Here is a 116,958-nt window from a genome sequence, read left to right on the forward strand (position 1 = left end):
CCCTCCTGCTAAACCCAGGCTTTTGAGTTCAATCTTTGGGGGGGGGGGGCATTCTGTGTGACAGTTGTTTGTGTTTCTCCCTGATGCAAAGCCACCTTTCTTGATTTTCATTCCCTGTACCTGTACGCGGTGTCACTCGCCCCTCCCTCCCTCTCTCCCTCCCTCCCTTCTTCCCCTGGTCCGTCAGATACTACTTTCGCGCCTTTTTTCAGACCAGACGCCATAGCCAGCACTGGGATCATGGAGCCCGCTCAGATCACCGCGGCAATTCTGAGCACTATGAACACCACGCGCATTGTCCTGGAAAACATGCAGAGCCTCCTGGACATGCCAAAGCCAAACCAGGACCAGCTGAGGAGGAGGCGATTGCAGCGCGGCGACGATAGTGATGAGGAAATTGACATGGACCTCTCACAAGGCACAGGCCCCAGCAATGTGGAAATCTTGGTGTTACTGGGGCAGGTTCATGCCGTGGACCGCCGATTCTGGGCCTGGGAAACAAGCACAGAGTGGTGGGACCGCATCGTGTTGCAGGTCTGGGACGATGCCCAGTGGCTGCGAAACTTTCGCATGCGTAAGGGCACTTTCATGGAACTTTGTGACTTGCTTTCCCCTGCCCTGAAGCGCCAGAATACCAGGATGAGAGCAGCCCTCACAGTGGAGAAGTGAGTGGCGATAGCCCTGTGGAAGCTTGCAACGCCAGACAGCTACCGGTCAGTCGGGAATCAATTTGGAGTGGGCAAATCTACTGTGGGGGCTGCTGTGATCCAAGTTGCCAGGGCAATGAGAGACCTGGTGATATCAAGGGTAGTGACTCTGGGAAACGTGCAGACCATAGTGGATGGCTTTGCTGCAATGGGATTCCCAAACTGTGGTGGGGCCATAGACGGAACCCATATCCCTATCTTGGCACCGGCGCACCAAGCCGCCGACTACATAAACCGCAAGGGGTACTTTTCAATGCTGCTGCAAGCCCTGGTGGATCACAAGGGACGTTTCACCGACATCAACGTGGGCTGGCCGGGAAGGGTACATGATGCTCGCGTCTTCAGGCAGTCTCTTCTGTTTCGAAAGCTGGAGGAAGGGACTTTCTTCCCGGACCAGAAAATAACCATTGGGGATGTTGAAATGCCTATCGTGATCCTTGGGGACCCAGCCTACCCCTTAATGCCATGGCTCATGAAGCCGTACACAGGCAGCCTGGACAGTAGTCAGGACCTGTTCAACTACAGGCTGAGCAAGTGCCGAATGGTGGTGGAATGTGCATTTGGCCGTTTAAAAGCGCGCTGGCGCAGCTTACTGACTCGCTCAGACCTTAGCGAAAAGAATCTCCCCATTGTTATTGCTGCTTGCTGTGCGCTCCACAATATCTGTGAAAGTAAGGGGGAGACATTTATGGCGGGGTGGGAGGTTGAGGCAAATCGCCTGGCCGCTGATTACGCGCAGCCAGACACCAGGGCGGTTAGAGGAGCACAGCAGGGCGCGGTGCGCATCAGAGAAGCGTTGAAAACCAGTTTTGTGACTGGCCAGGCTACGGAGTGAAACTTCTGTTTGTTGCTCCTTGATGAACCCTCTGCCCCTCCCCCACCACCCTGTTAACTCTACTTCCCTGCAAACCAACCACCCCACCCTCCCCTACTACCCTCCCCCCTTCGAGCACCACTTGCAGAGGCAATAAAGTCATTGTTGCTTCACATTCATGCATTCTTTATTAATTCAGCACACAACTAGGGGGATAATTGGAAAGGTAGCCCGGGATGGGTGGGGGAGGAGGGAAGGAAAAGGACACACTCCAATTTAAAACTTTAAAACTTATTGCTATGGAAATCATCTAGGGTGGAGTGAGTGGGTGGCCGAAGGCCCCCCCACCGTGTTCTTGGGCGTCTGGGTGAGGAGGCAATGGGACTTGGGGAGGAGGGCTGCTGGTTACAGAGGGGCTGTAGCGGCGTTCTCTGCTCCTGCTGCCTTTCCTGCAGCTCAACCATACGCAGGAGCATATCACTTTGATGCTCCAGCAGCCGGAGCATCGACTCTTGCTTTCTGATTACAAGTTGACGCCACCTCTCCTCTTCAGCCCGCGTTTCAGCACGCAACTTCTCCTCTTCAGCCCGCGATTCAGCACGCCACCTCTCCTCTCGCTCATATTGGGCTTTTTTAAAATCAGTCATTGACTGCCTCCACGCATTCAGCTGTGCTCTGTCAGCGTGGGAGGCAGTCTGAAGTTCAGTAAACATTTCGTCACGCGTCCTTCGCTTCCTTCTTCGAATATTCACTAGCCTCTGCGAAGGAGTAAGATTTGCAGCTGGTGGAGAAGGGAGAGGTTGTTAAAAAAGATACATTTTAGAGAACAATGGGTAGACTCTTTCACGTTAGATTTTGCTGTTCACAACATCACACAGCACATGTGCTTTCGTTACAAGGTCGCATTTTTCCTCTTATATTGAGAGTCTCCTGGTTTGGTGTGAGAGATCACTCACGCAGTGCCAGGACACAGATTTCAGCTTGCAGGCAGCCATGGTAAGACATATAGTCTTTGGGCTTTTTTAACCTTCTTAACATGTGGGGATGGTTTCAAACAGTTCTGCCCTCATTTCCCATACCAAGCACCCGTGCCATTTAAAATGGGTTTGCAATGTAAAAGGAGGGGCTGCGATTTCAGGTTTAACATGCAGCACAAACCCAACTAACTCCCCTCCCCCTCACACCCAATTCTCTGGGATGGTCACTTCACCCCTCCCCCCCACCGCGTGGTTAACAGCGGGGAATATTTCTGTTCAGCAGACCAGGAAGGGGCACCTCTGAATGTCCCCTTAATAAAATTGCCCCATTTTAACCAGGTGACCGTGAATGATATCACTCTCCTGAGGATAACAAAGAGAGATAAGGAATGGATGTTGTCTGCATGCCAGCAAACACCGGGACCATACGCTGCCATGCTTTGTTATGCAATGATTCCAGACTACGTGCTACTGGCCTGGCGTGGTAAAGTGTCCTACCATGGCGGACGGGATAAGGCAGCCCTCCCCAGAAACCTTTTGCAAAGGCTTTGGGAGTACATGAAGGAGAGCTTTCTGGAGATGTCCCTGGAGGATTTCCGCTCCATCCCCATACACGTTAACAGACTTTTCCAGTAGCTGTACTGGCCGCGATTGCCAGGGCAAATTAATCATTAATCATTAAACACGCTTGTTTTTAAACCATGTGTAATTTTTGCAAATGTACACTCACCAGAGGTCCCCTGTGTGCCCTCAGGGTCTTGGGTCAGTTCGGGGGTTACTGTTTCCAGGTCCAGGGTGACAAACATATCCTGGCTGTTGGGGTAACTGGTTTCTCCGCTTCCTTGCTGCTGTGAGCTATCTATGTTCTCTCCATCCTCATCTTCCTCGTCCGCCGAACCCGCTTCCCCGTTTGCAGAGAGGGACTCATAGAACACGCTTGGGCTAGTGGTGGCTGCACGCCCTAGAATGGCATGCAGCTCCGCGTAGTAGCGGCATGTTTGCGGCTCTGCCCCGGACCTTCCGTTTGCGTCTCTGACTTTGTGGTAGGCTTGCCTTAGCTCCTTAATTTTCACGCGGCACTGCCGCGCGTCCCTGTTATGGCCTCTGTCCTTCATGGCCTTGGAGATCTTTTCTAATGTTTTGCCGTTTCTTTTACTGTTTCGGAGTTCGGCGAGCACTGCTTCATCTCCCCAGATGGCGATCAGATCCTGTACCTCCCGTTCGGTCCAGGCTGGAGCTCTTCTGCGATCCTGGGACTGGGACTGGGACTCCATCATGGTTACCTGTGCTGATGGGCTCTGCATGGTCACCTGTGCTCTCCACGCTGAGCAAACAGGAAATGAAATTCAAACGTTCGCGGGGCTTTTCCTGTCTACCTGGCCAGTGCATCTGAGATGAGAGTGCTGTCCAGAGCGGTCACAATGAAGCACTGTGGGATAGCTCCCGGAGGCCAGTAATGTCGAATTCCGTCCACACTAACCCAATTCCGACCCCCTAAGGCCGATTTTATCGCTAATCCCCTTGTCGAGGTGGTGTTAGGAAACCGGTTTAAAGGGCCCTTTAAGTCGACAGAAAGGGCTTCGTAGTGTAAACGTGTCCAGGCTTAAGTCGATTTAACGCGGCTAAAGTCGACCTAAACTCGTAGTGTAGACCAGGCCTAAGCAACAAGCACTGCCCCCAAAGGGAGGCCAAGGGATGCATTGATTCAGAGAGAAGCATAGCTCAGTGGTTTGAGCATTGGCCTGCTAAACCCAAGGTTGTGAGTTCAATCCTTGAGGGGGGCCACTTAAGGATCTGGGGCAAAATCAGTACTTGGGCCTGCTAGTGAAGGCAGGGGGCTGGACTTGATGACCTTTCCCCTCCAGTTCTAGGAGATAGGATATATTTATTTATTATTATGCTCGCTGTACTGCCTGCCAATTAACTGCTCTTGAGATCTCAGTGGAAGCCAAAGCATCCCTCCTGAAGAGGAACCACAGAAGAGTGTGGTGTGGAAACATAGAACTTGGCATCTCCTGAGCTAGTGGGTTGGCTTTAGCTCTTTATGCTTAAGAACAGCTGAGCAATTGTAAATTTTAATGCACCATGAGATCTTTTTCAGAAAATGATTGTTTTTAAGATTCCACTTCTCTCTCTTCCTGACCTTCCAGCTCTTTTATCCTTTGTGAGTAACCAGAGTGACATATACACATAAGACTAAAGCAAATGCCTCAGGAACACAGTGCCACAGAGACTTGATTATTTCTTCTTGTGGAAGGGGCCAAGGTGTTTCATGATACCATGCAGTTGCAGCTAAGATTGGCTTGTAGCCCAATCAACTAGTCATTTCTTTCCGGTGTATTTCTGTATTGGACTTTTGCTAAAATGCCCACAAGAGATTTAGATAACTCTGCAAATGCTTTTGCCGGTAGTGAGTGTTAATATAATTTAAAAAATCTGTTCTCCTCCCACCCTTCACATTTCTTTGTAAAAAAAAAAAAAAAAAAAAAAGGTAAATCATTTGAAGGCCATTTTCAGCAAACACCAGCTTGTTGAATTTCTAGAAAGGTCTATACTTTTTCTATTTGTGCAATGCTTTAAAACATATCACTGGAATTCAAAAAACAACCTAGCATGCATGGTAGTTTAGTATATTACGATGCTATAAATCCAAGTATATCAACTGCAAGCCCCTCAGAGTACACTACAATACTTTCAGGGCCAAAATATGCCCACTCCAGTGAAGATAGGGTAGTTGGAAAGGGTGGAATAGGAGTCTTTTTACCCTGCTCCAAAACCCAACTGCAAGGGCAGCCACAGTTTATTTGGTCCTGCTGCAGCACCGGGGGCTGGACTTGATGACTTCTCAAGGTCCCTTCCAGCTCCACATTTCTGTGATTGTTGGGCTGCTGCTGCATAAGGGAAATAACCCAAGGGGGTGTATCTCAGTGGAGTGAGCAGAGCAAAACTCAGGGACGGGCATGCTGCATCTTTTAAAAGCACCTCCCAGTGCAACTCCTCTCTCCCTCTCCAGCATGCATCTGACTCTCAAGAGACATAATTTAGCCCAACTTTAATCGTCAAAACCCAGAAAACACATTGTTAAATCTTCCCACTCTATTAATTACGAAGGCTACCGTACCTGGGTACTATAGAGCATAAAATTTAAAATATCATGCTGGTATGTTCCTGCTATACTCAAAATGGGTACAGTGGTGTGAGTTAAGAATGGAGCATTGCTGGGCATTAGAAAAACATTTACAGTTTGTGACAATCTGTATTCCTTTTTACAAGACTATGATAAACTTTGTACAAAGTATGCCTTGTGAGGTATCATTTGAAAACTCATGATTTGCAGATCTTTATTGTCCTGGTAAAATATGTGTGGCAACATTGTATGCAAAGTTAAAAGATTATACTATATGATGTTACTAAAACATATTCCAAAGACTGGGAAGCAGCCACAAACCACTTCCTCAGAGACAAAAGGCAAACTGACACCTCAGTCAGGTGTCAACGAAATAAAATGGACTATCTCCTGGTGAAGTGGCCATTCTTTGGCAGGAAAAAGGGTGTGAACAAGAGCTACATTTTGGCAAAGAAACAGCAGGAGGGTCCCATCCCCACAGACTTGTTGTCTCCTGAAAATTAGCTGGAGATGATTTTCAAATAAAAAGAGAACTATAAGAAAGGGAAACAGATGCCCCCAAAGATCTCTCCCCTCAACTCTACTCACTGCATCAACAACACTTGATCCCGGAAGAAAGAAATTCAGCCAGTTAGACTTCTAGAACATGTGGTGAGAGAGAATTCACTTTGAATTCACTTAGTTTGTTAAGTTAGGTATTAGTTTGCATTTCACCTTTTATTTCGTTGTAACCAATTCTGACTTTTATGCCTCATTACCTGTAATCACTTAAAATCTATCTTTCTGTAGTTAATCAACTTGTTTTATTGCTTTACCTAAACCAGTGTGCTTGGATTGAACTGTTTGGGAAACTACATTTAAGATAACAGGATTTGTGCATATCATTTTCTATTAATAAAATGTCAGACTTTATATGAAGTTGTGTTGTCCAGGAAAGGGCATATTTTGAGGAAAGTCTGGGAGTGGGAATTTGCTGGTGATGTTCTTCAGTGTATTTCATGAGTGGCTAGCTCTAGCACTCAGACAGTATAGCTGGGAGTGATTTACATGCTGGAGGTTGTGTGAGCAGACTAGGAGTGGTTGATCTCACAGCAAAGCAGTGTAAAAGGCAATCCAGATTGGAGAATTCAGAGGACAAAGCTGTTCAACAGTCCAGATTGTATGCTGGGTAATGTCACACAGTTATTTAGGAAACTTGACTCAACAGCTATCCAAAAAGTTTACCTCAAAACCTTTGCGCTGTCCTTTCCATACATAAAATGATGTTGTATCAAGTACTGACTTAGCAGCAGCCAGAGCCAGGGGCGGTCCAGGCACCAGCGCAGCAAGCACGTGCCTGGGGCGGCAAGCCGCGGGGGGTGGTGCGCCAGTCGCTGTGAGGGCGGCATTCAGGCAGCCTTCGGCGGCATGCCTGCGGGAGGCCTGCCGGTCCCACGGCTTCGGCGGCAATTCGGCAGCAGGTACGCCGAAGGCGCGGGACCGGCAGATCACTCACAGAAATGCCGCCGAATCTGTGTGACCAGCGGACTGCCCGCAGGCATGCCGCCGAAGGCTGCCTGACTGCCGTGCTTGGGGCGGCAAAAAACATAGAGCTGCCCCTGTCCAGAGCCATTGGCATGGAAACTCAGATGTGGAGAAAAGAAAAGGAGAGCAGTGAGAAGGAATCAGAAGAAACATGTGAGAAGTCAGGTCCAATTGTTGAGGAACTTACCATCTGCATTCCTGTGTAGGAAAGGAGGAAAACAGTGATAAAAAATAACGGGTTAGAGTAGTGTTATTTCCCAATCCAAAAAGCTAGGATTTTGAGGAGGAATTTGGAAAAGGATAGGGATGTTTGAAACACAGATAGAAGGGCAATGTGAAAGAAGTTGCAAGAAAAAAAGATAAAGCCATGGGGTTAGATTCACCCAACATGAAGTACAAATTGTACTGGTGTCAACTTTCTATAGACAATAGAGTACCCTCCCACACTACCTCAAATAGACTGGCATGTCCTGCAGATGTTCTAGTATTGCATATGGTTGTATAGTAGTAGAAAGGGTCTATTTCCATTGCCGAGGAAGGAGGTAGAAGAGAGTAAGGGGCATTTAAGTATTAACTTGTGGTCTGAGTATTTTACACACTTGTTACAGGGAGAGACGGGATTTTGTTTTCTGGGAGTCCCTAATGAAAGTGGGGCTCCTAGAGCAGGGTGGATGGGAACTCCCTCTTCAACCACTTTTCTGTCCCTTGGCACTAGTTGGGACAGTCAAGACTATGTCTCTTAGCATCCTAAACAGGTTGCATGTGACACTTACTTTTCAGTTAAATTATCACATTTTTCACAATCTAAACTAACCATTTAAGTTAAAATTATTGCAATGCCCTCCAATAGCTTTTAATAGGGTCTCTTGCTTGCAGCTTGTTTAGAATGCAGAGGCACAATTTTCACTGAGTTGGATACTATTTTGATCCAACTTTTATGACCATCATGTGGCCCTTAACCCTGACTGCATATTAAATAGTGAATTGGATTTAACTTGGCACCGCCTGGGCCATCGGTTGCATCTGAAGCCAATTGTCATTTGGCATGGCATGGCATTAGGATGTGGAGGCTTACTGTACTGTGGAATCCATCTCATTTCCTCTCTTCCACTTTTTGTAACACCCTAAACCCTTTGTTTTTCCCCAAAGATGTAAAGTCAGGTCTGGGAGAATGAGTTGCAGAGCAACTCACATAGTAAGAAATGAGAGCAGAGAGGTAAGGGAGGATGAATTATTGTAGTGTTTCAAAGGTGAGAAGAAGAAACTTCAAAGTGATGCAGTAAGAGAAAGACTAAGCCAATAACGGGACTCCAGGGAACCGGGGGCAGATTGGGACAACATAGAGCCCTGGGACAGAAGAATGGCACCTGTGTAGAGGGATTTTGGATCAACAAGAAAGGGTGGGGTTGACAAACAGGTGGTAAGGATACAAACTCCATTTAAAGAAGATAAATACATAAAAGTCAGGAATGTAGTCAGATAGAAAGATTCTTAACCCTCTTTCCATTTATGTTGGTTTTAATGGCACTACTACTAAGTCAAGAAGAAAGTTTTGGCCCCTATTTATTCTTTACAAGAAAAATGGTTAATCAAACAATTTAATCGATGATCCCAGGCAACCTTTATTCACATTATGTACAGTTTCTGCAAAATATACATTTGAACATGATAATACAGAGCAAACCCAGCACACTTTGGATCTGTGCATCCACAAATGGGAGCCAGCACACCTGGAATATGGCAAAAGTCAGTTGAGCTATTGCTGCAACAATCCAGAATTTAACCATGTTCCCAGCACATTAAGAATTTCTATATGTCCATGTATTGTAGGGGTCAACTGAAGTTGGAGACCACCCCCTTTGGGCTGGTGTCAGGTGTCTTGCTGCAAATATGGACTAAACTAATAATTTGAGTGTGTGTAAACTCACCATCAGGTATTAAAGCACCCATTTTGCTGACACCTGTTTGAAGACTGTTGATTCCCTTCTCTCGTACACCACTTTTTCACCAGTGTAACTCCATTAAATTCAATGGAGCACCTCCTGATTTACAGCAATGTAAATAAAAGAAGACTCAGACCCTACTTGCATCATGTTAATTCCCAACTGTGGATGGGGTTCTGTGTATTCTGCTGATGTAGAATAATTTTACAATTTAAAAGAAAACAGGGATTGTGCTCCAGAATCTTAGGCCTTGTCTACGTGCAGGAGTTGCACTGGTTTAGCAATAATCGGTTTTTAAACTGCTTTTGGTTAAACCAATATAAACCCCCTTGTCTTGGTAGACAGTTATTTCAGTTTCAGTGGCTTATTTTGGTTTAGCTTAATCTATTGCTGTTTGACGTGGCTTATACTGGAATAAGCCTAGTTTGAACCCAAATAAGTGTGTCCAGACAGCCTTTTGCATCAGAGATATTTTGCTTGTTTTGTAAACAAGCCCACAGTTTTCATTTAGAAAAAAATGTTTCTAGCTTTTATGGTTGTGAAAATAACCTTGAAAATGTGACCTGAGTTCAAATCAATGCAGGAATGTCTGCCTGAGTTTGCAGAAAGCCAGATATGATAGCTCTAAGAGAGATGAATTTACAGTAATTCCATCTAGTTCAGCCACCTTTGCAGCTGGAATGGTCTGCAGTGATTTTAACTTTGTTAGAAGCTTCCTTGCCATATTCCCAGGAATATGAGAACTGCCATACCTGATCAGACCAGTAGTCCATCTAGGCTGGGTATCCTGGCTCCAGATACTTCAGAGGAAGGTGTAAGAAAACTCATAATATCCTGCTGGTAGGGGAAGTTTCATCTTAGTTTCATGCAGTTTTTTGGCTGGCTAATGCACTATGTGTTTATACCCCTTATATCTTTTTATCCTATCTGTCATCTATCATGTATATCTATTGTTTGAACTATTCTCTACAGGTTCAGCCATAAAGGTCACAATAGGACATAGGTCATAAGTCAAAACAGATCAAAAGCTATAGTGTGCCAAATGTTGTAATATAATTCATGCTAGTGTATATAGCACATACATAAAGTGATAGCTCATGTTAGGACATTGCCTCATATTGCTCTTATAGTGCTACAGCTCCCCTAAGAGTGTTACAATATCCTTTTAACTTTCTCATGGATTCGCCTAGCTGAGAGTTATTTCTGGCCAGTGGAATGTACAGAGTTACCTTTTGGGTATTATTTAAGCAGGCGTTTTGTGATTTTGCCAGAGATCTTTTTTGCAGGAGTCAAGGTGTGTATTGTTTCCCTAGTTTAAAAAAGAGAGAGAGAGGAGGAAACTGAAGATTTACACTTTGGCATAAAGACATATTGGGTATATGATCCCTTGGTCACAGCAGGGATATGCGGGAGAAGCCATATTCAATCAACTTTAGGTGCCACAATTTTTTGTATTCCACCTTAAAACAAAAAATAGACAACTTGTAACCTAATACTTCTGTTTCTGGTGTTGAGGAATGTTGTTTTTATTTTATTTTCTAAATGCTGCCACTTACGTTTTTGCTCATTGTTCTGTTACTCTCGGATGAGAAAGAGATAAAGAATGAAAGAAAAAAACTCTGAAAATGATCCTTTTCCTATGGACTCTTCACCCCCCTCTCACTCTTTTGACTTTTCCCCCTTTGGGTACACAGTGGAAAAATCATTACTTGTGTGTGGAGGAAAAAGCATTTAATGAATCACAAAATCATTCAATTATTCTTAAAAACACTTCACATCACACATCTTTTTCCAAGTAAAGTGTGCATTTTTCACATTTAAATGGTGCATAACTAACTTATACAATGAGTCCCTAGAGTTAGAGACATTTTTACAGAAGGGTTCCAGAAGTATTCACAGCATTTTGATATATGTCAGCATTAAAGACCCTATATTTAAGATGCAGAGTTTCCTTCTCTCTCTTCTCTGTCTTTCAACAATATTGACGCAAAGGTGCCTTAGTGTTGTAGTGAAACTACCTAGCTTGTACCATAGTTAGATTCATGTGCTTTGCTTAGCTCAGAGTGCTGTATTACCATATGATAAATTTCTAGTGATCCTTAGCAGCTGATGTGGTAGCCATAGTATTTAGAATTTTTGTAATGAAATATCTATTTGTGGAGGACTGTAGGACTAGAAGTGAGACTTCCTCTACAAGTCAAATTATTCTCAGTTATTTGTTGGGTTTCATTCTACTGTCATATCAACTATTCACAAGTTTAATTCCACTGATTCTATAGGAGTTACTCTGGGTTTATGAACAGTGTAACTGAGAACAAAATCTGTCTTTATTTTCTGGTGCTCTTCTGCCCTTTTTTTACTCTCATTTGTTCCCCCTTTCATCCTCACATTTTTTGTTGGTTTTAAGTCAGTGAAGCTTGGACAATTTACATCAGCTCAGGATCAGCCCTGGCATCTTTCTCTTGATTTTAATAGGAGCTAGATTAGGCCCTAGACACGCAAGTACGTCTTCCTATTGACCTTGAAAGTAAAATGTATAGATCCTTGGAATCATGTGTACAGCATGAGAATATGAAATATATAAACAGTATTCAGATTTACTGTAATACATTAATGCATTTGCATTTACAGTAGTAAAATATTTCACAGCAAAACTCCCAGTAAAATCATTAGAGCCAGGATTTGACCTCAAGTATGTTCAAATCTTCAGCCATCCAGCAGCTTCTTTGACAAAGGCTAGTCCAATATAGTGACTTTACTCCACACCAGACTCATTACAAAATTCAGTTCCTGGGCCATGACTCCAAGTTTTCTCCCCCTGCATTTAATCATGTCTTTGGAGAGATAGTGAACAACTGAAAAAACTGACTTGAACAGAGGTATTTCACTTAGTGTATTATTTTTCTATCAACTTTTGTTACAATACTTGACCGAAAATAATCCCTAAATATGGTTTGAAACAGAAAAATATTGAACAAATATTTTTATTTGCATACCAAATCATTCCTAATTAGGATTGTCAAGCAATTAAAAAAAATAATCATGATTAATCACATGATTAAAAAAATTAATCGCAATTAATCGCACTGTTAATAATAGAATACCATTTAAATATTTTTGGATGTTTTATACCTTTTCAAATATATTGATTTCAATTACAACACAGAACACAAAGTGTACAGTGCTCACATTTGTTTTATTACAAATATTTGTGCTGTAAAAAACAAAATAGTATTTTTCAATTCAACTCATACAAGTACTGTAATGCAATTTCTTTATCATGAAAGTTAAACTTACAAATGTAGAAGTATGTACAAAAAATAACTGCATTCAAAAATAAAAATGTAAAACTTTACAGCCTACAAGTCCATTCAGTCCTACTTCTTGTTCAGCCAGTCACTTAGACAAACAAGTTTGTTTACATTTGCAGGAGATAATGTTGCCTGCTTCTTGTTTACAATGTCACCTGAACGTGAGAACAGACATTCACATGGCACTCTTGTAGCCGGTGTTGCAATATATTTACGTGACAGATGCGCTAAGGAGTCATATGTCCCTTCATGCGTCAACCACCATTCCAGAGGACACACATCCATGCTCATGATGGGGTCTGCTCGATAATGATCCAAAGCAGTGCAGACCAATGCATGTTCACTTTCATCATCTGAGTCACATGCCACCAGTAGAAGTTTGGTTTTCTTTTCCGGTGGTTCGGGTTCTGTAGTTTCCGCATCAGAGTGTTGCTTTTTTAAGACTTCTGAAAGCATGCTCCACACCTCATTCCTCTCAGATTTTGGAAGACATTTCAGATTCTTAAACCTTGGGACGAGTGCTGTAGCTATCTTTAGAAATCTCACATTGGTACCTTCTTTGTGTTTTGTCAAATCTGCAGTGAAAGTGTTCTTAAAATGAAAAACATGTGCTGGGTCATCATCCGAGACTGGTATAATATGAAATACATGGCAGAATGTGGGTAAAATAGAGCAGGGGACATACAATTCTCCACCAAGGAGTTCAGTCAAAATTTAATTAACGCGTTAGTTTTTTTAACGAGCGTCATCAGCATGGAAGCATGTCCTCTGGAATTGTGACCGAAGTATGAAGGGGCATACGAATGATTAGCATATCTGGCACATAAATACCTTGCAGTGCCTGCTACAAAAGTGCCATGCGAATGCCTGTTCTCACTTTCAGGTGACGTTGTAAATAAGAAGCAGGCAGCATTATCTTCTGCAAATGTTAAACTTGTTTGTCTGAGCGATTGGCTGAATAAGAAGTAGGACTTAGTGGACTTGTTGGCTCTAAATATTTTTTGTTACATAACTACACTCAAAAACAAAACAATGTAAATCTACATTTGTAAGTTGCATTTTCACAATAAAGAGATTGCATTACGGTACTTGTATGAGGTGAATTGAAAAATACGATTTCTTTTGTTTATCATTTTTACAGTGCAAATATTTGTAATAAAAATAATAATATAAAGTGAGCACTGTACACTTTGTATTCTGTGTTGTAATTGAAACAATATATTAGAAAATGTAGAAATACATTCAAAATATTTACTAAATTTCAATTGGTATTATATTGTTTAACATTGTGATTAAAACTGTGATTAATTGCGATTAAATTTTTAATCACTATTAATTTTTTTCAGTTAATCGCTTGAGTTAACTGCGATTAATCGACAGCCCTATTCTTAATATAATCTGAATTGAACGTTTTGGGGTACGTGAGTATGTTTATCATCTTTATATACAGTCACAATATAAAATGCATAATGAAAGAGAAAGGACTTTACAGGACAGAGGGTAAAAATATATTTTGACTGAAAGCTCATTGTGGTGGGAACTGTCTTACTGTACACACATATAGCACAATTTCAATTTGACTGAAATACTACAAATAATAAATATTAAATCTCTAACAATAAAATAAATTAATAAGAATACAGGTGTTAATCTGCCAGTGTATGGTATATTGCCCACTTATACAGATCCTATGCCAAGTACCTTATTATTTTTTTAATAATAATCAATTGTGTATAAAGGCATAGGTATGCGTGACACTTTTGAAAGGGAGTAAAGACATGTTGGGACACTCCAATCAACATTAATGAATTAACAATATATTTTGCTTTGAAATGATAAAGTGAGAGGGAGCCTGAGTGGACAGGAACTAGTTGCATTTTGTAAGCAGACACGTTTCCTACCATTTAACGTGCATGAAACACATAGGTTGCATTTCTTATCCGGTCCTGGGATTACTCAAACTAAAAGAGAGATGGAAAAATCAGCATAATGATGCCTAAATGTAAACAGCAAAAACACTTACAGAGAACATTCATACTACTAGAACACTGAGAAACCCAGGATTGAATGGACACGGGCCCACATCCAGAGGGATTTAAGCACCTAAATCTGAAATTTAGGTGCCTATATTCCAGTTTTAGGAACCACTGTGATCCACAAAACCCCCACTAAGCTACCACGTAACCCTGTAGGTGCCTAAACTCACTCAGTGTTCAAATTTTGACGGTAAAGGTTCCCAAAGCGCCTAACTTGCTGCCTCTGGGCATGTGCACTGGTGCCTCTCTGGGATGATATGGGGAATGGAGGGTCTTATGAGAGGAGACTGGAAGAGCTTGGTCTGTTTAGCCTAGCTGAGAGGGGATATGATTGCTCTCTATAAATACATTCGGGGGATGAATACCAGGGATGGTGAAGAGTTATTTAAGCTAAAGAATAATGTTGACCCAAGAACAAATGAATTTCAACTGGCCATGAACAAATACAGGCTGGAAATTAGAAGGTTTCTAATCATCTGAGGGGTGAGGTTCTGGAATAACCTCCCAGTGGGAGCTGTGGGGGTAAACAACTTAATTAGTTTTGAGAGAGAGCTGGAAAAAATTTGGAGTGCAATTGTATAACGGTTGTTTGTGATGGGAGGGCTCAGCAGCCATGGGACTCATTTCTGGCCTACATCCTGTGTTCCTAAAGCTCATGCGTCAGAGTTTCAGCCAGGCACCAGGAGGGATTTTTTTCACCCAATGTATTCAGGGAGGGTTTTATATCTCTTTCCTCTGACGCATCAGGAGATGACCACGGTTGGAGATGGGACATTGGGGGTGGAGTGGGCCACAGCTCTGAAGTGGCATTGAGTATTCTCTTGGCTGTCTAGTTCTTGCCAACATGTTTAGTGTCTAACTGATCGCCCTATGTGGAGTCAGGCAGGACTTTTCCCCCCAGGTCAGATTGGCAGTAATCTTGGGAGGGTTTTTTGCTTTCCTTTATAGGGTGTGGGTTTGAGTCACTTGCCAGGATTATCTGGGTGTATCCCACTTAATCAATTCCCTGCCATTGCAGGGACCTGGGGCACTGGTACACCTCGGTCCCTCCTCTTCTGTGCCTGTGGCACATAATAGGCTAGTCTCCTGTAGATGGGAATGCTTTGGTCTCATTTGGGTTGTTAGGTTAGTGTGCAGGTGTGAGGTAGTGTTAATAGCCTGTGCAATCTGGGAGGTAGGAGACTGCATGATGGGGAGAAAAGATTTGAACAGTGGTCTCCTACCTCCCAGGTGTGGGCCCTAACTCCCATGCTGTAGAATCATTCTCTCTCTTGCTCAATGATTTAATTAAGTATTTATACAGAGTGAAACAGCTTAAACAAGAAAGACTGAGGGAAACCCATATCAGAATATCCCAATATCTCCTGAGAGATGGGAAGAAGGGATTTGAACAGAGGTCTCCTATCAGGCAGCGTCGGGAACTGAACCCAGGTCTCCCCTATCCAAGTGCTCTAGCCACTGATCTTAACCCTTATAAGGTAGGCACCACCACCAGCCCACCCCCCATTTTTTGTGATGTGAGATGAGATGAGGCAGGCACATAACACATTATTGCAAGAAACGGCTTAAGCGTCTAAGCTGCCTGACTCCAGGAAAGAGGTGCCTAACTCCATGAGAGGGGCAGGGCTTAGGACCCATCCCTCTTGTTATCTGCCATTGGTTAGCATAGGCAGGCAGCCACCTAGCATGCTGTCTTTTGTGGAGCCTATTCACAGGCATCTATCTCTCTCCATTGTATAGGGAACCTAGGTGCCTAATTCAGGATTTGTGGATTCCAATATTGTTCCAATGATTTTCTAGGGGCCTAAAATTTAGCACTACCATGCCTAAGTCCCTTTGTGGTTCAGGGCCATGGATAGTAAAATACCCTCTCACCAGTGAAGACGGTCCTTGAGACATTGACTGAGACATATTGGATCTGTGCTGAACAATTTAGGTGTAAATCTTAGTTCTTTCTTTCCTCATGAGCAAACTGAAGGGAAGCTGACTAGGACCCAGAGGACTGAAGCACATCAGTTAAAAATGTGCTTAAGTCTTTTTCTGGCTCTAGGCCTTTATCACTGCACATTAAGTAGAACAAATCGCAGGCCACAAATTACCTCTCTTGAGAATAATATAGAAAGACTCTTGGCCAGGTTCAATGGCTGACAGATGCAGGAGCGGTGCAGAATGAGGTTGTGGAGTGGCGTCTCTAGGTATACGAGATGAAGATCTCTTGTGATGTGTGTTGATAAGCACTATGACAATGGAGAATTTGGAGAGAAAAATCAGATGCAATCCTAAAAACTAACCTGATCATCTCCTAGCACTGAAAGGTGGACATAGTTGCTTTTGTTACTAGAACCCTTGCTGATCATCTAATAATCAACCTAAAAAAAAAAAAGGAGCTTTGTTTATTTATGGAAAGAGGCTGTGGAATGTCTATATGGAGAGCAGTGAACAAAGCTAGTGCACATTTATAGAAGCCATGTCTGATATAAGAGGGGCGACAGATTTCTAAAAGCAGCAAGGAAAAAGCAAGATATTCAGTATCAGGAGAATAAAATCCTTTTTTCGAGCCTCTCCCTGCTCATGCAAGCCAAGAAAAGAGATCTAGTGTTTCCGAAAAAAAATATTTTGATAATTCTCACCAAAGCTGCAGTATCTAACCAGAAAAAAAGTAAAGATCCTGCACCAGAAGATAGCTTCTAGGACAGGGCATTCTTAGGGAATGGTGGAAACAAACAAGTTAAAAACCCCAAATCTCTGAAAACGGTAAAGCTAATGGTGACTGAACCCTTTCAAGTCACTCTTTGAAACCTTGGCAACAATCCACGCTTTTTGCTAACCCTTTGTTTTCAATCAGAATGTCTGGAAAATGTTGCTGTAATGTGAATAATATTAATATTTACAGTACCTGTAATGGGGATACTACTAGCTCACCATATGATATACTAACCCTTTCATGGAAGCTATTTGTGTTCTAATTAATGGAGATAGCCTATCTCCTAGAGCTGGAAGGGACCTTAAAGGTCATTGAGTCCAGCCCCCTGCCTTCACTAGCAGGACCAAGTACTGATTTTGCCCCAGATCCCTAAGTGGCCCCCTCAAGGACTGAACTCACAACCCTGGGTTTATCAGGCCAATGCTCAAACCACTGAGCTATCCCTCCCTTCCTTCTGAATGTGGCCATTTGATGAGAATTCTTCAAACTCATATAGTTTATATGATTTTTATTTAGTCTAAGATTTCCCCCCCCCAATATCCATCAACATACACACATTGCGAGAACTAGAGAGAAAATTCAACTCTCCAATAATCTTTATAGGTCAACTGTTCCCTTAATAATCCCTCATTCTATAAACACCTAAACAAGAGAACTAGAGAAAAATTACTGGAAATAGTAACAGACTCAATACCTTTGAAGATGTTGCTGAGCTGGTTTAATAACAATGGTTAACTGGTTATATAGGAAACCTGGGAATCATGAATAGAGTTAGTTCCTCTAAAGTTGAAATTTTACCTTTTCCTTTCTTCCCCACCCTTAACATAAAAGTAAAATTTCCCCCACAAATCTGCCTTGCATGGTAGACCTTGTTTCTGATATTCTATTCTCCCTTCTGTATGTGTGTGGAACTCCCTTTGATACCAAAGAGATATTGGCACATCATGCTCTCTTGGTAGACACTTCAGAAATGTTGCTAGATTAAATAGCCAGGGACAGCAGAATTTGAGTTGTGATCCACCAAACAGATCTGAGAGAAGTATATTGCTCTAAGAGAGGATAGACTTTCAAGATACGTGGTGCTATAATGGGGGATGAGGACTTTTCAATTCTAATCCACCCATTCCGGATGAGAGAGACTGAGCTAATACCCTCGTGTATGGTGCATTGCATCTAGCTACGGAAGTAGTGTTAGGGTGGAATTTATGGACTCTAAATTGTTTGCCAGGAAATGTTTACTAGCTTTACACAATAAATGACTGTGAAAGCATATCCCTGAGTTTAATGTGATATGGCTATTTCCTTACATTTGGTACAAAGTATTATGAATACCAATAAAGGAAACTTTTTAAAAAATATAAAACAAACAAACAATGCATGTTCATATTTATGGGACCTAGTTTGGAAAGGTTGGGTTGACTACAGATTGTACAGGGTAAATTTATTGCACTCACCTCTGGATCCATGCCATGCCTGACATATCAGAAATGAGATGTATGACTTTATTTTTAGAGCCAAATACTCTCATCATCAAGGTATATTTTAAAAAAAGAATCTTGTTACCATAGCCGCAGTGTGTCATATACAATGAAGAACTCTACATGCATAAGAGAAGGCTAGATATAAACCCCCGAAAACAAGTGCAAAACTTCACATTTAGCAGGTTAAAATGTCAAAAGTTTTGGACTTCTTTGTTACAGTTTGGAATGTTGGGAGTTTGTTGCACCTTATCTATAATCTTTTATCTTCGACAGTTCAATGCTATGCTAGGGACAAGTGTACAGTTTTACAGGATATGTTACATTAGATACTTTGGATAATGCTTCGCAGAGTAAGTGAGTACATATGGGTACATAAAGGTACAGAGTAACAGTTTTAATTTCAGAGGGTTTGTTTTCTTCTGCACAGTGTGCCTATGTAACAACTCTCATTACTATTAAGAAGAGAATAGACCCAACATAGTTTGTTTTAATCATACAATAGGTTTTGAAGAGAGTGAGATGCTGGCATATTTTTTGCATGTGTGAACATGTGTGTGTGTGTGATTTTATATATACAATTTAACAATGTGATTTTCAAAGATTAATTAGGCATTTGCATTTTCTATAAATAGAAATCAGTAGCATACATGGATACTCCCTTTCCATAATGCTTTGCTCTATAGGCTCATAGATTTGAGTTGATTTATAAAGATAAATTTAAAGAAAATGCCAAAATTAGAGGTTTGATCCTGCAAACCTTTGCACGTCCACAAATCTGATATCAGCAATAAGACGTCACTGGGATTTTGAGGTGTGCAGGAAATTCAGGATCACTTTTTTAATGTATTAATAAATCAGCTTAGCTGCTGGACTTTTTATTAACATTTTTATGTTAAAATGCAGTTTTCAGTGTGTCTCTTCAAATCACTCTGAAATAGTAATTATGTTTAATTGATTTTTTTTTAATTTCTATTACACTTTAACTATGGGGCTGACCCTGTAAAGGGCTGAGGGTCTCCTGTGAAGTGAATGTGAGTAGAAAGGGCTCAGCACTTTGCAGGGTCAAGTTTAAGACATTTTATAATAGAAGACATTTGGGGGATGAATTATTTTAGATTTTATTCATAATATACAGTAGGCTGGTAATGGAGATTTAGTAGAATTTTGAGAATAAGTAATTCTAGGACTCTGTAGGATCCAAAGAACTTAACCCAATGAAGGATTAGCAAATATATAGTGCAAATTTTATCTGAAAAGTTTTGGTGACAGCAAAAATTATTTGTACACCTGGGAGTTTGAATAATTGGATGCATTCTTCTTATTGGACATTTTAATCCAAATTTTTGTTTCAAATTAAAAGAGGTTAGATAAACAAGATTTTACTGTAAATAATAATTTACCACCAAATTGCAGTCAGTTCCTGCTGCCTATAACAAGTTTGGTGGTGGGGAAATCCCAAATGCCCCCAAAGCAATTTATTTGACCAGTGTGCTATATTACTTTAGAAAGAGCTGCAGTATTTGGTGACATGAAGCAAATGCCACAGCATTCAGTATAACATAGCCCAAACAGTGGTGTTTCTCATGCCTTTTCCTTTCATTAGAGGCATGTTCTGCACCACCAGATGCTGCAATCTAGATTTAGGGGCATATACTAATCTTGCACAAACAGGAGTTGCATATGTTATGAGTTAATTCCTTTTTGTTGTTCTCTCTTGCACATGGAATTTTGAAACAGTTAAATACATGGAAAATATTTTTAGTTTGCTGTATTTTAGTAGCTTGTATTGAAATATCCTCGGATTACTTATTAATGAAAAATTAAATCTGTTATATATGTGCAACAACAAAATGTATGAATGATCCCATGGACACACAGCGCTCGAGGGAATTGCACAAATCTGGACAATGTCCCTAAGTGTTGGGTTTTGCATTTGAGTCCCAAAGTATCTGAAATTTGTGTAGAAACATGTTATTTGTATTACAGTTATGCCTAAAGGCCCCAGATAGGATCATTATGCCCTGGTGCTGGCACTGTACATATATATAGTAATAAACAGTGCCTAACCAAAATAGCTTACATAAACCAGAGTCATGCCTGTTGATGTTCCCTCTGAGGATGTCAAAGTGCATTGCCTATGAAAGCAAAAGAAGTGACACAGATATCATAGTGTGTCCATTTCAGGTGCTAGTAGAGTATATGCATAACTATCTATTCAAAGTTTTGAGTGAACAATAGTCTATTAGGGACCACGTGGGAATAATCTAAAAGATACATTTCTGGAGGATATAGGTACTCCTCAAAAGGATCAACAATTTTAGGACTCAAGTCAAGACACAAAAGCACATGCCTAACTTGAACATAAGAACAGCCATACTGGGTCACACCAAAGGTCCATCTAGCCCAGTATCCTGTCTTCTGACTGTGGCCAATGCCAGGTGCCCCAGAGGAAATGAACAGAACAGGTAATCATCAAGTGATCCATTCCTTGTTGCCCATTCCCAGCTTCTGGCAAACAGAGGCTAGGGACACCATCCCTGCCCATCCTGGGCACTAATTTATCTGGTTCTTTTTTGAACCATTTTATAGTCTTGGCCTTCACAATATCCTCTGGCAAGGAGTTCCACAGGTTGACTGTGTGTTGTGTGAAAAAATACTTCCTTTTGTTTGTTTTAAAACTGTTGCCTATTAATTTCATTTGGTGACCCCTAGTTCTTGTGTTATGAGAAAGAGTAAATAACACTTCCTTATTTACTTTTTCCACACCAGTCATGATTTTTTAGACCTCAATCATATCCTCCCTTAGTCATCTCTTTTCCAAGCTCAAAAGTCCCAGTCTTATTAATCTCTCCTAATATGGCAGCCGTTCCATACCACTAATCATTTTTGTTGCCCTTTTCTGAACCTTTTCCAATTCCAATATATCTTTTTTGAGATGGAGCAACCACATCTGCACACAATGTTCAAGATGTGGGCATACCATGGATTTATACAGAGGCAATATGATATTTTCTATCTTTTTATCTATTTCTTTCTTAATGATTCCCAGCATTCTGTTTGCTTTTTTGACTGTCGCTGCACATGGAGTGGATGTTTTCAGAGAACTATCCACAATGACTCCAAGATCTCTTTCTTGAGTGGTAATAGCTAATTTAGACCCCATCATTTTATATGTATAGTTGGGATTATGTTTTCCAATGCGCATTCCTTTACATTTATCAACACTGAATTTCATCTGCCATTTTGTTGCCCAGTCACCCAGTTTTGAGACATCCTTTTGTAGATCTTTGCAGTCTGCCTGGGACTTAACTATCTTGAGTAGTTTTGTATCCTTTGCAAATTTTGCCACCTCACTCTTTACCCCTTTTTCCAGATCATTTATGAATATGTTTAACAGTACTGGTTCCAGTACAGACCCCGGGGGACACCACTATATACCTCTCTCCATTCTGAAAACAGACCATTTATTCCTACCCTTTGTTTCCTATCTTTTAACCAGTTACCAATCCATGAGAAGACCTTCCCTCTTATCCCATGACAGCTTACTTTGCATAAGAGCCTTTGGTGAGGGACCTTGTCAAAGGCTTTCTGAAAATCTAAATACGCTATATCCACTGGATCCCTCGTGTCCACATGCTTGTCAACCCCCTCAAAGAATTCTAGTAGATTGGTGGGGCATGATTTCCCTTTACAAAAACCATGTCGACTCTTCTCCAACAAATTACGTTCATCCATGTGTCTGACAATTTTGTTCTTTACTATAGTTTCAACCAGTTTGCCCAGTACTGAAGTCAGAACTTAAACACAGTAGTAGTCTCTTTGGTTCCAATGGGACACCTCATGTGCTTAAAGAGCTTTGCTGAATCAGAACCTCCAAAATGCAGAGATGATTTAGTATTCTGGCATTTGTAGATTGAGCTCTTTTTGCACACCCCATACTAGATGTCCTAGAAACAGAAGAAAGTTCTGCCATGCATTTCTTAGGGAAATGGCATCCAGCTCTACCTTTTTACCTTAGCAAACCACTACTAGAGCATCTAAAAATAACATTCAAAAATAGTAATCTAATGTAATTAAGCTCGTGTTACTGGCTCCCAATGAGACGATGAACAATTAGTGCTCAAGGCAATAAGAATCTTGCACGCACTTGGGCATAGGCTGCATCTTCTTCAAAAGTTAATGTATATGCTATATGTTTAAACAAACTATTCCTTCATAATGTGATTCCCCCATCCAATGTCTGCTGCTAACATAGAGACATTGGTGTTTGGAATAGATGAGACAGGTATGTGTAAAAACACACATACCCTTGTTAGGACTTTATTCCCTGTAGTGATTATTAATTAGGTTCCAGTCCCACAATTGACTCCACTTAGTAAAAACTCCAGTGGACATAAGTGGAGCTCCAGGAGGCCCCAGGGATCTGCCCATTCAGAGCAGATTGCAGGATCAGAGCCTAAGCTCTTATGGGCAAAAACAGTCTTTGTCCTGTGCTTGTACAGCACCTCGCACAGTGGGGTACTGGTCCATGACTAGGGCTCTTAAATGCTACAGTGATACGAATAATAAAATACCGCTGTGGAGCTAGTGATAATTGTATTTGAAGAGTACACAATCTAACCAATAGCCGGTAACATTTAGGTGTTTTACTTATTTATTCTTGGTCCGTATTTCTCCTTTCTCAAACTCCTGCAATTAACAGTGTGAATGGGCAGGAAGACACAAAGCAGGGGCTATAGTACTTGTCTTTAGCCTGTAAACAATGTATGAGATTAGTGGCATAAGGTCACTCACACATTGCCCTGCTAAATTCCCCTAACTGAGAGAAGCAAATTATGAAATGTACCCCGTCCTTGGTCCCACAACGCCTGAAAAAAATCAGCTGAACAACAGCACCAGAAAATTTTAGGTACTGATAATGTTCCTCTGTAGTTAAGCTTATATATGTAACTTGGGTAAACTACATATTTTATCCATTAAAGAGATATACATCTTATGTCAAAATATTTGACATACAAATATTTATCATAACAGCCATCTGTAATTTAGATTATTTATCATAACAGCCATCTGTAATTTAGATTTTTGTTGATAATTTCTCATGATACAAAATATACACTAAATGCACATTGCAATAAGTACTGTTTCACATACAATGTGTTCAAAATACATTGAGTTAGCCACCATGATTCAATAATTTTTTTTAAATGAGGGCTGCAATAAAATGTCTTTTTCAAAAGCTGTAAAAACTGAAATCCAAAACCCAAGCAGACAAATAAAAAACCTGCATAATATGCAAAATTACTTTGAGTTCCTCAAAAATATAGTTTCAGCAAAAGCATTAAATGTGTATATATTGTGTCAAACTATGCAGTTATCAAAAATATTGTTTTAATGAATCATTCACTTGCCTATACATGCATATTGAATATATGTCTAAATATTAACAAGGGCTGTATAGTAGTATACAAACTAAAATATGCAAAATTTACAGACCTGAGATGATGTTAAAGAGAAAATGAAGCAGTAAATTGCAATATAATGTATAGATCTGGAAATAAGAGGATATTGTACAAGACAATAATGTTGGCACCAATAAATTATTCACTTAAAAAGCAAAAAAATAAAAATAAAATAAAACTCCCCATCCCTGTTTTTTAAAAGAACTAGTTTTGAGGTTTTTGAGCATCCTATATGTGACAAAAGGTGACAATTTAAACACCAAAGAAATTACAAACTTCAAAGTGAAGATGTGAAGCCTCATATATCATGAACATTTTTTTAAAAAATAGGAAATTTATTTTAAATAAAAAATAAGACATTTTGCTTTACTGAATGGATTGTACTGGTAATAAACTTTAATGATTTAATACAAACTTGTAAATCACTTTCAGTGAGGGCCTTACAGTTTAGCACAGCTTTTATGAAAAATACTAAAGTACTGTCATAGCTTAACAATTTTAATTCTTGGAGATCATGAAAATTAGAACAAAATTCAAGTTTATCTGGGAGTTGGAGCAGTAAATACAGATCCATGCTCCATGGTTTTATAGATATTCTGTAGGGAGTTTTTGTTTGCTTTCCCCCCAAAAAATTATGTCTGACAAGCATTATACTATGGCACATGCAAATATTAATGGTAATACATCCCAATACTACTCCCCCAAAAATACAACGTTCAGGTTGTGTGCTATGGTTTATGGAGATGGCATTTTCTTACCAAAAATTGCTTTTACAATTAGATACAATGAAAATTTTAAAGCATATTCTAGATTTATGAAAGCTAAATGTGATCTTTATCCCCTATTAACTCTACACAGGGATTCATTGGTTCTCAAGTCAACAAATTATTCATTTTATGGGCAAAGATTTAGTTATAGGCAACACAGCATCTTTATGTATTAATCAATGGCAATATTACTTCATCCATTATATCTGTTGCTCTTTGTTGCAGGACAGGGATCAATATAAGCAAATAAATGTTGCTTCTGGGGGAGTTAGGCAGAACCCCCTCCCCCGAAAATAAACATCTGTTGTGAAACATCTGTATTAGCTGAAATGTTAAAATAATGGTGCCTGGTTTGACCAAGCTGCTGTGAAAAATTACATTGATGATAATTAAACATATATAGCACAATAAAAAGTCATTTCACTTTGATAACCCTTGGGTACAATGAAATCTATTACTAAAATAAACAAATAATTGTTAAGCTTTACATTTAGACATTAAGGGTCAGATCCTCAGCTGGTGAAAATTGTCATAGCTCTACTGACTTTAATGAAGCCAGGACAAGTTACACCAAGTGAGGATCTGGCCCTATAATGTTTCCATTTATCTGATTTTACTGTAATACAGATGTATGAATAGACTGCAGCCCCACACAAATGTGAAACTTTCCCATTTAACCACAGAGCTATCATCATTAAAAAAGTGACCAGTGTAGCCTAAATATTCAGGGAGATAATGGATATAACCTCGGATATGAGAGACTGAACTGCAGTTCAGAAGTTGATGCAAAAGAAATTTTACATTTACTCATTTGGGTCATTTTTCAGATCATCTCTATTTTTTTTTTTACAATAAATCAAACTAAAATTAAAAAACCAGATGCAAGCATTAACCTACTTTAGAAGAGCATAAATGACATCTAAAACGGTGTTGGGTCCAACTGTTTTATGAGCTAGATGGTTTGCAGTTTTCATACATCTAAAACATTCTATTTGTTTCCCTTGGCATTAGAAGCTTTGAGCAAATTTGGTGGCACTGACTTAACTCATGATTTTCTCAGATATGTAGATCAGCTAGGTATTATAGAAACTATAACATGGATCCAACCAATAATGTCGAAGTCCAATGACCATGCACATTTTTCTTCGCAAAATTACTTCAATAAAAAGTTTTGTATTAGAATTCTCTTGATTTAAAACTATTTTTTCTTAATTAACTGAAACTGGAAGATTGTGCGAGTGACTGTAATAAATCTATACATTATTTATCATATCTGGTAATGCCTTACTTCTGGTAAATTTCAGTAAATGTTGTCAATTACTAATTTGTGTTAAAGTTGATTACATATATTTGTGTTTGCTTTCATTGTTTAAAAGTGAAGCATAATGGCCTCGAAAATATTTTATATTTTTATATGGAGCAAGCACATTCTTGTTTGCTTCCATTAAGAACTTGAAAAATTATAACGCTTTGTTTTAGAACTCATGTTTTTATTAGGAGAGGTAGAACCAACTAAAATGTAGTCACCAGTAATCATAATTGATTCTGAAATACAGCAGGAGTAATTGTATGACAACTAAAGAGTTTTCAGTTATTCCCTCTCTTCTTTTCACCTTTTGGATCCTCCTCCTCTTTTCCCCCCCCCCCCCCAAAATGCTATTTGGCTCTGACTTCTGTTTCTTTTGGAAATTTAATCTTCCTTTTTTCCACTTCCTCTCATTGTGCTTCACTTATTTGCTTTTTATTGTAGAGAAATTGTACCAGTGTCCCTCAAACGTCTAGAATTAAAAACCCATTTTTCATATTGTATTTGATCTGGAACAATCATTTTTCTAACCCCTTTTCAACTGCTTAGATATTTTATGGCTCAAACTGTGTCGGTCTCCCTCTCTGCATTTCTATTTTTTCCCCTTCAAGACTCCCTGTTCCACATTTCCAGACTGATTGACAGGAACAGGTTGGTAAGAAACTTCAGGACATGTTGTTAACATCTGACACTGTGGAAGAGAACTCAGCCCAATCACTGGGCACGTAAAGGGAAGTTGCACCTATTAGAGATGAAAGGAACTGTGCTTAATCGTTATTTACAAGTTACCTGAACCAAAACTCATCCATCCTCAGCTGTTTATTTCAACAAAAACTGACTCTGCGGTTTTTTGCTTTTATCAATAACGTGACTATTCTAGCGTAACTGGGATTTATCTCGCAAAACAATCTAAAACTCAAAGCACAATACTTTGTAAATATCTCAGTTATTGTTTAATGAGTCTATCTGAGGATATTCCTTATGGACAACGCGTCTGTTTTCCCAGCACTGGGAGCTAACAAAACAAATAATAGTGCAGCCATTGCATTTTCTTTGTACTCTTCCTTTAATATTAGAGCACACATTGAAACGATAAGCACAATGAAGAGCACAAAATGCTTCATCGGTGTGGTAACTGTATATTTCCTTTTTTTTCCTGAAGAAATATCAAGTTTTGGATGGTCACAGCCGCAGCAACGCTCACGTTCTGGACACCATACGTTTAAAACAGCTTTGTTACAGAGAAAACTGACTTAAGAAGAATTTTTTAAAACATCAGATTTAAAAAAAGGGGGAGGGGGAGAAATCTTACCGTTTAAAGACTGCTGCAGGTTCCAGCTCACTCTGAAACTGCAGGGAAAAGTGGAGCAGCTGCTGAACAAAAGTTTTAGATTTTTTTTTTTTTTTAGAAAGTCTGCAAAACTAATTTCCCACAAAATAGGGCTCAATTTCCGCTTAAGAAACTAGGTCTTGCAAATCTCATTCAATTCCTGATTTTTTCCAATAGCAATTGACATTCATTTTATCTTTCACACATGGACCTAAGAATTTAGACTTAAATTGCAGGAACCAAATGGTCTCGGAATTTAGGGGGGGAAGAACGAGGGTTTAAGAAAGGGAAAATATTTATGGTACTGATCATCACTTGATTGTTGATCAATAGCACTTTAATTTAAACCAACTGCCTGTCATGTTCGCTGTCACCATTAATTCCATGAGCCATTTCAAAAGCATATTTAAAATTTTCCAGACACCTGAGACAATGAAAACAACAACCAAGTGAATCAAAACAAACTTCCAGATGCAGAGACTAGAAAGTGGTTTGAGATCCTGTTTTGAAATGGCAGAAAGCAGGGAACTGTTGTCTTTCATTGACCTGTTTCTGCAGCTCATTAACTGCCGGTCATTTCATTTTAAAACAAACGCCCTAACATCTCAGCTCTAGTTGCATCAAGCGCAAGTGCAGAAGTATCTGTGCTTAATACTTTTAATATTTTAAGACATCATCTTTGCAGCTGAAGACGCGCCATGTGAGCGGAACAAGTGAGTGACACGTCTCTTGCCGTAATTTATTAACCAGAGGGAATTGAAGTGGCAGGAGCCAGTGTGGTTATTGGCAGCAGTTTCAGTTTATCAATGATAACCCGGCTGCTATTCCCATCTGCGCTTAGTTCCTTGCGGGGGACTGATCGTTGCTCTAGTGCCGAGACAAGATTCTTTCTGATCGTTTTAGGGAAAAATATTCCTGTTTCCAGATGAACGGCCAAAGGAAATCAAGGGGGACTTTGTTGACAATACACCTGGGACTGCAGGTGAGGATGCCTGGAGGTTTGGATTTGAAGCTGCCTCCTCCTACACCCCTTGCCCTGCCCCTCTCCCCTCAAACATCCACTTCCCCCTGGGGAAAGGGGCCGCTTTATTCTGGAGGACAATCCCCTGCAGGTCCTGAACTCCACCTGTCCTTCCCCATAAACACCACAGCTCGTCGGGAAACATTTATTATCCGAAGAAGTGGGTTGTAGCCCACGAAAGCTTATGCTCTAATAAATTTGTTAGTCTCTAAGGTGCCACAAGTACTCCTGTACTTATTAAACAGAGCGACTGTCCGTGATCGGGACCAGAGGGGGCCAAATCCGGCTGCGAAGTGCAATTGATGGGGAGGAGGAGCTGAGAAAGCATCGGAGCGCCAGACCTGCCTGGAGCCGACATCAGAGGGCGACCCCCTGCCCGTTTGAAACTGGGCCGCGTGTTCACAGATGTATGTAGAAAACAGTGGGGGTGGGGACTGTGCCGTGCAATAAAGTGTCACTTTTACTTCTCCGGAGTTGCAGCTTTTCATGTGCTGCACGCCCCTGGGCCCCCCGGGGAAAATCTGATCCCGCCGCCTGTGTCAGACAGGATGAGCTGCCTGTCAGGGCTGTGGCGTGTTGATGCAAAGGGCTCGGCTCGCTGACTGTGCTGGAGTTTTGGAGGGAGTTTTTGCATGTGGTCAGTCGCTGTGTTGCTAAGCCAGCCCCCAGCTCACATTACACACTACTGTATTTATAACCTCTCCGAGCCGCTTCCCCCTGCAAGCAGTTCTCTGGGACCACCTTCTATTGGCGTTAACCTCTCCCACTTCTTGACATCTGAGTAGCTCTGACAAAGCTCATCGAGGTCGAGTGTGTGTGTGTGTGAGTGTGTGTGTGTTTGTGTGTTTTAATGCAACGGAGACTGGCCACTAGGGCTAAAGACCTGGATTATCTGAGCTCTGCTGCTGAAAAGTGTGTCGTTGCCGTTTTGGAAAAAAAAAAAAATCCCCAACCAAGCCCTATCTGTTTACAGTGCAAGTTGACAAAGGGTGGTGGAGTTGGATCCTTCCTAAACTCTCCTGCCTGGAACCTGAGACTTGCATGCCATGGATCACACACTCTTTGGCTGCCTGCGCAGCCCTCATGCCACCGCACAGGGCTTGCACCCGTTCTCACAGTCTTCTCTCGCCCTGCATGGAAGATCTGACCACATGTCCTACCCCGAGCTGTCTACTTCTTCCTCCTCGTGCATCATAGCGGGATACCCCAATGAAGAGGGCATGTTTGCCAGCCAGCATCACAGAGGGCACCACCATCACCACCACCACCACCACCATCACCACCAGCAGCAGCAGCAGCACCACCAGGCTTTGCAGACGAACTGGCACATTCCTCAGATGTCTTCTCCCCCCGCCGCTGCCAGGCACAGCCTCTGCCTGCAGCCCGACTCAGGAGGTCCCCCGGAGCTGGGGAGTAGCCCCCCAGTCCTGTGTTCAAACTCCTCCAGCCTGGGCACGAATACCCCGACGGGGGCTGCATGTGCTCCCGGGGACTATGGCAGGCAGGCGCTGTCCCCAGTGGAAACAGAGAAGAGGTCCGGCAAAAGGAAAAGCGACAGCTCAGGTAAAGGCTCGTCCTTTGCTATTCTTGCGGGTGCTGGGCGCGCGCGTGTGTGTGGATCCTCCTGGGGAGAGGGGATCTAGAGAGAAACCATGGGCTTGATAGAGGGACTGCACTTCCCAGCCTTAAGGCTCCCTTTCTTCCAAGCCTTTCTCTGAGGACAGCAGGCTTCAGAGAGTCACTAAAGCCGCGCTCGATGTCTCCATCATAAAGCAAGTTTATCGGGAGCATGGAAAAGAGTGAGCACGTGATAGACCGTGAAATCAATTGTGAGCAGTTGCCTACGGTCAGGAGGGGAAATGTTTGTAGGTTTGATTAGTATTTAGCATCTGGTATTGTGGTTCCTCCCTCCTTCCCCTCTGTTTCAAGATAGCTCTGCTCTTTCCCACCCCCATTCCCCTTTTGCGCCAGTGAAACATATTTCTGAACGCTTGCACAATCCTTGGAAACTTTTTCTTAGAACTGGAACTTTTCTCATGAATGCTAAGTATGTGTTGCATTCTAGGGTGCGTGTCTGTATAGAGCATGTGTATAATATAGAATATAATTCATTACGGGGCATGAGTTGGAATTTATAAATCACCATGCAGTGAATCCCATTTTTACAACGCTTAGTATTTCATTTCATGTGCTTGGGCTTTCAGGAAGATTTTGCTGGACTTTCGATACACTGTTTTTGTTTTTTTAAGAAGGTGACCTGGGATATGCGTATATGCAGCCTATACAGAAAGGTGAAGCTTTATTATACTTTGAGTTTTATATCCCACAACTGAACAGATTTGGGTTCTCAAAGTGGGGAAAGAAACTCACAAAATCCCATACTAACAAAAGACAATGATCAAGGGGCAATACAATAGTTGCAATTGATGACATTTTTATTGTACATTCAAAATATTGAAAATGAAAGAGCAGACATACCAACAAAGCTGTTTTCTAATAGTGAAGAGAAAATGAAAGGATTTTCCTGATATTTACTAAAGTTCACAATTGGAACCATGACCTTGATTCACTTGAAATGTCATTAATCAGGTTTTTAAAAGTTATGGAAAGTTTGCTCATTTTTAAACTGCTTTTTGCAGTTACATTATATTTTCTTCTTTGCAATTCTCCATGTCAGTTACACTAGGAAAGTTTTACAATAAATCAGGATAGGTTTGTAGCATTTTACTTACTGTTACTATATAGGCTGAAAAAAGTTCTCCAAAATATAAAAATCTGTCATTCACAGACACTTGCAGTTTTATTTGCAATTATATCTTCACTGTGTTTTTAAGCAAACTTGCATCATTGATCATGTGAGGTCTGAGGAATATTAGATTTTTTTTAACCTGAGTTTTTGAAGGGAAGTAATTTTATGCTGGGTTGTCGGGGGGATCAGTAAATTTGTCAGTCATTTACAAATGTAGAAAATTAGAAGAAAGCACATCTGTGCTTCACAATACTAGGAAATGTTGATGTTGCTTTCCGTATTTTGCAATGCAAACACACAAATCCATGGGCATTAGGTGGGACTCTGTTGAAATCAATGGAATCTTTCCATTGACTTTAATGGGCAGTAGATTGAGCCCTTAATAATGATCGTGCTGATATAACAACATAGTCTGGAGTTAACTTTCTAAGACAATGTCTGTATACAGCCCCAAAATCATAGTACAGCATACAACTCCCCCTTCCCGCCCTCGAAAAAATATCAACTATGTTCATGTATTCTGAATGGCTTGATCTAACAAGTCTCTTTAGACAATGATGCAATAGTCACAATATTTCATATTTTCGAAGAATATTGTTTTTAGACCACAATATTTTACCACCCCATTCTTTTGTTTTAATCTGAACTTCTGTGCTGAATATTTGATATCAGTGTAATTTATGGCAGCAAATCTCATTTTTTAGGGCAGTCAGTGTATTTCTGCAGTTACCGGCGGCAATTGCTGTTCGTTTTACTATATTTAACAAGGAATGTATGTGATGGATCATTCTTTTTGTTTCCTGAATCAAATTGCCATATGTTTTTAAAACATAACTGACTTTTTTATTTAATGCTGATCATTTAGAGAACTTTTAGCCACCTTCCCCACTTTTAAACTTCTTTAGTAAATGTTTACAATTAATTATAAATTTAGAGTAAATAGCTAATAGGTAAACAAAGAGGCTGTTCAGGTATAGCATCAGCAGTTTCAGAAACTAGCTAATTAAGCACTAGTGCATATTTAGAGATATACTTTCTTACCTCTATTTACCACTAAAGACAACAGAATATTTTGAGGATATTCCTATGCTCTGAACATGTCCCCGGTTTTTGAACTAAATTAGCCTTGGGGCCATCCCAGTTTTGCGGTCTCCGGCTTTCATTAATATAAACTGTTGACATCAGAAATGTTAACTCATAAAGTTGAGTTTTGACAGTTGTCTATTCTAAAGAAATATCACAACACAACATCAATTAAAGCTACATGCATTATTTTTATTTCCCAAAAATGCTATATTTATTCACCCCTTAAAATTGTCATGAAAATTTCCCAGTGAAGACATGCATTTTTTCATGTTTATCTTTACCATGATGATAATGGGGAAAAGAACACTAATGCTATTTTATTTGTCCATCAAAAAATTACTCTTTAAAGTTTCATACTCCTGTACACAGGTGAATGGAGAGGGGGAATAACTTTTTTTTGGTATACTTTGTCATAATTTTGTTCCTTGCTTAGAAAACAAGGTTAAATGTGCCTTAGAAATTATTTAGGTAGAATGACTGATTTTGGATCCCATACTGGGGCCTGAGCAGGCTGGAAAATAACTTCTGAAGATAATGTTCAATAAACTGCTGCATAAACATGGAGAAACTGTCAACTCTGTATACAAGATTTGTAAATTATATGATGAGTGGGAAATACCTCTTAGTCATCTCTTCCTGGATGCAGCAGGCCAACCTGCCTGGGCCCAAATGTGGGACCGTAAACCAGCATGCAGGGATATACACACAGCCCTTTAAACATTGTGAGTTCATTTCTTTCAAATAAACATTTCTAATGTCAACAACAGTAAAAAAAAAAAAAAAATAAGATGCCACAACATTATGATGTATGCTGCAAACAAATTTATTTATTTTAAAATGCAGTAACAGCTATTTGTGTGCTAATGAGAGGTAGATGAAACAATATTCAATGAATAAGAAAAATATCCCTAAAATGTGTTGTTGCTTTATATGGTATGAGTTCTTTCATGAGGTATAATTTGGATTTTTTCCCTCTCATAAATTGCCTGTGACTTCTGAAGCCATTTAATTTCACCATTGTAAAATAACAGGTGTTGTTTACAGAGGATATAAAACAAGTAACAAATGCAAAACTATTATAGTGGTTGGCTAAGTCAGCTTATTTGTGTCTAAATTTTCTTAAAACATCCATGATTTTAGGAAAGATGTGAGCCCAGACACACCTTGGAGACACAAAGTGTAATCTGGATTTCATGTGAAAGCAATTAACTTTCTGAGTATTTTAGGAAGTCTGAATTTCAATGGGAAAAATCTGAAAAGCTCCTACTATTTGGGGGAGAACTTCACAGCATAACTATTAGATATGCAACAATCTAAATGGATTGGGATATCTATTAGGCTAGATGAATATATATTAAAATATATGGAGATATACCTAGCTCATAGAGCTGGAAAGGTCATTGAGTCCAGCCCCCTGCCTTCACTAGCAGGACCAAGTACTGATTTTTGCCCCTGATCCCTAAATGGCCCCCTTAAGGATTGAACTCATAACTCTGGGTTTAGTAGGCCAATGCGCAAACCACTGAGCTATCCCTCCCCCCAACATTAAGAATGAATACATGAAGATATGCTACTGTGTATTGAATCCCAATGCCATTTAAAAATACTATTAAGTATGAAAAATATTTTTACATCTGACACATAAAGACTGTATAGAGTGCAGAGATATACAGAGAGATTGATGTATGTAAATATAGCTATATGTCCATTTATATTTTTTTAAATGAACATAAAATGCCATCATACAAATGTAGTCTATGATGTGCCTTCAAAGAAACTGCTTTTAAAACCTAAATACTATAAATGTAGTGTCTAAAATGATCACTTCAAAGCAAGTCATTTTGATAAATGACTATAAATAGTGTGAATTCATTGGTTTCAATGACTTCTGATTGCTCTCTAAAACATTTCAGTAAGAAAAATGAGCTGCACCCGCATAATCAAAAGGACTGTGTAACTGATTCATCAATATGTCTATACTTTTCAGCGTGGCTGTAACGGAAGCAAGAGAAATACATGCTATTGGCTAAAACCTTTCTCTGGAAAGAGTTAATTTGTTAATTATGTTTGGGATGTAATATCAAAACATCACTTATCATGAACGGAAAATGTCAAAATATGTAGGTTATACAAATCAGAGAGGTATGTACCAAATGTGTTGAAGTCAAATTGAATGATCATGCTATTTTAAAGAGAAATACAAGACAGATGATTCCTTATCAGAGACTAGTGTTGCATATTGCATTACTTAGTGGATTGTTTTATTGGACAAAATTTACAGTAATATGTTCACTTTGCTCACAGCAAGTATAATTAACAAAAACAGAACTGTATCTTTCATAGATACTAAATTATATTTTAATTTGTACAATCTAAAACTCCTTGCTCTTAGCAAAATGACAGGTTTAATATATTTTATCACATCTCTTTGCATTAACTATGGATGGAAAATAGCATAGTCATACCATCTAATTTGAATTGCTATCTGTTTAGATGTAATGAGATTCATTTGTAGCTACAAACATTTAAGCCCTCCTCATTCCCCTATTAAAAAAACAAAGATATCAAGGCCTCAGTCCAGAAAAACATTTAAGCATGTGCTTAACTTTTTGAGTTGTTCCATTGCTTATAATTAAGCACATACTTAAATGCATTGCTGGATCAGGCCCAGTTTTTCTATAATACACCAACATAACTATGCAATTTTGTCTTACTTTATATTAGCCAGTACCCAGACTTACAACTAAAGTCACTGAAAATTTTGTCTACATAAGGAGTACAATATTAGGATCCATTGTAGAGGCAGAGAGAGATACACTTACACACAAAGAGATACAGGAAGTGTGAAAATATATAAAGAACTGGAAATTTTACAAAAACCAAACCACCGAAAATTCCATTTAAAAATCACAACAATACATTATTTTTAGGATTTTAAATTTATTGAAAAGTGGGGAAGGGGGGGAAGGGAAGAGTGCCAGTTGCATAACTGAAACACAAATTCCAGCAATAGCAATAGAGTAGATATCAATTTAGGTATCACCTAATGGTTTGAACAGATGCTAATCTGAAATTACCTAAAATTGTATTTAATGTTGTGGTTTTTAGCACTAGAGAATAAGACCCAAACTAACAGATCCTATTTAGAGTGTAATTCTAATGTTCATAGTACTTACAATAGCAACTGAGAAGCGAACATATGCCTTAGAATTTTTTCTTTCATATAGTTATCCTTATTAGACATAAAATAGCAACTAGTTTGTAATCTCCAGAGTGTTTTAAGTTCACTCGTTCATCTGAATTCAATTAGCCATTTTGGAATCTTCATTTTTTACATTTTTATAATTCATTGGTCTTCATGCACTTGATTATGCCTTTTTGAAATCAATGGGAGTGGGATCAGGCCCTTCATCTTGAAATTCAAGGCAAGGTGATTACATTCACTTTAATCCGGCCCTTAAGAATCATGCATTTTATACTGCCCTTTAAGAATCATGGAGCATTCCTCCATTATATCTCTTATAAACTTAGCAGTGGGTCTCAAACAAATTTTTGCTGTGGCTCAAAAGTCATGGTGGCCAGACATAAAGTTCACGATGGTCTCACTTGAGAATCACTGGTTTTGTGTGCAGTGTGAGTGTTTCCTATATCGTTTTTTCTCCTTTGGTAAGATGTCCTGTACAAGCAATTTTCCATGTCCAAATGTGGCGCATTAACAGTATGCCTTAGTTTTCTAGAGTGAGCAAAGCTAAAAATTCATCAATGAGGGTTTTTTTTGCGGGAAGCGTTCTCCACAGGCTTGCATCTTTGTTCTACTCCTCTATTTACGGAAATCAGTGGGACTGCTCTTTACCATAAAGTTATTGTTGTGCATGTTTGTAGTATTGGGGACCAACATCTTTGATTATTCAAAGTGAATGAATTTTAAAAATCTAATTTATGTGTCTCTTTATATATTGTGGGTGAAATCCTGTCTCCACTAAAGTCAATGACAAAACTCTCATTGACTTCAGTAGGGGCAAGATTTCACCCTATGTGTTTACTTTATACACATGACTCAGGTCAGGCAAGGAAAATAGACTGATTATTCTCTCTTACGGTTATAGCTATGGTCATTTTCTGATTCTTGCGTGCTAGCACTAGACACCTTTGACAAATGTTACAGAGGAATGTTTATTTCACAAAAGAAAAACTGGACTGTTTTAATTTTGTAGAAACATTTATATACTTAGAATTTATAAATCCATATTACATAATCTACATTTTGGGATAAATTTGACATGATCATATCCCTTTAAAAATATGGCTTTCATGGCCAAGATGTCAATCATATAGATACTTTTCATTCATTGCTGGGTTTTTTTTTTTTACAAAATTTATCTAAAATGTCACTGGTATTGTGTAGACAGCTGCATAATAGTATATTAAGATTCACAGAGTGATGCAGTAGAGTGAAAAACAATTCATAATACATACTTTATAATAATGGTGTAAATTACCGTGCTGTTTATCCTTTACTTTTATGAATATAGATTGTTTCTAAATAACTTTGACCATTATGTCAATGTACAAATGTCAAAGTCCTCTTAATTTTAAAGCCAGTACATTAACATAATACTCATTATAGATCAAAGAATAGGACCTGAGGGTAAAATGTTGGCCTCATTACAGTCAACAGCAAAACCCTCATTGACTTTAATAGTCAGGATTTTGCTCTGAGTTTTGGAAGGGCCTTAGACTTTCTGCCAGAAAATAATTTTGGATGCATTTTATAGCACTTATACAACCTGATTTAAAGGTGCAAGTGTTATATAATATGCCTGCAATTATGTGCAGGTGCAAAAAACAGGCTGCTTCTGAAAATCAGAAGCTAAATGTTTTAGTTCTTAGCAACTGAGTAAACTTAATGATCCAATCCTATATGCATTGAAGTCAGTGGGACTTGCACTTCAATTCACTGGGAGTAAGTCCAGCTTCGATATCTTATTGATAACTACTTATACATAAGCCCTGGGGTATTGGAAAACGGGACCCTTAAGTATATGAAAAATAACAAGACGCTAAGGATATTTAAACTCAGTTGAAAGAAAAGTTCTTTTGTAGATTGAACCTACATTACCGTTTACATTTCTCTTTAACTGATGAAACAAAATAGTTGGCCCAACAGAGGACGAAATAAGTCTCAGAGGAATGATTCAAATCATTCAATTACTATGGAAGAGCATCATTTTACTAAACCAATAAAATCCAGTGGATTATGAAACTCCAAAGGACAGCCAAAGAAACTTTTTTTTGAAAAGCTGCTTCTTGGACTGGATTAAAAATTGGTTCACTAATATTATTTATGGCAAGTAAAGTATGAAAAATTAGATTTGAAACAGATCACTGCAGGTTGTGCTGCAATCTAGGTGCGGTGTTCCTTTTTTCTGTCCCCACTCTCTCTGATCTACAATAGCTATTTTTAAGTTTAGCAACTGAGCTTTAATAAATACTGCCACACAGCATCTCGGTAACACACACTTGGAAATTAATCCATCACCACTGTATCTAATATTTTTAGTGCTGAAGGCCTTCATCCTACAAAGATTTAAGTAGATGCTTAACTTCACACATTGCAAGTGAAATCCTGGCCCCATTGAATTAAATGGAAGTTTAGCTATTGACTTCAATGGGACCAGGGTTTCTTCCTGTTAGCAGCTGCACTGACTTTGATAGCTCTACTTACGTGCCTGGAATTAAGCACGTGCTTAAATGTTTTGGTGAATTGGGGCTTTAGTCTCTGTCATAAATTTCCAAAAAGAAACTGTTTTATTCTTTGGCCCTGAAAATAAAGTTGGACATGTCATCTGACTATACAGCTGAAAACTTAAAGAAAGTTGAAGAAAAAGTGGTGGGATTTTTGTCCTGCCTTTCAAGTGGGAACCAAAACCAAACCAATCCAAAACAACAACTCTGGAAAGGATCTCTATAGACAGGAAAATTCCATGAGGTTCCCTTAATGTAGATTCCCACAAATGTTTCTTTTGAGGATGGGAACTCTAATGGATGCCCTCAGGGAATCCTGTACAACCAGTTGTCTCTGCCCTTAAAGGGGATTCCAGTTCCCTAGCACAGCCGGGCTCCATGCGGAAGATAACCTAGCTTGGGGCTCTACAACTTTTTCATGCATTCTTTGGGGTGTTTGTATGGAATGAAGCATATTCCCCACCCTCACAAGTTCCAATCCCATGCCCTGCCCACACGTGGATCCCAGATCTCTCAGAGATCTCTGCATAAGGTGTTGGGAGAGGGGACACTGTTGAGGAGGTGGCCGACGTCACTGCTCCGGCCACTTCCCTGTGGGCTAGGAGAGTTTCAGTCATGGTGGTACCCCCTTTTCATACAGATCGGGGGAATTATTGGGCCCATTTTGTGCAGGCAAAATATCCAAGATGGATAAATAATTATCTATGGTTCTGACCCAGCAAAACCCTTAAGCAGATATTTAGATGTGTTTTGGCCTGATCCAGTCTGAATAACTCCTTGTGTTGATTCCTAATTCTTCAGTAAGCTTTGAGCATTTCTCCTGTCTGTCTACGTAACTATTTGGCCCCATGATGCTAGTGACTGAGAATGTACACATCATTCCTTACACACGTATTAAACATATATACATTTTTTTCTTTCTCAGCTAACATATAGTGCATACTACTAAAATCAAATTACAAATAAAGAATTTTTTCTCTTGTCTTTTGCCTTCCTAATGAACAGACTTTTAAAAAATAAAATTTAGGACAAGCTGATTATATTTCTTTAGGTAAAATATATAAAGCTCAAAGTGACTGTTAAATAAGAGTTTGAGAACAACTATACTGGGCTAGATTCTCAGCTGGTGTAAATTGGCACACCTCCATTGGACTCAGTATTGCTACACTGACTTACCCTGGCTGTGTGACAATTTCTTAGTGATGAACTGTACAAAATGTTTTCCATTGAAAGAAAATAGCAGTACTGCAACTTATAATTAAAATATGTTAATATGAGCAAAGGGTCCTTAGCTCTTAATCCACTGAAACATATGTCTTTGAAAATCAATCTTCAAAAAAATCCAATTGAAATTCTGCAAGGTGCTCCGAGCACTCCCCTCTTGCTGAAGTTAGTGGGAACCAAGAGCACTGCAAGCTCTAGTCTATAATTAGTAGTAATGTCTTGCTACTATTACAAAGTTTAAAGTAACATGCTGATGCAGTTATATTATTGACTGTATTCTTGTTTCAGAAAAAGTTTGGAATTGTGCTGCAGCTAAGGCCTAATCCTGCAGGAAGTTAATTTAGCCTTCTCAAGGACTTCAGGACTCAGGCCCTTACTGTGTTTTTGTTTTTGTTTTTTTGTTTTTTTAATGTTTGGGGGAGCTTGTTTGGTTTTTATGCCTTAGAGAACTTAGCACCTTTTTCATCCACTCAGAGAGGGAACAGTGACTTTACATTACAGTTTGTCTTAAAGGGTAATGTTTATGTGATACTGACCTAAAATAAATAAAGAAATGGAGAGACCAAAGACTATGTAGGACTATGTAAATGTGTGTCAATGAATGCAAGATGAAACAAAATTAGCTATGTATAGACAGCATAAGTGAGGAAAATAGGAGGATTAATTAGTGCACGCAAAGTTCCTTGAACTCTATAAATACAAAGTATTATCTCTTCTTAAAGTTAGCATTTTGTATGCTATTGGTAACGTGGAATTTAGTAATCACTTCTATAATTGGTCTTTAAAAAGACTATATTAAGTCATCCACATTTATGGAATTATTATTTTAAAATGTTAGTAGATCAAATATCTTTAAATGTAATTAAAATATTGGTGTGAAAAAAACACAGAAGAAAAGCTGGAGATCAATCCCTAAATGTTCAGATTTGGTTTAAATTATGAAGGACTAATCTGCCAAACTTCCCTGTATGTTTTGTGTTTTGAATTTTACTTCCCTTGTTCCCCCACCCCCAACTCTTTTTATATTTTAATATGTTACTACAGTTTTATAAGAACAAACATCTTTATTGCTTTAATATGAGGGAATGCAGAGAAATCTAATACTATGAAACCTCATATTTCATGGGTTCCAAACTGAAATTTAGACGTAAGGAAGGTCTCATTTGAGATGGATATTTTCCATGCCAACAGACTTTGCAGGAATTTAACATTTTTGTTTTTTGCAAACATATCACCAGAGCTTTGCCAGACATGACACCCAAACAAACACGTCTTTTTGGATGGAGCTAATATGTTTCAAGTACAGTGGCTAAATGTGTTCAACAGCTTGACTGTGTTTAGTGAAATAGCATTTATAGACAGGGGCCTGATCCTACATTCGGAGATGGTGGGGCCTTCAAGTCCTATTGAAATCACTCAGCCCCTTGCTGGTTTGGGCCTTTTGTAAACTGAGCTACATACCTGTTCCTGTAAAGCCCTAATCCTGAAAACGTTTAACATTGCACTTAGCTTTAATGTTATGCATATGTAACCTACATAGAAGGGAGGTAAGTCTAAGCTTGTATTGGATGCGATTTACTTACCAATTCTGTGCTACAGAAATCCTCTCTCTGACTTGCAGAGACCATGAATTCATATCCTTGCGAGAGACTACAGTTCTTTTTCTATAGGAACAATCTAAAAAGTGGAAATTATAATAGGATTCACTTTTTTCTTCTTCTTAGGAATCCAATACCAGTCTTTATCATAAGACAGTCTCTCTCTCTCTCTCTCTCTCCCTCTCTCTCTCACACACACACACACACACACACACACACACACACACACACACACACAATTAGCAGTCAACATTTTTCCTTTTTTTTAATTGAATGACTCTCCAAAGATAAATCATTACTCGCAGACTGCTAGACTGACTAGCATTAACTAGAGATTTGCTATTTTCCTTTAAAATGAAGAATCTGAATTAGAGCTAAACCCTAAAATATATATATTTAAACCTCACAAAATAAGTAAATGGATTAGGACTTTTGCCAATCGGAGATCTTCTGCTTTCACGTAGGTCATGACAACTAGGTATAGACATTCACTTGTATCACAGAACCAATTTTTTCAGCATGCATGATACTGAGCACAAACACAACGTCAGATATCCGCACACACACACACACCTGACAATTGCTGCAGCTGTTAGGTTCAGTGGTGTGATATGACTCTCAAAGACATTAAGCCTCCAGTCTATGATTTCTATTTTGTGGTGTTTTCCCAGTCTCAATCCCAATGACTTCTGTAAAATTACTGGAAACTATATTGAGATCCAACCTACAGATTCAGTCTGGGTTACCCCCGCAGCTCTATCTTTTCCATGCAGGGCTGGGCTGTATCTGACTGGTGCGCAAATCAAAATGGCTGCCAGTTATGTACCCCTGACAGAACTCACTTCTGACTGGACAGGAGCTTCCGGCTTCTAACTAAGGGTTTAACGTGTGTACTGGAACATCTGCCCTTATTGAAAACTTCCACGCCAGTTTCAGAGCATGATTAGCTTCCTGCACTCCCTCTAGTGTGCTGAAATAGCAACTTTTTGTTTGAAATGACTCAAGCCTCTATACTGCCATCTTGCCTGGGAATGTTTCCATCTCCACTCAGAGCAAGTAGAAACAGCAGCTGTAATTACAGCAATAAGGCTTTTGACTGAACACCAGAAAAAGGGTGGAGAAAAAAAGAGATCAGGGGGTTACACATAGTCCCAATGGGACTACTCACAGTAATAAAGTTAAGCAAATGCGTAAGCGATTGCAGGATTTGATCCTGTATGGCTGTTCTGTTGTTGACTTTAACTTTTTGGCTAAGAAACTTTTCCAATTATACTGCCTATGGGTGGATCTCAGATAAAAATATTCTTTATGCAGGACCTTATTTCATTTTGTGTTTTTCAAGTCTGCCTCAAAAACTAATTTGTAGTCTTAATTCACAAAATATATAAATATGGAAGCTGCATTCATGTTACCACTGAAACATGATTGACTTTATTATATACAGAGAAGTGAAAAGCATGCAGCTAAACATGTAATGGGATGTAGCAATGCTGCCCATCATGCCTGCCCTGTGCCCATATCTGACAATAGCACCTTGTTTATATACCAATAAGCACCTAAATTGGATTGAGGTGAAATTCATCTGGGTCCAAAAGGCACAGACCCTATGCAGGACTGTATGGGAGTCTGTTGGATGAGTAGCGTCCTGGGGCACTTGTGCATTTCCTATGTTCTACAGGAAAGATCTCTGTGCAAAATCTGCATAGGCCCGCCTGGATGACCACACTGGGACAGGCCAGGGGAGAAGCTGCAGTATCTTGTGTAACTGTCATGGGGGAATGCTGCCACTAGTCTGCCTTTGGCCTTGAGTAGGAGAGTGTTGAATTTAACCTGCCCAATTTTTCCATCCTCTACAGAGCTCAAATAGTCAGGCTTTATGTGGGTAGAGTTGAATATGAAATGAATACAGCATTTCATCCCTTCCTGTGGAAAAACTTACAAAAGGAGGAAGAAGTACTCACAAAACAATACAAAATGGATGTGTGGGGAAACCTAAAGCATTCTCCTTACAGGGGAAGGAGGAATTAACTGTATGGCGAGGGCATGACTTCATGGTTAGAGGATCTATGCCGATACCGCAGACCAATACCATTGGTTCCCTAGTCCAAGGCTATGTAACACCTCTAACTTTGAGGGTGGTTGAAGCTGTGGATTGGAAGATATTATCTGCCACTCAAGTGTGCAATGTGGGGTCGTCTTTGACTTCTCCTCTCCTTCTCTCACACACATCCAGGCTGTTTTGCTGCTGCTTCCTTCATGTGATATCAAAAACCCAACCCTTCTTTTCTGTCCCCATGTCCATGCTCCGGGCATCTCTGTCTTGATTACTGTAATTTCCTCCCTGACTCCAGTGTTGCCAACTCCACATAGTAGGAAGTCATCCGAGAAACCCTGAAAAGTTGCTATTTAAGCTTTCAAAATGTGTCAAAAATGTCACTAACCAATTTCCACAAAATTCAACAGCAAATTATAGGTATATACACGGGATGGTAAATTTTAATTACAAACACAATACTGAAATAATGCATTATAGAATTTCTATACACACTAATCCCTGAAAATGTTTTTAGACTGTAAGTCGTATTCTAATAGGAGTTTGTCATAGAGTTTTTAAGTGCATAATTGGGCATGTCCTCGGAAGGAAGCGCATTCCAGGGCTTGGGCTGAGAGGCTGTGAATGGTTTGACTCAATCTCCTGGTGGCAGAATAAATGCTTAGCAAGTAACTGGGGGTCAGCTTCAATTCCTTGCTGGTGGGGAGGGGGTAAAAAAGCCAGATCTAATGGGGAGGGGAGATGGAAGAGGGGAGGATACAACTGCCCCTAAGGGGAAAAGTTATGATTTTCTGCTTAGTAAAAACAGTTAGTGACCAGGGTGGGCACCACTCCCTGGGCGAGGGTGATGCAGGAAAAAAAATGTTGACAACAGATCTTTGAACCTTTGGCCACTGAAATGTTAACTGATTAAAATCTCCTCCAAGAAGTAGGGAGCCGGCTTGTCTATCTGGGCGATTCCTTGTGACTCTGCTGAACCTGCCCCCATGACTAGCTTCTGCGCTCACCCTGCCCGGGTGAGAGGACACTCCCAGCTGCTGAACAGAAAGCAGCAGCAGCAATGCTGGGTGCTCTCTCTCCAGCTGGATAGTCTTGGCAGCTGAGTTTATTTTGTTATCATTTACCAGCTCCATTGGTGTTTCTCAGTTGGTAGGGGGCTGGCAAGGGGTTTCATGGCTGTCCTGGTTACATGGGGCAGGGCTGGGGTCCCCCCTACTTCTTAACCTGGCATTTGGCTGCCCCTCCAAGCCTCCCTTTGCTTTTTGCACATAACTTTCCATAATTGCCACTGCTGCCTACAAGCAACTACAACAGTACACTGTCATCATCAGACGGGTGCCGCTCACATCGGGTCTGGTTAAGGTTGCGTAGACGTAATGACATTGACTTGGTGTACAACAGAATGTGGTAAGAAGAGCGTTGAATGGATTTTATTAACACTATTGAGCTGCTCGTGAATGATTTTGTGACCATACAAATTGGTGACTTCTTTCTCTGAATATCACTATAATTGTCAGTGAAAGTCGCTGGTCGCTTTGATGCTTATTTGCTCACTAGGTGAACCAAAAAGTCACTAAATCTAGCAACAAAATCGCTAAGTTGTCAACACAGCACTGAATTCCATTTTGTTCCTGCTAAAATTATCCTATCCATTGATCAGACCAGATTACTTCCCCCTTTAGAATTCTTCTACTGTCTCCCACTTGCTTATCTAATCAATGGTAAATGTCACATCCTCACCTGTAGGACTCTGCACAACGGCACCTCAGCCTACATCTCTGATATTGTTTCTCATCTAATCCTACCTCACCTTCTTTGCTCCATCTTGTATGCTCACTTCCTTTTCCCACTCCCATTCTTATGCCTTCTTCTGTACTGTCCATATGCCTGAAATGAACTCCCAATTCCAGTATACCATCCTCTCTCATTCAGTCCTTCCTAAATCCTCATATCTTTCATGGGATCTTACAATCCCAGGTTAGTCAAATGCCTCCTGCACTTCAACATTATATAAGAAAGAGAAAGTAACAAAAAAAAGAGTCAACACGTGTACATCTGCCATTTGTGTTGTCTTGTCTCTCTTCTATGTTTCAAGCTCTTCAGGGTAGAGACAGTTTATCTTGTATAGCACTAAGCAAGGTGGTGTTTGTGGAAGTAGCTACAGTAGGACTATGAGCCAGAGACGATGATGATGATTAATATTTACTGCTGTTAATGTGCTTAGAGATCTACAATGTGCAGAAGAAAAGTGTTTGCAGCTTCTTTTTTCATTCTTTATGGAGCCAGTGGTGCAAACGTGGGAGTTATAATCTCCCTGAAATTCAGCCTTTAACTCCAGCCTGTTAGGTGATAATTCCTGCATTCTAGGAGTAGGAAGGGGGAACCTGCATGGAGAAGAATGAAGCTTCACTATAGGTGGAATGAGAATTTATTTAATTAATGGTCTTCTACTCCATTACTCTGTAGGTGGAGTTTCACAACTTGAATAAAGTAAATAATTTCACAGCTCCACTTATGTACTGTGGGGATAGGCACATTACAAATGCACGGACAATTTTGATCCGTCTGTCCACTGTATCTAATTGGGCAATAATCAGGTTCCACTATAGTATTCCATTTTCGTATGCATGCAGAGCAATTCAGTTTTGGGGAAACTTCCTCATGATATTTGAATGCTTAGGGTTGGCAATTCAGCAATTGCATTAAATGTTCAGAAAGTTTCATTGCAATATCACTGAACTGGCTGTAAAGTGGGATTATAGAAAAAATGTATTAGACTTGAAACTCTGGAGACCTAAATTCACAGGGGAGTAGATCACAAGAACACAAAATTGGCTGTGGTCCAGCTAGTCCCCAGCGGGCTTTTTTCCAAGTCACAAAACCACCACACAATTTAGCACAACTTTCCAGCTCAGTCAAGAGGATTCTGTTCCAGGACTGAAATAGCCAGTGTGCTGCATGCCAGGATTGAGGTGCATTTGCAGAGCAGTGTGAAGACACATTTACAGCTTTTGTCTGAACTTTACCTGCCTCTGGCTAATGATGCTCTCTTAATTTTGATGAGTAGTAATTTCATCCATTTAAAAAACATAGTAACGAACATCATTGCCTAATATGATGTAGTCACAGCTGCAAAATTAGGATGGAATTAAGCAGCAGGTTGCAAGATTAATTAAACCTTAACACAAGGGAGGGGCGCTACCTGCCCATCACTCATACCAGGCATTTAATTGGTTCCAGTATGGCAGTTACAGGGCTCCTTACCATATAACTCATCAGGTAGGGTATGATCTCCTCAGTTACCCCCCTGGACTCAGCTCTCTCTGAGTCCTAGCACCCTCCCCACTGTGAGGGGGGGGAACAGAGGGTGCAGCAGGGTGGGGATCTTAGCCTGCGAGGGCCACAAGGTCTGACCTCAGCCCATGAAGGCCACAATCCTATATGCTTAAGGCCCGATACCAAAATCCCAGGTCTTTTACCTCTGGAACTGTTCATTTTATTCTCTTAACCACATTGCAAACCATCCACAAGTTGCAACAAATAAACAACTCAACCCCAGTACCTCTGTTGGGTACTAAGTGCATTCCTACTTAACCAACCTGAAGGTTCTGTGAGGAAGGCAAAAAACTCCCTGATCCTCTGCTAATTGGCTTATGGGGGAAAAAAAATCCTTCCTGACTCCCTAAACAGGTGATTGGCTAGACCTGTAGCATCTGCTAGGTCAGGTTTTTATTCCTAGTTCAGGTGGGTAGTGTGGGCTGCTAGAATGGAGCCAAATGAGGCTCCACACAGCCCCTGAGTTGGGCTAAATTCTGGGAGCTGAGGAATGCTAGCCAATCAGCATCCTCTCCCCCATCTGGCCATACCAGAATGACATCGGAACACCAACCTTCTTCCCCATTCTTTAACGAAAAAAAAAACCCCACTGTAGTCCAAGCAAAGCTTTCTATAAACCAAAAAGGGAGAAGAGCCAGAGCCTCCATGAGGTCCACTAGGGATTTCATTATTTCCAGTCTAATTAACATGGAAGGTACTCAGATATTATAGTGATAGCGGGCAACAGGACAAAACCTAAGATAGCTAAGTGAAAATAGAACAGGAGAAGAACTCTAGCTACTGTATAAATATGAAGGTCTGGTTTTCGTAGTGGGCTTGATTCAAGTGTCACTGATCAAGGAAAACAGAAAACATTTTCATGAGTACAAAATGGTTTGGAAAAGCCATGGCACCCATTTACACAAGGATTGTAATACTTAACAAACTTGAATAATTCATTTAAATAAGTGACAGGCAGGAACAAAGCAGTAGTTTTAAAGGACAGTTCAGGGTGGTTTTCAGTACAGTAGTACAGAAAGGCTAATGTATCAGGTTAAGCAGTATGGTTGTGATTATGAAATATTCGTTTTGATTTTTAAAAATAGCTTGCATTGATGAATATCCATTGGAAACTGTTCCACAGTGTAATAGATCTCGCCTTCAGGAATTTTTTCCTCATGTTAATCTTAAAGTGTTCCTGATTTTATCCCATTGCTGCTAGTTTTATGCTCTAGGACTATCCTAAATAATTACTTCTCTGTGTGCACCCTCTAGATATTTGCAGACAGTTGATATGTGCTCCCTCCCCTAACCTCACTTAGTTAAGCGATGGGCTATTGATTTCTACCTTTTTAGTTTTTCCTACTGCATCAGTCATTCAGCTGTCTAATAATTTTTGTTCCTTTTTAACCTAACACTATCCAATTTATCTGAGGATGAAGCTAAGAAAGGACGGCAATTCAGAAAAAAAAATCCTTTAAATAGGTTAATTTATATGTGGCACAAAGACCAATAGAAGCTGAAACTGTGACTATTTAAAAAAAAATAGACCTGCAACTAGAAGGGAAAAGTACTGTATGGTACAAATGCTAAAAGGATATATGAAGAGCTCTAGGTTGGCTATCTGCCTCTTTCCATCCCCAAAATGTTGCTAAATTACCATATGTGAATTAGTTAAAGAATTTTCTGCCAGTAATATTTATACATTTCTCAAAGCAGCTTTCTTTCATTCCAGTCTGAAAATCAGACTTCCACCAGTTGTCTAGGTTCTTGATTTTCACTGATTACTGAACTATAAATCATCTGCAGCTTTATTGGTCTTTAGGCTTTCTGAAATGAAAGTTAAGTTGTTTTCTTACAGGTTTCTCCAAATTAGTTTGATTTGTCGCTAACCTGCTAGAAGGTGCTTATCCTAGGAGACTTTAATATTCACTATGGTAATCTTGCATATTTTCCCTGCAGGAATTCTTAACAATTTTGAACTTGTTTCTCTTTCACTACTTGTCCTCTACCCACTTTAGGACAAATTGTGCATGACCCTTGCATAACTACACAAAGGGGTGGATAGCACAAGAAACCTCTATTCTTCTTTGCAGCCCCATGCAGGGTCTAGGCACAGTTACAGTCCATGTGTTCTCTTGAGCTCAGGAACTGAGCCCTGTTACTGCTCACAGGTGTCATAGTCCTGCAACCAGACCCAGCCAGAAGGGACCTTCTGCAGCCTTCCAGGAGAAGTAAACGCACAGTGCTATTCTATGCACCAGGGAACTCTGGACAGTGCTGTGTTTCTCTTGGGCACAATGCCTCAAAAAACTCCTGTTAGGGTGGTGTGGCTTCACACCACACTCAACACTGGTTTGTGTCCTAATGGCAAGATCTGGTCCTAAAGGTTTGCATGTTCTTGGTTTCATTTATTCATTTGATATGCAGTCTTCTGGTTTCTCTGCATTTTCCCTGCATGTTGGTTTTCAGTCTACTCTCTTGATCCTCTAATCTGTGAGTATATGACTTCTTCAGTGCCAAATAAGGTGGATTCATACTTCTTTATACGTTAGCCCAACATGATCTGAAAAATTAGTTATTGTTTTTCTTTTTATAATGACTAATTTGTCTTTATGTCTGCTAATAATCAAGTTATAGAAAATGTTGTAAATAGTCCCTGAATGGACATTTTCTTTAATTAGTACTTTATTCACCTTAGTAGTAGTAGTAGTAGTATTGTTATTAGTATTTTTATTAAGGATTTGAAAAGCTAGAAAGAGCTGGCAGTAAACTGAAAGAGCAATGGAAAGTTGGTAGCTGAAATATCATTTAGATTCATATGGAAGGAAAGAATTTGGGCAGATGATCAAAAAAAACACGACTTTGCAGCTACAGTTGTTCTTCATCGCAGGTGCCTAAATGGGCACTTCTGGGTGTTGAGTTCTCTTGTGTTAAGGCAGCTTTCAGACTCCAACCTTTATCTTCATGATTATAGGTTTATGATCCATAAGTACTTTCTCATTGTCACAGACTTCTTTCCTGGTTGCCTCACTCCTATATCCTTTATGCATTTGCTCTTGTAATGGCCTGAAATTTTTAATAGACATTCAGTGCAATCCCACCAGCTTGCCTTTGAAGGTAAAGCAAGAACACCCCTTAGGCAGTTTAAAAACACTCCAGTTTAATGCCAGTCCTGGTTAATGAGGATCAACAATTCCATCCTCTAATGTGCCTTCAAGAAGTTCCCTTAAGAGTGCAGTGTGGTCAAAAGATTTGACATAGAACATATTTTGCACTAAGTACCAGACCAAAACACATTAAAGAAAACCATGCCTATTTATGTGATCTCTGGTGTTGCTGATTTTTTTTCTTCTTTGATTTATAAATCAAATGTCATTAATGGTTATACTAAGGCCCCTGTCCTCCAAAGACTAAGCACATGCTTAACTTTACGTTCTGTTCTTACTGAAGTCAATACATTGAACTCAATGGGACTACACATAGTGCATAAACCTTAGCATGTGTTAGTGTTTGTAAGATTGGGGTTAAATCAAGATCACATAAAAATATAGTACACACTCAGATGACATCTGACTCTTAGTTTTCACATATACTGTTAGATGTGTTAGCATTGCAAACATTTATGTGACAGTAGCGCTAGAGGCCCAATTGCGATTGGTGTTCCATTGTGCTAAAATGTTGTACAAACACATAGGAAAACATGGTGCTTGGGCCAAAAAGCTTGCTTATAAGATTGTATTTTCCTTAGGGCTTCATTGTTAAACCACTTTTTAAAAGAAATTCTAATAGTATGGGCAAATTTTCAAGTCAAGTTAATCAAAGGTTTAATAGGTGGATTGAAAAGAGAAATACTTAAATGAATAAGCCATATTGGTATTAAAGACAAAATTAGATGCTCCCGAGTTTAAGGCTGGGGCCTAGGATTCAGAAAATGTGAGTTCAATTCCCAGCTCTGACACAGACTTCTTGTGTGACCTTAGCTGAGGTATTTAGTCACTCTGTGCCTTCCCTGTCTGTACAAGGGGATAATACTCACTTACATCTCTTACTGTATGTAGATATAGCACCAAGCACAATAAGGCCCCGATCTGGGTTTGGTCAGGTAGGTGAGGCCATAATATAAATGATGGTAATAATGAAAGATAAATAGTTTCAATCTTTGAATTGTTAGCCCTAGTAGTGGGGGTGTGACTGTAAGAAATAAACTCTTTCCATTTATTATAAAATAGGCCTATAATTAACTACATATTATCCTTTTGATAATTTTGAGCCCATTATTGGCAGGCTTGGTCTAACCAACCATATGTATAGAGGTGATGCAGAGCTATATTTCTCTGCCTCTACAAATATTACAGTTTCTTTCCAAATGATCAGTTTGTTTGGCTGGTGTACAGTCCCAGCCACACATTTTTTTCTAAAATTGAATCCAGATCAAGTAGCATTCCCCATTGATTGGATCTCATTGCCTGGCTTGATCAACATTCTTCACTCCTGTTGAAAGTGGGAAGTTGCCAGTTCGCACAGGAGCCTGTTTTGAAAATCGCTGATGTTATCCTTAGCTCTTCATTGCCTTTTTCAAGTGATGTAAACAAGATTGATCTATGGTCATTAGAAGATTATAGCAAAATGATATCAGTAGTATCTGGATTTAGAACTGTGGACTTTCTTTGTCTGATTTTTTTTTTCCGATTTAGAATGTGCAGTTCTGTTTCAATGGGTCTTAGTACATTCTGAGCCTTCCAACTGTTGAAAACTCTGCTGCTTGCCTTCTCATTGGACTAAGTTTGATCAGCCATATTGTACAATTTACATTGGCTCCCACTGAAGTTTAATATTAATATTCATGTTTTATTGCTCCTATGTAAAATTCTCCACTGTCTAGTTTCCTAGCTATGGGAACTATTGATGCTTATGCCATATTGTGAAATCTCTCTCCAGCAGGACCGGCTCCAAGCAGGGCCGGCTCCAGCATTTCTGCCGCCCCAAGCAAAAAAAAAAAAGCCGCGATTGGCAGCAACAGTTCAGCGGCAGGTCCTTCACTCCTAGATGGAGTGAGGGACCTGCCACCCCCGAATTGCCGCAGGTGCCACCCCTCTCCGTTGACCACCCCAAGCAGCCAAACAAAAAAACCAAAACCAAACAAAAAAAAAGCCGCGATCGCGATCTGTGGCGGCAATTCGGCGGGAGGTCCTTCGCTCCGAGCAGGAGTGAGGGACCGTCCGCCGAATTGCCACCGAACAGCTGGACGTGCCGCCCTTCTCCGAAGTGGCCGCCCCAAGCACCTGCTTGGTAAGCTGGTGCCTGGAGCCGGCCCTGCTCTCCAGGAACTAAGAACCTGTCTTGTATCCTGAGATTTAATTGGAAGTGATCAGAGACCTAGGTGTCTTTTGTCTTTATCACTGACTGACCCTTTGCCAGGAGATATTCAGCAACTGATTTCTCTTGCTGTGATTTCAAGTCTAGATGTATTAATGTAGCTTGGTACAGTGGTTACTGCATTTCTGCATAGCACATTGGGAAAATGTGTGAAGAGGCTATATCAGGGGTGGCCAAACTATGGCTCATGAGCTGCATGGAGCTCTTTTATAGTTAAAGAGGGGGGCATAGCTCAGTGGTTTGAGCATTGGCCTGCTAAACCCAGGGTTGTGAGTTCAATTCTTGAGGGGGCCACCTAGGGATCTGGGGCAAAAATCAGTACTTGGGTCTGCTAGTGAAAGCAGGGGGCTGGATTTGATGACCTTTCAGGGTCCCTTCCAGCTCTATGAGATAGGTGTATCTCCATATATTTAAAGTGTGGCTCCCCAAGCCCCTCCCATAATCCCATTCTTAGCCTATCAGACTGAGGGGTGGGGAGCTTGGGGCTTTTGCAAGAAATGACTGGTGCCTGCTGGGGGGGGCACAATTTAAAGGTTCACCTCCCCAATAGCTTGAGTCATGCCTCCCTGATCACACCCCTCCTCTTTCCCTTAGCTGCCCCTCCCTTCAGCTCCCAGGTGTTAGCTCTGCATGGAGAGGTAGCTTTAGCTCCTTAGGGAGAGGCAGTATAAAAAGTAGCAGCTCTCCCTGCAGCTCCCAGCTGTTTGTAGCTGCCTCTACCCAAGGCACAGCCCCCATCTTGCCGGCTCCAGCAGCTGATGTGCAGGGAGGGGGCCCAACAGCATCATGTGACTGAGTGGGGCCAGCAAACCCTGGCAAAAATCTGGGGGGGGCATGTGACCCCATGTGTCCCCCTCACACATCGCCTCTGGCTTCAGCCCTGTGGGGTGGGAGGTGTGCCCCAACTCTGGAACTTCTGGAGATTGTCGTATGCGGCTCGGAGGGTCGGTATGTGGCCACCCCTGGGCTGTATAAATGTACAGATTAGAGGGGAGTGGATTAAATGGGATTGCATTTCTGGAATGCACAGCATCACCTCGTACTGTGAGCTCCTGTACTGTGGTTAGAGCCCAGCCTGTATAGCATGACATTTTTTTGTGTGATGTCCATTTAACCAATAAATCTGTCATCACTGACTGGTCTCCATTTCCTCTGAAATAAACAAATCACTTTTAGGTTCTTTGAAGTAGTAGACTACCAGGAAACCCAAAAGTCACTTTTGCTTCATCCAGTGAGATAAAGTAGTTAGTAAGTGGAAATGAGCTGCAACTGAAGTAGCCTCAGTGTGCTCACACCTGCTAGAATGTACAGTGGGTTTCCACACAGCAGGAATTCAAACAAACCTCAGATCATTGCATTTAGTGAAAGTGAGTTTGCCCAGCCAAAAAAATGAATTGCAGGGCTCTTGGAAACTACTTTAAAGAGCTAATTTCATAGGAACATAGGAAATTTGAAAACGGAAGGAATCCAGGGAGCTCATCTAGGTCTGTCTCATCTATTGAGTCACCGTATTTCTGTCTTCCAAATATTTCTATGATTCCCATTTTAAACCAAATAGTTGCTCCTATTTCTTCTCTTGGTATTTCCTTCCAAATAGTACTTCTCTATGTAATAATAATTTCCGTTAGTGGCAGGCACTTTCACATGTAAGTTTGTACAAGCTTTTTGAAACTAACTAAGATAGCTGTATTTTATTTGCATTCTCTGTTCATCAAAATTTTTGTGCAACTAACTAAGATTTCCTCTTTATCTCTTCTCTAGTAAAGAATATTGATTTTTGAATGCCTTAAGTCCTTATGTCTGGTTTCTCTCTGCTGTACCTTCTCCATTTCTTATAATATCCTTTTGCTAATCAGACCCTTTCACAATGTTCTCAGAAAGATTCTTATTGCTAGAACTGTGTGATGCATTTTGCAGATTAAGTGAACTTCATCTTTTTCCTGGTTTTGCATAAAAGCGAATGATCGTCTGTGTTGACGTTTCACAAGATTTTACATACATGATAGCTAGAGTTTTTTATTAGTGAAAGCTGATGTTTGATTTGTACAAATATCTGTGACCATGAAAAATGACTAGAAATTTCTCCTAGTAAAGGAGAATTTAAAAAACACTTACACGTAAAAATCAGTAATAATAATAAAAGAAAATGACTTTCATTGCAAATGACTTATGAGTCGCAATGAGGACCAATGAAGTTCTAGCTTGCAAAGGGCCTCTCCCATGAAGCTCCTCACTGGGGGAGATGACCAGCCCCCACCTATTGGCTGGGAAGCTTCTTCTTAAACCAGAAAGAAGCACAGGAAGTTGTCTGAGGAGCTAGAGGAATTTTTGGTTGTTTGCTACTATGTACCTTGCCTACTTGCATGATTCCTGAGCCTTGTCTTCCTGTCTGTTCCCAATTCCTGTTTTCTTTCCTCACTCCAGGTCCCTGTTCTTATGCCTCACTGCTGACTCCACCTTTCACCCCTGGCTTGGCACCTGACTCTGGTTCCAGGCTCCTGACTCTAAATATTAGGTTGGACTTCCATGCTTCAGTCCCTACACACACTTGCCTATTAAATGTGCCCATTTCCCATCCCTAGTAACCAGTTCGGTGCTCCTCAACTGTGCATAGGTGATGCATATCTGCTGCTAGTGCCCTGGGCCAGTTGGTATGGGTATGGATGCTAAACGTGTGCTGGCAGACTAGCAGTGACTCAGGGATTCTTTGACTGTGTGGCTATTTTCTCCCCAAATGTCACCCCAAATTGTTTGTCCTTTAGGTGTTGGCCTTATGTACCTGTTAATAAGGCCCCGATGATTCTCCAGACAGCAAATAAAAGAATAATTTTGTGCTTTATAATAAAAAGAAACTAGATTTTCTTTCCTTCTTTATGGATAAACTAGAATGTGGCACCACATTTCATAGTAGTGAATTCCATGTTCTCTAGGTATAAAATTGATGTACTAGTGAAGGGGAAAAAACACATTAGAAGTAAAAATAGATCCAGGGTAAGATGATATAAAACCAACTCATAAGAGTGCTGCAAAAGCTGAGGAATGTTCTACAGTGCTCAGACCAAGCTCGGAAAACTTATGTAAAAGCTTGAAATAACTTGAGGCTCCAGTCAACAATATATATTGCTTGGCTTTCATTTAACCATCTTTAATAGTGTTTTCAATAAGAGAACAAAAATGAGAAAAAGCAAAACATGCCTCTACCCAGATGCATGGCATTTTAGTACCTACAGAATATACCATTTGCCCACTGACCAATCAGAACATTTGGACTACTTCCCAGTTGTAATATTCACCCAAGAATCCTTTCTCAAAATGAATACTCATATGCTTTGAATAAGCTCTCAGTGGTGTCGAGGTAATTTTGGAAGTGCAGTGGCTCCAAGCCCACTTGCTGAAATATTTTTAAAAGGACAGTGAGGAGTGACGTTTGGATGGAGGTTCAGGCTTGCGTGGGCCCTAATGGATCCAGAGCCATAACCGGGGCATCGAGAGGGACTAATAATTCAGTTTATACAGAATGAAATGGTGGGAGTAAGGAGAGAGAAGAAGAGATGAAGATACGAAGCTGAAATCCAGGTGGTTGGAATGTAAGTGGGAAGACTTGAGGAAATGAATGACAACTGGGAAAATCTGGTAACACATGATTAGGGTGACCAGATGAGAGATGTGAAATATTGGGATGCCGGGGGCGGGTGAGGGGTGCCGGCAGAGCAAAAAAACCCCAAAAACCCAAGAACCAGCGGCGGAGGGAAAAAAAAAAAGAAAGAAAAGCCGGAGCATAGGAAAAATTGGTGGGCACCCACTGGCAGCTCCAAGCCCCGCCCCCCCACACCAGCTCACCTCCGCTCCGCCTCCACCTCCCCTGAGCTGGCTGCCGCATCCTGCTTCTCCCCCCTCCTCCAGCGCTTGCACCGCCATACAGCTGATTAGCGCAAGCCTGGGAGGGAGGGGTGAGGAGGAGGAATGCGGCGTGCTTGGGGAAGAGGTGGGGCCAGGGCGGGGATTTGGTGAGGGATCCAATGGGGCAGTGAGGGGGCGGAGTTGGGGCGGAGGGGCGCGAGCCCCCCTGCCTGTGCGCCGGAGCGCAAAATATCAGTACAATTCACGTCCCGACCGAACATCGGTTGGGATGCAGGACAAACAAGTAAATATTGGGACAGTCCCGATAAAATCGGGATGTCTGGTCACCCTACACATGATGCCTTTCTCTTGCTGCTTTCTGTTTGACATTTATTTTTTAATCTTTTCTTTTTTTCCTACCTTAGGTCAAATGATTCAGCTCTTTTCTATCATATTTGCACTATCCACTGCCTAAACCAGCTTTTTCCATGTAAAACTTTAGCCAGCAATTAATAAATGATTGCTGAGTAGTATACCTATGAGCAAATATCTTTGCTCACTCGTGAATTTTTCCACCGTCTCATTACTTGGCATCTGTGTGGCCTTCCGAATCAATCAGTAGGGTTTTCAGAAGCTATTTTGACTACTTTTAAATGTGCTAAAAATAAATGTGGAAGGAACAAAGAAATCTAAATAAGCACAGGTGTACCTTTCAGGAAGTATGAAAAAAATCTCTTCAGGGATCTTGAGGTATGTTCTTAGATGATTTATTTGTGTAACTGCTAAATCACCTCATTACAGGAAGGAAGAAAATTTGAGGGCTATTAAACACTTAGCCCTACATTTTATGAACTTTGTGGGGTTTTAGCCATATGATGACTGTTAGTATATAGGTCTGTTTGTTAGCCTGGGATAGAATTTTGGGTTTGACTTTTCGATACTCTTATATCTTATACTAATATGTGTAAACAAAGGACAAAGACTATGTATGTTGCTTCTGCCTAGTCAGATGGATTTGTTAATACAATGGGAACAGATAAGAGCGGTTAAAGTGTTACTTGGTAAGATTGCCTCAACCCCTATCTCAAGGCAAGATCAAGCAACCAGTTGGGAGGGGCAAAGGGGGCGGGGAAGGTATAAAACACTAAAAGACTAAAGAAATGCCTGTCCCTGACTGCAGCACAACCTCACTCCTTACCCCTCCCAGGGAATATAAAAGAGGTGGGATGAAGATCCCAACTCATGACCTTCCCAAATGGAACATGACTGTAAGTTATAAGGTGTGTGATTAGGAGCATGCATTGCAGGTATATCTGGGTCTGCTAAGAAGGAGGAGGGGGGGAATGGGAAATGAGAATAGGGGAATGGGGAAGGGGGACATAGGCAAGGCTCTGCGGCTTCAGAGCTGGGAAGGGAGACACGGGGTAAACACTCCGCAGCTTCAGAGCTGGGAATGGAACACTGGGAAACAGACTCTGCCAGCGTGTAGAGCTATGGATATGTTTGTTTGGAACTAACCCCAATAAATATTGCACTGCCTGCACTTGGGACTTCTGGTCTTCTGCTTTCTGTCTGCGTGACAAGAACCAGAGGAGGAGGTGAAGGGAAAGCCCTCTAACAATGACTATCAAGAAACTTTCACAATTTTAAATCTTGCATAACACTGAACATCCAAGGGTTCGTTTTAACCACCGATCGACTTAGCTGAGTAGCTCTAAAGTTGTATGCGGTGTTGTTGTAGTTGTGTTGGTCCCAGGATATTAGAGAGACAAGGTGGGTAAAGAACTATCTTTTATTGGATCAACTTTGGTTGGTGAGAGAGACAAGCTTTCCAGCTTACACTGAAGGAGAGCTTTCTGTAAGCTTGGAAGCTTGTCTTTATCGCCAACCAAAGTTGGTCCAATAAAAGCTATTACCTCACCCACCTTGTCTCTGTAAAATTTCTGAAGTTATAAACAGTGCACCAGGGGAAAATTCACTTAATTTTCAGATCAAACATCTATCTATGTAGTGTGGTGGACTAGTGCTGAGGAGGGATCAGCAAACCAGTTCAAATAATACGAGAACTTCCATCCTTGTACCTTGAACCGTATTTAGAACCATTCTGTTTACACAGGTTGAAAATGTCCAGCCAGGTCTGGAACTGGAGTCTGAAAATACTGTGAGAGAGAGAGACTAATCTAACCATATATCCAACAAACAGCATAAATGCCGGAAATCTTATAAGAAAGATGTTTTTTGGGTGAAGACTAGACCAGCAATGCAGACTTAACAGGCCTGGGTGAGTTAGATAAACTTCAGGTAAGCATCTAAAGCTTTTCAGATGCTGTTTAAAGCAAACCTGATATCCAGATTTTTTTGAGTTTGATTCATTGTTTCTATTAATAGAACTGAACTGAACTGCCATGCACATGGTGGTGACAATGTAACTTCAAAGTTATCTTGTGTAAGTAGGGTTTGAACCACTGACAGACCCCAGTCGTCAGCAGGCAGGATTGAACCAGCCATGTCTAGAGCTTAGTGCATGAGCCTCTACCGCATGAGCTAAAAGCCATATACCCGTTAGCTAAGGCTCTAGAGCAAACTCATTAATCTCTGTCTCTCTAAGTGGTCTCGGTGCCATTAGATGGGACCCAGGAGGTGTGTGGATTACACTTGGAATAAGTCAAAAGGTTTGACTAGTTTATAAATTCTTTTTTTCTTGTTTGTGGTGTGTGTATAAAACTTACTGAGGGCAAGTTAAGTTGGAGAAATTAGTTTTACATTTAGTTCGGAAACTGGGGAACTCTGTGGTGGTCTAAATGCAGCTTGTGAAAGTTCTGTCTTCTGCATTCACGAGCCTCAGGTGTTATTCAAGAGTTTAATTGTTATAATGGAACAGTGTTGTTGTGGGAGGGTATGATCTTGGAGGGAGAGACTATTTGTCAGGTAGATAGGGCTAGGTCTGTGGAGAGTTTTAAGATACCAGGACAGAGAGCAGAATGGTGATATGTTCATTGTGATCTTTGTTGCTAGATTGACTACTTCTGTGCTTTGTTCTAGATAGTTTTTTGTGGCTTCTTTCCTAGCTACGAGTTGCAGTAAGTCAAACCTAGATGTCATGAATGTGTGGACTACCAATGCCAAGTGTGTGCCCAATAAAATGGGGAACAATATTCTGGCCAGTCATACATCAGAGTGAGAGTTTACTACCATGGGTATTTGGGCAACCAATAATACCAAGGAGTCTAAAAGGATCCCAAGGGCTGTACTCTGACTTAACTATCAGAGGGCAGATGCCTTTGATAGTGGGGAAAGTTATAGGGGAGGCAAGTTTTTTAAAGTGCTTCCTTCTTCCTGCCAGCAACATTCACTTGTGCCTAGGTTCAGCTTTCACCAGCTGCTCTTTCTCCAGGTGCTGATTTCTGCTTGGCAGAAAAAGCTGGAAGATGGCATTGCTTGTTTCATGTTGATGAAAGCAGATGAAGAGCTAAGTATTATTTGTGGAGCTCCAGCCTGTGTGGTCTCACCAGCTATCCCAATGGCTTCACAGAAATGTTAAATGATATGTGGGGGATGGGGTAGGTCTTGTGGGAATCAACAACTGAGGGCTTTGGAGGTGGAAAAACACTTATTTTAAATGACCAACAAGGTTTGGTCTGAGCAGGGGAGGACCTGAGCCATTTCAGAGTGTTTCCATTTACCCAGCAGCTTCTTGGAGACAGGTCAGGTAAATTTGATCAAGGGTATCAAATGTTACAGAGAGGTCCAGCAGGATGAATGTGGATATTTTTTCCCTTGTCAATGGAAAAGAGATCGTTCATCAGAATAACAAGTGCACGCTCAGTTTGCCCAGAACTGAATCCAGACTGAGAAGGATCCAGAATACTGGCAGATAACAGGCGACTGGAGATTGCTTCTTATTGGAAAAGGGAGGTTATGCACTGTGTGGGAGTTCTCTGAGCTCTCCTTGTCCCTCTGTTCTCTTCCCCCTCCCCCTACACAGAGCGAGCGAGCTCTGCATGGCTGTGCAAGGGCTAGACACAATCTAGCCTATATACGTGGAAAGTATTATTCATTGTAACTAGAATAATTAGAAATATGGTTAAAATATACAAAATCCCACCAAAAACAGAAAAATAAGAACATGTTTTAGAAAATATTCACTACAGTTTCTTTTCCGCCTCAGTTTTTAAAATGGTTTACTTGCTAAATATCTCCTGTCCACACTGGAGGCTTCAAAAAGGGCCATTTTTTGTATCTGCTCCGAGAAAAAGAGTAACCTAAACATTGATAAACAATTGTATTAGTAAAAAAAGAAACATTATTTGTCTAAAAATAAATGCCTAATAATAGCAATTATATTAATGATCAGTTATAGCCCTGCACTTTCAATTATGCTTATATGATTTGAGAAAGTGTTTTCAGTCCAAGCCCCAATTTTTGATGACTTGGCACTTCTGTCCCTTCCCCCAGTATATACACTTTTTTTGGTGAATCAAATTTCGAAGTAGGAAACATTTTTTTCACCATTTTTGAGTTATCTTTATTAAAATGAGCTGCTATAAATCAGTTCATCACCATTGACTTTAATAGATTTATGCTAATTTGTGCCAACTGAGAGTCTGGACCACAGTTTTCAGATTTTGAAAGAAATGTAAGAAATTTTGGATGATTTTTAAGCTTAATGGGCCTGATGCTCAATTGGTGTAAATTGGTGTTGCACTTCTAAATCAATGTAGTGTCACTGATTTACACCAGTTGAGGATTTAGCCCAATGTGTGTTCTTTTTTTTTCCGGTCTTTCTTGCCTTTTTCTTCCCCATCTCGTTCCAGCCTACAAATGAAAACACATCTTCTCTCCCCTGCTTATCACTCTTCTTTTCTTCTAAAAGAAGAGTTGTGGTCTAAATTGTACTTCTAAGGCATAACCCTGCCTAGGAGATTTCAGCGTCTCAGCACGCCAGGAGAAACACCCGGAAACATTTTGCCTCAGAGAGACAGAATGCTTCCCCAGCATATAGAATGACTGCAGCTGCTGCTTCAATTCTTTGTAATGTGCAGCTTGCTGCAGGCCTAGTCCATGGGCCAGTGCAGAGCAGGGATGACGGTCATGTCACTACTTTGGCCTCCCATCTACTTCCTTCTTTGTATAAGTGAAGAAAGTTCCTAGCACCCCCTGTCATCTCCTCTTTGGACATCCACAGATGGGTTATGCACAATGTGGCCTTCAGTCATTATTTCTGTAACTTCATTATTTAAATATGAAAAGCATTTTGAGATACAGTTTGTATGAAAAACAACATATACAATTGGGTTGTATTTAGAGTCTTTGGCCCATTCCTGCAAACCTTACTCACGTGAGCAGCCCTTACTTAAGGTGAGAATTCCCATTGTCTCCAATGGGATAAATTACAAGAGTATGACTACTCACATGAGTGAGGGTTTGAAGGACTGGACACTTTGCATTCCTTCAAATCTTTCCTTAAAACCGACTTCTGCTATGAGGCATATACTGCACACAACAGTGACAAGGCAAATGGTAAGCAGTGAACCCAGCACATTTCACTTATTATAATCCTCTGATTGTTATCTTTTGCACCCCTGTCTGTCTCCAGCTCTTGCCTCTCATTTTATTCTTAGAGTGTAAGCTCTCTGAGGCAGGGACCATCTTTTGTTGTATGTGTATATGTGCCTAGTATAATGAGCTGGGGCCTCTAGGCAATATTGCTATACAAATAAATAATAATGTATTACTAAGTAGCTCAGCCACATTCCATTTAAGAATAGCTGAGGCATTTCAATGGAAGCTTTTATTTTTTATTATTGGGTATTAGGTAAATGTTGCCTAACTATATATTTTTATACCCAAGAAGTCAAGCTACTTAGCTATGCAAGGCTGCTTGTCAGTACTCAGTCAATGTAGATATTTTAGTCCCAGCCTATCTCTAGTTAATATCATAATATAATTATTATTCCTATTTAGGATAAAAAGAGTATAAGGCCCAATCCTGCTTGCCTTACTCACAGGAGCACTGCCATTGAGTTTAATGGGCCTGTTTGCCTGAGAAGGATGATCAGAACTTGAGCTATAAATTGTATGCTGTATAATTTTATATTTTAGACACAGTCCTTTCATATCCCTTGATATAGTGTCTTCTAATCTTTATCAAATCAAATGCTTATCCCAGCATTTGTAAAAGGGCACTCTATAAAGTCCAACCATTAGTCCACTAATCTAAATGAACCATTCTGTCCCGAAGTGGGTTAGCACCAGATGTCTTTAAAATAAACAAACAAACCCGCTCCCTCACACAAAAACACTGCCAAATCCATGATAGTTTTTTATTTCCCTAAGCAATGTGGTGAAACACCATGAAGTAAAAATCTTTGCAGATATGAGTGGATGTGGGGTGTTGGGAAATCTGCATCCTACATAAAGAATAGTGACAAACTGGGTGGAGCTTCCAGAACGAGAAGGATTTGTTTCACCTTCATATGACATGTTTGTTAAGAAAAAAAATTACAATGTAAAATTTATGTTATGTTCACCAGTTGCATCATGATGAAACAAACTGTATTGGACGTAAAACCAGATATGACAGAATTAGCTCCATACTAATGTAAATATCAGGGGGTAGCCGTGTTAGTCTGTATCCACAAAAACAACAAGGAGTCTGGTGCCACCTTAAAGACTAACAGATTTATTTGGGCATAAGCTTTCGTGGGTAAAAAACCTCACTTCTTCAGATGTATCTGTATCTGAAGAAGTGAGGTTTTTTACCCACGAAAGCTTATGCCCAAATAAATGTACTAATTTTAAAGTCATTTTGTGTAAAATATGGTAATTAAATGTACAATAACAAATGTGGACCTTTTCAGTTACTCAGTCACCTATTCTGATTGACCTGTGTGCTCTTGTTGGTGAGCAATTATTCACACAAATAGTCCTGTTATATTAATGTCTAGGATACAATGCCCAGTCAAGTCTCTGGGCCTACTTTTCAGCCTCACCTTCCTATTTTGCAAATTTTGCACCTGCAGTTGTTACATGTAGGTTGCTTAGAGCTTTAGATAACTGACTACACCCACAAATTGTCTACTTAGCTTTTTAAGGACTTGATCTTGCATCATCAAAGTTAATAAGAATCAATTTAATTTTTTATTATTTTCATATAAAACATAATAAGATTAGAACATTTGCAGTTATCATTGCAATGTTTGAACACACATTCACTCACTCACTTTCTCTCTCTCTCTCTTACTTTTTTTGTTAATGATGAGAAATAAAGTGAGTTCAATATTTGTTTTAAATTGGAGATTTGAGGCTATGGAAAAATCTAATGTTCTTTTTTTAAAAAATGGGGAACACTTCCTTTAACTGATGTTCTCAGTCATAAATGCTATAATACCAGAATAGATTAACTGTTTACTCAGACGCATGTTTATAACTGAAAAAGAGATGTTGCTACATATTTTCAGTCCCCCAGAGGCCTATAATTCCTGTGAAAAACACTGTAACAATGTAAAACAATCCAGTACAATCTTTCAACAAGTACCATTTTTGTAGAAAGAGAAAGCTATATCAGAGTCAAGCTATGTTCAATCCAAGGTCTAAAAGAAACCTAAACCCCAGTTGCTTTTGTTTTACATCCTTGGGTGTCTCTGGGGACTGAACAAATGAAAGAAATAGACACAGGTTTTGCTAGTTGTACAAATAATATAATGTCAAGCTTCTAGCATCAAGCAGCTGAATCTAAGGAGAATTCTATATTGTTCTTAACTAACATTCCTAATTTTGATCATTAATACTGGGCACTAGCAGTAATTCATCATCAGTTCCCCACTTATCTTTATGTCCATCTCAAGGTGCACCAATAACATTAATGAGGACCATTTCTAGCAGTAGCCTAATGTGATACCACCAGCTAGTCTCAGATTTGGTTTGGACTCATGACTGTTTCATCCTATACCAGTGCAATATGCAAATGTCAGAAGGCTGGATGACCAGGAGAGAGAGTGCACCATTCACAGGTTTATCTCTTACTTCAGCATGAAGGTACTGTAGATTAGGAAGTAGAAAGTACTAGGCCAATGAACTGCATTATTCTTTCATGTTAGCTTTGTTCTTCTGTAGATGAAAATTTTGGGGTGAAGATTTTAAACAGTTCCTAAATTACCACTAAGATAAATCAAAGCTTAAAAATAAATAAGACATACATAAACAGGAAAATATTATATAATCAACTGTTTTAATTGGGTGGAAGCTTCTTTGCTGTGGTGATTTAAAAGTGGGCTGGACAAAGCTCTATATTGTAAGAAACAATCCTATTAGATCTTTCATCTCTAACATGTATGATTCATTGTGTTTCCAAGATGGTAAGTTGTATACTCCTACCTCACCAACTACCATGCTGTGGTAGTATTTTCCCATACTGCTGAATCCTCATGCTTTTGACTTTGAATCTTTCATTTTGGAACAACTGTATACTCTGTTTCAAAGCAGGGTGCAATTTAAAAGCTAAAGGGCCATAGAGTTGCTGATAATATTTGGTAAGTTTTCACAGCACCCTCAGTTTTATGTCCTTTAGGGAACAATATCCTACATTGTCAACAGATGGGCTGGATGAACTTACAGGTCTTTTGTCTCTAACTTCTGGGATTCTATGTACTAAGGTAAAAAGTCTTCCTTTTTTGCAAAGCAGGGGGGCCCCAGATTTTTTTAAAAATAAATATAAGATTTTTTTTCCATATGGAAGAAAGAGCAAAGAAATAAAATACTGTTATTATTTTCTCTCACAGAAAGTCACAAGAGGTGCTGAACTTCAGAGTCAAATTTGAATGCAGACTTGTTCCTAATTGGCCAGCCATCCCTGCAGGGAGCCCCTCAGAAATGAGAATTTTGGGGGTTGAACTGGATTGTTTTTAGTGAAGAATTAAATTCCCCTTGTGCTTTTGTTTCCAATATTATATTAAAGTCTAATATGGAGAGAAATCAAAGAATGCCTTCACAACTCATGTCTTACATAATGAAACCTTTCATTTCAGTGGTAGCAGGATATGTACAGAACATTATAGGCAGGAACAGTTTTCTTATACTAACTTAACAATTTACTTCTACTAGACTTCTGAATTTAAAGTGAACACATTTAAAGGAAGAATAGCAAATGCTGTCCAGGATTGTTAAATTATATAGGATTTACTATATTTGACATGTGCTGTCAGGATACATCACTAACACATTACATTACCAGGAAGATTGGCCTTCCTACTGCAGCCTAGATACTGTATGCTGTTAGAAGGGTACAGAGGAAGTGTCAGACTATATTACTTAACATTCACATGCCAAATGGAATCTAATGGATAAATAAATATCTTTGGGAAAAGAGAGTTAGATTTTACTTTCATATTAATACTGAGACCATGGAAAGACTTTCTGTTACTGAAAAAAAGCTGGAAATAAAGTTGTGGATGAAACAGCCTTTCTATTTGATTTTAAGATTTCAGATGTAGTCTAATTGTTACACATTCTGAGGGTTTTGGTTCCCAAATATGTTCGATATCGAAGTGTCATTTTGAGGACTGATCCTGAAAAACTGTTAAACAAGTGCCTTTGTGTGTAAAGAATCAGGTCTTTATTATTGTACTTTCTCTTTTATAAATATTTAAAATTAGGAACACATATTAAATAGTAATAAAGGTGGAAGTCGGTCTTTCTGCCTAGTGACCTATTTTAGATCACTGAAGCCAATCTCGACCCCTGAGTCAGTTCATCTGTTAGATGACTGATACTGTGTAAATGCAAATATATATGGTATAAATACTGCACAGAGAAGGTGAAATAATTATCAAATTATCACTAGATATACTTGAATTTTTAGTTAGCATGAGCCTTCCCTCTTTGAGATGTATTGTGAACATTTATTGTGTTATATTTTTAAAACAATAGGAAGTACTCTGAACAATTAAACTGTGGCTTTTACTCAGATCAGAGTTGAAAGGTTTTTTTTATTGCACGCTGCCGGTGATTTCAGTTATGACAAATTATGAGCATTCCTTGTATTACTAATCAAGGAGAAAAAGTCACATAAAAATGAACTTCTGATTGTGAAGGTAATAAAATAGGCTTATTTTAGGAAAATAGAAAATTTAAAGTTTCTTTTGAATGAGGACTATTAGTTTGAGTTCTTATCTTCTTCAGAATTTCTTTTACCCAAAGTTCTTTAAGAGAACTCAATTTTTTTTAATGTCATAAGCATTTTTTTCCAGTCTTAAAGTATCAAGACATGCAACTTAGCGTCAAACAACTGATAATCAGGACACCCTGAAGTATTCATTTGATATCCATCAAATACTAACAGCTATTTTTAGTAGTTTTAAGTGAAAAACAAATACCTTAATACTTAATAGTAAAATATTTTTCAGATGTTTAAACTATTGATATTTTATAACCCTTTTTATTTTGGGTTCCCCTAAAAGATGGGTAATTCCATTTATTTACATGTGGGAAAGTACTTTTCACTGTTCCTTTTTTTTTAAATTATTTTTATGGTTAGTGTTACACTTCAGCACGATGCTGTAAAAGTAAACTGTGAATGAAATAGTAGAATACACACATATGGGCAACCCCCATTGATTTTGAAAAAGAAAAACAGATAACGTCTGGGCATTTACTGAAGTACATTTATGAGCACAGCTGGCCTATTTGGCTACATTTTATGCCTTCTGAGAGGTAGTAAGATTTACAAAACACGTGAATAAAACACATACATGCACAGACACATATGCATACAAATCTAGGGCATTCCATGATAAACCAGAAAGGGGGTTCATTTTTGTCTAATGCCAAAATATGCTATTCCAATAGGTAGCCCAAATCTAACAAATGAAATCAGCAAGGCAGAAGATTAACGTGTGCTATTCACAAAGGGAGAAACAAGAGACTCGAGTCTAGACGATAAAACAGAACATGATTTGTGAATGTAGGATTAAGTTAGATACCATATACACTTCTGAGGCAAGTTATGAGCCTTTAAAAAAAACGCTTTAAAAAAAACTCACTTCAGGCAAACAAGAAAGGGGAATGGGCAGGCTCATGTCAAGTAGAAAAGTTGGATTCTAGATTCACTACAACAGCCATTTTATTCTGTCATATGCTCGATATATATAAAATTTTCATTATATCATTAAGAAGTTCCAACAAAAATCTATTCCATGATAAGTGGAAAATTTCTTTTTAGCCAGTTTCACACATGGGGAAAAATTATATTTAAAAATGTCACCGTGAAATGGTTTCCAGTTTCCTGTGGCTGCAAAGTAATTCTTGGAAAGAGTTAAACAAAGTAGAATTGTTGATACAAATTTCTGTTGTCCTTTGTGTAATGATATCTCAAGGACAAGCTTTTGCAAGACAGCAAGTTAGGCAATACGGAGCCCTAAAGAAACTCTAACCATGTTAAACTTTGTAAGTGTTTCAAATTTTATTGCTAAGTGTAGAAAAATTAAAGCCTGGATTCTTTGGCTTACGTACAAGTTATTTATTTTTTGATCAAACGGGAGCTAATGCATTTACAATAAAAAATAATAATAAAAAAGCAAACTTGAAAGTCAACAAGATCTACGCCTGTTAGAAATATGCATTTTTGAGGAAAACACTGTATAATAAGAGTCTAAGAAAATACCTATTTTAATCAACTCAAGACCACACTAATAGTCCTACAGAAAGCAAACCAGGGTTTATAACAAACACAGGACCAAATTTTACCTCTTACACTGATGCAATTCAGGAATAGTTTCACTGAAGTTATTGGAGTTGCTCCAGATTTATATATATATATTTTTTTAAATGGAGATACCCCATCTCCTAAGAACTGGAAGGGACCTTGAAAGGTCATCAAGTCCAGCCCCCTGCCTTCACTAGCAGGATCAAGTACTGATTTTGCCCTAGATCCCCAAGTGGCTCCCTCAAGGATTGAACTTACAACCCTGGGTTATCAGGCCAATGCTCAAACCAGCTGAGCTATCCTTCCCTCCCTCCCTTTAACTGTAATGTGCAACTGAGGGCAGAATTTGGTCCATTTGCTGGAATTAGCAAAAATGATATTGTTTCATGTCTGCTTATTATGGTGTATATGCATTGTGTAGTACAATCTGGTGTATGAATGTGATCTAAAATTATTACAATAGGTATTTGCTTTCTTAATATCTTGTTATAGAACAACACCATGCATTTATATACAGCATCTTACAATAAGAAAGAGAGGACACAACACTTTCAGTCTTGTTCTAAAGCTATTGACATTAGTAAGCTTAGAATCAGGTTGTTAGAGACCAAACTTCCCCCCAACTTCCAAAAGATAGAAGTCCAATTGTATGTGGAAAAGTGCAATTATGGGTAAATTTGCCACTTTGGCATTTGGAAACTGAATACTGGGGTGAATGCATATATAAAGGATAGGTTACATGCACAGTTACACAATTTGCACACACAATGGCACTGTAGATGCATGTGTTTTGCATCATGAAAATCCCACCCATAAGATCTGATATTTCCCAACTAACAGGGTTCAGCATGAGAGCTTTACGCCATTGGAAAGTGGATTTTCAATGAATTACGCAACACTTGCTTAAAGCCCCTTTATTTTCCAAGATACCGGAGTTTAAACTCTTGGCCACTTATGTACAGCAAGAGGATAGGTTAGGTAATTGTTAGAGGATTCTAAAATGGATTGGTTATAACTTCTCCCTTTTTCCAACTATGCTTTGGACTCTTAATAGTAAGGCAACCTGACTTGACAGATAAAAGAATATGAAAAACAGTTCCCATAAAACTTTTAAAATGTCAGATTTTTTAATGTAAAATATATGGAATAAGCGATGGCATGGCAGTGTATAAATTTTTACGGGCACTCATTTTGAATGACCTACATAATTCACTTCTGGTTTCACCATTTGTGAGCATAAAATGCCCATCCAAAGTGCATGCTGATTAAAATCTTTTCTTTTCACTGCACTGCTATGTATGCTGTCTATACCTAATGTCATTCCATCAGGTGGAAGTCTGTGCAGCATTTTTTTCTACTCCCTGTCTTAAGCGCTGTAATTGTTGCTGGCAATATATTAACTAATTGAAGCTACAAGAGACATTCAGATTGCTAAAGTTTATATAAAATGAAATTATCTGAACTGTGTTTTTGACTAATCTACCTACTCTTGTGGAAAAAAAAGTACATTATCCTATAGCTCACTGACTGAAGTTATAAAATTTATACAATATACTTTCTATTATATGAACAGTTAGGTCCCTTCCCTATGAAAAGAAAAATACGTGGTCTTTTGTCAAACACAAGTCCCAGACCACAGCATATGTTGGCTGCTCAGTAGGATTTTTATCAGGACAAAGGTCTCTCTGCTGTGTGAGCCCAAAATGGAAAAAAATAAATAAAAATAAATAAAACCCAGCTTTCCATCAGGGAGATGTGGAATTGCTGAGAGGAAGGAGCGATCATGTAAACAAGTTCTATGCAGTGTACACTTGGTTCTCTTTCTAAACTGGGACCAGACCTCTCCCTGTGGGTCATAGTACCCTAGATTCTCCACGAGCCATGCTGGAGAAAAGTCTGACTCCCTCAATGTACAGAGAGTGAGGCAGGATCCTTAAAGTGCTGGTATGGCTCTTGCAAAAGAGATCTCATCAGATTTTTTTGCTCTGAAGACTAAAGGAGAACACTCTTTCATCCATCTCCATTTCTGCACCTGCTGCATTTGTCTAGTGAGGTATGGATAATCTTTGGGGTCATTGTACCCCTCTTCATTTCCGATCTCCTTTCAAGGTGGAAGTATCCCCTTTGGATAGGAACCAGTCTCTCATGTACTCACTGTTTCTGCTGTCTGGTGATGGGACTCAGGGATGCTCCACACCCTCCTGCATGCCATGAAGTTTAGCTTCTCGTCAAAACTCTGCAGGAGCTTAGGGTGTGGACAGGCCTGGAGACTAGTCAGTAGGACCATAAACTGGCCACAAACCCTGAGTAGATGGGTGCAGCAGGTTGCAGCCACTGCTATACCTATTAGCTGCAGCAGTAGGGTAGCTGCATGGGTAACCTGTATCCTGCCTCAAGCCCATTTACTAGATACCAGCTGTCAAAGCAATGCACACACTAGATGCCTCTGATCCTGCAGATAGTGAATTTCCTTATGCCCCCCAGGAGTCTCACTGATTTCAGTGGGACTTGATGGAGGGGCATAAGGATTTGCTCACACAGATCTTTTTGCAGGGTGTGTGTGTGTGTGTGTGTGTATGTAAAATAAATAAAAACAATAAGAAATGCAAGATTTGAACTGGTTCCAGAAATTCACCATAAGGGAAAATCAGTTTTAACCTTCATACGTGGCATAATGTAAACTTAGATTCTCTATAAACATAACCGAAAAATGCTAGTGTTGGTACAAAGAAGTATAAAACAGGATACAGTTATCGTGTTTGTACAGTTTACATCTTCCTTTATTCCCTTATGTTTTGGTTCTTTAAATAATCAAAAATACTATTTTAACTACCATTTTCTCCCTTTAGAATTTTTTTTGTTTATTCAGAAGAAGCATCAGTAAAATACACCATAATTTTGTTTTTAAGTAGGAAGCTGTTCCTAATAGAAAACGGTAAAAGGTTTGTATACTTAGAATTATTTTTAAATCTTTCTACTTCATACTGTACGTTTTGTAGAACTAGGTTATGTTAGGTCATGTGTCTGTCTTGTGGAAGTCTTCCATGTGCAGCCTTTCATATGCACCTAAGCAAACCTTTCTTATTTCACATACACTGCTAGACCAATCTTTACTCATTAGGACTTGCTGGTTGTCGGTGGAGAGATGGTTGGTCACATAGTACTAGCTTTCCTTATTTCCAGCTGCCAAAATGACTTTAAAGACAACTAACAATAAAAATAAATATGATCTTAATATCAACAATCTCCACAGAGACTCAGACGTTATATAATTGTCAATGGGAGGAAGGTTGTCCCCACAATCCCAAATGGCAGTTAGAGGTTCCACTATACAATCTCCCTATTAAGATGCAGTCCACACTGTGTGTAAAAGAGAGGGAGAGAGCAAAGAGAACCTTTATAATCAAACTACATGTGTTTTCATTAATTTACAAGACTTTTCAAATAACAGCGCCGCCAGGCCTGCAAACAGTTAAGCTTGTGTGTAACGTCACTCGTGTGAGTAATCCAATTGACTTCAGTGGAGCTCCTCACATGAGTTAAGTCATGTGTAATGCCGACAGACCCTGGTCTTCAGAGGGCTGGATTGAATCTGGGACCTCTGAAGCTAAATGCATGAGCCACATGGCTCTTAGCCAAGGCTGTAGCAGACTCATCAATCACTAGCTGGGCTAGATGCCCCTGGAGGGGGACAGAGCGCCACATCAAGCAGGCACAGGCTTAAGTGTTTGCAGGATTGAAGCAATAGATAAAACATATATGTCGGGGTGGCCAAATTTACTAACCCTCTGAGCCACATACGATAATCTTCAGAAGTTTGAGAGCCAAAAGACACGCGCAATCTGCCCCGTGGGGTGGCCCCTGATGGGGCACAGGGCTAAAACCCCGAGACTTCCCCCCTCCCTGCATGGCAGAAGCCTCTAACTCCACCATCCTGTCGTGGGGCAGAAACCCCGAGTTCCCCCAACAAGTCTGGTAGGTGGAGAATGGGGGGAGGCGTGGGAGGCTCCACGAGCCGCATTATAACTGAAAAAGAGCCGCATGTAGCTCCCAAGCCACAGTTTGGCCACACCTGATGTATGTGATATACAGATGTAGTTGGATGATAACTTGAACTGACAGAAATACACCCATTCCACATAGGTACTGCAGGTACTCCTAAAAGCCTAGACATCACAACGGTAGTGAATCAGTGTGTCCAACACTGTAATGTAATTCCTGGACTGCCACTTTCAGGAGGCAGTGATAACGAAAAATGTTGGCTGCCTTGGAAGGTAGGTAATGGCATAGGAAAGCTTATAGTATGTTTCCAAATATCCACATTTTGCTGAGTCGATTTATGGTTTTATGGAGAGGGGATATGAGGCTGTCTTTTAAATTGTAAATTGTCACAGGCTGGTTTAGATGCATTAGCTCAATAAGCCAATAAGTGTTTGCTTTAATTAGTATGAAAAGAAGATTTCTTGTAATTTTGACATCCTACAAATGCTACTGTGCAGATCTGCCCATTTTCACATGCAGGGTTGTGAATTATGGTAATGGAGGAGAAGTTGTTTATTCAAATATTTCAAAGAAGAATTCTGTGAATGTGGTAAATTGCTGCTACAGCAACGTCTTCAGTATTATTGACCAGTTTGAGACTTTATACTTTTTATGATGCTCTCGGATCAGCTAGTCTGTACTGCCTGTACACAGCAATATAAATCAGTGCAACTCCATTAACTTCAGTGAAGCCACCCTGATTTACACCAGGTGAGAGTATGAGTTATTATTTCTACAGAGTGGATGTATTCAAAAGGAATGCAAGTTGCTTGCTCGTTTTTAAATTAGTATCTCAAGATTCAGAGATATAGCAGGGTTTGGTAAACCTGCTTACAAGAGGAAAGTGGGAAAGTTTGCTGGGCAACTAATGGTTTACCCATCAGCTTTTGCATAGTTTAGCCCTTTATTTAAAACTCATACAAGAACTCAGTCTGCCTCCTACGCTTTCCATAAACCTTTTGCGTGGCATCCCATATGGTGTAAATAATGCAACCAGCAACAGTCAGTTTCAAACTGTGGGCCCAGTGGCAAAACAATAGGGTCTAAACTGGGACTATATGCCAATATTTTGCTTGTACACTGAAAAAATAGAGCATTTCATATTATCATGTAGACAGGGACTATGCAAAGCTAAAATATCAGAAGTGGTCAGGCCATGCAGAGTAAAAATAAACTTGCCACTAAAATGTGCAGTCCTTTACATTTGTTAGGGGAAGAAGAATGTATTTCAATTTTATAATTTTTGAAGATACTTATCCAGGAAACAAACTACATTTTCATTAAGTTTTATGCGGTTAATATCTTAGAAAAAAGTAATAGGTATTTGGCACTGAACGACATACCACTGTAGAGTCCTGTTGATGTTTAGAATCTATAAAGCTTTTGTTTACAACATAGTGGTTTAAGTGACTGTAGAGGAATTAAGCTAGAAAGGAACACTCCTTCATGCAATGTTAAGTCACGATGAAGTAACAAGATTGTCATGATAAGATATTTGTATAGATTGCTCCATTTTAAAGTAAACAGTGTGTAGTAGTTGCACTCTACAAGCACTTGAAGACCATTATAAGAAAGTATGCAATTAAGAGTATTTGGTTTATACAACATCACAGTAAAGTTACAATGAAATATACATGTGGGAATAGATTGTGCAATTTTTGTGTTGGCAAGTGCTTTGTCACATTAGAGAGCCCACAAATTTCAATGAGACTAGTTGGAGGAGTAGATGTTTATCAATATGAGTAAGAGTTACACAATCCAGCCCTTAAAAAGAAAATTTTAGGGGCCAAATTCTGAGGGGCCTTTTTCCTGTTGAATAGTAAGTACACTTCTCCTTGAGTTGTCCCAGTGAAATAACATACTACTCAGTATGAGTATCGGTATCACAATCTGACCCTAGCTAACCAGGCAACTATCTGTGAAACCTCTAATGAAAAACCAGCAGTTTAATTCTTTGTATTGCAAATACTAACTGAAAGTCCACTTCCATCCATAAAGCCAGGGTTTGGCCTGTTGCTGAAAGAAGCTAAGCAAAGGGTGCACACTTTTTAAGTTTTTACATATGATTTTGACTTGGTCCTCTTTAGAGCAGGATCTTTTTACATTACTGCTGGGTTGAGCATGCTGGCGGAGTGCAGTAAATAAATAATGTGGCACAAAGTAAATATTTGTTCTTGTGTTAGTAGCCTTCTTTCAGTTACGCCTCAAAAGCCAGGGTATCAAGGTGGGTGCTATTCATGGAGAAGAAATTGCCAACAGGGAATTCATATGCTTTCTACATACTGTGGGGCAGATTTACCACTGCATTACTCCATTTTTACCAGGGTCTAAAGCATATGTGGTATGAGTATTTATTTCACTGATGTAATGCTGCTGGGAAGAGATACCGGAATTTTGGTAGTACAATTTGAATGAGATTGACAACAATGTTTCTTTAGAGTAAAATAGGAAGCTAACTTTTGTGTCAGAGTAGCACAGATAGAGATGGTCTTTCATAATTTTTTTCCTAGTCTTTGTTAAACAATATACCAATAATTTAACCAATGGTAACGTCCCTACCCTCAAGCAAGCCACCATACAATCAGTCATGCCTTAATGATATTTTTCCAGATAGCACGTTCTGCCACCAGTGAACTAACACATCCTACTGTACTGGGTGAAATTATAGACTTGGTGTTCTAAAAACCAGACAGGAACAATCCTTAGAGGGTGATTTATATGTTTCACAATAGGGTCAGACTATTTGTATTAGCATAGTCCCAAAGAGCTTACAAAGGTTTACAAAAGAAAGACTGTCAACCAACCAGTATCTGAATACTGGCCTACATTTTCTGAAAGTATGCCTGAGTTTGAGGGTGGGGTCGACACACAATATAGATTACTATATTTTACGTAACGTGTTATGAACCAGATGTAAATATTTTGTGTTTTGGGGGGGGGATTTAGGTTCCCACTAGACTTTGTTCTCTGCCTCTATACCTACCATTTGGCATAGGCTCTAGCCAGTAAAAGAAAATTGAGGGTGGTTTTTTTGTTGTTGTTTTTTTTTTTTTTCCTCAATTGCAGCAGCTGCAAAACAGATGTAAGCTGACATGAAATCTGCCAAAAATCTCTTCCAAGTTTCCCACCCATTTTCCACCAAAGAGAAACTAGTCAGGTGATATGAACATAGTCCTTAAGGTAACAGAAAAGGTGGGATCTCCCAATCTTTCCTTTTTAGAGACTGTTAAAAAGAAGCATTCCAGAAAAAAAACACCCCTAGATTTACTACTATGGAAATTAAAACAACCAAAGTTTATATTAGTAACAAGTCCAAAAAACATTATTCTGAGTAGCCTGGAATTAATGGGGAGAAAAAGAGAGATTTGTGCATAAACCACAATAAAAAGCACTGAATCAGAGAGAAAATCAAATGTCTGTACGAGTTTATAATTGACATGACACCTTCTAAATCCACCACATTTTCAATGCCTGAATTTTTGAGTATTTATTTTTTTGGATGCTTTAAAATGCTACGCAAAACCCCATTGACTGACTCTTGCCAGCATAATTATTATGCTGTGTAATTATCTTAAACTACTCGTAAATAAACACACTGATATACACCTTGTGGGCATTTAACTAACTAAATTTCAGAATCAAGCCATACAGTTTGAAACTTGAGTGACATCCAAACCTTTGTTTCAACACAGTTCCTAGAAGTTTAATCATTCTGTTGTGTAAACGTAGTTACTAAGAGGCGCATGCTTGGTGTCTAACGTTTCTATGTACTTTTCCAATTTTAGCATTTAGTTGTATTTGTATTTATCATGTGTTTTTTCTCAAGGTTCTTTGAACATCACATAGTGCTATAGAAGATATAAATGTTTAAAATAAATTAAACACAATTTAACATTTTTCTCATGCCTATGTTTATGAAATCAGATTAATCAGGAAATATACAAAAGATGAACTACTTCAGTCAGATTATTAATAACAAATTATAACTTAGTCTGAGTTCTCTCAGCATTTCCAGTGACATGAAGAGGGTAAATGTTGGCACAGTGAAAAGACTAGCAACTAGAAGTTCATGATCGGGTCCTTCCTTGTGTTCACTGAACATTCTTATGGCTACTAGCAATGAGTACAAAGAAAAATTAATTAATCTCTCATCTCTAGAATGTATGACTCTAGCACCTAAAGATTACTGTGATAAACACCATAGAAAACCCCAAGCAGCCAAAACCCTTATTAGCTGTAGTAGCTGTGGCAAAAGTGATTGAATTCTCCCTTAAGATGCAATGGTTTTGCTGCTGGTACTGCAGCCAAACAAATTTAATTTAAGGTGCCCTATTGGTAGATAACTATAACTGTCATTATATGAAATGTAAACAGGCTTAGGCTGTGCTCTTTCAATCAGTGCGTGCATGAAGGATCACCAAACAAGACAGTCCAGACTCTAGAGTGCTGGGCCCAGCCAAAGAAAGGGTGCATGACAAGCCGTGAAACATATTCATTGATTTGCACGCCATGTTGGATGCTTCCAGTGTGAAGGCCAGTTAAAGCAGACTTTGCCAAACACTGAACCCTCAATGACATCAGCACTCAGTGAGATGCCAAAAAACAAAACAAAAAAACCTCACAAAAATGCAGACTTTACCAGTGTGCCAATCTGCCAATGAAAACATACTGCTGACAGAACTACTGCTGCCAAAAATGTACAGTGTGACATTTACTAGTATCCAGTAATGGTAGGAACGTCTAAATAACAAGTTGCCCCAGCAACTTTAGTTTCACACAGGATCTGCGTGGGCTAATGTTACTGGCTGTCCTAAATCCACCCATTCAGGCTGCATGCTAGCAAGCATGATTAGGACAAACACTTCTTACGTGCTTGTATGACAGTTACATTTGTCTCTTTGTGCCCCAGTATCCCAGGGGCTTGGGATTTAGATTCTGAATTCCTGACTTTCACAAGTTTAAAACATAAAGCTTTGACTTTGACCTACAAATACCATTATCCAAAGGATGACTTGTCTCACTGAGATGTATTTTTTATCATTAAGGTTGTTCTGCATTCTTAGTTCATTTACTGTTCTCTGTGATGATCCATATGCTTGCAGTAAACAATTGCCATCAGTGTCTTTCCCAATTGCCATGGCACCAAGAGTTACTTTCTGCTTAACTATAGGTGGTACTACGAAGTATTCTTCTCAGATCAAAAAAGTCTTTGGACACATTCTTCGTTCTGTCAGTCTTAGAGCTCATGCCCTGCAAAAGGGGAGGGATATTTTTTCACAGGAACTCAGTGTTATTCAAAGGATTTTAATCAAAATGATTCTTCCTACTGATTAATATGTGTGCAAACTAGGGGGTGCTCTTAGAGTTGCCTCCTCTCTCTCTCTCCTCATAATATTCCTTTTACCATAATTGGAAGACATACTGCATGTATCAAGATGAAAAGACACCTCGTTTATGGCCTTTACATCCTGAGCATTACCCCTTCTGCAGGAGGTCACTATTAACTGCCTTGAATTAGGGCTTCTCTACATTGGAAATTTTGCCGTTTAAACTATACTGGTAGAGTTAAAGTGCTAAAACCCACCTACTGTGGACATAGTCATACCAGTGTAAAAGTGCATATACCAGTATAACTTATTCTGGTTCAGGACTGAAATAAGCTACAGTGGTGTAAGTCCTAGTATCACCACAGTTATATGAATATAAAAGTGTCTTATAACTGCATCAGTAAAAACATGACACCCCGCCACTGATATAGTTGTATCAGTATACATTTTCTAGTGTAGACCAAGCTTCAGTGTTTAATATTAAAGCATGAAGCAGTGCTTAAATATTCCACAATAAAACTACCATTGTGGTTATCAACCTTATGAACAACATTGCTGCTGTTCATGTAGGATCAATGTATGTTCAGAGATAGAAAAGGAAAGAGTTCATGCTTGTGCAACAAGTCACCAAGGCCTGATGAAATTCACCCTAGAATACTCAAGGAACTGACTGAGAAAGCATCTGAGCTATTAGCGATTATCTTCTAAAAGTCATGGAAGACGGGAGAGATTCCAGAGGACTGGAAAAGAGCAAATACAGAGCCAATCTATAAAAAGGGAAATAAGGACAACCCAGGGAATTACAGACCAGTCAGCTTAACTTCCGTACCTGCAAAGATAATGGAGCAAATAATTAAGCAATCAATTTGCAAATACCTAGAAGATAATAAGGTGATAAGTAACAATCAGCATGGATTTGTCAAGAACAAATCGTGTCAAACCAACCTGATAGCTTTCTTTGACAGAGTAACAAGCCTTCTGGATAGAGGGGAAGTGGTAGATGTTGCATATCTTAACTTCAGTAAGGCTTTTGATACTGCCTCTCATGACTTTCTCATAAACAAACTAGGGAAATACAACCTTGAAGGAGCTACTATAAGGTGGGTGCATAACTGGTTGTAAAACTGTTCCCAGAGAGTAGTTATCATTGGTTCAGAATCAAGCTGGAAGGGCATATCAAGTGGGGTCCCTCAGGGATCAGTTCTGGGTCCGGTTCTGTTCAATATCTTCGTCAATGATTTAGATAATGGCAAAGAGAATACACTTATAAAGTTTGTGAACGATATCCAGCTGGGAGGGGTTGCAAGTGCTTTGGAGGATAGGATTAAAATTCAAAGTGGTCTGGAAAACTGGAGAAATGGTCTGAAATTCAATAAGGACAAATGCAAAGTACTCCACTTAGGAAGGAACAATCAGCTGCACATGTACAAAATGGGAAATGACTGCCCAGGAAGGAGTACTGCAGAAAGGGATCTGGAGGTCATAGTGATCACAAGCTAAATATTAGTCAGCAGTGTAACACTGTAGCAAAAAAAAGCAAACATCATTCTGGGATGTATTAGCAGAAGTGTTGTAAGCAAGATATGAGACGTATCCGCTCTACTCTGCGCTGATTAGACCTCAACTGGAGTATTGTGTCCTGTTCTGGGTGCCACATTTCAGAAAATTGGAGAAAGTCAAGAGAAGAGCAACAAAAATGATTAAAGGTCTAGAAAACATGACCTATGAGGGAAGATTGAAAAAATTGGGTTTGTTTAGCCTGAAGAAGAGAAGACTGAGAAGGACATAACAGTTTTCAAGTACATAAAAGGTAGTTACAAGGAGGAGGGAGAAAAATTGTTCTCCTTAACCTCTGAGGATAGGACAAGAAACAATGGGCTAAAATTGCAGCAAGAGCGGTTTAGGTTGGATATTAGGAAAAACTTCCTAACTGTCAGGGTGGTTAAGCACTGGAATAAATTGCCCAGGGAGGTTGTGGAATCTCCATTATTGGAGATCTTTAAGAGCAGGATCGGCAAACACCTGTCAGGGATTGTCTTGATAATACTTAGTCCTGCCATGAGTGCAGGGGACTGTACTAGATGACCTCTCGAGATCCCTTCCAGTCCTACATTTCTATGATTCTAAGTGTAACTATCACTTATAATCCTAAAAAGATGGTTTAGACTTCCATCTAAACTGATACATGGAGAGTACTCGTATAAGGATTCAAACACATGGAATGAGATTTGTAAATTACACATGGACCTGAACTGGGGTGTGGCAGAGCTGCAGCAGTTGAGGAGCAACTTCAGGAAGGAAATGCAGTGTGCATGCCAGCATGCTGAAAATTTTGGAGAGAATTATGCTTCCTGGTGATGCCCCCAACTGGCTGATGCAACACACTCTGCGGGCTAGTACAGAAGGAAGAGGGGAACATGACTCAGGTTCCTTCCTGACATCTTTGAGGTAATTTGCACCCTGGGTTATTAGGAAGGAGCTGTGCTCCTCTGAGAACAGGGACTTAAGTTTTGTCCAGCTCTTTTGCTTGCAGTGAAGCCGTGGGAGAAGGCTGTTTTTTACCTCTCTCCACTCTACTCTCACCTTCTCAACTGCACAGGGACAGGACACAGTCTCATCCATACTGGAAATTTATGTTTTGCATCAAATAAAAACATTTCCTCCTATTCAGTTTACATTCTTATATCCTGGCCACCACCATGGTATCACTGATTTTGGGTTTTGTTTTGTTCTTTAAATTACTCCATTGGGATTTGAACCTATCACCTTTGGCAGCATAAACCTGTGACTGTAGCATTGAATCATTCATTAAGGAGGTCTAGGTTGGACATTAGGAAAAAGTTCCTAACTGTCAGGGTGGTTAAACACTGGAATAAATTGCCTAGGGAGGTTGTGGAATCTCCATCTCTGGAGATATTTAAGAGTAGGTTAGATAAATGTCTATCAGGGATGGTCTAGACAGTATTTGGTCCTGCCATGCGGGCAGGGGACTGGACTCGATGACCTCTCGAGGTCCCTTCCAGTCCTAGAATCTATGAATCTATGAAGCTATGAAGCTATGAATTTCTTACTAATTTGCATAAAAGCCACTGATTGTTTTTTCAAGCAACAGGGTAATAATGACCCCAAACTCACCTCATTCTACTCTTATAAACCTGCATAATTGTTAGTAGTTTTGTTATTGGGCTCAGTGGTCCGGTAGGCTATTTCAAGCATGCTGATGAGTCATCTGACATAGAACGTCATAGAGAGACTGCTTATGCGTCTGTCCATTTGGAAATTGATGCAGGTTTCTATTTAAATCAGCAGCTGAAGTGTGAATGTATCTGTGACATTTTTGAGATGGTTCAGGAGGCCAGGAGTTGACCAATGATTCTCATGCTGCACGCCTACTAAAATTGAACTTGCAGGTATTGTGACATGCCCAGATTTGAAAAAGATAGAGCAAAAGACATTTTATGGGACAAAACTTTAGGAACTTCGACAATCAGATCATAGATTTATTCAAATGGGGCCTGGTCCAAAGCCCATTGATGAGAATGGAAAGACTCATTGACTTAGTAGCTTTGCATCAGACCCCTGATACTTTGCTGTGAGAGTAACTGAAACTATGAGGGTTGTGAGAGGATTTTCACTGTTGTGATAATGGCAGAAATGATAATTTACCTGCATCTGCAGGAAGAATAGTTTAGTGTATGGGCTATGGTGGCAGCACTACTTTCTATTGCATATCTAAAAGTTTAGGGGTTCATGGAATGTCTACTTCTGGGCATGCTAGGGGGCAGCACCCTATGATTCTGCAGTCAGTGCGCATCCATTTCATCATCATGCTGTTGACTGGATTTCACATGTTCTTCTCTTATTTATTTTATTTCTGTAAAGCTGTAATTGGATAAAATTGAAAATGTCCCCTCTGATAGGGATAGCTTTGTTTGACATGTTAGTGAAATAACAGAATAGAGCCAACCCTTGACATGCCATCCAGTAGGTCACTAGCCAGAAGATTCATCCTATTCAGTGCTAGTTCTTTAGTTACATTCAGGATTCTTGGGAAAACACCTGCTACTCTGCTCTGTGGCAGTGGAGGGTCCATTAGTACCAAAGCCAGTGTGCTTCTGCTATTCCAGGGCAGGGCAGTTTTTGAGGTGCTCATGTAGAGGATGAGCACAGCCTTAATCTGTGAGGTTTAGTTCCTAATAAATCACACCCTTGTCATAACTTTCACTTGTATCTCTCCTTTGTTTCAGATTCCCAGGAAGGAAATTACAAATCAGAGGTCAACAGTAAGCCTAGGAAGGAAAGGACAGCCTTTACCAAGGAGCAAATCAGAGAGCTAGAAGCAGAATTTGCCCATCATAACTACCTGACCAGGCTGAGGAGATATGAGATAGCTGTAAATCTGGACCTCACTGAAAGACAGGTACTGATGGAAAGTAATGGATTTTAAAGTGTTTGTTTAATATTTAAAACTACCAGCAGCAGGCACTCTCCCCAGCTGATTTGCCCATAGATATGCTAATGTGTAAAATGAAAAAAATTACAGGTAATGTTAAAATGACACACATTTATACTGCATGACAGTGTTGCTGTGAACAGATATTTATAAATTCAGTTAACCCATTGAAACAGACATTTAACGTCAATGAGTCAAGAAGTGTATCCAGGGCCGGCTCCAGGGTTTTGGCCGCCCCAAGCAGCCAAAAAAAAGAAAAAAAAAAAGCCGCGATCGCGATCTGCGGCGGCAATTCGGCAAATCTGAGCGGGAGTGAGGGACCATCCGCCGAATTGCCGCCGAATAGCTGGACGTGCTGCCCCTCTCCGGAGTGGCCGCCCCAAGCACCTGCTTGCCAGGCTGGTGCCTGGAGCCGGCCCTGAGTGTATCTGCCAGAATGGAATAAATGGGTTTTCAGGTTGCCCAATGCATCTCTACTTAAAATACATCCAGTCTTCTATTCTGTGCAATGGTTTGTGGCTAAATATTTACAGGCCTTGTGACAGCTGTCTACCACCTATCTGCTCTCTGAATCATGAAAAATCACAGAACAATCTACTAGAGTGGGAAGGAAGACATCACAGAATGGCCAAACCATAACTAACGTTTCCATTTGAAGCATAGTAAGCAGTGTGTGACTTTTCACACCTGCAATGTTTTAATGACAACTCTGTTCTCTTCAAGCTATACGCTTTTAACCCAGTTATTCATGAAAAGAAAAAATGACATTTAAAAAAAAAACTTTAAAAAATGGTTTAAAAGAGAGCAAACCCCCTTATTGTCAGTTTGAGGCAGGGATGAGAGGGTTGAGAAGGAAACAGAATCAGTGGGAATTGCATCTGAACTCCCAGAAAAGGTGATTTGATACTCCTGAAACACAAAGCTTCATTTAGTTATTCCCTTTTTGCTTAAAAGCTCAACTCCATCAACTCAACTGGAAGTTTACCCAACTATTCACCATATTCTGGCTGTATCTATGCTAATCTTTTGGGGGGAAATTTTCCATTCTCACATTACCAGTAGTGCAGTTCCAAATGTGACAGCACCCGTGGGAGCACCAGAATGGACAGAGTACAAACCTTTACCATCCTGTCATCTTACCCTGTTCTGTGAAGTAGGAGGAAACAATGGAATTTCTCCAAAAACAACAAGGAGTCTGGTGGCACCTTAAAGACTAACAGATTTATTTGGGCATAAGCTTTCGTGGGTAAAAACCTCACTTCTTCAGATGTATAGAATTTCTCATCACTCTTCTCAGTTTCCTGCTCTCCAAGCCCTCATTCTGCAAACACCTAAGCACATACATAACTTTTTTTTGTCCGTAGTCACATTGACTTCAGTGGAATTAGTCATGTGTTTTAGTTAAGCATGCACTTAAGTGTTTGCAGAATCCAGGCCCAACACATTAATGTTTAAATGTGTACATTTTCAGAAACATCCAGAAGTCTTGACACAACTAAATCTAATCTTCATACAATAATATTGTTAGTTGAAAGCCTTTTGTCCTGGTCTGATTACATACCCGAGTTTGTTGTAACCTTCCTCCCCTGAGGAATAACTTAAATTATATCTGAAATTAAAATCAATAGGTACTCAGATAGCATGCTGATGTGTGCAGTATAAGAACCTAAAGGTATTAGCAGGCTGACCCGATCCTATGCAAAATGTCTGATCGCTAGCTGGAATGCATTAGACAGTGGGTACAGGGATGTTATATATATGAGAGAGACATTTTACAATATGCAGTAACATTCATGCTAACTAATTTTGGTGGTCTGCCCAGAAATAAGACCATGCTTCATGAAACTCTAAACATGAGAGGCTAATAAAGACTGGTCAGTTATTCAAAACTTAATTTACATTTTCTATAAATAGTACCTCTCCATTTAAACTACACCCATTTTATACATGCGTGTGCACACATGCAAGTGAAACAGGATTTTCTTTGTGCACTTCAAAGACATGTACATAAAATGGCATTCTAAGTTTACCTCTCTGTCTTTATTATGCATACCTATTATTTCATCACATCAGCTAGAAGTCAGTAATTTGTTTATAACATGAAGATGATAATGCCACATAGCATTAATTTTGCTAAATATAATAGCATACACTTAAAAAACCCTTGTTATTCCAGTGGAGTTACTTTCTGTTATTTAAATATGTTTGTTAGATTTATAACTTGTGCCCTTTAGTATCAAACGCAAAGGGAGATTTATTATGGTGGGGAAAAATAAATAGGAATATTGATCTCTAAAGGCTCAATCTTACCATCCTTTCTCAAGCAAAACACCCATTGAACTCAATAGACTTGATTTCAATTATATTCTTTAGTAAGAACTGTAGCAAAGTGTTCCCTATTTGTCTTTTGACAGATCCATAATTTGTGTTTATGTAATGCGATCATCCAAAGATCCAGCATTAGCCACTTTCCTTAATTCCTTATCTCTTAGGAATTTAAAAGAGTATACTTTACAAGAAATTGCCTTTCATCCGTCCAGAAACTGAACTAATTGAGACTAGGAATACTGAGTTGATTGCACAGAAAGAATCAGTGGAATCTAAATCTGAATTCTACTTGAATGTCTTAAAATTAAAAATCATAGCTGGATTCCATAGAATAGTATGAAACAAATGTCAGTGTATTTATTTTTGTTAGACTGATACAATACCAAGTACATGTTTATTACTTCCCCATGACACTTCCCTTTGTATTTAATCCTTTTTTTGTATTCACACCATAGTTTGGAGGTTTGTATGAAGGAGATGCAGAGTGTTTCCTGAGGATTAATATCAGATGGGAGAAATCTCAGCTAGTAACTAATCCCCAGGAAGTAGCCTGAGCTGAGTTCATAATTGCTATTATCAGCTGGAAAATGGAAACAAGTAAATACAAAAATAGGTGTATGGTTTTTCTTAATGGTTAATACAGTTTAAAGTGGTATGTGCAGAGCATGTCTAGACATTTAGCCACCTGTACACTAGCAAGTCAGATTGCTCCAATAAGCTCAACGTTCCATTTTGTTTACAGAATAAAATATTGTGCCAACTCCCCTCCCTCTTGCTCTGTGCTGGACACAGGTGTGGGTAAATGTCCTGAGGTTGGGAGCCTCCACCTATTCTTTTTCAGGGTCAGGCTTTGATTTTTCACACCCATGAGTGACATAGTTGGGTCGACCTAACTTTTTAGTATAGGCAGTTACAGTGGATTTTTCCTCGTAAGTAACAACAAATAAAATATTGAATAATAATTCATGATGACCTTTAACTGGTTCACCACTGGCAGGGTAAACCAACTGACTTAAATTAAGTTGTGCCTACGACTGCAGCGGAATTAGCCCAGCATTATAGGGTGGTGTGACACAACCATATGATAAGATGATTCTGTTTTCCAAAGGAAATTAAGTTTTTATTTCAACATACTGTACAGGGACAGCTAGATCTGAACATATGTCTTTGGAAGTTCATTGGGAGAAAAAGCAGTCTTCCGAGACAGTTAGGTCAGAGAAAAACCTCAGACTTCCTTTGCTACACAAAGCATGGAGGGGAATGTGAGGGGATACTTTGTAGCAGATGTGTAATGTCAGTGTTAGGCATTGATACTTGTGATCACCTCTAGGTAATTATAATGAACCCATCCACATAACATCTGAGCATAACCCTTCTTGTTAATCACATGTGGCACCTGGGCTGCTGGGAATGCTGGTGCTTCCCTAGCATTTTAGCACAAAGGCCTGGATAGTTTCAATCAGGAAGGGAAAGCTTTTAATGGTTCTGCACGAAGGAGCACGAAGGAAATACACAGCAGCACCGTGACTTATAGCTTTATGCCTTTCAGTCAGAAAGAAAGAGGGGGCCACATACTGCACTGAAGTTGTCCTCTGTTGTCCACAACAAAAAGATGATTGGCAAGTGGATGAAAACCTAGCAGCACACTCCAGTATCCATTTGCTTTCTGAAAATTGCATATATTGGGGCAAATTTTGCTGTCACTGCCCCTGTTGTAAATTGGGAACATCTTCATGGAAATCAGATGAATTACCCTGGTGTAAAACTGGTGTGAATAAGACCAGAATCAGGCCTTCTACTTCCAAATTGTATGAAAGCCTCCAAGAGTGGAATTCAGGGAGTCAACAGACCTGATTTTCCCCTCATACTGACTTCAGTGAACGTACTCCAGGATTACACTGCTGTGAGATCAATATTCATTTCTTCAGTGCAGAATCAGAATATTTCTTAAATACATTCCATTCCATTGTTAACTGAATGAATGTTAACACCATACTAGCATCCACACACTAGCATATTATTGTTATTATTATTACCTCAGTAGCACCTAGTAGTCCCAACTGAGATCCGGGGCCTATTGTGCTGGGTGCTTTACACACACACTAGGAAATAAGCTCTTCAGAGAAAGGGATACAATCTAAGTAAAAAGCTAGACATTCTCATGTAGCCCAGCTCATTTGGCCTGGTTTCCAGAAGTAATCTTGGCATAGAGCAGTACTTCTGAGAATGATGTGACCATGCTGGAGCATTGGCATTTGTAGCACATACTGTCATTTCCCAAAACTTCTGCCAAAGGCTGTTTTACCGAGAATGGTGTTCGATGTGTGGTAGTCACTCTCTCTGACTAGGTTAAGATGTGGGTTATAATACCTATGCCAACCCCAGCTGTAGACCCATCTATATCTGAAAGGTCTTCAGACCTTGGAGGAATGACATTCTTTGTGCAAATAGAGAATCAAATGTTAATGTTGGAGAATGCAGCAAAGAAAAAAAAGCAGAGGGTATTAGCTGTATTAAACATCTCCACCAAGAAATTATGTTTGTGAACAGAATTAACCACTGATGGAATTAATTACTTTACATATGTTGTTTTTACTAAGATTCTGTAAAAAAGCAAACATCAAATTATTGTACAGCATCAGAGAGGCGAAAATAAACAGCGGAAAGATATTGTCAGTCAGCCTAAAGTTACCTCTTTCAGTTAGTTCCCAAGATCGTGGCAGATGTGAGATAAATTATGGGACCCATTATCTTAGGAAAGCTCAATCTTCCTCTTGACCATGATGATAATTTCTACCATACGTTACAGCTTAAACAGGACATCACCACCCAACACTTCATAATTACCTTTCTGGCACTTAAAACAAACAATAGAAAAACATATGTTTTACCGTATTTAAGAGCCCATGTAAGAGTGGCCAAGTTTCCTACTAGCATCAAAGCAAGGCTCAAATTGAATTTCCAAACAACTTCTAAGGTCAGCACAAATATAAATTCCTGGTGGAAGGACATGTTCAGAAAAAAAATGTGTGAAGGAGCCAAGTCCTGATTTTTTGTTGTTTGCATGTTAGGCTACGTTATTCAGAATGTCAACATGGAACAGGAGTGAGCATGATTTATATGGCACCCTAACAAAAAAAAATATCATTGAGGGTTACAAGAGGAGTATCAAAGAAAATTACTTAGACATCTCAAAATCCCAGATATTAAGAGTGCACTTCAAGAGCATTTCAAATACATATGGTGGCTCTATCATCACACTGTAAAAATTCCAACAATATAGGTGCCTATAATTCCTGCTCCATCGCCTATAGAGTGCACTCCCAACCCTTACTCAGCCAGCAGTTAATAATTTTCAGCTGGCAGGCCTCTATGTATTCTGAAGAGCCAGTTAGTATAAAAATCTCTTAGGTCCCTAGATATTTGTAACCTTGACAAGCGCATTCTTGGCTTTTTTGTCCATCCAGATAAACTTGGAGAAGGCGCCATCCAAACTTTTAATATCTCACTGTGGGATGAGGAGAGGAAGCAGCTGCAGTGGGGTATAAGAGGTGTGGCAAAATGGACATTTTTATAGGGTCGATCCTGCCAAATATAGAAAGAGTGGGAGATCTTTCCACCTCACAAGATCTTTTTTGCACAGAGCTAATCAAAGGAGCAACGTTGCAATTCTTCAAGCTAGCTAAGGTTACCGGAATAAACAGTTCAAATCTGTAATGCTTCTATTTGCCAATGTAAACGGAAAATCCCACCTAGTCAGATTAAATTCCACTGAGGAGGGCTTATTTTTTGCTAGTTAACCTTAAGTCCCAATATCTGCCCAAAATCCATCAATCACTTACAAAATACCCAGAATCAGTGTTTCTTGGTAGGTGATGAGGAAAACAGTTTGTTGAATAAAGAAGGGCTTTATGTTCCCTTGTCTGAGTTCTACATAATGAAAGTCTCTAGTCTGTCAGTTTATGAAGTGGTGCCAGTAGTTCCATGAGTAGATAAATAGGAATGTCAAAAGAGGTGCCTTTTTAATGTTTAATTCTACAGGAAAGGTAGGCGAACAATGCATTATTATATAAATGGGGGCAGTATATGCACAGTATCTAGCACAGTGGGGCTGTCGTCCTGATTCGTGCTTTTTTTTTGGTGTTACTGCAATACAAATAATAAACAATAATAGAAAATCCCCATTACAGAGGTGCCCTCCAAACAAAGGTCACCTCACTCCATAGTCACAAATGGCTATTTATACTTGGTTAAAATTGTTTTCAGCATCTCAAGACTGAGTGAGGGATCCTGCAGTCCTTACTCAGGCCAAACAACCTTTCCAAACAAAGTCAGTGGTTGATTTGCTGGAGTATGGACCACCTTAACATAGTTAATCAATATCAGTCTGATATACTGTATTGTCGAATCTTGTCTGGAAGTCAACTGCTCATTCCAAACTTCCACTTATTTAGCAATGTTCACATATGCTATAAAATTTGAGTCTATGGGTAAGTCTGTGTGGTGAGCAGCAGCCCATGTCAGCGAGTCTCCGAGTCCAGGGCTCGCGGGGCTCATGCTACGGCACTACAAATAGCTTTATTACGACTTGGGATGGAGCCTGGGCTCTGAAGCTTAGGGACGGGGTTGGCCTGCATTCCTCTGGATTGTTCATTTTATTTAAAATAATACCTTAAAATAAAATAAAATCTAGTGATACTTTTATGTTTGTCTAGAGTAAAATAATTACAGAAGACCATTGCTATAGTAATTCCATAGTTTCTTTTTTCTGTAGAAAGAAATGCTCCTGGAAACCTAAAATATATCTAATGGGTAATTTAATACATAATTTTGACTTGAGTAATTATTTACCTTTTAAACAAAAGTTTATGGTAAATCTTCAAATGATGAATTTACTTTTGCTATATAAATTGGGAGTGGAGTTACTGGTTATAATTCACTCACAATGGGAGACCTTATGTTAAAAAATTCCAGTGCTTCAGTGGAGCTCAAAGGTTCCAACTGCTAGCCATGGACAGATTCTTACATATGTGCGGCAACCAATTGACTTCAGTGGGGTTCTGGAAAGGCAGAGTGATCTGCCTGTGCCAATCAGCTTATGATGGGATTTGGCCCAAAGTTCAAGGATTGTTCAGCCAATGTTTCTGTTAAAGCTAGCTTTAACAAAATCGTGCAAACATGTTGGGGAAGAGGTAGGACCATGGGAGTCCTCCCACCTAATCCGATGTCTCTCAGTAGAGTTGGCCAGGACCAAAAGGAAGCACAAACTGTACTTTTTTTTTGAGGTTGGCATAGAAGCTACATTCCGTAGGAATTCCAGCTGGAGAGGTGATTGCTCTGTACTGCACCTTTGGAAAGTGATGACTTAACATCACAGTTGAGTTCTAAGAAAAGTGTCACATTTTGTCAGTCTAAAAATCAAACAGAACAAAAACTGAAACAACACATTTCTGAAACTTTGTTTTAAGTATCTTTGGAGATTCACTCATGGATTCTTGTGGCTATATATGGAGGAAAAGGGCTATTTGTTATGCTACGTACTTATAAAATGTAGCATCCATTTAGATGGTCATTTGTATTCTTTGGGCCTGGTCCAGTTGAAAATAGCTGCAGCTTTCTGAGCCACGCCAGCTGTAAAAGACCGGATGTTGGGTCTGCGGACAATTTACTATCAAAGATACAAGATTGGCCTGCTTTGGAAGTCAAGAAAATTCCTCCAGTTTTGAAGGAATGAGCTGTGGAGATGGTTAAACTGAATGGAAATTAGAGTTCTTCCTTCGTGGCCTACGCGAAGGCTTCCGAAGCTATGGAGCCTAAGAGGTCTGCAAAGTTGTCAAGTTTCTTGGAGCTTCCCTCCTTTAGTACTAAACTGTCGTCATAGAGCAAAGTGAGCATATTCCTCCAAGAACCATGAGTCCTGATTCCCCATTGCCTTGGATTTATGAGTCATCTGCACCAGTGCTAACTGGCTGTGAAATACTAGCAAACCGGAATTCTCCACTTACACCTGTAGAAGCGCTTTATTGTACACTTACTCCATACAGGTGTAAATGTCTGCGCAAGACAAATCAGTGCCATGTTGTCTAAAATGACTCTGTCCCACCAACAGATTTTCCATATTATGTGTAAGCAATTTTGACTTAGTATGAACAATTGTAACTTCAGAAAGCCAAACTTGCAACTTCAACTAATGTAACAAATCCTGATTTAGTGTAGTGACTGTACTGTACAGACAGAAGTACAGTATACGAACTGCATTATGACAGGCCATGATGAAAATGCATGATGGCAGGGAGAGCAGGGAGAGCTGTCTTGAGGCAACACCCGCAGCCAACATCTCCAAGATTGCAAACAACAAAAAAGGAACTCAATGTAAAACCCACACCACAATGTCTGCCTGTGAATGCAAACAATAGCGCATGAACTGCCCCATTCTGTTCAGTGTGGGTAATGCTGAAGTCTAATTAGGACATTTTAAAAAGTCAAGATTAACTATTTCACTGATGATCATTTTAGCAAAGCTATGAAATTAATTGTTGAAGATCATTGCTGGATGAAGTGGCACTTATCAGGGTGGAGTGCAGCGGGGTAGATGGTTGCTGTCAAGGATTGCTGGCATTGGGAATGAAGTAGTCAAATCACTGCCATCCTCTGAAATGTTAAGTCCCCTCCACCCCTGCCCAAACGTAGGAGGGAAGGATCAGAATGCATCACCTTTCCAGTACCCAAAGCTGCCTTTGAGTAATAAAAACCAAAAGCAACTCCCACACTTTCCTGGGAGCCAAAAGTCCCACCTGTCCATTATCCATCTGCCAAAACCTCCAACTTATTCTCAACAGTTGCTGCTATGCACTTCTGAATATTCAGTACAAAAATCTAAAGTGTAAAATAAACTGAATTAACCATCAAAATAAATAAATTGAAGGGATACAGAGAGGGCTAACGACAGGAGAAAGGACTATACTATGTAAGTCTGGGGTTCTTGCTATGTACGTTAGGTATGCTTCTTCACACAGAATTTGGGGCTCTGAGAGATGTGCATTTGTGTTGTATGTGTACAAGAAATGATGGGGCAGTGTGGCATAATGGTTTTATTGGTATGCGTTTGGGATGGGTGCGTTATTCATGACTCTCAAAGCCATTCACAAGTTATGCAGGTCATCTCAATCAAATGCCAGTAAAACCTTTAGCTCACTTATCATGTAGTGTGTATACATCACATATTTTGCAGAAACCTGTTTTTAAAATGTTTAACTTTTTTATATTGTGACTACTTTCCATGTCCCTGCACCAGTAAAGCCTTAGCTACCATGAGTCTAACTGTGCAAGACTTTGAGGGAAAGGAAAAATCCTAACTAACATATTATAGACAGATTCAGAATAGCTTTTCTATACATAAAAATGCCCCAACTTTAAAATCCAATATTGTGGCACCTAGCAGGGTTGGGCATCCAAGTGAGAAGCTAGCATTTTTTTTTAAAGAAAAAGTTGCTATTTGCTGGAGACATATGGATGGGCTGAGTGCAGGTAAGGCAGTCATACAGTTTAATCACAGGCAGAGTCACATACTATTTTTCAGAAACTAAGATAAAATATTATTTTTCTGCCAAGTTCATTTTTTAAAGAAAAGACCATCAGTTAGACTTTTCTGTGTCAACACAGAATGCTCAAGTCCCAGTTCAGCCATCCATCCTGATTAAGCAAAGTTTTAAGCATGTGTTTAAGACCTATTGATGTCAATAGAACTTAGGCACCTGCTTAAAGTTAAGCATATACTGAAATGCTTTGCTGAATAGGGGTGGTCTTAAGCATATGTTCAAATGCTTTGCTGAACTGGGGCCTAAAAGCCATGCCAATTTCACATCACGTGATCCTATTGAAGTTGTGTGGGTGGAAGACAGCAGAGAATTTGGCCCTTGGTAGTAGGTAAAACTCTGGCCCGTCACAAGTATTTGCTATTAACAAATAGTGCCTACACCACTGAAACAATAAATCAATTTCCAGCCCCTCATATTGCATCCTGCCTCCTGATTACTGTAGAGTATTCCTTAAAATAAATCAGCCATAGCAAAACATTTTTCTTTGGTGTCTGCTCCCAAGGAGATGCTCAACACGCGGTCATATGGTCCTCAACCTATTTAAGCAACAGCTTAATCATCAGTCTGGGAGACGTAAATGCTAAACAACTTGTCGACTAATGGAAAGGCTTTCATGCCAATGAGCAGATGTGCCTAATAGACTGATCCATGATTGCTGATTTAGAAATAGTTACTAATGCTGTAATGGCTGCTGTAACATAGACTTCATTTCCCTTCATTCCCCATATATATATACACACTACACATTAAATTGTGCTATATACACTATATACAATGTGTGTGTTGTATATTATATATGTTATTTTCAGTTATATTGTATATAGAGAAAGATAGAGAGGGAAGAAGTACACATAGAATATCTTCTCTTATATTTTTAAGCACATGTTCCTGGGTGGTACTAATTACCCTCAACTCCCTCTAAAGTCACCAGGAGTTGAGGGCATCTCACAGGAATACTCAGCAACCGATAGGATCAAGCTTCACAGTAGTAGGTATTAATAATTATATTTGGGCACGCTGCAGTTAATAGGCTATTTCAAACATACAGACTGAATGCTGTAGCTTTAAATTACTGTAGTTCTATCCAGTTTCCCCCTCCCCTCCCCCCGCCAAGGTTTACTTCAGGTTGCTCTGACTGCCCGCATCCCCCTTCTTCCTTTTCAGTATACCCAGTATGACATTTCAAGCAAGACACTTAACACTTTCAAAGGTGCTGTATGTTTGAAAAGCATTGGCTTCCATGAATTACGATGAATTGACACTCAAAATTCTTCTCACTTCCTGCCTAGTACTAAAATGTAGCTGGATCATATATCAGTACCTATTTCCCTCCCATTATTTATTGTTCACAAAATCCAAAGGAAGTTCAGATTTCAGATATCTGAATTTGATCTCTAGAGGAACTAGCATGTGAAAACCCCGTCTCATATTATTATTAGCACATGAGCATTAAAGGCCTGATCTATAACCTGTTGAAGGACTATTTAGAAAAGCTGGATGAGCACAAGTCCATGGGGCCGGATGCGGAGTTGGCGGATGTGATTGCAGAGCCATTGGCCATTATCTTTGAAAACTCATGGCGAACAGGGGAGGTCCCGGATGACTGGAAAAAGGCTAATGTAGTGCCCATCTTTTAAAAAGGGAAGAAGGAGGATCTGGGGAACTACAGGCCAGTCAGCCTCACCTCAGTCCCTGGAAAAATCATGGAGCAGGTCCTCAAGGAATCAATTCTGAAGCACTTAGAGGAGAGGAAAGTGATCAGAAACAGTCAGCATGGATTTACCAAGGGCAAGTCATGCCTGACTAACCTAATTGCCTTCTATGACGAGATAACTGACTTTGTGGATGAGGCGAAAGAAGTGGACATGTTATTCCATGACTTTAGCAAAGCTTTTGATACGGTCTCCCACGGTATTCTTGCCGGCAAGTTGAAGTATGGGCTGGATAAATGGACTATAAGGTGGATAGAAAGCTGGCTCGGGCTCAATGGGTAGTGGTCAATGGCTCCATGTCTGGTTGGCAGCCAGTATCAAGCAGAATGCCCCAAGAGTCGATCCTGGGGCCAGTTTTGTTCAATATCTTCATTAATGATCTGGAGGATGGTGTGGACTGCACCCTCAGCAAGTTTGCAGATGACACAAAACTGGGAGGAGTGGTAGATCCGCTGGAGGGTAGGGATAGGATACAGAGGGACCTAGACAAATTAGAGGATTGGGCCAAAAGAAATCTTATGAGGTTCAACAAGGCCAAGTGCAGAGTCCTGCACTTAGGATGGAAGAATCCCATGCACTGCTACAGACTAGGGACCGAATGGCTAGGCAACAGTTCTGTAGAAAAGGACCTAGGGTGATCGAGGGACATGATCATTCCCCTCAATTCGACATTGGCGAGGTCTCATCTGGAGTACTGTGTCCAGTTTTGGGCCCCACACTACAAGAAGGATGTGGAAAAATTGGAAAAAGTCCAGCGGAGGGCAACAAAAATGATTAGGGGGCTGGAGCACATGACTTATGAGGAGAGGCTGAGGGAACTGGGATTGTTTAGTCTGCAGAAGAGAAGAAGGGGGATTTGATAGCTGCTTTCAACGACCTGGAAGGGGGTTCCAAAGAGGATTGATCTAGACTGTTCTCAGTGGTAGCAGATGACAGAACAAGGAGGTTTAGGTTGGATATTAGGAAAAACTTTTTCACTAGGAGGGTGGTGAAGCACTGGAATGGGTTACCTAGGGAGGTGGTGGAATCTCCTTCCTTAGAGGTTTTTAAGGTCAGGCTTGACAAAGCCCTGGCTGGGATGATTTAGTTGGGGATTGGTCCTGCTTTGAGCAGGGAGTTGGACTAGATGACCTCCTGAGGTCCCTTCCAAATCTGATATTCTATGATTTTTTGAAGTCAATGGAAAGACTCTCATTGCCCTCACTGGGGTTTGGAGCAAGTCCTAAAGGCCTTTCAATAGTATATGTATTTTCTGTGGCTGAATGTCTTCAGTTATAAAGTGTTCTCTCGTTTAGCAAAGCAAGTGAGATTAATGGCACTTCGTGTAGTAAATAGACTGAGAAAATTAAAATAAAAATGAATTGCAATTTTTTTTAGTTCTGTATCTCAATACACTTTGTTTTTAGCATATATATTTTACTATTTTTTACCAAATAAGAAAAATATTTCTACATTTGAAGTTATCTGGGTTAATCATTTAACAAGGTAAATTTGCCTCAGAGACGCAGATTATTTATTATCATCATTAATGAAACATTAACACAGTAACTGCAGTTTTAAATAGTTACAAATCTGTTTTTTTTAAGCTGACTGCCTTAAATAGTAGAGATTTGGCACCAGATGTTAAACTCTGCCTGTAAAATCGAGCAAGTGATACATACTCACCTCACAGGAGCATTGGGGATTAAATTCACCCCTGTAAAGAGGGCCAGCACCACTTAAACTGCATTTTGAGGGCTTACATAGGATATAAGTGGTGAATAGACTTTTTGCTGTCCCACTTGCTAGTGTTCACTAGTTATTGGGCCTAGTGCTCTCCCATGGAAGTCAACAGTCCAGATCAGAATTGGGCCAGATCTCACTCAGTTGAGAAGATTGAAGAAGAGGTGTAATTATATTGCTCAATTGTACTTTAACTTCCACTTTCTTCCAGCTGCTTGGTGTTAAATTGCAGCTTCTTAGCCTCTTTTCACTGCTGGAACAGATATAAAGTAGGTATAAGGGAAATTAACTGAATAGACGGCGTAGGGGTAATTTACACGACTTTATACATCAACTCTGAATTTTGCCCTAATGCAGATGAAGAGGGCAGCCTCAATTGGTTTAATTTGCACTTTCTTCCAGTCCTCTGTATGTGTATGTTACCGCCATGTAGACTCCCTCAGAAATATTTATTTCCTTAGTCTTACAGCCACTTACCAATTTACACCTCAACTTAAACACAAGCTCAGAATTTGGTCCTAATATGTTTGAAGGTATTTGTCTTTCCATTGTTTGCCCTTCACTTTCAGAATAAAATTCTAACATAGTCATAGAAATTAGAGAAAATAAAGAACCATTAGGGTTACCCAGTCTGTTTCCTGACTGTTCCCTACAGTACATTTACTAAAGGTTTGTCCAATCAAGTTTTTGTTTCCCACAAGACAGGGCTTTCCACCACTTAGCTTAGATGTCACAGCTATTCAGCCTTTCTTAATTTCATCATCTTATTCCTAGTTATACTTTCTCATACTCTCCTAAATAATTCTTCTCATATCTTGGTGTGAATAGGCTTCAAACGTTTGTAGAATTTTATATGTATGTGCTCCCCTCTCTGCCTACTCCAAGTCATTGTTTAGCCAACCAGTAGCTATTTGGCTCTTTTTTAATCTGTTTTCATAAATCAGTCTCGCCACCTTCCTTATCGCTGATTGGTGAACGTTTGTAAACAGCTTCAAATTTCTCTGTTTTTCTGAAAACAAAGTGTCCCAATATGAATGCATTATCCCAAAGTTTGACAGAACAGAGCTATAATTTCTCTACTTAGTGACATGGTTGCCTATCTATGCTTTTTTTTCTTAACTGCTACATCTTATGACAACCTCATCTCTAATTTGCTGTCTACTATCACTCCTAGGTCTCTTTCAGCATTACTTCTTCCCATGTTTCTATGTTGTGAAGTGTTTTTCCCCAGAAGTTTTAGCTTGAGTTTTTCCAAATTCAGTTTCATTTATTTATATCCTGCACTTCTCTCCAACCTCTAAATCTGTTTGAATTTTTCTGTTAGTAGTAGTTTTCCCAACACCTCACACTCATCTTTGATTCTTGTTAATGTGGCGTTCTCTTGCTCTGCAAGAACATTATTGAGAATATTAAAGAAGACAGGATCTAACAGTTTGTGATACCCTATTAGACACCTGCTCCCAGCTTGATATATTGCTGTTTATTAGTACCTTAGTTTATTTTATACTGCTTCTGCTCATTTTAAGTTCACATGACTGTATTAATATCCAAATCTATTTGAATTAATTTTCACAGACTGATTTTATTATACAAAATCTCTCTTGAATATTTTCTTCTAAGTTGACTATGCTAAGTGTTCTTTCCTCTTAATATATGTCCTGGGATGTTAGCAATGGAAGTTAGACTTGTGGAGTGGCAACTGCCAAGATCACTCTCATTTCTTTTCTGAAGATAGGTTTAGTTCTTCACTTGCTTTTCTTCAGTCTTCTGATTCTTTCCAAGTTTTCAATCACTCTTTATTTAAAAAGAATTATCGGTGGCTCCAGAAGTTGGTTAATTTTGTAAGTGCATATGATCTGGTATGGATCAAGTCATTCTAAGTATTCCTTTACCTGCTCTTTATCACTAGCTGTGTTTACAATGTCTTCATCAGTCCTAAGGACCAAATCCTGGTTCCATGCATACTACTAAAACTGCTACATGCAGAGGAACATCATGAGTGGTGGAAAGTTAGTGGCGATATGCTCCACAAATTCAATGGGGAACAATTGAAAAGGAACAATCTGCCCACACACATTTTCCCCCTCCACTCACTTAATGACTGCTCCTGATCTCAGCATGCTTGCAAGAGTAGCTGGGGGTCTAGTCGAACCCTCAGCTTCACTGATTATTTTCCTCCTAGAACTTTGGGCCTCCCAAATAGCACTAGGGTTTTCGAAAGGGCAATGGTATACTTGCAACAATTTTTTACACACATACACCCTGAATTGTGCAGGATAGTAAATGATTTTGCCCAAAGCAGATAAGATATTATGCAAAGAGTGGTTTCTGCAAAACAAGGTGACAAGTGATTACTGTGATACACTTTTGACACTATAGCATATTCCTTGATCTCTCTGAGCTGCAAAAATACCCTGAGAGCATCTTTTTTATATCTCAATGGGAAGATTCCCATTGACTTCAATGAGCTTTGGATCAGCTCCATAGCTCCAAACACTACAGGTTTATTACAGTGTTTGGCACCAGTGCTGTAGTGTCTTTTAAAAGGGAACTTCACTGTAAAAAAATGACATCTGTAACTTCCCATAAAGAGCTGTAAGTACAGTACAAATATTGTGTTTTTATGAAGACACTGCTTTCATGAAAGTCTCTGATATATGGCCTCAGTATGATAATTCCCAACATCATAGCAGCCAGTCATAAATACCTTCCCTTTACGCTCATTTGACTTTACTAGCCAGATTCTTTTGGCTTTGATGAGTAGTCTAAAGGAAAGGATGTGCATGGATTTGAGGCTGTTAACCAACCTAGAATCATTTTGCTCTATTCACAAATGATTGGCTTTAAGAGCTCTGATTAGTTTTAACAGCAACACTGTGAGTACAGTAAATACAAAAAAATGTGACTTTAAACATCAATTCTGTTGCTGTAAAATTCTAATGTATCATTCAAAATAATGTTAAAGGCTAAAGACTGTAAGATTTCCTGGACATACAACATAAATTCCTCAAAACATCCATTTGTGGCTCTATTACTGATGTTGTACAATGAGTCCTGCTGTGACAACTCCTTGGCATTTCTTTTAAAGCTCTAAAATATATTCCACTTATCACTGCAGAGGACACATCAGCATTCCAAGCTCTCATTTCCTTTCCAAGTGAGAAGTTACCTCATGCTGTAGAATTTTCTGTAGAACTTTCATGTTAAAAGAGACACAAAGATACACTCCATTACAGCAGTAACTCTAAGGGCGTTAAAATAACTATTTTTTTCTCTTCTTCCATTTTCACAAAATAAATTTACTTTCAATGTCAATGGCATATGCTGATTTAGAATCAACTGAGAATCTGGTATATGTATAAGAGTTCCCATGTCTCTTTTAGTATTTGGGCAATTGCAAAAGTAGCTTGCTGCAGTTTGCAGAGCTTAGTAGCACACCAAATTTACAGGAGACAAGAATTGTCTTGTACCAAAAAGGAGACCAACAACAGGAATTATAGTAATACATATTTGAGCCAAAAAGGGAAGTCATTATAAATATTTACTATAAAAAAAATTTCTAAAATGGCCTTGCAAATATCAGGAAAAGGGTTGAGCGGGGGCATTTAAATTGGAATTGACCTGTAAAAAAAAATGTACAGTTGTTTCTTATTCTTATTCTTCCATTCTTGTTTTTGAATGAAAATTTCTTGTTTCATTGTACATTTTCCAAGTACTTAGCATATTCAGAAAAAATACTTAGAAAAAGACTAAAAAAAATAGGAGGCGAAGCATGGTTCAGTGTTAAGGCACAAGACTGTAAATTAGGTAGAAGAAAAAGATTATTTTCTGAGCTCTCTATTAATTTGCGCATGTCATTGCCCTGACCAAATGCCTCAGTTTCCTTATCTGCAAAATGGGTATAATACTTATCTCCTAAGAGTGTTAATTTATAAATGTTTCTAAGGAGCTTTGAGATCCTCCACTGGAAGGCATTTTAGTAGTGCTAAGTATTTCATATAACCATATTAACTTATTACTGTAACTCTTGTATTTCATCATCTTATTCCAGGGGTTCTCAAACTTCATTGCACTGCAACCCCCTTCTGATAACAAAACTTACTACATGACTCCAAGAGGGGGGACTGAAGCCTGAGTCCTCCTGATTCTCACTGCCCTGGGTGGGGGGGAAGCTGGAGCCAAAGCCCGAGCCCCACTGCCCTGGGTGGGGAAAGGGTCAAAGCTGAAGCTCAAGGGCTTCAGCCCCAGCCAGGGGGCCTGTAACCTGAGCCCCGCCACCCAGGGCTGAATCCCTCAGGCTTCGGCTAGGCGGCGGGGCTCGGGCTTCATTTCGAGCCACAGCAAGTCTAAGCAAGCCCTGGCGACCCTATTAAAATGGGGTCGTGACCCACAGTTTGAGAACCGCTGTCCTATTCCTTCCCCTATTGTTCCTTACCCTCACGTATTACTTCCAGTCTAAAATTAGACTGTCAGGTCATTGGCGAAGGCAAGTTGCCTTTGTATTTGTTCTGTAAAGAAACTAGCATCCTGTTGGGTGCTACACAAATAACACATGATGCTATTATTTATTAGTGTTACAGATAACATCATTAGCCCTCAGTGACCGTGTCTTTGTTCTTATTTTTAAGGTAAAAGTTTGGTTCCAGAACAGACGAATGAAATGGAAGCGGGTAAAAGGGGGCCAGCAAGGGGCAGCAGCCCGGGAAAAGGAACTGGTGAATGTGAAAAAGGGCACACTGCTTCCCTCAGAGCTTTCTGGAATTGGTGCAGCTGGCCTCCAGCACACGGGGGACTCACTAGCGAACGATGACAGCCACGATAGTGATCACAGCTCTGAGCACGCACACTTATGATACACAAAGAGGATCCCAGCTCCGTTCTCAGGAAAGAAAGGCTATGATGGCGTGCCTTCCACGGGCATCGTTTACGTATGCAAGGGACTCTGGCAGTGATTTTTTAAAAAAAAAATGGTTATTAAAAATTCAAGCTTATTGTGTCTGCTTTTCTTGATTTTTAGATGGTTTACAGTAAGTGCCATGTCTTAGAGGTGCCTCAAGAGTGGGAAGAGGAAGATGAATTTGCTTTGAACATTCCAGATTTGTTTATCATGTTTATGGACAGCGGGCAGGTATTTTTGCTTTAGCTTGCACTGAAAATTACATTGCTTTCAACAGAGGTTATATTCTGAAAAAACCACAGTGCCACAAAATCACTGTCTAGTGGATAAGAAATGTATTTTAACTCTGTAAATATTTATCTTACAGCATTTTCCTGTCTTCACTAATTTTAGTAATGCATTAATATTAGCTGATGGCAATAATCACTCATGATGATAAACGGCTTCTTGTCTCTTTATTTTTGTTTTGTTGTCCCCAAAACAGACAATACATATAGACAATTGTGTTCAAGTAAAGAACAATACTGTAGTGTCTGATAGGGCACGTCCTTGTACCACAGACAAAACAAACCTTATGTTGCATTTACTCTCAACTGCTGCTAATAGGGTATTATTAAACTTACCTTGCTCCTCAATTCTTCTTATCTTATAACTGCCAGAATGATTTTTAGGATCATAAGGATAGTCCGGTGACCTGCCAGAAATAACATCATGTTCCACTCGTGTTAGGAATTTATTTCCACCATCCCCACCCCTAAAAATGTACATGTTACTTCTACATCCTAGTTGAGTACATTGGGAAGCACTCAGCAGAAGTATTGTTTCTTCATCTTCTGATTTTAAAACCAGCGGATAAGTTGAGTTGGCTGCTTATGTTGGTAGAAATCAAAATTATGATGATAACTCTGATACTATGTCCCAAGTGTAAATTCAAGACACATTTTCTGTTACAGACTTGTGTGTAAATACAGGCGAACACCAAAAATCAAATCTAACAAAAACTGATTGTACTTTGTAAAGAAAAAATGTTTAATAAATGATCCTTTTTAAATAATTCTGGTCTGCCTATAGTGATTTAATGGGAAACTTGAAAGTGTTCCTTTAAAAGTCCTAAGCAGCTCTAGCTTCACGAATCCTTCTAAACCGTGTTTTGCTTTGGGCAACATAAATCTATTTCAAACTTACACTTGATCTTGGATAAACCTTCTACCTTGATCCATTTGGGAAACTCCTTCCTTTAGCAGGAAAAAGCAACCCTCAGCTAATGATGGCTTCAGCCAAGAACAACAAGGGCAATTAAACCATTTTCCAAGATCTGAGGCAAATATTAAAGGGATATTTTGTCATGTGTTGTGGAAATGGAGAAAAAATGGTAACTGCCCAGGAAGGTGATGTAAACTTGCATTACCTTGCCTTTATAAAATAAAGTTGTCCAAGACATAAAGTTATTGGCCAACATTCCTATTCACCAAAAAGGTAGGAGATTAATTGGAATGAAAATAATAAAATAAGCCAGAGCATCCAAAGAGAAGTCTTCAAACTAAGTACCAATGAGCATTTACTGATGATTAACAGTCGCGTGAATCAAAAGCATCCTAAATGTTAGACATGATCAAGAACTTTTCTAGTCCAATTCCTTTCAAACTCAGGTTTGTTCCCTATTACATATTAACTAGTCTTGTGATCAGTCTAATTTAAATGTCCAAGTGCTGGGGCATCCACAACTTACTTTGGGAGACTATTTCACATTTTAGCATCACCCTATGGAGCCTAACAGATCATAAAATTACCCTATATCTATCAAATGCCCTCGCCACACAAAATGATTTAGATGGAGTTGGATAAGGAAAACTCCACCAGAGAGGTCCTTTGGGGCCATCTGCCTGTCCCAAGTCAGGATAAAGGAGGAGGGTTGGGCGTGGGGCTAGCAACTCCACCCCGTAAAAAATCAACCTGCTATAGAAACGCCAACAATAGAGATAACAGAGACTTTTAGCCTGGAAAAAGAAGGGTCTTTGACTCGAAGACGCATGACGCTGGGTGGTGAAAGTCATGAGGAAGCCACTAAGCCGATTACCCTTCTTGCAACCAGGAGGATTACCATCGGTACATGGAACGTGAGGACCATGTACGAGTCATAAAAATGGGCTATACCTGGAACCAGCTAGAGCAAATGGCCCAGGATAAAGGACTCTGGAGATCTGTGGTTGGCGGCCCATACCCCGACTGGGGTGATGGGCATGAGTGAGTGTGAGAGTGTGGATAAGGAAGAAATAATAAAAAAAATACACATCAGTTCCATTATTACATGCAAATAATGAACCAGAGTAAAAGCATAATCTCCCCACAACTGTCCATTGCTGTCATTCATATATGTCTAAAATTAGACTGTACATTTTTCAGGCTTGAGACAGAGGGATAGCTCAGTGGTTTGAGCATTGGCCTGCTAAACCCAGAGTTGTGAGTTCAATCCTTGAAGGGGCCACTTAGGGATCTGGGGCAAAATCAGTACTTGGTCCTACTAGTGCGGGCAGGGGGCTGGACTTGATGACCTTCAAGGTCCCTTCCAGTTCTAGGAGATAGGATATCTCCATTAACTTTTTGTGTTTGCTCTGTAAAATACCCAGCACATTATAGGCAGTGCAAAAATAATAATTAGCAATTTTCACACTGAATAGTACCTTAATTTGTGACGCACTCCACTAATTTGGGTGGGGACACTTGCAGCATCCAATGTGATTAAGGGTGGCAGACTCTGACTCATAGTGATCTCACTGCCAGGAAGCCTGTCTTGACATTAAGGAGATTCATTTTCTCTTCCTTAATTTCATCCTATTACTCCAAATTCTAAAAGATGATGGCTAGTAATGACATATTACTTCTAGTGAGAGAGAAATGATACTCAGATATTGGTGTTTTTTTAAGCCAACATGAAATATGCCATCCCTCTGTATGATGAAAGTATGAAGTCAGTAGGACAAATGTGTACAGTAAAGCATGTGCCACAGAATTTGCAGGATAGGGCCATGCATTTTAAAATAATCTGTAACCCTTTAAACACAAAGGTCCAGATTGTATAAATAACACCATGACCAGCGTTCGGAGAAGTTTGGAGGTCCATTGCTACAGGAGAAACTCAGGCCTGAGGAGTAATTTGCACCAATCAGGGTATTGGAGGGAGCAGTCCTTCGGCCTCACCAAATGCAGAGCTTGATACTGTATCTGGCCCTTGCACAGAAGGTACAAAAAGATAGGAAAGGTTCCTTGCACCCTCCTCCAGTCACACCTGCTCAAGGTCCAGGCACATTCTGGCTAAAACCTCTGTAATAATCTATTTCCCAATTCACAGAGTTCACCACAATGACTGTTAAACACATCACTAGCAACAACTGGAAACCCACAGAAATGTACTTCTAGCCATGCTACATTTGTCCATACAGCTTAGATTACTATGTCATAGTCGCCATTTTAAAACTGCGCCATCCCAGCTATCATTAATTCTTGTGAATGATTCACCAGAGCTTCCAAGGATGCAATAATGATAACAGAAGGAGAAGGGTTAGGAAAAGAGAAGACTAAAAGGCACACTTCCCCATGATCATAGGGAGCAACAAACAAAAGAACCTGCATTGTATGTTTTAAAAACAATTGAACAGATGCACTGCCATTACTCAGTACTTTCAGTTCAAGGATTAAGGTACTCCTTGAGCCCCAGCATAGAAGGGGTTACAAGGAGAATCCATTTCCCTGCCTATCACATTGATCTGGAGTGAGGCTGTAAAAACACAAGGCTTGTGGTTGTGGCAACCCCCAGGAAAGGGGTTGTTGAAAGTTGGCAAGGCCTCTGTTGGCTGTGAACAAGTGTACTGAGTTGCTTTGCTCTTTCTTTGAATCCCCTGGCTTTGCAAAGATGTGGTCATTGAAGTGAGTGGGGTTACGCACAGTACGTAAAGTTAACTATGTATGTAAATCTTAGCAGGAATGGAGCTCTTTTGTGTTAATTAAGCCAGCAATGAGACCAGGGCTTTGGTTTGAACTTAATTGGAGGTTTTATTTTACCTTCCCTAGCTGGTGTATCTGCCCACTGGTTTACAGGGGGGAATTAAGTACATTTAGCATTTTAACCATACTATGTATTTACAGGGGTGAAAGTAAGTTAAAGGACTTACCAGTACGCCGGAGTCCTGAGCAGGGGCGTGGCCTCAACCAGAAGAGGCATGGCCTCAACCGGAAGAGGCAGGGCCTTTAAATCAAGATTTTTAAATCTTGATTTAAAGGCCCCGGGGCTCTGGCTGCGGCTGGGATCCCCAGGGCCTTTAAATCACCCCCGGAGCTACCAGCTGCAGAGGTGGCTGGGAGCCCTGGGGCTCAGGGGCGATTGAAAGGGCCCAGGGCTCTGGCCACCGCTACCACAGCGGAGCTCCGGGCCCTTTAAATTGCCGACGGAGCCCTGTCGCCGCTACCCCGGGGCTCAGGCAGCGGGACTCGGGAGGCGATTTAAAGGGCCCTAGGCTCCAGCTGCTGTGGGGAGCCTCGGGCCCTTTAAATCACCAGCCTGGGGAAGCCGGTCGGTCCAGCACGGCGCACTGGCTCTTGCCGGTATGCCGGACCGGACCGGACCGGCTTTCTTTCACCTCTATGTATGTGAGAGGTAAGTCTTTATTTTACAGATGGACAAGATGAAGCACATAGAAATTGTGACTTTTCCAAGATCACACAGCCATTCAATGGCAGAATCAGGAATGGAACCCAGCAGAACTGGCTTTCTGTCCCTGGCTCTACCCACTAACTAATTAGCTTTCCTGTATCTGAAGACATTACACTCTTATAGTTTGTGGGAGATGCCCTGGTATGAGTTAAGGACAAAATGTCAGCTTGAGCCTCCTTTCAAATTTCCTGGCTTTAGGCAACTTGTGTCTCTTGAGTGAACATGTATTTAAGCTGGCACAAATAGAGTACATGCAGTGTTTAAGATATAAGATTCAGGAAATTTTTAAGAGTGATATTTAACCAGTTATATGCTATATGGCTTGAAAGGAAGAATTTTGTACACATTTGGTGTATGTGCTAGTGTGTGTGTGTGTGTATATATATACATACAGATAGATAGATATTATATATCTATATATGATATACTGTACTAGCTTGTGTAGGGCTTTAGTGATGATGCATATTATTAGCTCAGAGAAATAAGAGATTGCTCAATATCTTGCTTAGCATTCATTTGCTTTAGGTATATTTATTTAAATTCACTTTGTATTTAGGGCACACGGGTTTTTTCATGCTTTGAGGGCATTTACTGGTGAAGGCTGCACAATGGGGGGTAGATATAATAGTAATTTGAATCTTCTGGCTGTTAATCAGGGCTATTGGACAGCACAATCAGAGCTTATCAGCGTCACCTGTACAACAAAAATATTCAAGGAATGTTAGTCTCCTATTACATTATTTAAAAAAAACCCACATCAATGTATTAAGGGAAAAAATGGTATCTTCTCCCATCAAATTTATACCACACTACTAACTCGCCATTCCGTCTCAGAATATTGGTAAATGCCCCAAAATATTCAGAAATAATCTGTGCTACATTCAGGATGGATGAAAATTGATTATTCTAAGCAAAAAAAAAAATATAAACAGTTTTTTTAATTTAAATTAAATTTGAAATGTACAGGTTATGTTAAGGTGTACATTTATTAGTTATTAAAATCACTTACATTAAATGCAAAATATATTAAGTGGTACATGTTTGCTGCCAAGTTTTAAAGAAAATCAGACCACTGAACTGGAGGAAGTCACTTGCTAAGCATCTGGAACTGGTGTTTATTGACATGCTAAACCAGCTTTTGAGCAGTAGCCTCTTCAGCAGTTGCAGGGAGAATTTTTCTTCATTTTAGTTTATTCAACTAATTCTGTTCAATGGATAGTTCATTCAAAGTTTAAAAAACAATTGGGATTTGAAAAAACAGGAAAGCCTGATATTCCTCTTCCTTTAATTCCTTCTATGAGTTAAGACTAGGTATGAGAAGACCAGATCTACTAATTCTAAAATCGTGAAGGACACGGTGACCAGAAACTATAGATAACATTTCCTTTGTTTAATAAATCAGTTAGTTTTAAATGCAAAACATATTTTGGAAACTTTTTTTCTCTTATGCATCCAGCACATTTAAGGTAGTTATATTTAATAATAATTTTAAACAATTAAAACACTGGTTTTATGCATTTTAATTGACTGTGGATTTCTGTCCAAATAGAGCTTCACACAAATGACAAGTAAAAAATTAATCATCTAGTAAATAAGAAATGCATCATTCACTATTTTCTAATTTAGTAAAAAAATGTTAAAATTAAGAATATGAATGCAAATTAAACTACATGTGTGTTTAAATAAATATAGTTTACCCCCCGGTAAGCAAAAAGAAGTACCAAATTTAGAGTGAAGGCTATATTTAGTTGCAAATCAACAAGTTTTAATGGTTACTAATCAATCAACTTTTCTTTAGGAAAAAAGCTAAAAAGTACACATTTCAAAACACAATTAAAATTGAAGATTTAAATCAAGTTTCCTGCTGGCTGATTTAAATCATGATTAAAATCAGTGATTTAAATTATTTTGATGTAAATCAATCCACTCTGGTCACATTTATTCCAGAAATCTGCAAGCCACTTTGACACAATTGTCTGTCTGTGTCGAGAGACCCAGTATTAAATTAATCAAGGGTATTGCAAGTGAGAATGTAAGTGTGCTGGCAGGGCTATGCTGTCTGTCACACACACACACACACACACACACACACCACATATTCAGTTTTCACTCAGAAGGGTCCAAAATAGTGTCTAAAAGTTTAGATCCTGATTTTCAAACACACCTATCAGCTCTGCTGATTCTCAGTGGGAGATTTTTAGGAAGTGTGCAATTTTATAAAGCTTCCCCCGATGTGATAGAAAAACACAGAGAATTTTTCCTAATGTCATAGAATAAATTACTAATTATTATTTCTATTCCAGTAGCACCTACAATGCATTATGCACTGTCTACACCGGTAAGAAGACATCCCTGCCCTGATAGCTGAAATACCATAACATAATTTTCATCTTTGGAAATTTTATGAAACAGTTGCTTTTTTTCAAATGATATTGAGCATGTTTTGTTTAATAGCTACATGTATGGAAAGTCCAGTTGAATGACCCAAGTAAAGAACTTATGTGGTACAGGGAAATAATAATCATTACCTTTTGTACAGTGCTTTTCTTCTACAGATCCCAAAGTACTTTTAAAAAGAACGGTAAGTATCATTATCCTCCTTTTACAGATGGGGAATTGAGGGTCAGAGAGGTAAATTGATTTGCCGAAGGCAACAGGTAGTACCTAGCAACAGAGATAGTACTCTCCTGGCTCTCAGTCTAGTGCCCTATTAACTGGCCCACACTGACTTGGTTTTGATGTACCATTTGCAGAGATTATTGAGACCTAGCACACCATGGCTGGGGTGAATGCAAGACTCTTTATTTTCAATTTACACAGATTCTTGCCTCCTTACTATATGCGTCCTAGTGGCTACCATCGATAGTGGTTCTAAACATTCTCATACCCACACCACATTCACATAATTTACCCCCATAAACACCCTTGGACCTTGATGATAGCCTGCTTAGGTCACACCTTTCTGGGCAGCATCCATCCTTCCCTTGGAGAGCACTTGGGATTCACGCAGGAGGAGAGTGAGGGAAAAGAGTAGAGTGCGTGGGAGGATGCACATCATCCCCACTCACATACTCGCTATCGCCCTGGAGACTCAGGGTGCAAGATAGTAATGCTGAGCTGTGTGATCTTTCCACCAGATTACCTGAGTGGTGGGGTTCATCCTGTAAAGATAGATCCCCAGGTTAGCCACTGGCTATAGAGCCCTTACAGCAAGATTCAAATGGGAACCAACCTGTGAGGGAGAAATGGGGAGGGGGAGAGAAGGAGTGTTCTGGGGCCCGGTGCCTGTGCATGGATGGCCGACCCTGCCACTGATTCCTCAATATTCATATGGCTCTTAGGGCTTGTCTACCCAGGAAAACTATACCAGTCTAAGATTGGGAGTCAATTTAAAGTGTGGTAGTTATACGAGTATAGCTCACTGTGGAGACAGTCTTGTTCTGGGATAAGAAGGCCTTTTGCCAGTTCAGATTACAGTGCTTTGGAAACAGTTTAAGCTAAGCCAAAAAAAAAGCCACTCTTATCCAAGAATAGGAGTGTCCACACAGGAAAGTTATAATGACATAACAATAGTGGTTTAACTATACCTGTATAACTGGAAACGTCACCCGTGTAGACAAGTCCATATGCATCCACTGCGTTTGTGGACAAACACCACATATCCAATGAAAATATTAGTGATAAACCTCCACAAGGAGAACCTCATGGAGAAACTCATTCCAGCAGGTTTGCCCATGGAGGAAGGTGATGAGGCCCTTTTTAATTTACAGGAAATCCCACCTGGTGAAAAAATTACTGGTCTGTTGGCATGTTAGAAAGTGTTTTATGATCACTCATTGCTTGTCATCATATTAGAGATTAAGCAACCCAGCAATGTTATTCCTTATTCTTAAACAAATACAACATGATCTTATGTTAAAAATAAGGTATTTGCTTTACTAACAATATAGAAATGTATTAGCCACAGAAGTTTCACTAATATAAATGTTGTGTTGTAGCAGTGAATTATAAAATGGTATTTTAATATCCTTTGCTGCTAAACAGTAGAAAATGGTATTTCTTTAAAAAAAAGAAGGCTAATTATGGAGACTATTTTGCTATTATATTGCACCAGACCTGCTTATCTTGTTCAATTATGGTAGCACAGCGTGCAACATAATTATTTTCATATATTATGTACTGTATATTATAGGTTTGCATTTTTTAAAATATAAAAGTATACACTATTATGGCTAACAAAATAAAAGGGCATTCTTAGCCATGATATAAGCAGGCACAACGCCATACATTTACACCTGGGCTAGACTTTGGCCCTAAGTATTTTTATAACAGTTTTTTCAAGAGCAAAATTTGCAGATTCAATAAAAGATATTTAAGTGCTATTTTTACATTGTAGTGTGATATATTGTCAGCGAGTTGTCTAATTGATTTCAAATGCTATGAACTCAATTCTCCAGTCCTCTAGCAGGCCTATGATTGATTTCTATGGGAGTTTTGCCTGCCTCATGACTGCCTGCCTGGTTTCTGTGTCTTTTTTGTGTTCACTGTATAAACTCATTCACATGGTAGCTTTCAGATCCAAAAATGTTTTGAGTAATATGCAGGGCAAATATCCATTAACCGTAGGTAACTTTTAATATCTGTAGACATTTAATTTCTCTGGATATTTTTATACCTACCCATGTCCAATATTGATATTTTTTTGGTATTGCTAGAAAATATAGTTGAACATACAGACACAATTTACTACAGTATACACTATTTTTGTTTGCTTATGGATAGCAGTTTTTTAAAAGTGTGCCTGTTTTGAACATTTACCAAGTTATTTGCCAAGCAAGTCACACGTGCAGCTGAAAAAACACCTAAATGTGTACTTGCCAAGGTAAAAGTTTATCTTGAATAGTACCCTTACAAAAAATTGCATATCACTGCCATAGAAATATATAATCCATCAAGGGGAAAACATGCCAAATATAACTATGACCCATAAAGAATAATTGTGTATGTGTATTTCTGTGATTCTTATACATGCTTGCACATAAACATTTTGGAGAGAAAATGTTTGCACACTCTTTTAATTCATAAAGCATGCCAACTACAATTTAGAGTTGCTCCTCCATATAGTATATTTGCTTAAAATGTTTGATTTCCGATGGTTGAATATTGACAATAGTATTAAAGACTCCTTTTATAAGTAATGCTTTTGCAATAAGCAAGTAACAACTATTTCTTCTAAGAAAACAGTGGGCCTGATCCAAAGCCCATTGAAGTCAATGGAAAGATTTACATTGACTTCATTGGGCTTTGGATCTGGCCCTAAATACATACACCAGTTTCTACTCAGTGAACAGTACAGAATTAAGAACAGAGACAAAGAGTTTCAGAAGTGCCTCCTGCCTTTGGGTGCCTTAATTGAGGGTCCTGGTTTTCAGAATGTTCTGAGCACCCATCCTCTGAAAAATCAGGGCCCCTTTATGGTACCTTAAAATGGGCACCCAAAATCACTAGTTATGTTTGAAAAACTTGCTCAGAAGCTATTTGATTGCTCTTGGTTATGATGAGAGTTTTATAATATTGGGTTCCTATAGCTGGCAAGTCATCCTTTATTATTGAAATATTGATTTCAAAATCAAAATAAAATAAATTTGCTATGGTGCTTGGAGTTTCCTTCAGCAATAATCTATTGTATCATTAGATAAGAAATAGTAAAGCACATTATATAGGGGCAGTTTTAACAGATGTTCATATATGGGTAGGAAAAAAAACTTTCCTTCCACTCAGATGTCTGTCTTGAATTTCTCACAGTTTTTGCAGACAGTTTGGCTGGCTTCCAACATACATCATTGCCTGTCTGGTATGAAAAATGCCATCTGTGGTGTATGAAGGTCCTTCCTTTAAAAGTGGACAGCTAATTATATTCTGGGCAGGTGGTACCAAAGTGAAGTGAGGTGTCAAGCATGGTATAACCTTGGAATTGTCTAAAATTACCATATTCTGTTGGGAAAATACAGCATACCAGAAATTGAAAGGAATTTAAATGTAGGTCAGCATAGAGCTTTCACGGGATTCAGATGACAGTATACACTGTGGTGACATATTCAAAAACTTTAATAAGGTTAAAGTATATGAGTTGAATCACATGTAAATTTCCCAAAACAAATGTCCTCCGTGGCTCTTATATTCTTGATTGCAGTTCTGTCAAGTGTACACTGTAACCTTAAGAAAATTCCTGATGTTCTCACATTTTTCAGACAGGGCAAAAGGTGGGGGCGGAGGAGAATTTCTGTCTGAGCTTTAATGGCCTGGGAAAACTGTTTGTTGAAGAAGGAAGAGAAGATGGCTGCGTTGTGTGAATGACCTCTGCAAATTCAGCCTCACAAATACTCACCCTGCAAACACCCACACTTTAAAGCATTTTTGAGGATGAATAAGATTTTTGGTGGGCCAGAATCAACACACACCCCATACTAGCTTCAGGGAAGAGATGAAGCTCGCTGTTTCCCCACTCAGCTGATCTACAAGAGCCCCAACACCCAGGACAACCACCCTTGCTGCCTCTGACATTACAACAGCTAGTCCGGTTCCTCCGACTCCCTCGCTTAGCATCAGCCCTTCCTACAGGAGATGAGGCCTCATTACCCAGATATTACAGCACTTGCTCCTCCCCCGAGGATGAGTGTTATATCAAGGGTTAAATGTTTACCAGCATAAGCACAAAGCCTCAGAGCTTACAGTTAATGGTGGTGGTATACATTTTAAAATAATTAAGCTAGGTGGAGTTTTGGGCCCATTCACCAAATGTTTACCCTGATGTTTGGTAGTGAGATTTCAGGTTGTTTTGTCTTCCTTCAATAATTTGATTCACTTTCTGCGCAATCTCATATGGAACACTCAACGTGATACTTACAATAGCCTGGTACGGTGGTATGGTAAGGAAGCAGTGATGGTGAACCACTGTACAAACAATACTGTTCAATGTTTGCCTAGTCCTAATCCATATGGAGGATTTTGAATTATCAACCTTCAACACTGAAGAGCAGTTTTACTTTGATAAAGGACTGCCCCTGGTGTTTTCAATATCATGCTTTAGCCTCTGACTTTCTTCACATCTTGCGATAATGAGATGTACACTGATATGCTGCGTTATTATAGGTTTCCTTTCTGGCTGAGCCAAACTCCTGTTAAATGTTACTGTGGAATCTTGAAAGACAAGCAAAAGAAGAATTAAAGACCCAACAACTGCACTAAGACAACCTTGATGAGGCTGGAGCCAGGATCTACTAGAATTAAAACCAGACTTCTCAAGGCAAAATTTATCAAAATACATTAAACAAACCAAAAAAAAAAAAAAAAGTCCAGGAACATCACTTTGCATCCAAGTTTTATACCTATTGAAGGCCCTAATCCTGCAATCACTTGAACACGTGAATTAGCCGATAGCGTTCAATAGAGCAATTCTTATGCGTAAAGTTAGGCTACATCTACACTACGCACTTTTAACAACAGAGCTGTGCTGCTACAGTCGTGCCACTAAAAGACGTGCAGTGTAGCCGGTAGAGCTCTCCCACCGACAAAAAACTTCCACCCCGAACGAACGGAGGTAGCTCTCCAACAAAGCACTGTTCTCACCGGCACTTTTCATCGGCAAAACTTTTTGTCGTTCGGGGGGTGAGTGTGTGTGTTTTTTTTCACACCCCTGAATGACAAAAGTTTTGCCGACAAAAGTCCAGTGTAGTCTTTGTCACTCATAACATAATTGTTAAGCAGAAGTGGAAACGAGGGGTGGGGAAATGAATTTAAATCACAACTATTATGATGTTGGAAGGTGTTAATGTCTTCCATCAATCATAGACTTGGGTGCAGTCAATGGGTATACTCAGCACACTTCACTCAGGCTAAATGAAGGAGCAATTTAATGCCCTTTTGTGAAGTGAGAGCTGAAACAATACATACCACTGCCCAAGACACTGGCCAGGATGACCAGGCCTAAGCAAAAACTAAGCCATGGGTGCTGAGGGATTTCCCTGAGGCCTAATTGCAAATGTAGAAACTGAGGCATTGATTAGTTGCATGTGTGTATTTTTGTGTGTGTCAGATGCAGAAAGAGGCGCAAAGCCAGAGAAGCAGTGGTGAGTATGAATGATCCTGAGAAGGGGCAAAGACAGAGCTCATTGGCATACAGAACTGGTTGCAAATTGTGAACAAGGAAACTACCTCCTGTTGTTTGTTCCTACAGTGTTCAGGTAAATAAACAGGATTGCACCAAATAAATACTTGACTCCTGTAACCAATTTCTCATCCTAAGAGAAACAACCTGGCAAGGCCAGGAATATTGGCTAGCCATTTGGGTCAAGGGGCAAGACTACTATAACATGAACAATACAAATATTTATAATATACTGCTTTAAAAAGTATCCTTCCATCAACTGTATTTTTAGGAGATATCTTGAGCTATAAATACTGTAAGTCTGTTTAAAAGAAAAGCTTCTGTTAGGCTTTGTCTATATACAACGGTCGCGCTGGTTTAGCTAGTACAACTGTGTATGTTCTTAAATGGGTTTAAACATAAACTAATACAAACCAGTTTAAATCAGAGATTATGCACCGAGTTTTGAAACCAGTTTAGTGAAACCAATGCAACTTCAATATTCCTTAGTGACACTGATTGTGCCCAGAACGTAGCAAAATGAAAGACCACAGATTTTCCTATAGTAATGGCATGGAAAATAAGTCACCATAAAGAAAATAGCTTTAAACTGTCCACCAAATTTGGAATAAACCAAGTGAGCATCTCAGCAGATTACACTGATATGGCTGAATTGTACTGTTATATATTTACATTTCCAGGCCTCTGGAAAAGGATAGGGGAGGTTGTTTGTTTTTTGTTTTTCTCCATTTCTTTTCTTTTTTTTTATTTAGGGCATATTGTTTCCAGTATGTAATAGACCCTGCATAATTTTATCAGGCTTGAGGTATTGCATGTTTTAATTTTGGTGTTCCTTTTATTGTTTCCAATGTTTTGCTGTATATATATTCTCTTATATGAATTACTGTATTGATCCTTGAAAATTTAATTTGAAAAGAAAAGAAAAGAAAAGAAAAGAAAAGACAGAATTTAATTATGATCAGGATATATTTTTAGAGTCAGACATGCAATGATAGGACCAATAATCCTGTGACTATTGCTGGTTTTCCCGTGCAGATATTTTTCTTCTTAACTGCACCAGTTTATAGTGGGCTGTTGAAGCCTGATTAGTTAAATGTGTAGAATGTGGGCAGGGGAGGGAAAGAACAGGGATCTAGAAATTCGATTGCTTCCCATTGTAAACAGCACACCCTAGAAACTTCAGGAAAATCACATGCTACAGTTCAAAGAGTAAAATTTAAAACAGTCATAAACAAAATAGTCACTCTAGAGACAATTCAAGAAAAATGTTGATAACTTGGAGAGGGTTCAGAGAAGAGCCTTGAGAATGATTGAAAGGATTGGAAAACATGCCTTAGAGTGAAAGACTCCATCTGTTTAGCTTAACAAAGATGAGGGTAAGGGGAGACTTGGTATATAGCTATCTTATCATAGGGGCTCTTCAATCTAGCAAACAAAGGTCTGGCAAGATCCATTGGTTAGAAATTGAATCTAGACAAATTCAGCCTAGAAATAAGGTGCAGTTTTTTTAAAGAGAGGATAATTAATCATTGTAACAATTTATCAAGGGTAATAATGGATTCTCCCTTGCTAGAATTTTTTAAAATCAAGATGGATATTTAACAGGAAATAATTCAGGGAAGTTCTATCGCCTGTGTTATACAGGAAGTCGGATTAGATGATCACAATGGTCCCTTCTGGCCTAATCTAACAATCTATGACATCCTCTTCTTTAGGAGATTTAGGAATTTTGGTGGGCTGTGATTGGTTAATTGAGCAGCTATACAAAACAAGTTCTTTCTATAATTGTAGGTGATGGTATCATCCCAAATGTGTAAATCAGCATTTAAGAAATAATTTTGTATGACATATGTTAACATCCTTTGAGGCATTCCCGGTACCTTAGCAACTGGCATAGGCAAGACATTCAGTGGATATCAGAAGGTCACCATATATGGTATCAAAGGATAGAGTCAGTTCTTAAAAATTGACCCAGGAATACAGTTACAATACAACAGCAGTAAAGAATCAGTGACAAGTGCAGTAATGTTTTTGATACTTTATATATAAACTTTAATCTAAATGAATCCCAAATTCTTATAAAAATGATTACACAAATATTCTATAAATAACATTGCCTAATACTGAAGTGCAGTCATCTCTTGGGTGAAACACAGTAACTGTTCAACAGTTCGCAGAGTAAGTTCACACGTGTTTAGGAGAAGAATGTAAATAATCAAACAAAATTACATTCTGCATACTTAATACTTAATAATTCTGTGTACTGTAATTATTGTAACTACCCAACTACCCTTGGAATTTGATCAGGTCATTGGGATTAATACTCTTGTGAAAAGTTTGGGACTTCATTGAGCACAAATTGGCAGGCCTTCTGTTGTACACCTCCTCTGAGAGATGGCATGTCACCAGTACAGTGCCCATAACATCATGCTGCAGTAGATCAATATTGACTCACTCAAAGGTAGCAGTGCCAGCTTCTGAATCACCAACATGATGCATAGTAACAGCTAGGGCAGGGGTCAGTAACCTCAGGCACGTGGCTCGCCAGGGTAAGCACCCTGGCGGGCCGGGCCAGTTTGTTAACCTGCCGCTTCGGCAGGTTCAGCCGATTGTGGCTTCCACTGGCCGTGGTTTGCCGTCCCAGGCCAATGGGGGCTGCGGGAAGCGGCGCGGGCGAGGGATGTGTTGGCCGTGGCTTCCCGCCACCCCCATTGGCCTGGAGCGGCAAACCACGGCCAGTGGGAGCTGCGATCGGCCGAACCTGCCGACGCGGCAGGTAAACAAACTGGCCCAGCCCGCCAGGGTGCTTACCCTGGCAAGCCGCGTGCCTGAGGTTGCCGACCCCTGAGCTAGGGTTTCCCCAGTGGTCTCCTTCCATTCAAATACTGACACGGTCTGACCCTGCATGACATATGAAGCGAGTGCAGTTCCCTCATCTTGCTCTAGACCAGTGGCACTCACACTGCCCAGGTCCTGGCCACCTGTCCGGGGGGGGCTCTACATTTTAATTTAATTTTAAATGAAGCTTCTTAAACATTTCAGAAACCTTATTTACTTTACATACAACAAGTTTAGTTATATATTATAGACTTATAGAAAGAGACTTTCTAAAAACGTTAAAATGTATTACTGGCATGCAAAACCTTAAATTAGAGTGAATAAATGAAGACTCAGCACACCACTTCTGAAAGGTTGCCGACCCCTGGTCTAGACCTAGCTATCTTTACTAATATTGAGTAGTATGTTATTCTGCTAATAGTCCCTTTGGGCATGTCTACACTGCGATAAAAGACCGCTGGCACCAAGTCTCAGAGCCCGGGTGATCAGACTTGGGTTTGCAGCGCTTGGGCTGTGGGGCTAAATATAACAGTGTAGCTATTTGGGCTTGGGCTGGAGTCTGGGCTCTGAGTCCCTCTCCCGTCATGAGGTCTCAGAGGACTGGGCTCCACTGTAAGCCTGAACATCTACACTGCAGTTTTATAGCCCTGCAGCCTGAATCTCTGACCTGGGTCAGCTGCAGCTATGCCATGCATCTTTTATTGCAGTGCAGACATACATACCTTCTGAAATTAGTTTATTCGGTTCAACCAGCCTACTTACGGAGTAAAGCACTACTTGGTATGAGTAAGAATAAGCAGCCATAGACCTTTATTAGTCCCAGTTTGAGCTGTTTGGAAAATGGAATTTTTACCCTGCAGAAAATTTTGATATATCAAAATTAGTTTCTGTTCCAAATCAGCAAAAAGAGCCAAGATATTGAAAAATTTTGTAGAGCAAAAAATATCCGATTCTAAATGTCAAAATAAAATTTTGACTGAAATGAAAAGTATAATTTCAAATTGACATTTTGACATAACTTTCTTCATTGTGTTTTGGTTTTTAAACCCAGAAACAAAAAATGACATTGAATGTCAGAATGAAACGAAAACTGTGGTTTTGAAATGTCAATCTGAAATGAAAATTTTAATTTTGACATTTCTTGCCAAAAAACCCAGATTTTTCATTAGAACTGATATTTTCCCATTAAAAATTTTGGTTTAGATTAAACTGTTTTTCAGTGGGAACACTTTCCACACAAAAAGTTTCAATGCAGCTCTAGACCCAATGCATTGCTATGTTTGCTTAGTTTTATGAAGTACTTCTTTTGCTGTAGTAGTTTTTAAAAAACTGAGCTGCACTTCTAGCATGGGATTGAGATATTTCAGCTCACCTTATTTTCAAATCAGAGCATGCATTCTCGTAGTGTCATAAGGGGTGCCAAAGCTGAAGGAAATTGGCAGTTTGTTTAGAGTGCTACAGCCAATATTACTGTAATATTGCAATATAATTTTTGAAACCTTAATTTTATTTTAGCAATAGTGACTACAGCAGTCCATTGTTCTTTTTGATAAGATTCTGATCCAATGGGACTCTTTTAATTGATTTCAGTGGCTTTGGATCAGGTCCTACAACTGGCAACACTCTGCATTTGTGTATATTTCATCTTCCAGAACCAATGCTTAGAAAGAAAGCTCATATGTCACAGTTAACACTAGCCTATTAAAAACATCTTATATGTCTGTGATGCACCTGGAAGGATGATTTATGGGTAGCCGATACAAAGACATACTTCATAATCACAGTAAGAAATAGTGCAGGCAACATTGCTGTGGCAACATATATCAACAATGTTGATTACAGCAGAATCTCAGAGTTACAAACACCAAAGTTATGAACTGACCAGTCAATCACACACCTTATTTGGAACCAGAAGTATGTAATCAGGCAGCAGCAGAGACCAAAAAAAAAAAAAAAAAAAAAAAAAA

General features: G+C 39.6%; 1 protein-coding gene and 1 long non-coding RNA gene across 2 annotated transcripts; one reads left to right on the forward strand and one right to left on the reverse strand.

Annotated features, from left to right (window-relative positions):
- Window positions 1-14,247: 14,247 nt before the first annotated feature.
- LOC112112953 lies at window positions 14,248-27,922 on the reverse strand. The gene is made up of 3 exons (XR_003899783.1): window positions 27,472-27,922; window positions 16,539-16,676; window positions 14,248-14,364 (listed from the first exon to the last, which is right to left on the reverse strand). It is a non-coding gene; the product is annotated as an uncharacterized LOC112112953 (long non-coding RNA).
- Window positions 27,923-28,779: 857 nt separating this feature from the next.
- Window positions 28,780-100,332, forward strand: MEOX2 (mesenchyme homeobox 2). Its single transcript, XM_024209057.3, has 3 exons — window positions 28,780-30,073; window positions 80,816-80,988; window positions 99,010-100,332. Exons 1-3 carry the CDS (start codon window positions 29,557-29,559, stop codon window positions 99,232-99,234), a joined length of 915 nt encoding a protein of 304 aa, XP_024064825.1. The 5' UTR covers window positions 28,780-29,556; the 3' UTR covers window positions 99,235-100,332.
- The last annotated feature ends 16,626 nt before the right edge of the window (window positions 100,333-116,958 follow it).

This window comes from Terrapene carolina, unplaced genomic scaffold, assembly GCF_002925995.2.
Source record: "Terrapene carolina triunguis isolate 2854851 unplaced genomic scaffold, T_m_triunguis-2.0 Scaffold84, whole genome shotgun sequence".
Lineage (NCBI taxonomy): Eukaryota > Metazoa > Chordata > Testudines > Emydidae > Terrapene > Terrapene triunguis.

Coding starts and splice junctions, on each gene's coding strand:
- MEOX2 (XM_024209057.3), top strand. CDS start 29,557: ATGGATCACACACTCTTTGGCTGCCTGCGCAGCCCTCATGCCACCGCA. Junction 30,074..80,815: donor AAGGAAAAGCGACAGCTCAG/GTAAAGGCTCGT, acceptor CCTTTGTTTCAG/ATTCCCAGGAAGGAAATTAC. Junction 80,989..99,009: donor TGGACCTCACTGAAAGACAG/GTACTGATGGAA, acceptor CTTATTTTTAAG/GTAAAAGTTTGGTTCCAGAA.